This window comes from Tasmannia lanceolata, unplaced genomic scaffold (assembly GCF_043159265.1).
Source record: "Tasmannia lanceolata isolate RefF3 unplaced genomic scaffold, GAP_Taslan_0.1 ptg000015l, whole genome shotgun sequence".
Classification (NCBI taxonomy): domain Eukaryota; kingdom Viridiplantae; phylum Streptophyta; class Magnoliopsida; order Canellales; family Winteraceae; genus Tasmannia; species Tasmannia lanceolata.
This window is the reverse complement of record NW_027518692.1, coordinates 19,161,400-19,277,303: the sequence shown is the minus strand read 5'-3', so window position 1 is coordinate 19,277,303 and position 115,904 is coordinate 19,161,400. Positions and strand designations below refer to the sequence as shown.

Below are 115,904 nucleotides of genomic sequence, written 5' to 3'. Positions count from 1 at the left end.
CATTTATTCAGCATACATGCATGTGAACTTTAGACACTTGTTTCTTTTCTTCTGTGGGAGACAATCTCCGGGAGGGCATAATGTTATTTGGGCTCTTCATGATGCTATTATTTTTTTATTTCCTTTGCCTACTTAGCTGGCCTCTATTACTGTTGTTGGGCATCATATCTTCTTTTCTTCCTTCTTTGTCATTGGCTGTATCATGTCTCTATACTTCAGAAATCTGTTGCAGTTGTCACTACAGCAACCAATGTAGCAACTTTGTAGAGATATAAGAGTCCGTTTTTTACTTTGTGGGTTGTAGATGGAGTGAAAATTTCAACTTAGAGGCTATACGGGAGGGCCTTAGTGTTCTGTATAGGATAAGATGCTATAGAAGTTTTAATAAGATAAATAATTTTAAAATTAGATAAACTTTTAACGCTTAGTTCCTATTCAACTTCTCTTGAATTCTTCCAATAATTGATTTGCCTCTTAATCCATGAAAACACGCTTGTTTTTAGTCACTCCTATGCAAGAATCAAAGAATGTCCAGACTCAAGGAAATTTTTCCTACCCAATTTTAACATAAAATCTGCCTTGATGTTGCGAAAATGTGCCTCCTGAAAATCGTAAACCCCTGCATGTTGTGAAAATCTGCCTTGATAAATGTTGGCCAAATTGCCTCCTGAAAACCGGTGTGATTTGCTTCAATTCTTTTCAGCTCTACGGAGGCCTTTCTATGACAAAAAATCACATCCCCAAGCTTAATTGAGCTAGGTATCTATCAAGGTCTTCCTTAAGACTTTATAAGGCTGATCTACTTTTAGTTTTATAGTATTAAATATAATTATTTGTGTTTATAATAAGTTGGATATTTTATGTAAACTAAGGAAGACCTGATCTGCTATCTCAATGAAGAACATCCTCTCCCTTAAGATGGTCCCATCGGTATGATTTCAGGGCTAAATGGATGGTTTATATATAGTGCCCATGTGCCAAATTAAAGTGCGTCTCCTCTGCATTTGTCTGTGCTGCTGGGTATTTAGACAAGAAAACGAGATGTACCTCATACATAATTTCTTGGCGGCAAGCTTAGGCCCTGTTCGTTAGAGATTATACATAATTGATTGTCTTAAATAATCTATTATACAATCAATTACACTCTTCCCCGTTCAAGAAATTTAACTCATTCCTTTTTCCATCTCACTCCTACTATTTGGGTCTGTGACCAATGGAACACCGATGGGGTGATACCTCATCAGATGATTGTATAAGGAGGACGGTAGATTATAGAAAAGAAACGACCGAGTTTACGAGGTCTGGCTCAACCAGAGAAGAGAGGGGAAGTGAAGTGTTTGATGAATCTCGGCCATTCTTCTCGGCTTCTTAAATGACTTTTTCAGCCTGCTTTTTGGCCTTATCTTGCGGCTCCCCATAAATGCTCGGTTTGACCAGTAAGATCAGTAAATATCGGTTATTTCCCAAGATTGCCTTCACCGGTTTAACTAGACGCAGTCACATCCGATAATACGATTTTTATAAAATAATCGAAATGTGTTTGGTTTACTCATTTAATAATCACTAATAAACCACAATCTGATTATCCGATTGTTATAAAATATACATACATGAAAATTGGTGATTATAAACCGATTGGTGCATCTACGTGAGAACACATTTAGACTGTGGAGGTGTAATATGGATACACACAACATAATTGAATACCTAATCTAATTTTGTTCTCATCTCATCTATTATCCCTATTACTCTATGATGTAACTGTATCTATCTCAGCAATTTTGTATCTACCTTACCAACTTTATAAATCTAAACATTAATCCTCTCCCTACAAGCAGAGAGATTATCCCGGGGGTGTCTAGGCATAGAGGCTCTTCAGATTTTTTATCCTTTGGGGCTTTTGTTGTTATTGTTTTCTGTCTTGCGTGTTCTTGCTTTTGGTTTTTCATGTTCCAACCACCTCGGCCGTGGATTCATCTCTTTTCTCTTAATAAAGCTTTCTTTACCATTCAAAAAGGAAAAACTCTCTCCATACCCATTTAAGAGAGAACAGTTTCAACAAATAAGGGAAGAGTTTCAACTCAACTTCAGTTTGCCATTTTCTGTGATCTGGTCTGACTCATGAGATCTCTTAACCCATCCTTACCCTTAAAAATGATTGGATTCGCGAATCTCATCTAATGTCAACATGGCATTTCAGGGTGATATCTGCCGTTGATCTCATAAACCGGTGTTGTCAAATTTCCTGAAACATCGTCTTCAAGATTCTTGGAAAACCATCACTTTATAAGGGGGCGAATACGTACTACAGAGGGGTGAAAATATCATCTCCCTTTTATCAATCTAATTTCACCCTTATCCTTTTGAATGCCTAGAATTTTGGGGTGTAACTCGGGTCGGGTTGAATTCAACCCGAACCTGACCTGACCCAACTCTCAACCCAATGAAGCCTGATCCAACCCAGCGCAATCTGAAAAATTAATATATTGAACTGAACCAGACTCGATTTCCCAATTTGGGTCGGTTGGGTCAGGTTGACCTGGTTATGGTGATATCGTTCCCCTTTTGTTTTTTATGTTCTAAAAAAACAAAACAAAAAAATGTTAATTTTTTTTTTAATTGCTGGGTTTTGATGTGACTCGAGTCAGCCCGAACCCAACCCGACTCGGGTTCAACTATCCCAACCTGAACCCAACCCGACTCAAACACAACCCAACCCATGATTTTTCGGGTTGAACCCGAACCGAGTTGCACCCCTACTAGAATTGTAAACTTTTTTATATTCTCATATTGTTTGAGGCAATTTGATATGATGAATGATCAAGTAGTGGAATGCATTGGTCAACTCATCAAAGTAGGAAATGCAAGTACAAATCAGATAAAAATTAGGAAAAAAATCATAATATGGTACAAGAAAATTACGTGAGAAAAGCCTATTAAGACTATCTTAAAGATGTTTATTTCCCTATTTATGCAAGTGGGCTACATTGAAATAAAGTCGTCCCAAAGATACAATGCCCGCAACTATCTATCGAAAACTAAACCCCAAGTTTAAGAGGGAACCAATATGTCTGCACTTTGATGGAACATAAAGGAACGAGGGATAACAAAACTCTAGAGATCTTAGACAATTCTTAAGATTTATTTGAAATGAGACCCTAAAGCCATGTGTGGAGGCCATGAAAAATATTAATCTATATCCCCGCTGACGCCCTCTCAGTTCTCTCTCTCTCCCTCCCTTTCTGTCCCTTTCTCACCACTTGGCAAACAAATATTCCCTAAAAAAAATCATGGTTGCCAAACATGGCCTATGCCTCTTTTAATAGAAAATGAAAGACACGTATGAACCGAATATTTAAAATAAGTGTTGGGGTTCCACGCAAAAGCAAAATAGTCCCACATCGGTTTAGTAAGATGGATGGGGATGGGGATGGGGTATAAGGGAATGGGCACCCTCCTTCTAACAGCTAGCTTTTAGGGGCGAGTTCTACCCGGTTAGATTCCCTACAAATGGTATCAAAGCTAGGGTGTGGTAATCCCGGTTTGCCTCCGAGGGCGAGAATGTCCCTCGGGGAAGATCTCAGAAACCCCGGTGTAGTATCTCGTGGTTCCCACGTTGCCATCGCGTGGAGGGGCGAGATTGTCAACGTTGCCACCGCGTGGAGGGGGAGATTGTCCACGTTGCTTCCGCGTGGATGGGGAGATTGTTGGGGTTCCACGCAAAAGCAAAAGAGTCCCACATCGGTTAAGTAAGATGGATGGGGATGGGTTATAAGGGAATGGGCACCCTCCTTCTAATAGCTAGCTTTTAGGGGTGGGTTCTACCCGGTTAGACTCCCTACAATAAGTATCGATCTTTTCAAGAATCAAAATACCTTTTCATAAAACAATCGTCTTTTGAATCAAAATACCTTTTCACATATTTATATTTTAAAATAAAATATTTTGAATATATCCAACACAAACTACTCATCTGAAAAATCTCTCTCCCTCCCTCTCTCAACCCTAAAAGCCATTTGTCAATTGCCAATATACATGCTTGTTCATATAAAATTTTGTGTGTAAAACAATATGACCTAGGACACTCTTACAAATGCATTGATTCTTAATTAATAAGATTATAATACATACAAAAAAAGTAGAATCCGTGGATCCGACCAACCGGGTCCCAATTGAGTTAGAAATGCACTAGTCTCAATAAATTTCTTCTCACCGAAATTTCTGAAATTCGACCGAAATTTTTGAAATTCGATCGAAATTTCTGAAATTCCAACAAAATCGGAACAACAAAAAATGAAAAGGTCTTATAATTTACATTGTATAAAGCTATTTACATCATATTGACAAAGAGTTGGGTCCTTGGAGGGGAGTGATCATTGTACTTTCTGGTACTTTCTTATACTTTATTATCTTGTACTTCTTTAATAACTTTATTGTTCCAAACATGTACCGTCATGCACGCCACTAGGTGTTCGATGTGATTTAGTCATTAAGGATGGCTTTCTTACTCATGCGATGGGTTCTAAGTATATGTATTTATACTCATTCTAGCATTTCCGACAGTGTCGTCTTAAATTTCATCATTTACATATGTTTCCATGATTTTTATAAGATTTCCACCGAAACTGAAATGTTTCTGTTTCCGTATTGACCGAAACTAAAATCGAAATTTAAAATCTTGATTGTGATTACTCTTTTTACACTACGAGGGAGTGGCTCGAATAAGAAAAGGATGTAAACATGCCATTTCCAAATCTTTTATGGAATCTCTATGGGGCTAGCTAGTTGTGAGAGAAAGACGGGAGAGATGAACTTGAGAGGGTGGGGGTGAGGAGTAGGGAGAACTCTTAGAAACCATGAAAACAAAACACCAATTTTAAGTAGGTTTTTTTTTCAGTATTTTTTATGGATTTCTGATGCTCTCTCCATTCCCACCAACTCAACTTTCTCCCTTCCCCCCTCACACGTTTGAGCTCACAATTATTTCATGTAATAAGTTTTCATGGTTGCCAAACATGCCTATTTGGATCGCAATAATATTTTTAGAAATGTTTGGAAAGAAAAATTATCTCTATATGTCCTTACTCTTTTTACACACTAAAAAAAAGATTACTTGAACGAACTCTATTAAATTTTTACTTAGAGGGACCTTCAGATTAAGATAATATCCCTCTAAATTAATCTCAATCATATCATTTTCCTCTAAATCATAGAAAGGAAAAAATTTCCAAGAAAAATAAATTTCTGCTAGAAATGTTTTTCTTGCCATCCAAACATGGTCTTAATGAAATTACAATGAAAAATTAGAGTGCTTTCGTATAGAATGCTTTTCGTACTAAACAAATACCACATCTATCCGATTGAAACCATTCATCCAGTGGACCCACCATCCTTGGTTCTCAACAACAACAACAAAAATTAACCATCTTGCTTGGGAAATGATATTTCCACCCTCTTCTCTTGTCTTTTTATAAAAATAAAGAAAAAGACAAACAGAAACGGGTGGAATCCGACCATTTCTAATAAAAGACAGAAGAAGGGGGTGGAAATATCATTTACCATGCTGTTTATATGTCACCGTTGTGCCGCACGTGCCAGGAGATTAAGTAGCGCTGAGTCGATGGAAAGATGGAGCCGGCTTGAGAGGGACGTGGATTCCATTTCAGCTGATTGGTGAGTCCGTGGGTTAAAAAGTTTAAATTACCATAATGTCCTCACTCTTACCAAAATATTACATTTCGCCTGATGTTACCACTTTCAGCTCACCCGCTTTCCGAATATTCCGAATTTGTCCTGGAATCAATGAAAGGGGAAAGTTCATTAGATCTTCTCTGATGGGCTGGGCCTTAAGCCACTATTGGGCCCTGGTGGGCCTAATGTAACAAGAATTTTGTGCTTTCAAACTATTGGTTTGGTGACCTGAACCATTCATCTATTAGGATCTACACAGATGGATGGGTCGTATATTGAAAATCTACTGCATATATCGATCTTGCGGGCCATCGTAGAGCTTTTAAACAATCCTAGGCCCAAATCCAAGAGAGATCCTCTTGTCTACTCAATCAAGGATTGCCGAAACTGCTAATTAGAGCTTTTAAAGGAAACCTATTAAAATTGCATATTTGTCAAGGGGCCAAGATTATTCAATGACAATAGTTGATTTGGAGCCAGTGAGCATTGTAAAATCAGATGGTGGCCTACTTATGATACTAATTATGTTAAAAATAGTAAAAGGTATGCTGATAATCAAATAGCCCATTAGGAATTTCATTGAAGTCTAGTGCTAGAAATGGGCTTGGGTTTACAGGCTTATTCGATCGCTAAGCCCATTGTGCATTATAAGCCTAGAAAACAAAGACAATTTCATTATAAAAAAGGGATTTGGTAGACAATTTTGCCTAAAGCCATTTCCCGGGTGGCATTTGCTGGAGAGAAAAGCCACATCATATGAATTAAATGAATATGACAAAATCTGCGAAAAAGTGAATCTGTGTGGCTGTTCTCCCATGCAAAAAAGTCAGGTGAGAAATTCCCTAGCAAATCCCTAAAAAAAGGAAAGGAAAAAGATTGGTACCTCAGGACCACCTAGTGCATGGACTTCAAGATGACTCACCACAAATCTTATAGGGTCCTACCCTTTCAGTGGTGGGTCTCGAGATTCCTTCAAGTGCAAACAAGCAGTGGTCTATACTCTGTAGTAGCGGTCCTTATATATCGTATTAACAATCGAAATATGGTCGAAAGAAAAAATTTCTATTTGATGGGGCTTCTTCCTATACCTATTCTTCCTAAAACAGTGCTTCTCTATCGCCGACTAATGTTTCAGTAGGGCTTTAGCAGGGCGCAACCTCATCGGAATGCAATTAGACATGCCTACCATGGAGCAGTGGTCTAATATTTTGTCTATCAAAACATCTATTTGATAGGCCTTGAACCCTTAAGGCCCAAAATCAAGTCAATCATCCAATTGTAACATCAAATCATGTGAACAACACACGCAGAGTGTCCACAATCAACGGCTAAAATTACAGTAACGGATGTTAGAACATTTCTTCTATTTTCAATCCAAAGCAAGGCCTATAAGATGGAGGGTTCCGACCATTCCAACTTTCCAAGGTGGGACTCTTCTTAGGCATTCCTTCCACATGGCTATATATGTATATTTGTAGAATCTAATTCAAGCAACTTTCCTTCCCGTCTATGTCCGAGGCAATGGTAAATCCGTTATTAATCGAAAACCCAGTGGTTCTTTCTAATTGCAGGCTAAACCTGTGGCTTTTCCGTGGTATCACCCCTACTATAAAAGAAACTAACTACTGGTCGCCGAAGCGACTAGAGCGTAAGAAAGAGAGATGGATTCGGATTTCGGCATTTCCAGAGAACTCTCAGATCTACAAAAACATAGAGCTCTTTACAAGCCTCAACTTCCTCCTTGTCTTCAGGTTTCTCTACTTTCTGTTTTCTTATTCTTAGGGTTTCTAATTTTCTTCTTTAAATCTGTTTCAATTCTCTATCTTTTCCCCATTACTCTGTATTTTCACTCATGCATTCATAAGATCTGAAATCTTTTCCTTTGATTGTTCCTCTTATATCTCGTGTAAGCATGATTTTAATCGCTTCTAATAAAATTGGATCGACTTCTTTGTTACGGATCTACTTTTTTCTTTTTCTTTTTTCCTTTTTCACTTTCTGGATCGTGTAGTGTTATGCTTGTTCTAAGTATTTTGATAGATTTGAATAACTTTTTTCCCTTTTTAGGGTTTGGATTTGTTGTTTTAAAAGTAGGTAATCTTGCATTTGAGGTGTGATTCATTGGAATGAAGAGAAATCCGTGAAAGTGTTCGATCAATGTAATTTTGCTGTTTTTTTTTTTCGTAGCTTTGGAGATTTTGATTCGTTTCTTGAGTTCATTTGACGGATCGGAAGTTGCTTGAAGGGATCTGATGCTTGCATTTAACTTCTGAAATAATTAGAATTCGTAAGAAATCACGATGTTAACTGTATGAATTTGATCCTTGTATGTTCCATTTATAGGTGATTCTTAATTCTGTTGTTGTTCGACTTACATAAGAATGCGAAGTGCGAGTGATTTGAATTTGGAAGATTTTTTTTTTTTTTTTTTGACAGCCTTTGCTATTTATCTGTGTTTATTTCTTTTCTTCTTTTTTTTCCCTTTCTTTTGCCATTTTATCGCTAGTCAGTTCACTCTCTTTTTCTTTTTCTTTTTATTTTATTATTATTAGTATTTTTTAATTATATACTACATATGTTTTGCCGATGGAATGGGGTTGATGCTATCATTAAAGAATAGTATTTTGATTCGAATAGTGTGAATGTGAACTTTTATTTGACAGAAACCAGACAGTCGGTGAAAAGAAGATTTTTAAACCCTTTCTGTCCATTAGTTCCTTTGGGTCTCATACCATTCAAAGTTTTTCATACTATTTCAAAGTTTTTTTATTTTTTATTTATTTCCATTTCATTAACATATGACTTCTTGATGGAATGGATTTGATGCTATCATTGAAAAAAATAGTATTTTGATCCGAATAGTGAGAATGCGAACTTTTATTGGACAGAAACCGGACAGTCGGTGAAAAGAAGATGTTTAACCCCTTTCTGTCCATTAGTTCCTTCACATCTCATACCATTTCAAAGTTTTTCAACTTTTTATTTTATTTCATTTATTTAACATTTGGCTTGTGAGGCTGGAGGAATTCACTGTAATTTCAATCTGTCCATCTAACTTGATTGGAAACATTTCAATGAAACTACGAAAGTAGTACAAGCAGAGTGAATGGAGGATAAGGTTGTTGATTTCAAAGTATTGTTCCTTTGGTACATGTTGCACTTTGTTGTTCAAGCGAGCATGTTTTGATGCCCAAACTAGCAGTCAATTCTTTTTGATGTAGGATGTCATTTCTGTCTGGGGTGTAGGCCTTTTGTTCATAATGTATAAATAGTTTATGTTATTTCATGTGAAGCTCTTTCTTATGAATGCTTACATTATAATGAGGTTGATCTCACTGCTATGCTGGCATATTGCATGAAGCTCATTATATTATAATTTCATCATTAACAGGGAACTGCAGTGAGGGTAGAATTTGGCGATGCTACCACTGCTTCAGATGCATCTGATGCCCACTCAATCAGCAGGTTGTTTCCCCACACATATGGTCAGCCTTTGGCTCACTTTTTGAGGGCAACGGCTCAAGTCCCTGATGCTCAGATCATAACAGAGCATCCACCAGTCAGGTTCGTAATTGCCCATAGTTGTTGTATTTCTTTTTATTACTTCATTTATTTACTTGTTTACACAGTATGAGAATCTAACATTAAGTATATGCAGAGAATGCCATTGCCGGTTAAGATTTTTGTTTTCGAAAGATGAGATTTTCCTAAGAAAGAAAAAAGAAACATCAACGCCCCTCCCCCAAATATCTGACATCTTGATCTTATATCTATCCAAACCATACCAAAAGGGATAATGTTTTCAAGAACATGCCCTCTTTCCCGAAGGTGAAAACTATTCCATTCCTCCACAAGAAGACAATAAGAAGAGGGAACATCAAACCATCCATGAACTGAGCACCAACGATTTCTCGCAAAGGCAATGGATATTGAGATGATTGCCAAATTGCTCGTTGTCATTATATAAGATGCATATGTTCGCTGACCGAAAAGCTTTCTAGTTTAGCAAATAACATAGTTGATCCTCCAAGCCATTAAAAAAAAAACAGTTGATCCTCTCAAGGGCCACATACCACCTAAATGCTTGCACCCTGGGAGGCATCGAAGAGAGATCTCCAATTGATGCCCTCATAGGGAACGATATACCCACTTTCTATTTTAGCTAGGACGCCCCATAAAGTGGGGCAAGTCTCGAGGACCGAGATGGTCGATACAAGCCACAAAAAAGGAAGATGAAAACACAAATAAAGGATTCAAGGAGGAAGATGAAAACACAAATAAACGATTCAAGGAGGAAGATGAAAAGCTCTGATCATGTCTGTTGACACTGGAGCAAGCTAAGTGATCATCCTCACCAATAACCTGACAGAGTGCCCCACTACCTGATAAAGGACCTCTTCAGTCGCGTCTGCACATCTCCATGGATAGGTCACACTCTTGTTCATCCATCAGATCAGGTTAACAGACTCTCCTTTAACAACGACACGATCTAATTCGCTTCAACTAATCAAACTTCAGCCGAGAGAGCCTGCACTTCCACATTGGCGTGTTCTGGTTGGGCCGGAGTATGCCCTCCTAGTAATACCATCTGCCTTGTGAAGAAGGCCCCCAAAGACACTCGGCCCAGGATTCCCAAAGTTGGACTCATCAAAGTGTAGCTTAAGGAATCCAGAAAGAGGGGGTGTTTGTGTTTGGGGGGGGGGGGGAGTTTCTTTCTCAGACACACCTCGTCCCAAGATTTGAATTTGACCTTGGGAGTTCCATATCTTTATTTACTAATCCTACATGCATATACTTCATAAATTCTTTTTAAGTATTTTCCAGGGAGTGTATCATCTTCTTGATGGAAGTTCGCAGACTCATTGTGACAAATGAGTTTAGTTGCCTCATCTTCCTTTTTCCATGGATTCATCAATCTCTTCATAAATTTGTAATGCAAATCCTAGGGGAAAGGAAGGCAAGAAAAGACTGGCAGTCAAGGCTGCAACAACAGTTAAGAGACCGTTTGGCGGTTTTTAAAAGAGAAACCGTGAGGTGGGAGAGAAAATAAAAGAAGAAAGAAAAAGAGGGAGAAGGAAGGAAAGAAGAGAGAAGGGGAAAGAAAGAAAGATGAGGAAAGAGGAGAAAAGAGGCGCGGGGGGGGGGGGAGGGGGGGGGGTGTTTGATATCTTGTGCGAAGGAGGAGAGATTTTTCTCCTTTTTTGCATCAATTGGGGTGGAGAAACTCCACTTATAGCTACTCCTTGAGGGCTGCACAAAATCCACTCTTCATAATTAGGGTTTTCACTCCTCTTGGCCTCTTCAAATTGAGTTTAACTGGTTTTAGTGATGGGCCCACCAACGTCCAATTGGATATATGTCACTTATGTCACTTAAGTTATTAGATTAATGACTTAAATGCCCCTCTAATAATTTAACAAGCACTAATCACTTGAGGGTAATATGGGCAATGTAGGTGATGAGATGTGTGGGAGCTGTTGTGGGCCCTAGTTGATGTGGACAGCCCCCACATCTAGGCTCTAAAATATCAACGTAATGAAATATAAAGTCCTAATAGAAACTCTCTAAGGATGGCATGTACAAAAATGCCAGATCACATCAATTTCCTATTAAAAAAATTCTTGCAGATCATCTTGTTCATTGTAATATTGTTTGCACTCCATAAATGTGCAGATGGTGTTATTATTTTTTAGTAGGAAAGATATTGAGAACATAAGATCTGTCCTAGATGGTTCAAGGCTGTATCTGTATCTGAGCTTAAGATCAGCTCGACGAAAAAGCTCGCTAAAACATTTTAATATATCAACATAACTGCCTTGTTCATAACCATTCTGAGATAACTGGCTTTTCATCTTGTTTACATGTACTTAAAAGATTTAATTGCAATTATCGTTCTGTTTATGGTGTAATATAACACTTCCTTATGGTTCCTTGTCCTTTAATCATTTATTTAGCATACATGCATGTGAACTTTAGGCACTTACTTCTGTTATATTATTTGATGTCAAATTCTTTGTTGCAGAGCGGGAGTGGTCTTCTGTGGGAGACAATCTCCAGGAGGGCATAATGTTATTTGGGGTCTTCATGATGCTATTAAATGTCACAACCCTAACAGTACTTTGCTTGGATTTGTTGGTAAGCATTTTTATCAGTCAAAACTTTTGGTATGTCGTTTTTTGGATGTCAAACGTTTTCCATCCTTGATTCATTTAAACTATTAAACATTTCAAAACAACTTACTTTAGGTCGGTCCTAATAACTTTATTGTGCTTCTCATTCCCAACTTGACCTCCTTATGTTAACTGCCATTTGTTTTTATCTCATTTGCCTTCTTAGCTGGCCTCTATTACTGTTGGGCATCATATCTTCTTTTCTTCCTTCTTTGTCATTGGCTGTATCAAGTCTCTATACTCTTGAAATCTGTTGCAGTTGTCACTACAGCAACCAATGTAGCCACTTTTTAGAGATATAAGAGTCCGTTTTTTACTTTGTGGTTTGTAGATGGAGTGAAAATTTCAACTTAGAGGTTATACGGTTTATATTGAAAGGGAAGGCCTTAGTGTTCTGTTTAGGATAAGATGCTATAGAAGTTTTAATAAGATAAATAATTTTAAAATTAGATAAAATTTGAAAAAGTTAAGAACACTAGAAACAACTATTTCAAAGCATAAATAAATATTTTATTGAACCTTCCTTCTAGTAATGTCATATTAACATCCATCTGAGTTCTGAACTCAACATAATGTAAGTACCATCTTTATAATCCATGTAAATAGAGTGATTTGTTCTTTTCTATGATGTGTGTACATGGATTTGTGTGTCGGTTGTTGGTACGGATGTGAGGTCTCCGACACGACAACCTAAAATCTAGAAATGGAGATGCGCATAATACATATAAAATTACTACTGATTACCAATCATAAATTGTAATAAGAAAAATATTGTATCCATGGGATTGAACCTTTGGCTCAATGGTCAAGGCTTTATTTTATTTGGAAATAAAACATTATATTGACTTACCTATTTAAGTTTTTAATATATTAATTGCTATAAATAACCATATTATTATGTAAACACATAAAATTTGAAGATCAATTTAAATATTTTGGTGAATCACGAATCTTTTCTTTTTAGGTTTTCCGAATTCGACACTCAATATCCATGTCGGATTCCGACACTCGTACCTGTATTGATGCAAGATAGAATGAATATAATATTGGAAGAAGAGTTTGTTTAGGGTTTTAGGTTTTTAAGAGGGGAGATAATAACAAATATTAATTAAAGAAGAGATAATAATTAAATAAGAGATCATGATAAAAAAGAGGTAAAAAAATATATTCAATAATAAAAAAATATTTCACTTGTCACTGAACAAAAATGTGTTGACCTACATTAAGTTTGACACTTCTGGCAATAAATTTGTCAGTGTCAAAATGAGTGTCAATGCGTGTTGACACATGTATCAGTATTGACACGTGTCAACATGCGTATCAGTATATCAACGTGTTTTGACGCTCGTACTAGCAATAAATTAAAGTGTTGGGCTAAACCATATGTTATTGTTTTTCACTCACCCCTCTTTCAAATCTCTCACACCCGCCCTCTGTAATCTTTTCTCACACGAGGTTAAGAAATATTCCATGGAATTCTTTTTTTGTGGCTGTCAAACATGCTCGAATGGGTTTATTTTAACAAAATGAATTTTCTAGGAAAAATATGTAAAAATAAAATTAGAAAAACAAAATGGACTGGAACAAACCATAACGACCAGAATGATCAGAATAGTCTGGATGTATGGAATTGACCGGAACACCTGCCAGTATCTTCCATTGCAAGTTGTATTCCTGTTTTCTTATTGGTATGGAACACTTTGGAAATTCTTCTTGGAACATATGAAAATTGACAACCATGAGCCTAAAGCTAAGCTATTCTAGACTCCAATTGATTCAACATTGTTATAACATTATATTTGAAATTATATGATTTTTTAAATGGTGTTTGAAATTATATGATTATAACATTATATGACGTTTATTATACAATGCCATTGTATTGTAACATTCTGGTACATAAAAGAATGCACACTATTAGTGATATATACTCATGGGTCCGTGCAAGTGTCTTGGTCTCTAACTGGAGCATCTTGTCGCTTCATCCATACCTGTGCTCATCTCCACACCATGACTGCTTATCTAGTGGTGTTGCATGCGTTGGTTCTCCACTTTATGTTTTTTGCGGTGAGATTTTAGACTGTTCTAGTTTCCCTGGCAGGAAGATTCCGGGGCAAGATTTTATGCTCCTCTAACTATTTCTGAATTAGATGCATCTGTTTTCCATTGAGGATGATGAGATTAGTTTTTTTTTTCCTTTTCAAGCTTGTGAACTTCTCAGTGATGATGCTTTTGAAATGTCATTTACTGTTTAACTTTCACCAGATTCACGCTACATTCTACTAGTCAAATATTCAAATAGAATTTCTAAAATATAATCACCAGAACTTATGCCTTAAGTTTCTGACAACAGGTGGCAGTGAAGGTCTATTTGCCCAGAAAACTCTTGAAATCACTGATGATGTACTTTCATCCTATAAAAATCAAGGTAGTGGTTCTTTCCACCATCTTCTTCCTTTATGATAGTTTTTATTTTATGCTGACTTCGAAATTTTCATTAATTTTCATTTATGTATAATATTTTTAATTTGATGATGGCTTTGAATTTTGCATTGAATCTTACTTTGTGTAAAAGATGGTTGAGTGCTCTAGTGTCAACCTGAATTTTTTTATTTTTTATTTTTTTATTTTTTATTTTGGGGGGGGGGGGACTATGATAATAAATTATTCTCATTTAGTTTACACACAATATTAACTTTGTTCTGGATATTTATATATGCGTCGTTTATCACATGGTTCACATGCTTCCAGAAAGTACCTTTTAGTGCTACTTTGGGATTTAGTCATAGCAATTTTTCCAGTGAACATGCTTTTCAAATTCCATCCTTTAGTAACGGAGCTGAAAATGAAAATTATTATCTTTACTCATATCTTGTAAACATGTTGATGCTGGATGTTTCTAGGAAAAAGGAATGATCGGAGCGTAGGTAGGGTTGGGGATTGGATTCTAGGAGGGAACTAATTGGATTGAATTCAGGAACTTCAAGGAAAACAAATTTGAAAATTTTTAGATTTAGAAAAGGAGATAAATTTTGCAACTGGCCAAAAGATCGGTGAAGATTCAACTGTTGGATCTCTTTGAAATTTAGTTTTCGTCGGAACACTTTTAGGTGACAATTGCAAAATTTGAGATCAATGGAATAATAAAGTCTCAATTCTGGGTGTTGCAGGTTTCCATTTTTCAGATATGAAACCTATAATAGTTCACAATCCGTCTGCTTGATCAGGCTGAGATTTGACTAGACCTAGTCAACTATGGTCTAATAAAACCCCAATGCTTCACACAGATTTGGCCGTTAGATCAACAGCAATAATATCATGATATTTTTACCATATTTTTTATTTTATGTTTTTCTTAAATTATATTTTTTACGCAAGGTTGGAGCGGGTGGAGCCTCCACCCGCAAATTGTGAGTTGCCTACTTCACTTAGACTAATAATTGAAATGGAAACTGAGGGACTTCAATTAATTAAAAACTACAACAATTAAAATGAGAAACTAATACTATCATGACTAATTAAAACTAGCCGAACCCAATTAGGAATTTCTTCAACTTTTATTCCAAAACCAACTGAAGAACTCTTTTACAAAAGCAAAACTGAAACCAAGGTTTTAAATTTCGGTTTCGGTGTTGGTTTCGGCCACCACCGAAACCGAAATCATGTAAAAATATGTTAATGATTTCGTTTTTTAAAATTTCGGTGTAAATTTCGGCGATTTCAATTATTTTGGTGGAAATTTCATGAATTTCAGTGGAAATTCTAACATTTCGGTGGACATTTTTAAATTTTCGGTGAAAATTTTGTAAAAAAAGGCTAAAAATGAAATTTCAACCAAACTTTCGGTGACTTTTCATCAAAATTTCAGAATTTCGGTGAATTTACATCTCCCCTCTTGCTGCTTCGCATTGAAGCCAAGTAAGAGGTGGGAGTACCACATGGGTCTCACTTGAAGATTGGTTGACGTGGCTTCTCATAGCTTTCCTCCTATTGTCATGGATGGTCCCCATCACATGGTCCATTATAGCAATTCAGGAACTTGATATTGACTTTTTTGTGCTTGTGAAGGTGGTTACGATTTGCTAGGCCGGACAAAAGATCAAATAAGAACAACTGAGCAAGTAAATGCTGCTTTAGCATCATGCCAAGCTTTGAAGTTGGACGCCCTTGTCATCATTGGAGGTAGATCCTGTGATTTGCATTTGTATTGACACATGTCCTTGTCAGATTATAGATTGGAGTTTCTTACATATAAATCAATTCTTTTTTAAGGTGTTACATCCAACACAGATGCTGCTCAGCTTGCAGAGACATTTGCAGAAAAAAATTGTCCTACAAAGGTACTTAGCATATGCGACAATTTTCTAGCTGAATTTGATTCATCAATCTAAATTCTGAGGTTAGATCAGCCATATTCTTTGTCCATACTAAAGCTTCACAGTAGTAGTTTATATTTCGTTCATGCTTTGTGAGCTAAAGTGGCCATTTACTCTGTCAACTCTGTCAGGAATCAGTACACAATAACGTCTTTTAGACTTTCCCATCAAAGCCTCTATTGCTTTTTGTAAATAGATTTCAGTTATTTTCGGAAGCTGGAAAAAATATACGTAGTTTTCTATAATAGTTTCTAAGATAACTACTCTATTTGGGCCTTGCAGGTGGTAGGAGTTCCTGTTACTTTGAATGGAGATCTGAAGAACCAATTTGTCGAAACCAATGTTGGTTTTGATACAATATGCAAGGTATTTATCAAAATTCAGATGCCGTGTAGATGCAGTTGCAAATGGGTTAAAAGTATTGATGTTAAATATGAATGGGATCGTATCATTAAATATTTATCTGGAGTATGGCCTGTTGTTTTCTATTAACAAATTTCAGTTGGTCAAATTATATATTGTCTTGAAGCATGGTTATATGTTCTCAATTTTTTGATGTGTTTAGCATCTAGAACCATTTTGTTCTACTTCTGCCTCTTGGACTTTGTCCATCCAAATAGTGCTTCAAGTGACAACAGTTTTGTGACTTGAGACAATCCACAAATCAATTAGTTGCAGCTATTCAGAATGCTGGAAAATGGTTTTGAATATTTGTTATTTTCCTTTAATTTTTTTGATATACAATTTGACACTATGATCATGGACATTAAAGCTTGTTTTCTTGTGTTTTGTCTTCAGGTTAATTCCCAGCTTATTAGCAATGTCTGCACAGATGCTCTCTCTGCAGAGAAGGTAATTGGCTTAATTAGTGCAATTAAATTCCTTTCACATGGTTCTTACGTGTCTCAGACTGCTTATGTATTGAGGTGGAAACAAACTCTGAGGCAATTGTTAAAGACATGATGGTCAACCATGGAGAGAACTTGTGCAGTTTTTATCTCTCTTAATTAATTTCTTGGTTACGTCACAAAAGAAAAAGAAAGAAAGAAATAAAGAAAAAGAAAAAGAAAAGAAAAACACAAGAAGGAAGGAAGGAGGAACAGAGCATGTAAATGTCATAGATATTATTTCCTATGTTATGTGCACGACTTGGTCTTGAAGTAGGTTGATATGTGATTTGGACATGGTTTTAGGAAATAATTTGGGATGACCGCCACATAATAATGTTTAGAAAATAATATGGTATAGCTCCCAATCTAGCCATATAATAATGTTTAGAAAATAATATGGTTTACATCCCAATCTAGTGATCTAATAATGGTCGCCTTGCCCTGAGGAAGGTTGCAAACGATTGTTATCGAGTGATTTTCTTCACACCAGAAAGAAAGTCTCCATGGTGCATGCACACAGTGTTTGGTGTTCTTTATGTTTACGAAGCCCTTTAACATCAATTTGAACGTTGAGGTGCTCTTGGTGAAGAAATAGGTTTTTTGAAAATCTAGTTACCTTACCCATGCCATGATTCTTATTAGTAACAAGTAACAACTACATTTTTCATATTGGAGGCGTCTTCTGGCTTTTCAGAAGTCCACTTTATGCTTGAAAGTTAAAACTGTTTATTCAATACATGCATTTTCTTCGAACTTTTGGTCGTTGTGAAATCTTGTGCAGACCAATGATATCTATTTGTTCTTTCAGTATTACTATTTTATAAGGCTCATGGGCCGGAAGGCGTCTCATGTTGCTTTGGAATGCACTCTTCAATCACATCCGAATATGGTTAGTCAACTTTCCCCATCTGAAATAAACTTTATTTGATATTGGTGTTGTCCGCACACAAACACTCACATCTGCTTTCTAACTAGCCCTTGACTACTGTTTTCATTTTTAGGTCATTCTTGGTGAGGAGGTGGCTGCATCAAAGCTTACTCTTTTCGACCTGACAAAACAAATTTGTGATGCAGTTCAAGCTAGGGCAGAACAAGGTTGGGAGTCGACGGTTTCTTTATCTGCTGTCAGTTATTTTATTCTTTCCTGATGTAGTATATATATTTATGGAACAGATAAGTATCATGGTGTCATTCTTCTACCTGAGGGGCTTATAGAAAGTATTCCTGAAGTGTACGCTCTATTGCAGGTAGTTCATTTGGTTAGAGTTATTTTCACTCTTATTGCTGTGATGAGCAGAATTGGAATCTGATAGCTTCTGTTGATTTCATTTCATATAATTGGATCAATATGTTCAATTGGTGCTGTGATCTTTTAATTGTCATAGGAAATTCATGGTCTACACGGGGAAGGTGTTTCTGTTGATAACATTTCCACGCAATTATCACCTTGGGCATCTGCCTTGTTTGAATTTTTGCCTCCATTTATCAAGCGTCAGGTTTCACTTTTACTTTATGTTGATGTTTACCAAGAGATACCAGATGTATTTCTTTCTATTTTCTGCTGATTTATTTTAACTCATTTTCATTGATGATTGGCTGAAAGCAAGATCTTTTTTTTATACAGCTGCTTCTTCACCCTGAATCAGATGACTCTGCACAGTTATCCCAGGTAAGGAGACTTACGATTTTTGTTTAGACCTCCAATTCTTTGGCTTCTCTATGTAAACATATTCAAATAGAACCATGTGTCTATCTTGTGATGACCTGTAAAACTTGGATGTGAGAAGACATGTCTGTGTCAGGTGCAAACTTCAAGACCTCCAATTCTCTCGCATCTCTTTGTAACATATTCAAATAGAACCATTTGTGTAACTTGTGAAGAGCTGTGAAGCTTGGATGTGTGAAGACATGTCCGTTTCGGTTGTGAATTTCAAGACCTCCAATTCTTCGGGAAGTCTATGTAAACATATTCATATAGAAAGGAATATTATTATTTTTTGAATGGCAATAGAGGATAGGAAAGGAGTACTTTTTTCGAATGTAGGAAAGGAGTACTTTCAAGCACAAAAATCCAAAATTAACGAAAAAATACCTATAAGATTAGCTAGAGAAAAAGAAACGATACCATATGCAGTTGCATGGAGATGTGGTCTGTCATTCAATTTTGTATTGACCTATAGAAGTTATGTATGTACACATTTGTTGGTGGCAAAGGAAGACATGAGGTGTTAGAGGGAGGATCCTGGAAAGCTTAACAAGCTATTCCGTTTTTATACTATGATTTGCCTGACACTTGAATTTATGGTCGACATGCCTTTCGATACATTTAAACGTACTAGTATAAGTGTTAACATAATGTGGGCACATCGACATGTTTTGACACTATGTCAAGTCTGAAATACTATTTTATTATCAGGGAAAAAGATCTATTTTATTATTAGTTACTATTTTAACTATTTTATTATTGATTATTTTTTTAACTATTCTTTAATTATGTATATTTACATGTGATATAGATATGGTGAATCCTAAAGGTTAGTGCCTCGTTTACAACAATTACTTGTTCTCATCTAATTATCTCTTTTTTATTTTAGACTTCTACTTGCATAATCATAATATTCCTTAACTTGTTAAATGAACACCCCATTTATCTTGTTGCACACTATGATTAATTATCAATAATTTTATATGTGTGTACAGATATGTTCCCGTTTCTGTATTTCAGGAGTTGTTGTGTCGGAAGCTTGTATCCATTTTGACACTCTGACATGTGAAGTTGTGTCCGCATATTATAGTTTTACAGTTAACTGTACTACTGAATGTTATAGGGAAGTGATATCGGCACTCCATTGTTTACTAATTGCACTCCACACTCGAGCATAGTTTTAAATTTCTGCCGAAATCCGAAATTTCAGCCAAAATATTTCAGTTTCGGTTTGGACCGAAACCAAAAGTACATTGAATTGGATTTTTATAGGATTTCGCCGAAATTTCAGTTGAAATTTCGTTTTTCACCGTTATTTACAAAATTTCTACGGCATGTTAAAAATTTCCACCAAAATTTTATACGTTTCAGTGGATTTTTTAAAAAAAATACCAAAAATTCCGTTGAAACCGAAATATTTCAGTTTCAGTGGTGACCTAACCAACATTTAAAACCTTGCGCTTGAGTAACCATTTTTCTGAATGGCTACTAAAAGCAGTTGGAGAATTGTAATAGCCTTTAAGTGCTAATTACTAATTAGAAATGTGTAAAGAGTGGAGTGAAATTATTGAAACATGGGAGTAGGGTTATCAAGCTTACCCCTTGCAAGGGCAATGATAAGGTTACTTGGAGCCCATCTTTGTGTGTGTTTGGGAGACCCGCTCGGTCTCATTCTCTCGTTAGTCCTCCTCTCTGTGCGTCGTTTGGTTTTGGGAGAACACCCTACTCGGCTTGGCAGCATACCCCTACTCTTATGGGTATTGGGTTGCACATTTGTTGCACCCTAGGGCTAGGTAGCTGTCCGGCCCGGCTGGGTGTTTTACCTCTACCAAATGTGCAAATTCGTTCCAAAGCTATATTATTTTATGTTTAAGTTCATAAAAGCTGATAACAAATTTATCTAAATTTTAAAAAATTACATTGGAGTTCAACAAATGATACGGGGAGAGAGACTGCACTTTGCTGCTAGCTCTAATTGGACATGTCCAGCGCATCCTGTAAGGTTGACCGCATCACCTTAGCTGTTTTGGTTGCTTGTGGGTGGGGCCTGTTGTTTGGGGCCACTCAGAAACGGCTGCACTTTTTTTCATTTTGGTGCAGCATGTCTCCTGTATGCTTCCCCTAAAAATATTGTTGAAAGGCAAGGAAAGGATAAGCAATGGCTTTTCCCCGGTACCCTATTACCGTGTTTCCAGCATATGTGATCTGACATGCGGCATTTCATTTTTCATTTTTTATTAGAGAGTCCTTGTTATGCGTGCATTAATTCCGATGACATGGCCAAAAAAGCTTAGCTCTTATGCCCTTTTTTATTTTGGGTGATGATTTTTTCTTCATGCTTTCTTGTGTAGATTGAGACCGAAAAGCTTCTAGCGCAGTTAGTGGAGACAGAAATGAACAAACGATTGGTAAGTTTTGTGGCATTTCAGGATTGTTTTTATACTTAAAATATTCCATGATATTAACATGATTGAGCACCTCCCCAGAGAGAAGGCACATACAAAGGAAAGAATTGTTTTTATACTTAAAATACTCTGATATAGACATGCTTGAGGATTTCTCCAGAAAGAAGGCACGTACAAAGGAAAGAAATTCAATGGAATATGCCACTTCTTTGGCTATCAGGCTCGAGGTTCTTTACCATCAAAATTTGACTGTGACTATGCCTATGTATGTCTTCATCAACATCAACTTTCTATTCTTAGTTTCCCAGTTATATCAACAGTCCAAGATTAATTAAAAACCACATTCATGCAGGTTCTTGGGCACATCTGCTATCACATTCTAGCAGCTGGTTTGAATGGCTACCTGGCAACTGTGACCAACCTGAAAAACCCTGTGAACAAGTGGCGATGTGGCGCTGCACCAATTACTGTGAGATTAAAATTATGTTTTCTCAGAATCAAAGTGCTTTATATTTATGATTTCTCTTAATCCAATGTTAGAGACTGTCATCTCTCACACATATGTTGATAACCAAAATTAGCTATATCTTTGACTTTAAAAAATCCCATGGTGTTGCCTTTGTTTTCCGTAATATTCCTGGTGTTCTCTACTCGAAAAAACAGACTCCTATTCCTAGTGACATGTTTTTGTTAATTCAGTATGTCTTTTCGGTTGTTTCTCTTGATATTACCTGCAATTGACAAATGACACATTTATATGGATTGCTTTTAGGCGATGATGACTGTAAAGCGATGGTCACGTGGTCCTCGGGCTGCGTCGATTGGGAAACCTGCTGTCAATCCTGCTACTGTTGATTTGAAAGGCAAAGCATACGAGTACGTCTCTATTGCTATGAATTGCTGGATGTTCTTTGGTGGAATCTTTCTCAAAATAAGTGATATGCTCCCCTTTGTCATAACATAGTGAACAAAAATCTTTTATAGATGTCCTCAAAATAATTTAAACTTCACATACAAAGCAAATTGGATTCTTTATAAAGGTTTAAAAATTGTCTGTACAAATGGAAACAGAAGACCTGTAAAGATAATATGCCTCTCAACAACTACATGTTCTACATATTTCCTGTCTTTCGTAATTTGATTTTTTCTTATATTTCGACTTGGTCCTCTGCATCCTGCAAAAGATGAAAGATTGAACTGCCCTATTTTTAGTTTAATTTGTTTTGTTTTCAACTTTTTTTTTTTTTTAATCTTTTGGGTCACTGTAGCTGGCTGATTTTCTAATAAAAAGGGATACTTGTGTTCTTTTTTCATTACCAAATTGAAATACAATGTCAGGGAAGGAGCTGCATTTAAGTTTTTAGCTCAATTAGGGGCCTATTTTAATTTAAATTTTTTTGCAGGTTCTTTAATTTAATGTTCTCTAGGACCTCTATGTAAGACCATGGTATATGGAAAGTATTTGGTGTTTGTCCCCACAATAGGTCGTGCCTAAAAAATATTTTCCAGTGGATGTTCCTAATTATTCCTATTTTAATTTAAAATTTTTTGCAGGTTCTTTAATTTAATGTTCTCTAGGACCTCTATGTAAGACCATGATATATAGAAAGTATTTGGTGTTTGTCCCCACCATAGGTCGTGCCTAAAAAATATTTTCCAGTGGATGTTCCAAATCATTCCTAATGTCGGGTGTGGAATGGCAGGTTCAGAAAGATAGAAGACAATGGTACAATATCCAATGCAAGTTTTGGCCTATCACCCATCCAGGGATTGGGTAATTGCTTGGATGAACTACATTTTCTTATAATAGATTGAAGCTCAATGCGTGTTAATGCTTAATGTCAAGCACAGACTCCCAACCAAAAAGATTGCTTCATAACCATAAAAGCTAGGCGTAGGCTACGTAGGACATTGTTTAAAATGGAAAAATTGACGCAAAATTTGGTTTGGGCCCATTTTACATAGAAAGAAGCAGAGCCTTAATAATCATAGAGAAAAGAAATTGTCATAAAAGAGAAAGGCCAAGGCTGGCCTCTCGTAAGAAATCTCTTTGCTGAAGCATTCAGCAGCAGAGAACCGCCAACTTGTCTTAATGACATTCTGGAAAAATGATGCATCATTGGTTAACGACTGTTATTTCCTTGCAGTGACAAAAAGATGTGCTCGTTAAGTTTCTGCATGCATTATTCTGTGTAACTGATAATGGGTTTTTCGGTTACAGGCTACTGAGACAAAATGCAGCGAGATTTTTAATGGATGATGTTTATAGGAACCCTGGGTCACTTCAATTTGATGGCCCAGGCGCTGATGCTAAGACTGTGACCTTGTGTGTTGAAGATCAAGACTACATGGGTCGGATAAAGAAGCTGCAGGAATATCTGGACAAGGTCTTCTCATAACCCACTTTTGTCTTTGCTTTAGTTCTTTGGCATTTCTTATTTGCTCATAATTCCTTCCATTTTCTTAATTCTTTACCCTCCTGATATGTAGAATTTTTATCCCATTTTTTTTTTTTTGCAAACTGTTGTTTTACATCCATGTTATGGATTTCTTTTTTCTGTACTCACATATATTATGTATAGATAACACAACCACGTGATCTAATTCTTTTTTTTTTCTTTTTTTATTGTTTCGAATTCCTTCCATTTTCTTAATTCTTTACCCTCCTGATATGTAGAATTTGAGCAATGATAGATACAAGGGAGCCCTTGCATAAAGAGCCGCAAAAGGGCTCTTCAATGGATCCACATCATTTTCAGTTACATTTTAAAATCGGTTGAAAAAGTAAAATCAGTTACATTTGATGACGTGGATCCAATCAAAAGCCCTTTTTTGGGTCTTTATGCAAGGGCTCCCTTGTATCTATCATTCCTCGTAGAATATTTATCCCTTTTTTTTTTTTTTTTTTGCATACTGTTGTTTTACATGCATATTATGCAAATTCTTGTTTCTGTACTCACATATATCCCTATTATGTGTAGATAACACAACCACGTGATCTAATTCTTTTTTTTTTTCTTTTTTTATTGTTTCGAATGGTAACATGGTCTAATATTTTTCGATATTGTGGTTATTTTAACCATCATTATTTGATTATTTATTTTAATATTTTACTGATTTTTCTTTCAATGTTTTTCTAATTTTTTCACTGTTTTTTATTAGAAAAATGTTCATCTATGACTAGATATATCTATAGGAACATTTTGGGTCAATTCCACCCCAGCACTAGTTTAATTACAAAGAGACACTAAATCCCTGCTATTTTTCGGCATGGAAATCAGATATCTGTATTTTTTCCATATCTCATGCTCCATTTTACCATTTCAGGTGAGAAACATTGTGAAACCCGGCTGCTCACAAGACATCCTGAAAGCTGCTCTAAGTTCCATGGCTTCAGTGACGGACGTTCTCTCTGTCATGTCTGCAACTTCTTTCGGTGGCCAGGCACCCTTTTAACTCATAAAGCTGGTCATCCTCTTCAGGGAACACTTCTTAGACCTTCAATTCCTTTCATCGGTTTTCCAGTGTTGTCTTATTTTTATTTTTGGAGTCTTACCTAGGAAATTAGGATATTGTGATGAGCATTTAACATTATAACCTTCAAACTTGCGTGTTTTGTAGACTGCTTGAGGTTTGATTACCGGCACAATTTACTTTCACTCTCTCGCCAACTCTTTTCACTCTCAAGTGTATTTATGAGTAACCTTTTGCGCCCGGGAAAGAAAAGAGTTGAATAAATCATTTCCCTATGTATGCAAGACCATGTTTTGATAATGGGAGGAATCACCTGGTTTTATACTTCTCTAATTGGCTACTGAGAGAGCTTTTTAAGAAATTGTAATAGCTTTTGGCTAACAGAATCGACAACGATGGTGGTGTGTAGTCTTCAAGTACTCGTTTCACCTCGGCTTTTACCTTTTTAACAGAAGACTCAGTGGAGGCTTTGATATACTTGATATACAGGTAAAGCTTGCGTTCTCCCGGACCTCACATTTTCCCACCTTTCGAACTTCATCTTCAGAATCTCAATCTGACTTATCTTCCTCAAAATCATATTCTCTTGCCTGGGATTTCTTTGCGGCTTTCCAGGCTTCAGCTTCTTCTTCATTTGATCATTATAATTACAATTTTCTTGTCAACAACTTGTGCCAATCAAAAAAAAAAACTCGTGCCAAATGAAGGGATGATCGGCCAAATTTGCTTTCTCATACATTTCTCGTTTCATCAATGCCCAACACCTTGTTCCTTTTGGATTTTGAGAATTTATTTTGGGTCCAAAACTGAATATTGGTATCAAAGTTTCGTTTAATTTTGCGTCCGATAATTAGTTTTGGACTCAATAATTAATTTGGTTTTTATCCAAACAGGATAAAAACCAACAAATCCCAAGCAATGAAATGCAATCCTAGCTGATGATTTACCAGTTAGAGAACTATTTCTCTATCAAAATGCAAGGAAGATAAGTGATAGGCACAGTTTAGACTGACACGAAGTAATTATAGCTTGGATACGACGAGTTTTAAGTTGTACACTAGTAACAACACCACTCCACGGATTCATCACAACACAATGCTGTTGCACGTCACTGCGAACAACAACACAATCCAAACAGTAATTCCCTGCTTGGATTGCAGGAATTTTCTGTGAAAGTCTGGAAAAGAAAAACTTTTCCAGAATCTCTTGCTTTCCCTTTTTTTTCCTTGAATCACAATTCTTGCTTTCCATTGCTTGATTTTTTATTTTTATTTTTTTAAATATAAACCACCTGTGGAGATTGAGAGGGGTTTCCCACCTCATTCTTATATATATATATATATATATATATATATATATATATATATATATATATAGAGAGAGAGAGAGAGAGAGAGAGAGAGAGAGAGAGAGCGACCGTCAATTTGTAATAATATTCTTGTAAACAAGCCATAACCATGTCATTTCCGTCTAAATTGTTGAAACAGAAAATTTTCCTATAAACAATTTCAGGCAAGAAATATTTCTCCTGCAATCAGAACAGAGCCTTAGACGATCTTGAAATTTGAAATGCTTTCACACATTCAATTGATATTTCTCAAACACAATATATACATAGTCTGAAGTGAATGAACCCATCAATGATATGGTTGTGTTTATTTTTTTAACAATCAGTGGGAAGTCAATACTATATCTTCCCTCTCTAGAACTTCTAGAGGTCGACCAAAATATTTCTCACCTTCTTGTCGAAAAATGGCAGACAGTCTTTCTTCTCCCTTTGATTCAAAACCATTTATCAAGATCCTAAATGTAGATTCATCTGGTTCACATCCCACCTCCTTCATCAAGTGAAAACAATCCATGGCAGTTTGAAAAATGCTATACTCGAACAAAGTTCTCAAAATAGCATTGAATCCTTCAACATCATGCTCCAAGCCCAAACTCTCTATCCTCAGATGTGAAAAAAGCAGTTCAACCTTGTCAAATAACCCATTGTTTGCCAACACTGCAATCATATCTGCATAGATTAACAGTTGAGGTTTATACCAGTGCTCCTTTTGAATGTCTTGGAAGACCTGAATCAAGAGATGACATAGAACAGACACATTTCAGTCAGCTTAAGCACGAATTTGGCCGCATTGTTATTACAGCTTTTATGAAACCAGAATTTGGAGGCTAATGAGATATTGTACAGGAATAAAACAAAATTATCTCCATGATGTTTAGATTTCCTTGAATAATATCTACTATTCTTGCTCAGAAAAAGAAAAATAATAAAAACAAAATGCAATCAGAAAAAGTTTCAGAACAAGAACACATTTCCGACGTTAAAAAAAAGAAGGATAAATCATATAACAATCCTAGGCCATATTTCCAACGTAACTTATCAATAGAACTAATTTGGCTCGAAGTATGAAAACTAACAGCCATTAGCAGAAAATATGGACGAGACAAAAGTTCAAGATTATAACAGACGAGACAAATTCAATTACAAAAGAGAAAAGAGGAGGTTAAAAATAAGATATAAGCCCTGGCTCATATCGGGATCGAGCTTCTAGCTCAATAATCAAGGCTTTGTTCTTCAACCCGGCCCTGGCTCATATCCCAATTCCCCTACCTAATACATCAAACAAACCACTTATCTACACCTGAACTTTAGAGAAACTAGTACCAGAAAACTTACAAGAAAGAGAGAAAGAAAAGGGATTGATTTAATCAATATTCACCTTAGTACTAGTAACAAAGTTCAGATTTGAGAAAAAATGGCTGGGCAAACGTTACACACACATAATTATAACCAACAATTTAGCAAACATTCATATAACAAACCATTTACTGATTTTCTTTTGTATTTTAGTAAACTTCACTACAGATTGGTTGATAGAAAATTATTTCTCAGTGGTCCTCCACGGGGTGTAAGGCAAAGATTGTGCTATTCTCATGGTCCTTCGATTGTATTTCTCTCGTCATGGGGGAATTCAATGATGGTGAAAGGCAATTCTACTGCCGAGATTTCATGGATCAAGGTTACGTATTTGGTACATGACTCTCTACCAATATCATCAATGAGAGTAGAGAGATTACAGGTTGTAATTCCCAGCCATTGCCTTTCCTCCACGCCCCCCCAGAGCCCAACAAGATGGCTGATTTGCCAGTGAAAGTGGGGATTGTTTAGAGAATCTATGTATGTGGGATAATCTCTCTGCCCCCTCGTAATATCTGTATTTTTTTTTCTTTGCTTCAATAAAAAATTTCATTAATGATTCAAAAAAAAAATCACCAAGAGGTATAATGATGTTTCTTGGAGCAAAATGACCATGAAGTCAAAATGATGATGTCAAGAACATTAGGATTATTCAATCATAATTCAAGATGAATTTAAGCAATAATTTTTTTTCCTAGTGATTTAGCACCTCAACTAGTCTTAAGGCTTTGAGACTTGGACAAATGTCCATGGTCAGATAAAAGTTCGGACGAGGATAATATTTTTATTAGTTGCCTGCCGATTGACAGGTGCACTGAGTGTAGAAAGACTGAAGGTCGGTGTTGGTTTTTTTTTATTTGATTTCAGAGAAGCAAATAGTGTTATTTTTTTATTTTTTTTATTTTTGTGGAACTGGTAGAGGAAAATAGTTTCATTGAAATTTATGGTTGAAGGGTGAGTTTGAAGAAGGTAAGAAATTGTTTATGAGAATACCAAAGGAAAAAAACCATCTCTTGCAATGCTCTAATCACAGGTTTATGTACAAAATGAAGTAATGAACATTGCAAGAAGGTGATGGGGGATTCAATTATATCCTATTATCGTGGGTAATGCCAAAGCCAAACACATCAACCATTTTGAGTGTTCCACATACTTGTGGTAGGTTTGTCATCCCTTGAGAAAGTAAATACACTTCATCGAAAGATTCTTAACTCAGAATTCAGTATGAGGCCTTCATGGGAACTGCACTTACTGATGTGTTTCCAAAATCTGGCAATATCTGGAGATCTGAGAGTTGTACGGCTTGGGGATAATGGGCCTGCGAAGGAATGAGGAAAACAGCAGTGAATCCTAATGACCTTAAGTTTTATGTGTTCTTTTTGCTTGTTCTCATTGCGGGTAGGTACTACTTTGAATCAATGAAGGCGGTCAATAGTATAAAACCAAGAAGGAGATACTATAGTAGTAATATCCATTTGCCAGCTCGAACAGGGCACTGATTGAAGTCTAAGAGTTCATTAAAATGATGCCCTTACAACCTGATCCTGAAGCTAATTCAAGGGCAACTCAATTGAATGCATGTAATACAAATGGCGAGAAAACAGAAAGACTACAAGTGGCAAACCAAGCTCTTACTTTATTTGTTGGGCATGAATTCCACCCACAGTCATCCGTATGGGTTTTAGAACTGCTAATGTCTGAATTGATTGTTTGGAAGTTGTAATTCAATGGAATGAGTATTTTTGAAGTTCGGATTTCATGGGTACGAAAGAATGTGATTATAATTGATGAAACCGGAAACACAGGAATTCTCAGAGATAACTGAGTCGAGGTTTTAGTTTAATGGGTGGAAAATGAAGAACCCAACAATGAAGTTTCAAGGATGATTTGTTGAAATTCTACTTCCATGGGAGGATCATAAGACCCAAGCCGCGAAATTCTCATGGGTGTTCCGGTTGGAAATTTGTGTCCTACAGACAGAGTTCTAAGGAACCCAGTACAAGAATCGTCCGTTTTGAATCACTACTTCCATGGAAAAACATTAAAGAATAACGCATTCAAATGCTCAGAAGTAATCAAAGAGAAGTTCTACATTCATGGAACAATCTGAAGATCGTAGGTTCTAGTTTCATAGGAGGAATATGAAGAACCCGTGCACTCAAGCTCTTAGATATATCACTTTTTTCAATGTTCTAAGTTCTAACTATACTTGGTTAACCAGTTGAACTCCCAACCCAACTCATCACCGAAACCTTCTATCTGTCCTTAAATTGTTATGAACCCAAATTGGTTCGCAACGTAATTGATCTTCTTAGAGGGAAGATCAGCCTCTTGACCCACTTCAAGGGAACGGTCAGTCCTCCTTCAAAGACACAAATTCCAAGATAAACAATCTTGGATAACCCTTATGACTCCTACCATATCAAATACCAAATAACTAGAGAGAAAATTCCACAAAATATAAACTAATTTATTCTACACTAATGTGTTTGGTTGCACAAAAACCAGGATAGTCTTGGGGTTTTGCTCTGTATGTGGGTGCCATGTCAGCAAAATCTCTTGTTTGGTTGCAAACGTAGCATCCAAATCCCTGGAGACTACTAGATAAGTTTCATTGGTAATTATTGCATGTCTGGTCATGTGGCATCATGTCCCCTCCTTATACCTTCCAAGCCAAATTTCTCAAGAAAGGTGGAATTTGGCTTGGAGAATGATGTTTTTTTCTCTTTATCTGTCTTCCCTCTCTCTTCTCTTTCTATATTGGTAATGACACCCCCTCCCACTAAGCTACGAAGTTGGCAACCAAACAGTACTTATCACAATTATATGAGGTAAATTCTAGGTAGATCAAATGCTTGTCTCCTCCCTATTAACTACTTATACCACTAATCTACAACAGAACCTCATTAGGATTCGTAAGTAAGACAAAGTTGGAGAAAGTAGTGCTAAAAAATATTGAAACAGATATGAGAACCAAATCAATCTAAAAAGCCGCAACATCAATAACAAGGCACCACAAAACGATTCATAATCAAAACCAATATCAAATTTCAAAGACAAAAATAACATAGAGAATGGAAAGAGAGAAGAGAACCTGGAGAGCGAGGAGGCCTTCGCCCTGCCTCTGGAGTTCCCGAAGAACGGCAATTAGGTCCTGCTTTAACAAGCGACTAACCTTGGATTGAAAGACGAGATCCAATGAATTGGGGTCATTCTTCTTGGCTCTCTTTAGTGATTGTACGGTTTGAATAGCTTCAATGCTGATTCTCCCTCTCTGTAAGGGTTTTCTGTTCTTGCTCCTGTCTCTCATTGTCAAAACGCCCTTCTTCCTAAAGCTCTGAAATGGCAGTGGTAGTGATTTCTGAGAGAACCCAACTGGAGGGATTTCGAGAAATGGAACACTGCCATGGAAAGGTGGAGTTTTGGACTGGGGGTGGAAGATGGAAGGAAGGCTAAGCAGAGAGGAATGCATATGAACTGGACCAATCTGTATATCCTTCTTCTTATCTTCTACAGTTCTACCAAAGTGTGGGTCTCATGACTTGCCTTGCCTCGGGAGAGAACCTTGAAAAGCAATTCACGCGAAAAAATATTAGTAAGGGCATGTTTGGCAACCATGCAAATATATTTCATGGAATATTAGTGAGGCCCACTGTAAGATATGGGCGGAAAGGAGGTGATTTGATAGTGTGGAAGTGAGGGGAGCATGAAAAGCCTCTCAAAACACGAAAAAAAGACCCAATTTCAAGTAGCATATCCCATCCTTTCTTAGGGTTTCAATTCTGGTAGGGTGGGTTGGGTTTTCCAAAACCCTACCTACCAAGAAATGATCGTGGGTTTGGTTGGGTGGTATAATATTTTTTTTATGGAAAACCCGAGATTCATAAACCCGAACCTACCCGAGATAATTTCTTGGGTCGGGTCGGGTCGGGTCGGGTCGGGCTTAAATTTTTCGCGTAGGATATTGACTAATTTCAATCGTAGTAGAAAAAAAAACAAATTTCCACACCAAAAATCTCTAATGCACGTTTGGCTGCCATGAACTTTTTTTCATGAAAAAAGTAGTGTCTCCAAGTGATGAGAGAGGCAGGCTGGGTTAAGTGGCAAGAAGGGCTAACAATCAAGAAACAAAAAACTCTACTCAAAATAAGATCGACTATTTCCTGATTTTTAGACCATTCAAAAAAAAAAAAATTCCTGATTTTTAGACAATTCGACTCAATTTGTTCTGCTTATCCCACCTCTCCTGCCCCTCTCTCACCAACTTGGAGACAATAATTTATTAACTCAACTCAACAAAGCCTTTGTCCCAAACTAGTTGAGGTCAGCTAAACGAATTCTTTAAAAAAATTTCATGAAGAAGGTGAAAGGAATCTACCCGGCTCTAATCTTGGATCTAGATGGATTCTTCTACGTGGATCATTTTCTTTCGTGGAAAAAAAAATTATCATGGAAAAAATTAAGAAGGAAGCTGTTAAACATGGCCTAAATTTACACCTGCCAAACATGGCCAAAATTTATTTCATTAAGTGTATAAAATTAAGAAGGACGCTATTTTTCACCTCACAAACATAATCACCTCAATGAAACAAATTGTATCCACATATTGGAATATAATTTGTCAGCATATTTAAGAGAGTCATCGTATACTTGTACGAGTCAGGTCAGGTTTTGGGTTTTTTTCTTTAAATCCAACACTACCCAATATTGGGTCCGGATTTTCAACCTAAAACTCGACCCAACCCAAGGCTCATGTTTTCTAAACCCAACCCAGGTCAACCTTACTTTCTATCCCTCTCTCACCACTTGATAAGCTAATAATCCTTGGGAAAAAAAAGTATTTAATGGTTGCCAAACATGGCCTAAAATGAAGGATCTAGATGGAGTTGAGATTACTTATAGAACAGTCTTAAGCCATTCAACCAATTGCCTATATCTAGGACATGAAGACAGTGGGCCCTTCCGTCTTAATAGGGAAGTGATATGGAAAATCCGCCAAGTGTATTTCTTATTTTGCCAAGTGTACCAAATTGGTCTGTATTTCTTATTTTACTAAAATTTAGGGGTACTTTTGTCATAAAAGGGGATCCTAAAATATATGGCTAAACATGTACAACTGCCAGGGGGTCCATGACGCTAGCGTGTCTTCATAGCGGCTCTCGTTTTACTTCCGTCTTTATTTAGAAATTCTAACCCGTTCTCGGGTACAGTACACACGTTTTTTCCCCTGTACACGACCGAGTGGGGATTAGGGTTTTTCTCAGACGCTCTACGCGAAACCCTAGAACGCCATTAGAGCTCCCTCGCTTCCCAAAGTCTGAGAAAGCTTCCATGGGTTCCTGTCTAGTGGTCTAAAGATCTCAACAAGAGGTCTTTGTCCCATCTTCATAGGAGAACTACTTGATGAACTCATTTATTATGTAGTCCCATCCCATTGTCGACAACTCGGGCAAACTTAGAAGCCATTTATGTGCCAAACCTTTCAAAGACATTTGAAAAACCAAGGCCAATTGATCCGAAGATAGACCTTGTGATCGCAGGCTCGCAGCATACTTTCAAAGATTGCAAGGTGCATGCGAGGACAACCAATTCCATCGTACTTACCAATGTCTAGCCATTTAAAGCTAATTGGAAGTTGTACATATGGGAATTTAAACCTAGAGATGAAGGATTTTGATCTCAGCCTAGGGATGGATTGGTTAGCAGCAAATCACGCTAATCTTGACTGTCATAAAAAGATAGTAAAGTTTTGCACTCCAAACCAACCAGAGTTTATTTTTAGAGGAAGTATGAGAGTGGCACCTCCTCGAGTTATTTCTGCCTTACAGGCAAGAAGGCTGTTGAGGAATGGATGTCAAGGATTCGATCTTCTGAAGCTCTTCTATCACCACTGAGGAATACCTCCATACCAGGCAAGTCCTATCCCAATTTCTCGCTCTGTTCCAACTCAATATATGATTCTCGAACCGATTTACAAACATATGAAACCCTAGATTTTAACACCTGAAATCAAGGTCTCAGCTCTTTGCATTGATTGCTTGTTTTTAGTAACGAAATAGCGTTGTTCTATAAACTGTAGACCGTTACATGATTTCATTTATCTGTTCACCATTGAGAAAATTTGGGTGTTTTTTTCCTGATTGGAGGGAAATTGAGTTACCGACGCGTATACGAAAGAAAAAGGATAAAAATTTGGTTTTGCGACGAACTGCATTTAATTATTTTTGAAGGATGAATAACAAAACAAGTTAATGGATAGGATAGAATGGAAGAAAATGATCCACGTAGAAGAACCAAACTAGAACTAGGATTAGAGCCGGGTAGATTCCTTTTACCTTCTTCATGAATTTTTTCTAAAGGATTCTTTTAGCCGACCCCAACTAGTTTGGGACAAAGGCTTTGTTGAGTTGAGTTTAGTTGTCTTCCCTCTCTCTTCTCTTTCTATATTGGTAATGACACCTCCTTCCACTACGCTACCCTAGAGAATGGAAAGAGAGAAGAGAACCTGGAGAGCGAGGAGGCCTTCGCCCTGTCTCTGGAGTTCCCGAAGAACGGCGATTATGTCCTGCTTTAACAAGCGCCTAACCTTGGATTGAAAGACGAGATCCAATGAATTGGGGTCATTCTTCTTGGCTCGCTTCAGTGACTATACCGTTTGAATAGCTTCGATGCCGATTCTCCCTCTCTGCAAGGGTTTTCTGTTCTTGCTTCTGTGTCTTATTGTCAAAACCCCCTTCTTCCTAAACCTCGGAAATGGCAGTGATAGTGATTTCTGAGATAACCCAACTTGAGGGATTTCGAGAAATGGAACACTGCCATGGAAAGGTGGAGTTTTGGATTGGGGGTGGAAGATGGTGGGAAGGCTAAGCTGAGAGGAATGCATATGAATTGGAGCAATCTGTATATCCTTCTTCTTATCTTCTTCAGTTCTACTCAAGTGTGGGTCTCATGACTTGCCTTGCCTTGGAAGAGAACCTTGAAAAACAATTCACGCGAATTTTTTTTAGTAAGGGCTTGTTTGGCAACCATGCAAATATATTTCATGGAATATTAGTGGGGCCCACTGTAATATATGGGCGGAAAGGAGGTGATTTGAGAGTGTGGAAGTGAGGGGAGCATGAAAATCCCCTCAAAACACGAAAAAAATACCCAATTTCAAGTAGCATATCTCATCCTTTCTTAGGGTTGCAATTCTGGTAGGGTGGGTTGGGTTTTCCAAAACCCTAATGTGGACCCCGATCCCGAGGAAGGCGACGAGGATACGAGATTCCCGTCGATCCTCTGAGATCTCCACACGTGAAGGAGAGCTCCACCTAGGAACTCTTGAAAGAGTGCCCCTCACTATATGAGTGGCGATGTATATGTGCAATACCTCTTGATTCGGGGACTAGCCCGGAACCGAGACGCACCTGAAGCAAAGAAAGAGTCGTCATCCGGGGAAGTCGGCCCTGGAACCCATACAATACTCTGTCGCAACTAATAACTAGAGATATAGAAGGTCCGTGCCTGGTAACGAATGAGGAAGGTCCGAAGAGCACCAAATCCGCCCGAGTGCAAGCACTTGGTCTCTTATGCCATTTATTATTAACCTTGAAGAATTTTGGGCAAAAATCAGATGAAATGGGAACAAATATCCCCGAGAAGACGTCTACTTAAGCATGCATGTCTTGGGAGGAAATAATAAGCACACACAAAATAAATGAAAGAAGTGTCACTTAAGCATAGTTAGGTTATGACTTATGAGTGTCATGCCTAATTGGTGTTTAAGTTCTGATGGGCAAACACAAGCATACTTTAGCTAAAGGTATAAAGTTTGTACAGGAAAGTAAGAAAACACACAACACGACTCGACACCACACACAACACAACACGACAAACCCTAGACTCTAAAGGATTTTTCGGGCCCGAATCTTTGGATGGTCTGATGTTCATCCGAAGCCGCCTACGTATCCCCGCCTCTCACAGGAATCAAGGCCTCGTAGTTCTCGTGCCTATTCTAAACTACAATACCTGACACCTCTAGGACTGCTATCCTAGACTCGACTAGTTTTTAAAGCTTCTTGTATGCGATTAGTTAAGTTGAAGTGAATTGTGGATTTTAGGACTCCCTATATGTCCTAACTAGATGCAAGTTAACCCTAAGCTAATACAGGTGGTCCTTACATCCTATGTGCACTAGGCTGTGTGTCCTAGAGAAAATAATGGTCTATCTAGCGTATCCTATTCTAGTCATCAATAGGCGAAAAGTATCGTCAACTGACCGAACAAAGGCGAGGACAGACTCCTAGCTAAGACATACTCCTAACTCTAAAACACTCAAGACATTTAGGACAGACTCCTAGCTCTAGAGGAAGATCTTTTCGCAAACATGCGGAAGAGATTTGTTTGAAGAGTTGTGTAAGTTGTAAAAGTTTGTGAAAGTTTGGAAGGTTTTCGAAAGTTGCTCGAGGTTGCGAAATTGGTGTGACTGGAAGGTTTTTGAAAACTGTTTGTGACTGGACTCAGAATGCCCGCTGCATACCTGAGCTGCCTACGTACCCCCAGCTAGGGATCAAGCCTCCGTAGTTCGGAACTGCTTTACGAAAAAACGCTTTTGTTATTTTTGCTTAAAAAAGAGTTTTTAACTCAAGAGGACAGACTCCTAGACAGCTTCCTAGACTAATGGACAGAATCCTAAACTTTATGAAGGTAAGACAGAATCCTATGACTCTATGAAGATATGACAGAATCTCAGTATTCTATGAAAGTAGGACAGAATCCTATAACACTATGAAGGTAAGACGGAATCCTATGACTCTATGAAGATAGGACGGAATCCTATAACTCTATGAAATTTGGACAAACTCCTAAACTCTATGGAGATAGAACAGACTCCTAACTCTATGAAGGGTATGACATACTCCTAACTCTATAATGGTAGGACAGAATCCTACGACTCTATGACGGTAGGACAAAATCCTATGGCTCTATGAAGATGGGACGGACTCCTAAACTCTATGATGGTAGGACAAAATCCTAAACTCTATGATGGTAGGACATAATCCTAAATCTATGAAGGTAGGACAGACTCTTAAACTCCATAAAGGTAGGACATACTCCTAAACTCTATAAAGGACCCCAAGAAATGAAGAAATCCCTTAACCTGTGAAAAATCCAAGGCAGGAAAGGAAGGGGCTGGCTCAAGAAACATTCCGTCATAGCCAAACCCGAAGGAAGTTTTGGAAATCGAAAGGCAACCCTCTCTGAAAAATGATGCACATCCCTATGAGTAAAAGTAAATTTCGAATAGAGATGAGAACTCCAAATACAGAATGATCCAGAGAACCAAAGAGAACCAAACATCGAAGTAAAATCCAAGGAGAGGGAGAAGAAGGAAAAGAAGAGGGTGAGCTCCGAGTACTCCAACAAAGGGCAAGTGAGCTTGGTGCACTTATCAAAGCAAGGTGCACTCACGACATCTTAGAAACATTAGACTCCTATACCATAGGGAAATGGCATTAACACAATCATGTATTAATATACATGCGGATGTATCTTGTCCTTGCTGATATATCTCATCCTTCACTATCCAAAAGGACTATCAAAATATTATTACAACTTCCATGAAGGACACCTATAAGCAGGATGAAGTAGTAGTACTGTCATGCTTTGATACTCCAACTAAAGTATTTTTCATTTTACTATTCAATGGATCGTAGAAATGTTACTATAGTTCCCAAAAGACCCACAAGCCAATTAAAACGAAAAGACAAATTTGGGCAATAACTATCTAAACATGATGGAGCTGAACAGACAATGACACTAATTCTCCAATGCTTTGATACTTACACTAAAACATCTTATCTGTTAACATTCAAAGAATTATCAAGAGATTATTACAATCCCTAAAAGACTCTTGTAAGCTCACCAAAAAGGAAAGATAAAATGGGTTGTACACATCAAAACATAGTAAAAAAAATATCATTTTCTATGCTCTAGATGACAAAAAAGGACAACTTAGAATCGAGCGCATAGCAAAGCATATTGGTGTCAATACCAATTCCCAAACAAATAGAAAAGGGGACTTTCTTGCCATAAAAATAGGATGGGAGTCTATTGTTCATAAGATGATCAACCGAGCAAAATTCTCAAACATTCATAGAAGATAAACCAAAAGATGGAGTTCCAAAAGGGAAGCCAATCTTATTTTCTTAATACTCATAGCCAAAGCCCTCTCCCAAAATTCAATATGATGCATTCAATAGCCTGAGAAAATGAAATCACACCACAACTCAATGCTACCTGGGCATGCATAAAAGTTATAAATGGAATGGGAAATCCCATCTCTATCTTATTCTCCAAGACCAGATGAAAAATTAATATAAAGAAGGCAACTTCATCTTTGTCTTGTTCATTTTGCCCAAACAAAATAACTGGTCTCATATGCTAAATAGTCAACATTATGACCTGAGATCACAATGTTGACTCATTACAACTGAGATTTTCATTCCTGAAATTGGACAGAGATGATAACCTAGCAGAAAGAAGCGATGTACAGAGAAAGCAAAATTTAAACGAAGACAAACCTAAAATCATATACCTGACGATGTGGTCAGAACAATATCAATCACAAACATCATTTCGCACAACACTGAATCGACAATCTACGGCTCAAGAAATATGCAGACATCAAGACTTTAAGACTAAAATGATAAAAATCTGAAATAGAAAATGACATCGAAAAAGAATCATGAAAAGAGAATGGAAATAAGTGATGATCAATGCTAAGACCACTGAATATATGAAGAAAAATGCTAAACTATTTTTTGAATCCTAAATAGGGACAAAACATGATCTCGGACCAGATTCGACAAAATTAGGCATTTATAGACATACAAATCCAGACACAGTCACAGACATCATTCGTGGGTGCAAGAAATGAAATCGAAATTGCAGAAATTACCTTCAGTGATCGATCTCTATCTTCTTCATGGAGAAATAGTGGCGATGACAGCAATGTTGATTGGTGAATAGATGATCCGAGACGACGATGTGGTCGGTGATGGTGGAGATTAATGGTGAGATGGGGCTGTGATGTAGATGAGGATGGTTTTTGTATGGAAGAGGGTTTGAATGGAAACGTGGGTTTGTAGAGATAAAAAAAATGAAGGTGGGTTTAAGAAGTTGGGGATGGTGGCTGAGATGGGTTTGGGTGGAATAGGGTTTAGATCTAGATGGTTTTGATATGGATTTTGAAGTGGGTTTGGGTAGAAATGGTGATGGTGTTGGAGGAAGGAGATAGTGACGGTGGAAATGGAGGTTGACTGGAGGAAGAAGATGGAGGTTGTGGTGGTGGGGTCGAGATTTGGGTGAAAATAATGGTGGAGAAAAGGTTGAAATGGAAGAGGGTTTGTAGATGGTTGAAATCAAAGGGCTGATGATGGGGAATTTGAAATGGGTTTCAAAGGGATTTCAAGTGTTGGCTGCTGTGGAAGAGAAGGTGGCTGATGAAGAAGGAGTTGATGCAGGTGGCTGTGATGAAGAAAAAAAAGATGATGGTCGGTGGTCGGTGGTCGGTGGAAGTGGCGACAGAGGCCGGGAAGATGCCGGAGAAGATGGAGATGGGGGTCGAATTTCTCTCTTCTCTCTTCTCTCTCCCTCTCCCTCTCCCTCTCCCTCTCGTTGCAGCTAATGAGGTTCTCGGGGGAATGATATTGGCACACCAGTATCCTATAAGCGCACCAAAACTCACTCTTCATGAAGGCACGAATGAGGTTCGGGCAAAGCCGGGCTAAATCGCCCCCCTTTTTCGTGAAAAAATGATTTATTTGGCTTCCTCCCTCTCTCGTTTTATTTCTCTGCCAGGGCACCCCTCTACTTGACTAATTCGACGCTCTTCTGCACTAGTTTTCGAAATAAACCCTATTAACCGGGTAAATTTCATCGGATTTCGATGAAACTTCATGGGGCCCACCTACGGTCTCGAACTATCCAAGACTTAACATGGAGCCTTAAGTTGCTAATTTATAAGGTTTTTTGCACTCAAGGACTTATCCGGGCCCAGTTGCTTGAGGATTTTTTTTTTTTTTTTTGTGTTTTTAGGGCTTGGTAAAAATGGGGTGTCTACACCTACCTACCAAGAAATGATCGTGGGTCTGGTTGGGTGGTCTAGTATTTTTTTTATGGAAACCCGACTAAACCCGATCCTACCCAAGATAGTTTCTTGGGTCGGGTCGGGCTTAAATTTTTCGCGTAGGATATTGACTAATTTCAATCGTAGTATAAAGAAAACAAATTTCCACACCAAAAATCTCTAATGCACGTTTGGCTGCCATGAACTTTTTTTCACGAAAAAAGTAGTGTCTCCAAGTGATGAGAGAGGCAGGTTGGGTCAAGTGGCAAGAAGGACTAACAATCAAGAAACAAAAAACTCTACTCAAAATAAGATCGACTATTTCCTGATATTTAGCTACTTCGATTCAATTTGTTCTAAGAAGCTCTCCTTGTCCCACCTCTCCTGCCCCTCGCTCACCACTTGGAGACAATAATTTATTAACTCATCTCAACTCAACTCAGCCCTGCCCAACAAAGCCTTTGTCCCAAACTAGTTGAGGTCAGCTAAATGAATTCTTTAAAAAAAATTCATGAAGAAGGTGAAAGGAATTTATTCGACTCTAATCTTGGATCTAGATGGGTTCTTCTACGTGGATCATTTTCTTTCGTGGAAAAAAAAAATTATCATGGAAAAAAAATTAAGAAGGAAGCTGCTAAACATGGCCTAAATTTACACCTGCCAAACATGGCCAAAATTTATTTCATTAAGTGCATAAAATTAAGAAGGAAGCTATTTTTTCACTTCACAAACATAATCACCTCAATGAAACAAATTGTATCCACATATTGGAATATAATTTGTCAGTATATTTAAGAGAGTCATCGTATACTTGTACGAGTCAGGTTAGGTTTTAGGTTTTTTTCTTTAAACCCAACACTACCCAAGATTAGGTCCGGATTTTCAACCTAAAACTCGACCCAACCCAAGGCTCATGATTTCTAAACCCAACCCAGGTCAACCTTACTTTCTATCCCTCTCTCACCACTTGATAAGCTAAAAATCCTTGGAAAAAAAAGTATTTAATGGTTGCCAAACATGGCCTAAAGCGAAGGATCTAGATGGAATTGAAATTACTTATAGAACAGTCTTAGGCCATTCAATCAATTGTCTATATCTAGGACATGGAGACAGTGGGCCCTTCCGTCTTAATAGGAAAGTGATATGGAAAATCCGCCAAGTGTATTTCTTATTTTGCCAAGTGTACCAAATTGGTCTATATTTCTTATTTTACTAAAATCTAGGGGTACTTTTGTCATAAAAGTGGACCTAAAATATATGGCAGAACATGTACAACTGTCAGGGAGTCCATGACGCTAGCGTGTCTTCATAGCGGCTCTCGTTTTACTTCCGTCTTTATTTAGAAATTCTAACCCGTTCTTGGGTACAGTACGCACGTTTTTTCCCCTGTACACGACCGAGTGAGGATTAGGGTTTTTCTCAGACGCTCTACGCGAAGCCCTAGAACGCCATTAGAGCTCCCTCGCTTCGATCTTCTAAAGCTCTTCTATAACCACTGAGGAATACCTCCATACCAGGCAAGTCCTATCCCGATTTCTCGCTCTGTTCCAACTCAATATATGATCCTCGAACCAATTTACAAACATACGAAACCCTGGATTTTAGCATCTGAAATCAAGGTCTCAGCTCTTTGCATTGATTGCTTGTTTTTTGGTAACGAAACAGCGTTGTTCTAGAAACTGTAGACCGTTATCTGTTCACCATCGAGAAAATCTGGGTGTTTTTTTCCTGATTGAAGGGAAATTGAGTTACCGACGCGAATACGAAAGAAAAAGGGATAAAAATTAGGTTCTGCTTCGAACTGCATCTGCTTATTTTTTTAAGATGAAGAACAAAACAGGTTCATGTGCTTTTCATAAATTATATATTTCTTAAAGACACTAAGAAAAACTTTTTAGGGGTTCTCTGTTGGATTTTTGGAGAGTAGAGAGGGCTTTAGGAATCAAAATGAGCGAACCAAAGGATAATGAGGAATTGGAGGCAGACTCATTAGAAGGCTCCGATCCCGTTGATGATGAGGTAGAAGGTGTTCAAAGACCTAGTGAAAACCCTATAGAATGCGGACAATCGGATGAGAATGGCTCTCAATTGCTTGTAGAGGCTCATTTTAGCGACGACCCTGGTTTTGTTGAACCAATTCCAGAACCCAATTCAACAGTGCAGACTGGTGATGGTGATGGGTTGTTGGAAATTACGGATTATGAAGAGTCACATATGGATCCTGCAAATGAGATGGAACATGATGCTACTTGCAACGGAATTTCAGAATTAAAGTCCGAAAACGAGAATGGGTTTGAAGAAACTACGGAGACGAAAGATGGGATGGATGGGGTGGTGGTAGTTCAATCTGAAGATGATTGCTTTAAGGAGGCGTCATTGAAACAGGAGACGCTGGGCGACGAGTGCCCAGTTAACACAGAGGGTTCGAATCAGTCATTTCCTCTGGAACAACAATGGATTGAAGGTGATGAATCTGGGACTGAGGTGGAGCAAGCTGCATTCATGAAGGAAGTCGAGAATTTCTTCAGGGAGAGGAGCATGGAGTTCAAGCCACCGAAGTTTTACGGCGAGGGATTGAATTGCCTCAAGTAGGTTTGTTTGCATTTGCTTGTTTTTCAAATTTAAGTTAAAGGAAATTGAGCCTGGGCTGAACTTTTCTTTATTTTATGGGCAAAGATTATGGAGAGCTGTGATTAGATTGGGTGGTTATGACCAGGTATGTATGTTATACTTTATTTAATCTTAATGATAATCTTCCATGTGACATCAATTGCTATCTATGATGTACTGGTTATGAGTAGATATCAAGGCTTCAAAAACTCGAAGACAACTTGGACTTGATGATGAGCACCAAGTTTAAGTTGATGCTCACTCAACTATACATTTTTTTGTTTTTTTTTTTCCGATTTTAAAATTCTTGGCCTGAATTTTCAATGTTTAGGGTAACAATTTTAAGGCTTTCATTGGTAAAAAAAATGCAAGGCTTTTGCCGATTTTATTGCCCTTTGGCATGTCTAAATTTCCGCAGGTGACCTCATGTAAATTGTGGCGACAAGTGGGGGAGTCTTTCAAGCCCCCAAAGTAAGATATTTCATTGGGATCTTTTCTTTTGTTTCAAATATCTTTACTGCTTTCCACGCACATGTGCTACCTTCATGGCTTCTATATCTAATGTGATTGCAATATTGGATTGATGTGCCCCTTTTTTCTGTGTTGGTAGAATGGGATCAAATTAGTTCGCTATTTACTTGAATATGTTACCCATGTTGAATGACTCATGATATCGAAAGATCATTCGATGTAGTTGAAATAACTGACTTTTGGGTTCTTCTTAGAGAGGTCCTTTAGTTGATATCCAATATGATGAATTCAGAAAGAACCATGATGAACATTTTTTTGGATCATGTTGTTATAGTCTGTTTTTGGAAATGGTCTGTGAAATAAGATTCCTGAAGCACTATAGTCTATGCATCAAACTTATGGAGTTGTATTTGTGATCACCTTATATTTTTCCATGATCAAGCGTACAAAATTAATATTATGTCAAAACTTATGAAAACTAGTAAAAGATTTAAAATACACTAAGTCATTTTAATTCTCTCTTTTAATAAATAGTCTTCGAGGTCTTTAAAGGGTTGTACATCTGAGTTCTCGTAGCTATCTAATGCTCTCTAGCTTCGGAAGCTAAGTGACTTTTTTTCTTTTCTTTTAAGGAGTGTTTGACCCTTTCGGTAATGCCAAAGCTTTGATAATTTTTTTTAACTATTATCCCTTTTAAATACCATCTCAAAGAGTGTATCTAATGATATGGGACATCTTAGGACCCATATTTTAATTTTTAAGTGTCTTTTAAGTCTCTTAAGTTATAGGAGGGGTACCATGGTCTTTTCTCACCATTATCACTTGTTTTCTTTGAGTTATGTGGGTTTCAATAGGCCCCACACTTGTATTACGGGAATTTTAAGTGGGCAGCAAGTTTTTAAGTCATTACAAGGTATTTTAATCCAAAAGTGTTAGGTTTTTGTGTAGGGTTTTAGAAGTTCATGTTTCTTTTTCTTTTCTTATATGTTTGTAGCCTATGGGCACTTTTCTTTCAGCCACATTGAAAACAATGATGAGTGAAGAAGATTTGAAGTTTTTCCTCTTATGTGGATGTGATGTCTGCTCTTTGCAAATGTGCGATTCCTTGATCTTCCCTAAGGTGCGATGCCTAGGAACCCCTTGTGGTCATGCCCTGGGTTTTGGTTGATAAGGTTCCAACATTCTCATCTATCTCTTTCGTGTTTCTTTTTTTTTTTTGAGAGGAGGGGGGAGGGGGTTCCCAACTCCCCCTTTCATTATTTTACACCTATCATTTATCTAGAACTCCTAAAATGCCCATTGAAAAAATTCTCAACCTTAAAAACATCATTCAAACCCTCACCATGCCCCTTTCGTTTTGTCCTATTCTCTACCCCTACATTCTACACCACAATCGATTTATTAGCTCTTCCTATCGTCCTTTCTTCGATAGTCTTGCATCAAATTTGGTATGAGAGGAAAGTATCAGTCCGTCCTCCGATCGTCCGAGATCAGTTTTGGTATTAGAGCGAAGTGTCAATCCTTCCTTCGATTGTCCTGCATCATCTAAACAGTTAAAAAATCATTTTAAATTTTGAATAAACATGTGAATCTTTACCATTCAAAAAATACAAAAAAAGAAGAAGCATGTGAATCTTTCTCCAAAACTTAGTCTGATGGTAATTTTGAAACCTAATTTAACACTAAATCTAGGGCTGTGCTAAATCCACCCTCCTTTTACCCCTTTTGCCCCCTCTTACTGACTTTTACAGCAAGCAGCCATGGCGAAAAGGCTATCCCTTCTCTATCTCGCCCATCGTCTCACTAGCTCCTCGGCTAGTCTGCTTTCTCCCAACTCACCTCTAATTGAAACGTGTTTGGGGTAAGGAACGGTCAGATCTACTCGGTGACAGGCTTGTCGGAAATGGGATGCGGCATATCTAATTGTGTGGTCCCTTGGTGTGAATAATCCAACGATGAGGGTGTGGTCACAGCAGACTGGATGTGTGTGGCGGTGTTTTGGGGTTCCATTGAGCACTGATGATGAGAGGGAGTTGTGCTAGGCATCAAGAATGCCAAAAATCAGAACGATGGCAAGAGGATCATATGTGTGACACTGATTAGGTGAGCGATAATGAGTGTCCATGTAACCCACGGTTGAAGTGATGATGTGGGCAGTCAAACGGTCCGGTGACATGTTCCATTGAGCACTGGTGATGAGAGGGAGTTGTGCTAGGAATCAAGAATGCCAAAAATCAGAACGATGGCGAGAGGATCATATGTGTGACACTGAATAGGTGAGTGATAATGAGTGTCCATGTAACCCACGGTTGAAGTGATGATGTGGGCAGTCAAACGGTCCGGTGACATGTCGAATACGGATGAGGCTTTGTCGAGCTGTTGGAACCGATAGTCTGTCTGTCAGTACCTTAGAAGCATGGAGCGGGGGCGGGGGTGGGGAAATGTGGGGGTCAAGAAGAGTCTAAGGTTGGGAGCGTCGTGGGAGCATTTATGTAATATTTTCTTTATATGTTTTTCAAAATCAAGTACATAAAAAATAGTAATTTCTAACTATCTTCACATATATCTTTCAAATTTTAAGTAGATAAAAAGTAGTGATTTCTAACAATCTTCGTTTTTGTGCCATCTTTCCTTGTGCCTACTGAAGATGCTTTTGTGCTTGCTCTAATGAAGTACTTCGAAGGGTTGGAGGAGTTTGATACAAGGAAGTTGGTGATAGTTGGACTGATGATGTAAAATAGGAGCAGGTTGGGAGCGCCATGGGAGCGGTTCCCGTCTCTTCGGGAGCGCCATGGGAGAGGTTCCCGTCTCTTCGGGAGAGCCATGGGAGAGGTTCCCTTCCTAAGGAGCGCTGAGTTGCAGTTTTGACATGGGAGCGGCACCCATGAGGAAGGTTCCTGCTTCTGTGGTCAGTCCTGACGCAATAGAGAGCTGAAACATGCCATTCTTTGATTTACCAACTTGCTTAAGGGAGGAAATGCTTGAGGGTGAAAAAGTTTCTAAGCTTCTTGTCAGAAGTGGTCATGGTGAACTTCTTGCAAGCTTCTTGCAGCTCCTCCAATTAAGGAGTCAGTAGTGGGGCTATATATGAGCATGCAAATCTCCAACCATCACACAAGTTAACTGGATGACAAATTCTAAGAACAAAAGAGCATCAAATGCTATATCCGTCTAGAAGAACCAAGAGAAAAAACTCTAATAGGAAGTATAATGTCAATAGAGATGATCGACACGTATATTGTCCATTTTGTATACTTTCCTTGGCAACCCCTTATTGATCATGACAATTAGGAGTGTTCATTAGGTTATAACCAAACCGAATTACCCGAAAATTACTATCCATATTAAATTCGGTTAGCTTAATCTGATAACCGAAACTGTAACCGAAATTGTTTATAGCCGAACCGAACTGAAACCGAATTTTTAGTTCAGTTAATCGGTTATAACCGAATGAGTGCACACCAACTCATCAAAACCAAAACACTAAGGGGCCATTTGGATACGCGGATTTTAGAATCCAGGTTTTTAGTTTGAAAACAGTGCAAAAGATGGTTCATGATCAAGCTGCTGTATGCTGTCTTGACAGCGTTTCTTGGATTTTAAGTAAGAAAACTAGGTTTTAGAAACCTCTCCCCCATCCTGAGATTCCTAAAACCTGGTTTTCTTACTTAAAATCCAAGGAACACTGCCAGGACAGCGTACAACAGCTTGATTGTTAACCCTCTTTTACACTGTTTTCAAACTAAAAACCTGGATTCTAAAATCCGCGTATCCAAACGGCCCCTAAATATCAATCCACATCCAAAACCCTAAAATGCATACAAACCCTAAAACTAAAAGGCTAAAATCACAAACCATAAATCACTCTGAGTCTTGGCCGGAGTTGGAGACTTGGAGCCGGAGTTGGAACTTGCAAAACCCCCACAAAAAATTTGACTCGAGAGAGAATAAGACTCATGCCGTGTGTCTGTGTGAGAGAGTGAGTCAGCGAGAGACTCGAGAGAGTAGTAGACTCGTCGCTGCGTCGGTGACTTTCTGGATGGCATCGTTCGTCGATGGCGTCGCCGTTGAGTGAGAATCAAGAAATGAAGAAAGAAACCCTAGGTTTGCAGTTTGTTGAGAGTGGGAGTTGAGAAATGAGAAGTTCAGAAATTAGAATCGACTTTGTGTGACTTGTCTCTTTGTCAGGGTTGTCTTTTAGTATTTTATTATAAATTTCTAATCGTGGGTTGTCTTTTAGTATTTTATTATAAATTTCTAATTGTGGGGTGCTGTCCAAAGCAACAAAACGAGGGGTTATACAACCGAATATGAAAACCGAAAAGCGATTTTTGAAGAACAAAAAAATTACAATTCGGTTAATCGGTTAGACCGAAAATACTGTGGTCTGAACCGAAACCGAAACCGATAACCGAAGAACATATCATTTCGAAACCGAAACCGAACTGAAATAATAAATAACCGAAATCGAAACCGAAAAATAATTCGGTTCGGTCGGTTACCACGGAATAATGAACACCCCTAATGACAGTATTTGCTTTCTTATGCATAAGAAGTAGCTGGCTAGCCATTCGAAAAAAGAGTAGCTCGCTAAGAGTGGAGAGAACAGTCCAACCAGAATCGAGTTCAGTAAAGGATGAGTCAATAGGGAAATTTTTGTCTTCATCAATGTTGAGAGGCAAAGGAATGAGAGAAGAGAATGAGTTGAGGCTCTACCCCCCACTCAAGTATTTTTGTAAAGAGAGAAAAACATACAATGACCACTATGCCCTTTTGGCAATTCACACATACAAAACATACTTCTAACACTCCCCCTCAAGCTGGAATGTAAATATTGTTCATTCCTAGCTTGTTACAAATGTCATTGAACTTTGCTTTACTCAAGGGTTTGGTAAAGGTATCAGCTAGCTGATTTGTGGATTGAGTGAAGATAGTGCATAGGTTACCCTGCTGGATCCCGTGATGGATGAAATGACAATCTACCTCGATGTGCTTGGTACGCTCATGAAACACTGGATTGTTTGCAATGTTGATAGCAAATTTGTTGTCACAATACAACTGGGCCGGAGAAGATGAAGAGAATCCAATCTCAGAGAGGAGAGAGCACAGCCAGATAAGCTCACTACAGGTATGTGACATAACTCTATATTCTGCTTCAGCACTAGACTTGGAAACTACATTTTGTTTCTTGCTGCGCCAGGATACTAAGTTACCCCCAACAAAGGTGCAATAGCCAGTAGTAGATCTCCTGTCAGCTGGTGACCTAGTCCAGTCAGCATCACAAAAGGCTTCCAACTTGATATGGCTATGTTTCTTGAAAAGTAGCCCTTTCCCTGAAGCACTTTTCAAGTATCGAAGAATCTGAATCATTGCTGCCCAGTGTGGTGTACGAGGATGACACATGAACTGACTAACAACCCCCACAACATATGAAATATCAGGGCGAGTAACATTGAGATATATGAGCTTCCCAACAAGTCTTCTATATCTACCAGGGTCCTCTAATAAATCATCATCTTCAGGAAGAAGTTTTGTATTTGAATCCATGGGCGTCGAAGTTGGTCTTATTCCCAAGGACCTAGTCTCATCTAGGAGGTCCAACACACATTTCCTCTGAGAGAGAGAGAGAGAGAGAGAGAGATGTACCCGAGTAGGATTTCTCAATCCCTGAGAAGTATCGAAGGCGACCAAGATCCTTTGTGGAGAATTCTTTTTGGAGAAAGGTTTTCAATCTTTGTATGCCACATGAGTCACTCCCTATAATGATAATGTCTTCCACATAAACTATGAGAAGAATATGACCAGCGTCTGACTTATGGCTACACAGAGTGATCAGCCGCACATTGCTTCATATCATATCTCATGAGGGGACTGTTTTAGGCCATACAATGACTGCTTCATATCATATTCCCAAACCAAGCTAGTGGGGACTGTTTTAGGGCATACAATGACTTGCCAAGGCGGCGAACTGAGGTGTTCAACTCCCCTTGAGCAACATACCCAGGAGGTTGCTCCATACAAACCTCCTGCACCAGATCACCATGGAGGAAAGCATTTTTGACGTCGAGCTGGTATAATGACCACCCATAGTTAACTGCCAAAGATATAAGAAACACGCACATATGGGATTCTGGCAACATGAGAAAAGGTCACGGTATAATTGATTCCATATGTTTGAGTGTAGCCTTTTGCAACCAACCTTCCATCAGGAAGGTATTTGATGGTATAAATCCACCTGCAACCAACAGAATGGGCACCTGGTGGAGGAGACACTATATCCCAAGCGTGATTCTCGCGGTCATCTCATCATCCATAGCAGCACGCCACCAAGGGTGATCAAGAGCCTCCTGCAAGGACTTAGCAAGGAAATAGAAGACAATGACGACACAAAGCTGCGAAAAGTAAGTGCAAGATGATCATAAGAGACATGAGATGATATTGGATGAGCTGTAGTACGGGACCGTGTACGTGATGCACTAGAGGAGTGCAAGTGGGGGGAGTAGAGGAGGGATTCGGTCAGGGAGAACAGGAAGAGGAAGAGGAATCAGGGACTCAGAGGCGGGAGGAGCAGGGCTAGTAAAATACGAGACAGATTCAAAGAAGGTGACATCGACGAAGACAAAGATCTGACTAAGTCTAGGATTGTAACACTTGTAGCCTTTTTTAGTACGAGAGTACCTCAGGAAAACACACTTTTCTGCACGTGGGTTTAATTTGTCCAAACCTGGACCCAGGTTATGGACAAAGCAAACACACCCAAACACCCATGGGTAACAGGAAAGGGTTCTCCCTAGGGTTGTAGAACCAAGAAGGGAGATTTGTTTTCTAGGACAGAAGAGGGAAGACGGCTAGCAAGGAAGCATGAGGTGAGGATGGCATCGCTCCAATACACTTTAGGAACATGCATTTGAAAGAGTAATGTGCGAGCCATGTCAAGAAGATAGCGTAACTTCCTCTTGGCCACACCATTTTGTTGAGGAGGTGTATGCACAAGAGGATTGATGAACGATGCCATAAGTGGCTAAGAATTCCTGAAACCCATTCGTCGTGGAAAAATATCTTCTTGCATTATCCATTCTCGAACACTTAGAGGGAATTCATATTGATTAGTAATTTCAGTATAAAATGTGCGAAAAGCAGTAAAGACTTGATATCGATTTTTAAGTAAATACACCTATGTCATTCGAGAAAAATCATCCAGAAAGACAATGAAATCTGTATATCCAAAAAACGACTTGGTCCTTGAGGGACCCCACACATCAGTAATGTGCGAGCCATGTCAAGAAGATAGCGCAACTTCCTCTTGGCCACTCCATTTTGTTGAGGAGGTGTATGCACAAGAGGATTGATGAACGATGCCATGAGTGGCTAAGAATTCCTGAAACCCATTCGTCGTGGAAAAATATCTTCTTGCATTATCCGTTCTCGAACAGTTAGAGGGAATTCATATTGATTAGTAATTTCAGTATAAAATGTGCGAAAAGCAGTAAAGACTTGATATCGATTTTTAAGTAAATACACCTATGTCATTCGAGAAAAATCATCCAGAATACAATGAAATCTGAATATCCAAAAAACGACTTGGTCCTCGAGGGACCCCACACATCAGAAATGACCAAATCAAAGGGTCTCAAAGCTCTACTAACAAGCCTAGAAGGGAATGACATACTATGGTGTTTCCCAAGTTCACAGGACTCGCACTGAAATGGTTGTAGGATAGAGGAGACAATGGAGGTTTGCTAGAGTCTCTGGAGAGAAGGATAACCAAGACGACAATGCCACTAATAGGCATCGACAGAGCTACGCAAATTGGTGGGAGATGAATGACACTGAAGGTGATAGAGGCTGTCCAGCTCACGACCTGATCCAATTGTCGCCTTGATCGTGAGATCTTGAAATAAAAAGTAAGATGGAAAAAATGCGACCTAACAATTAAGTGTTTTAGTAAGCTGACTAACAAATAACAAGTTAAGGGGAGATGTAGGAACACACAAGATCGAAGATAAGGTAAGATCCTCATGGGGTGAAAGAATACCAAAACCAGAGATGGGGGCTTTAGTCCCATTGGCAAGAGTAATAGAGCGAGATTGTGAAGGGAATGACTTAAAAGAGGTAAGGAATGAAGAGTTACCAGTCACATGGTTGGATGCTCCAGAATCAATGATCCAGGAGCTGAAGCTAGTGAGGAGGGTGGCAGGCGAACTCCCTGACTGGGTAACACCGGCAGTGAGTTGGCGGCTGCTAAGGCGAAGGTGCTGGACCTCCTCATACTCGGCTCTGGTGATGTGAAAAGGATCATCTGGGAGGCCATGAGACGAGACAGCGGGGGTGCCCTCTAGAAGGTCAGAAACAGAGAGATGAGCGGCTCTGGATGGACATAACTCAGGGTGAAGAGCAAAGCAGGTCTCTACCCGGTGGTCCTCCCTCTGACAGGGAATGCAAAATGGGTGGCCACTGCCATCTGTACCATGACCACCACCTAAACTGCGGCCATGACCACGATGGCCGTGACCACGACCAAAGGAACCAGAGCCTTTGCCGGAGGGATCCTCGTCGTCATATGTAGCAAGAGTCGAGCCGTCACTATGCAGAGTGGTAGATTACCCAGCAGGAAGGCACTGCTGTGCACGGGAGTAAATCTCGGTGAGAGAGGGGAGGGAACCCGAGCCGACCAGCTGCTGCCGAAAAGGTAAAAACTCCGGGCCCAAGGACTCAAGATAGTGGAACGCTTGAAGCTGGTCTCTCTGACGAGCAAGAACGGTCAGATTAAAAGTGAGCGGCATAAATGCGTCCAACTGCTGGCAGAGGGGGACGAACCGACTGTAGTGGGCAGAGAGAGATAAATCGCCACGCTCAAATAGAATCCACTCTGAATATGTGGCACAGATACGAGTGAGGTTATCAGTCCCAGAGAAAAGTAGAGTAGCGTGATCCCAAATATTCTTGGTCGTCGCCAAGTCCATCATCGGTCGAGCTATATGGGGAGCCATACTCTGCCATAATAAGGTGCGGTCCATCGCATCATTCTGGCGCCACCTGTGACAAGTCGAGTTAGTAGAGAGACGAGGACCGCGCTCAATCAAGGAAACTCGACCCTGAGCAAGGAGATAGGTCTCAACAGCCCGACACTAGCTAAGATTATTGGAGCCGTCATGGCGCTCCGAAGTCATCTGAGGAAATGACTGCTTGACAGAGGGAGAGTAGACAGTCGGAGTATAGCTCGAAGAGGGAGCCGATGGGAGAGCAGTCAACCGTGCTCACTTCCTACTTCCACTTTCTGCATTGCTTCTCACACCCTTCCCGCTCAGTCAACCATGGTCCTTGCTAGAGGAATGCCTTAGAAAGAAAGGATCTTATCTAACTTCACATGGTTATATAAATGATGATGGGGAGGTCGTTAAATTATTTCAGTAAAATTATCATTTTATTTACTTTATTGCTTTGGCATTGGTTTCACTTATCTATGATCCGTGACACCCGTTGCACCAAGTTGTGGGCACATGTCGATCCTGTCTACACTGACATTGTTGTAGACATGTGTCGACATGGGTTTAGACATGGCTTGTAGTAATAGCACATTAATGACTGCATTCTCTCTTTAACTGCAGTGATGACAAGTTTGAAACTTTGTTGTTTCTTTATATTTGATTTCACATTGAAGTCGTCCACCATATCGTTGTATAATATAATATTTAATATGTATTTGACTTCTCTAACCCTTTTGATTATTTAATTTTATTTTGCTTTTAGCCTTCAGGGCTTTGTCTTGCATGCGAATTGGTTTTGTTTTTTCTACTGTGTTGTTGCTGCTGCTTCTTTGCGGGGATGTACCTTGTTGCTTATTGGAGGGGACGAACCATGCTACTGCTTGACCTGTACGAGACTGTGATGCAGATCGTTGGCCAATAAGTGGCATATTTGCACATTAGGATTTCTAAGTATTTATTTTCCATGTTATTTAGTGTTTAGGTTTTTATTTTCCATGTTATTTAGAATTAGGAAGTTTAGTCTTTTAGGGATTCTTATTTTAGTAGGTTTCTATCTTTTAAGTTGTTAATTGCCTATTTATAGGCCTCTTTACAGCTTTATTGTGAACTTTTGATGAATAAAGATTGAATTGGCTTCTCCCCTCTACATGTTTCTTTTCCTTCCTCTATTCCTCCTCTTCTCCCCTAATTTCGTCTCTTCTTCTCTTTATTCTTCTTCTCTTCTTATTCTTCCCTCATTCTTCCCTTATTCTTCTTCTATCCTTCTCTTCTTTTCTCATCTCATCTCTTCTTCGTCACTTCTTCTCCCCTTTCTTCTATTTCTCTTCCCTTTCTTCTATTTCCCTTCCCGGTTCTACATCAGACTGCTACTTGAAGCTCTTCGTTAATGGGCACTTGCTATTGCTTCTGCTTGAAGCTATTCGGGAATGTGTTTTTTTTCTGTATTTTTTCATCTTTCTTTCTTCTTCTTTTTCATCCTCTAATGGACTGCTTTTATATTTTTGACCCCTTTTTTTTCATGTATTTTTCCCTTGCTCTATTTCTGATTCTTCTTCTTTCCTATGTCTTCTCCAACAGAGTTCTATTTCCCCCATTTGTTCCCCCTTTAATTTTCTTCTCTTGCTATTGCTTCTGCTTGAAGCTATTCAGGAATTTTTTTTTTCTGTATTTCTTCTTCTTCTTTCTCTTCCTTCTTCCTTCTTCTTTTTCATCCTCTAAGGGGCTGCGTTTATATATTTTGAGCCCTTTTTTTTCCAGTATTTTTCCCTTGCTCTCTTTCTGATTCTTCTTCTTTCCTATGTCTTCTCCAATAGAGTTCTATTTCTCCCGTTTGTTTCCCCTTTAATTTTCTTCTCTTTCTTCTTCTTCACTGGACTGTTTTTATTTTCCCCCTACATTTTTTTCTAATATCATTATCCATATTTCCCTTCCTTCTTCTTCTCTAATAGATTGCCCCTTCATTTTTCCTAATCTGTTGTTTTTCCTCTTTCTTCTTCTAAAGGACAGCATCATGTATTTTTCCTTTGTAATTGAATTATCGAATTACAATAATTCATTAATTCATCTCTACTACGGATGGCACGTCTAGTGAGTTTCCAATTACAATAGGACTGCACCAAGGATCAACTCTAATTACACGTCGAGTGAGTTTTTCCCCTTCCTTTTACGCCTGTTATGGATGAACTTACGGAAGGTATCCAGGATGAGGTGTCGTGGTGTATGTTGTTTGCATATGACATAGTATTAATTGACAAAATCAAAGCAGGAGTTAATGCTAAGTTAGAGTTATAGAGAACTACTTTGGAATCTAAAGGTTTTAGACTGAGTAGGACTAAGACAAAGTATATGTAGTGCAACTTTAGTAATGTAAGGAGGCGGAGCAAGGATGTAGTAAATATGAGTGGATAGGACGTACCTAAGAGGGATATCTTTCCCTATCTTGGTTCAATCCTACATAAGGAGAGATTGAAGAGGATGTTAACTGTAGAATAAGAGTAGGTTGGTTGAAGTGGAAGCATGCTTCAGGAGTTCTGTGCGACCGTGAAATACCTACCAAGTTGGAGGGAAAGTTTTATAAGACAGCTGTGAGGCCAGTCGCCAGCCATGTTGTATATCTTTGAATGTTGGGCCACCAAGAAGCAGCATGTGCATAAGATGAGTGTAGCGGAGATGCGAATGCTTAGATGGATTTGCGGCCACACAAGGTTAGATAGAATTAAAAATGAAGACATTTGCAAAAAGGTGGGGGTGGCACCAATTGAGGAGAAGATGAGAGAGCACCACTTAAGATGGTTTGGGCATATCCAACGTAGGCCATTGGGTGCTCAAGTGAGAAGAAGTGACTCGTGCCAAGTTGATGGAGTTAAAAGAGGAAGGGGCAGACTGAAAACAACTTGAGTAGAAACAGTGAGGAAAGACTTGATAGCTAGGAACATAATAGAGAACATGACCTTGGATAGGAGAGAATGAAAGAAAATGATCCATGTAGACCCAACTACTGTTAGGATTAGACTTAGTCAATTTGAGCCGGGTAGATTCTTTCACCTTGTTGATGAAATTTTTTCTAAAGGATTCATTAGCCGACCCCAACTAGTTTGGTACAAAGGCTTAGTTGAGTTGAGTTGAGTATTTTTTATTTTTTCCCTTTCATATCATTGCAATATATTTCATATTTATGTGTTTTCTTTGACTGCATGTTTGATTGTTTTCTCCTTCTTTGTCTCTATAGGACTGGATTGTGTATTTTTTAAAATTTTTTTTCTCTCTCTAATTATTGCAATATAAATATTTAAATTTCTTTTTTTTCCCCTTTCGTGCTTGCTTGCGTAAACGCTTAGAGTGGTTTTCGCTAGGTCCAAAAGCTTCCGTCAAAGCGAAATATCTGATCCAACAGAAATCCCGCATAGAACAATTGAAGGACTGCAAGGGAATGGCCTTGTTTCTGCTCGTGTCACTGTTTCTAGATTTTGGGGGGTTGGCGTGTCTGACGCTTAGTGTCCATGTCAACATGTGACACTCATGTCCCATGCCCACAGATCATAGCTTATCAGCTATCATCCTATTTTAAAAGTACGGGAATGCTTGGTGTTCACTGTCTTATAGTACGTCAAATCTTGATGTCCTGTGCAAGATGTACTATACCTGCTGCTTTGAGTATTTTGTGCCATATTTGTTACCTTTTAAACAGTTATGATTTTTTCTAGTTGCAGGCCTTCTCTCGTTCCATTTGATTTCGGTAACTAATTTCTCATCGAACATCTTTTTTTTATGCAGGACCTGCACTACAGTCTCTTGGTCATTCCGATGTTTCTATGAGAAGGTGAGGCTTAGATTGCTACTTTCTGCATGGTCTTCTACAACAATTCGTTTAAATCAGTATAATTTTTTGAGGCATTTTTGTTATGGAATCTTTGGTTTACTTTTTTGTGTTGCTAGAGCAGAATACATGTGCTTTGAGTACTGATTGTTTCAGGTTTTCAAGGTTCTAACCCTCTGTTGTACTCCTGCCCAGTATGCTCACATATTTTTGTAATAATGCATACTAAAAATTTGACTATATGTTAACTATGTCAAGAGAAACTGGGGATGCACATTCACCTATATATATATATATATATATATATATATATATATATATATATATAGAGAGAGAGAGAGAGAGAGAGAGAGAGAGAGAGAGAGAGAGAGAGAAGTGTAGCTACACATGCAGCTAACTTAGCTACACCGACGGCTTAAAATACAGTGGGCCCCAGATTGTTTGGGTGATGCAAACCATTCATTTGATGGGCCCTCGCATAGATAGGGTGTGCCCAAAAAATCAGCTCCATAGGATCATCCCAACCCTACGATTTGTGGAGGCAAAAATGGACGTGTAAAAACCTTCACAAATCTGTCCATTTTTGCCTCCACAGTTTGAAGGGTTGGGATGATCCTATGGAGCTGATTTTTTGATCACACCCTATCAATGTGAGGGCCTATCAAATGAATGGTTTGGATCACCCAAACAATGTAGGCCCACTGTATTTTAAGCCGTCGGTGTAGCTAAGTTAGCTACACTTATGTGTAGCTTCACTTAACTCATATATATATATATCATCTATGTTGCATCGGTACAGGTACGAGTGTCGGAATCTGACAAAGGTATTGAGTGTTGGATTCGGCAAACCTCAAAAATTAAGGTTGAGTAAGTATAGTGTTTCGATTCGCCAAAATGTTTCAATTAATTAAGAAATTTTATTTATAATAAATAATATATTAAAATTTTTAGTAGGTTGAGTAAGTATAGTGTTTTATTTTCATATAATTTTTTAAAAAAACTTACTATTAGCCTGGATAGAAGTTAAAGCATGCAGTAATTGGAAGGTTGTGGTAGCAACATTCAGGGAAAAAAACAATTAGAAGAGACCTAGAAGTGTCTCCGTGAATCCTAAAATATTGGAATCCGAGACATGTCCGACATGGATTCTTCATCCATTCAGGAGAATCCATGTGACATAGTGTTTCATGTAAGGGTCAATATCATGACCTTTAAATGATGGATTCATTTCTTTTTCTTTTTTTTTTGAATGGATGATGGATCCATTTCTAAAGGATTCATTTACCCGACCCCAACTAGCTTGGGACAAAGGCTTTGTTGAGTTGAGTTGAGAATGATGGATCCATTTCTTAATTCAATTCTCATTGAGCTGAGTTAACTCGGCATCTTGGATGAATCTAACTGGGGCAAATTGGATACTGTGTCAGTACTATGTTAGTCCTTTTGAGTGTAGTGCCAACCGTTGAGCCAAATATTTGATTGCAGCACTAGAAATTCTCTAATTGTGGCCATAGACATTCTTTCTGGAGCTAGGATGAGTGTCGAGACCATATATGATGTGGTGATCAGTCATAAACAATGACCTTTCTCCCAATTCAACTTTTTATTACTTTGTAGTACCCCAGTAAGAAGTACCTATGTAACTTGCCAAACAATATCTTTTGGGTAATTGTGCTATACTTATGTTTTCCCCATTGAGATACATATCCATGCTTAGGAACTCTTTCTCTACATAGCACTCTAGTTTTCTGTTATGTAGCTGTTATTTATCTTTTAATTGCATATGTTTGTTTTTGCGTCACTTGCTCCTTGATTTTTTTATGTTTCTGCAGGCACTCCTTGATTATGAACGACATAAAATTCGCTGCGGTGAGCTCTGTGTGCCTGCAACTTCCCTCACAGAACCTATGAGTGTTGATAATCAGGTGAGGTTTCTTTTTTCTTCATCACTTCAGGATTGGTTTTATTTTCGTGTATGTACTTGATGCCCCTTGAGGTTTCCAAATAATCCATTGGTTTTAAATTATTTGAAAATGTAGAATTGTATGTTTTCACCTACTCTATATGGAGTTTCCTTACATTTTCTCGATTCGTGACATTTACATTATGTTTATGTGCATTTTCAACCGTTCAATATTAGAGTGTGGATATATGCTCAGCTTAGTTTGGCAATACATTGTCATGTCTGAAAATTTTTTGGCGAACATGTTGGTCTACGTAGTGAAGTGCCGGGACTTTTGTCATTGCTAGGCTCAATCTGGTGTCGAGGCTTTTCACTGGGAGTTATTACAATTTTGGTTTTCCCTCAATCACATCCAGAACTAATCTGTCATATTTATTATATGCTCTGTAAGCAAACTACAACAGATGCCATAAGAGCCATCCACTGGTGAGCCCTATCAAAAGGTACACAAGTCACTTAAACAACATCAGATACAATGTGTAAGTGAGTGGGCCTTGTCTCTTCAACAATATCCCCACCATAAAGGTTTTTACTGCATCTCTTCAATAATACCCCCACCATAAAGGTTTTTACTACTGCAATAGTAGGGGTGGACATAGTTCGGGTCCAACCCGAAGAACCGAACCACACCGAACCGGCCTCTTTGGTTCGGTTTTGAAAATAGATGGTTTGGTTATGGGTCCAAAATTTGGAAACATCTGTTTTCAGTTCGGTTCTGGGTTTGGGGTCCTGGTACCCAGAACTGAACCGAACATTTGCGGGCAATTTAGAGATTTCATAAGCACTTTTAGTAATGAGGTGATCCTGGTCATAGAAAAGAAAGGAATGAAGTGAAGGGTAGAAATTGAATGGGGGTTTAGGAGGTTTTTTAGTCTATTCTAAGGTTTCTAGTTGGGAAGGTTCATCCGAACCCTTCGAGAAGAGATAATGTGTGGCTTAGATTGAGATGAGGGTTAGACCTAATGTATAAACCAAGTTAGAAGGGGGGTCTCTTTTTCTTCTTCTTGTTTTATGGTTCTGTGGGAGAACAGAGCAAGGATAGAGGAGAAGAGCAAGACCGACAACCCTCTTCCGGCCGTTCATCCCCCACGACCACTACCACCCCGATTTCTCCGCCTCTTAGACCTGCGAAAAGGAGAGAAGAGAGGAAATGGATTAGGGTTTGCAGAGAGGAAAGATCTGCTAGGGTTAGACAATTCGAAAAAAGAAAAGAAAAAAAGGGGTTTGAGAGCTTTAACATTTCCACCTTCTAGGGTTTCTATGGGTTGCAAAATCTGAGAGAAAGCAAGAAGAGAGGTCTCATCTTCTAGGGATGGTGAGAGAAAGCAAGAAGAGAGGTGTGGGAGTTTTTTAATTCTTTATTTTATTTTTATTTATTGAAGGTTTCAAGGTTGGGGAAGAGAGGAAGAAGAAGAGCATTTTCGAAGTATGGAGCAATAAGAAAGCAAGTGGGAAAGCGAAGAGGAAGTGTGATTGAAAGTGAACAAGAAGTGCTTAGGAAGTGTATTGGAAGAAACAAGAAGCGAATAGGAAGAGACAAGGTTACAATAGATTAAAGAGGGGTGGTGAATGTGGGTTAAGCTTACAAGGAGCAGCACACTGTTGATCAAGGTTACAAGTTACAGGGATTTGTAGATTTTCAATTTCGACTTTTTGGACATTTAGATTAAGGACAGTGATAAATCCACCCCTAGTTTTTTATTAATTGTACTTTTCCACCCCTCTGACAGAATTTTCCCAACAAGTCTCACTCATGTCCGAATTTTCTCACCACCAACTCTCAAACATATTCCCAACCCTGCGGTACTTGGCACTCAACCATTCCTCCTCTACTCCCTTCCTCCCTCTCTATGATCATCTTTTCGCCCCCACCAACACCAACAACCATTCTCAGACCTATACTTGTTGATCATCTCTGTTGACATTCTACTCCCTAAATTTTCTCACCACAAACTCTCAAACATATACCCAACTCTGCAGTACATGGCACTCAACCCTCGCTCCTGTACTCCCTTCCTCCCTCTCTATGACCAGCTTCTCACCCCACCACCACCAACAACAATTCTCAGACCTGTACTTATTGATCATCTCTGTTTTTTTCCCGATTAGAGTTTTGTTTCTTGGTTTTTCGAGAAATGTTTAGAATTTGAAGATCTTGTGTTCTTAGAATTCCTCATGCAATTACCATGTGTGATGGTTGGGGATTTGCATGCTTGTATATCACCCCACTACAGATTCCTCAATTAGAGGAGCCGCAAGAAGCTTGCAAGTCTGGAAAGAAGCTTGCAAAATTTTTCACCAAAAAGCATTTCCTCCCTTAACCAAGCTGGTAAAGCGTAGGGTTGCCCTATGAACAAAGTTTCCGAGGTGCAAGATAATTGTGATGGTTGGGGATTTGCCTGCTTGTATGTCGCCCCACTACAGATTCCACAATTAGAGGAGCCACAAGAAGCTTGCAGAAATTTCATTGACCGAATCTGGAAAGAAGCTTGCGAAATTTTTCACAAAAAACATTTCTTCCCTTTAGCATGCTAGTAAAGCGAAGGGTTGCCATATGGATAAAGTTGATGAAGTACAAGTACGAATGCTTTCTATTATTGATTGTTGGAACTTGGAAGTATGTGTATTGCCATAAGGGCATAGTGGTCATTGTATGTTTTTCTCTCTTTATATAAATACTTGAGTGAGGGGAAGAGAGCCACAACTCATTCTCTTCTCTCATTCCTTTTCCTCTCAACATGGTATCAGAGCTCTAGGGTTTGTGCGCCCTAGGGACCTTCATAGGAGATCCATCTTCTTCTTCCTCCACACCTTCTCTCTCCTCTCCCCTAGCCTCCCTCCCCCCCCCACACACACACACACACACACACACAACAACGCCTCTGTCTTGCCCCTCCCTTCTCCAACGCCTCTCTCTCTCTCTCTCTCTCTCTCTCACAACTCCCACCACCGCTTCCCTTTTGAAGCCCTTAAATCTTCTTTTTTTGTCTCTCTTTTCTATGGCATAAATCTCTTTTGCCTTTTTCTCCTCTCATTCCCGTGGCTCCGTGTCATTCTTCTTGATGCCCGAGCATCCCTTTTTCCCTTTTTGGGCACCCTCTTTGTTCTCGTGCTATGACTCTTCATAGTCTTCATCTTTATCGGAGCCGTGGCATCATATCGGCATCTATTCTTTGATTCTCTCAGTATATTTTCATTTGTTTTTGGTGTAGTTGCGAGCTTCTTGTCTTCCTATGGATCCTCCTGTTACTTCGGAGTTCGGATCCTCCTGCAAGCCCCTCGCATGTTGACAATGTTACTACTCTCCCATCGGCTCCCTCTTCGGGCTATACTCCGACTGTCTACTCTCCCTCTGTCAAGCAGTCATTTCCTCAGATGACTTCGGAGCGCCATGACGGCTCCAATTATCTTAGCTAGCGTCGGGTTGTTGAGACCTATCCATTCTTTGATTTTCTCAGTATATTTTCATTTGTTTCTGGTGTAGTTGTGAGCTTCTCGTCTTCGTATGGCAGGGAGTAAGAAAAGAGAACTGATATTTCTTTTCAATTCGAAAAAAAGGTCAAGAGATCAAGATAGATGAAAATATGGAAACCTGAAAAATCAAAACCCTATGGAAGCTAGCACAAATCATACCATCTTCGGTTATCGCCACCACCTCACGCTGTCCGCAACTACCATTCTCGGGCCTCAACCATTTTTCAGGTTTGCATACGTTTAACTTCTCTGATGTTGTGTATGCCTTTAAAATCTGTGGTTGTGCTTGATCGTGGTTGTGTATGTTCTATGGTTGTGTATGAATGGATTGAATACGTTTCGACCAGCTATGTGTATGAAGTTTTTGTGCTGAATTTTTCAACTCTAAAACTAAGGCTTGCTAAACATGCCACTGTGTTTTTAGTCATTAGCCGTGCTCGGTTCAACCAAGGTCACTCATTAATCCTATTCCTAAATATGAATTGCACTAGATTTTGTCTTGATTGTGCTTGGGAATACATGAATTAGTGGATCAGATAGATCACTTACTTATTTGGGGATGTCGTTTCATTAATTTTACTGGGTCACCAAATTTCCTCAAATGCCAACCAAACTTTTTGTCCAATTATCTAATGTCGCAGTGAGCTTTAATGTAAACATAATAGGAATGGAAATTTGTAAATTTGTCTCTCAATTTATCATCTTCATCTTTATTAATTGCATATTTATCTGGTTAGATGTCAAGTATGGGAGACACCAACAATATTAATGCCGAACCTCCTGGAGGTTTAAGTTCTATTCAAGAAGAAGTCAAATCTCAATCTAAAGCAAAGGTATGCCCAACTAAAAAAATTTCTTTTGCATCTTGGGTGTGGGAGCATTTTACTAAAGCTCACATCCGAGAGGGGGGAAAGTTGAAAAGGCAACATGCTATTATTGCAAAACTGCTTATGCTTGTAATATTACGTATGGGACTACTACATTATGGAAGCATTTAAAAAAATGTCCAATCTATCCTAATTTTCAAGACCAGTGGGAAAAGCTCTTTTCCTCATATCAATCAATGAAACAAGGAGGAGATAGTAGCCTTGTGACATGAAAATTTAACCAAGAGTTGTGTAAGGATGCATTTACTAGGATTATTATAATTGATGAATTGCCTTTCTAGTTTGTGGAGCGAGAGTGTTTTCGCTATTTTTGTAGTGTCATTAAACTTAGATTTAAGTTGGTTGGTAGTCATACAGTGGCTAGATATTGTTTGACATTGTATGCAAGTGAGGAAAAAAATTGAAGGACTTGTTGGATAAAACAGACCAAAGAATTTCCATCACAATAGATGCATGAACTTCTTTACAAAACCTTTTCTACATGTGCCTTACAACCTATTTTATTGATTATGATTGGAAATGTCATAAAAGAATAATAAACTTTTGTGTGATTTCTAGTTATAAGGTTGAGGCAATTAGACTAGCTGTCGAGTCATGCATGATTCAATGGGGTATAGAAAAGGTGTGCACAGTTACAATAGATAAAGCAAAGTTCAAATAATATAGTTGTTGCATACGTAAGAAAAAAAATTCTAAGAGGAATGATTTCATTTTAGATGGTGAGTTTTTTCACATGAGGTGGTGTGCGCATATATTAAATTTAATTGTTAAAGATGGGATAAGTGAGGTCATTAATTTAATTTCTCGAATTCGTAGGGCTGTGAGGTACGTTAAGAGTTCTCCAACAAGAGCACCAAGATTTAAGTCTTGTGTGGAGGAACAGAGAATCACTTATAAGAGTTTCTCTTTGCTCAGATCTCCTAACTAGATGGAACTTTACTTATCATACGTTCGAAATTGTATTGAAGTTTCAAAAAGCTTTTGAACAGTTTGAAGAGAAAGATGCACTTTTTGTGACAGAGTTGAAGGATGGGTGTCCTAATGATGTTGATTAGGATAATGCTCTAGTGTTGACTTAATTTTTGAAAACTTTCTATGAGGCTACTCTACGCTTATTTGGATCTTTGTATTTTACCTCTAACTCATACTTTTATGTAGTTTTTAAAATTGAATGTCTGTTGTATTAGTGGTCAAAAAGTGAAGATGCTTATTTGAGCATTATGGCTTTGAAAATGAAGGAAAAATTTGACAAGTATTGGAGGAACATAGATAAAGCTAATATGATGTTATTGCTTGTTGTGGTGTTTGATTCTCGTTTTAAATTAAAGTGCGTTAGATTTTGTAACTCTAAACTTTATACTTCGGAAAATGTTAGTACACTCCTTACTAGAGTAAATGGAGCATTGCATCATCTCTTTGTGCATTACCAATCACTTTCCTCACCTCCCCTAGTACAATTCAAAATTTAAATGAGAGGGAGGTTGATAAGCAAGATGAAGAAGCTTGTAAGAAAAATATAGAGCTTGTTGACTCGGAGTTTGCTGCATTCTTAGAAGAAGATGAGAGTGGGGATGGTAAGTTTGAGGTGGATATGTACTTAGAGGAAGACTGTGAAAAGGAAGACGTAAAATTTGAATTATTGGGTTGGTGGAAATTTTTGATGGCTTGGGATGTTATATCCTTTTGTGGTATCCATACTTTTGGACATCTTCTGTTGCTATTAGAAATAATATTCAGGAAAAAATAAAAAATAAATAAATAAGTTAGGTAAACCCCAAACCAACCCGAGATCAGGTTGGTTCGGTTCCATGATTCTGGTTCTGGTTCCCAATATTGGGAACAGATAAGGATTGGTTCGGTTGTGGGGATACACCAGAACCGAACCAACCCGAACCATGTCCAACCCTAACAATTCACTTTCTAGCAACCCAATACTTCAAATTTCGGGTCTTGCTTTTTACAACCTTCCTCTAGTTCCTATCCACCCTAGACTTACCATCTACACAATCCTCTTCTTCTAAGAATGCAACAAACTCCGAGTCAACAAGCTCTATATTTTGCTTACAAGCTTATTGTTCTTGCTTATCAACCTCCATCTCATTTAAATTATGAACTGTACTAAGGGCGGTGAGGAAAGTGATTTGATAATGCACAAAGAGACGATGTAATGTTCAATTTACTCTAGTAGTGAGTGTATTAACCTTCTGCGAAGTATAAAGTTTAGAGTAACAAAATCTAACGCACTTCAATTTAAAACAAGGATCCAACACCACAACAAGCAATAACATCATGTTAACTTTATCTATGTTCCTCCAATACTTGTCAAAATTTTCCCTCCATTTTCAAAGCTATAATGCTCAAATAAGCCTTTCTATTTTTTGACGACTCACATAAAAGACGTTCAATTTTGAAAACTTCATGAAAGTATGAGTTAGAGGTAACATACAAAGATACAAATAAATATAGAGTAGCCTAATAGGAAGTTTTCAAAAATTGAGCCAACACTCGAGCATTATCCCAATTAACATCATTAGGAGATCTCTGTCACAAAAAATGTATCTTTCTCTTCAAACCGTTCAAAAGCTTTTTGAAAGTTCAATACAATTTTTAACATATGATAAGTAGAGTTCCATCTAGTTGGGACATCTAGGCAAAGATAACTCTTATATGTGATTTTCTCTTTCTCCACATAAGACAAATCTTTGTGCTCTTGTTGGAGAACTCCTAATGTACCTTACAGACGCACAAATTCAATAAATCAAATTGATGACTTAACTTATCCCATCTTTAACAATTAAATTTAATATTAGCGCACATCACCTCATGTGAAAAAACTCACAATTTAAAATAAAACCATTTCTCTTGGAATTTTTTTCTTTAAGTATGCAACAACTGTATCATTTGAACTTGTATTATCTACTGTAATTATTCACACCTTTTTTACACCCTATTGAATCATGCATGACTCGACAACTTGTCCAATTGCCTCACCCTTATGACTAGAAATCACATAAAAGTTTATTAATCTGTTACACAATTTCCAATCATGATTAATAAAATTAGCTGTAAGGCATATGTAAGAAATGTTTTGTAAAGAAGTCCACGCATCTGTTGTGATGGAAATTCTTTGGTCTGTTTTATTCAACAAGTCCTTTAATTTTTTTCTCACTTGCATACAATGCTAAAAAATCTCTAGCCACTGTATGACGGCCAACCGACTTAAATCTAGGTTGCACGACACTACAAAAATACCGAAAACGCTCTCGCTCCACGTACTTGAAGCAATTCATCATTTATAATCATCTTAGTAATTGCATTCCTACACAACTTTTGGTCAAATTTCCATGCCATAAGATTACCATCTCCTCCTTATGTCACCGATTGATATGAGGAAATGAGTTTTTGCCTCTTGTCTTGAAAATTGAGATAGTTATGGCATTTTTTAAAATGCTTCCATAATGTACTAGTCCCATACATATTATTACAAGCATAAGCAGTATTGTAATAATTGCATGTTGCCTTTTCAGCTTTCTCTCCTTTCGGATTTGGGACTTTAGTAAAATGTTCCCACACCCCATATGTAAAAGACTTATTTTTAGTTGGCAATACCTTTACTTTAGGTTGAGAGGTGACTTCTTGAATAGGACTTCAACCTCCAGCAAGTTCTCCCATACTTGACATCTAACCATATAAATATGTAATTAATAAAGATGACGATGATAAATTGAGAAGAGTAGGAGATAACTTTATGAATTTCCATTCCTATTATGTTTACATTAAAGCTCACTACGGCATTAGATAATTGGAGAAGAAGTTTAGTTTGTATTTGAGGAAATTTGGTAACCCAGTAAAAGTCAGACATGAATGAAACGACATCCCAAATAAGGAACTGATCCATCTGATCCACTAATTCATGTATTCCCAAGCACAATTAAGACGAAATCTAGTGTAATTCTTGTTTGGGAATAGGATTAATGGGTGACCTTGGTTGAACTGAGCATGGCCAATGACTAAAAACACAGTGACATGCTTAGCAAGCTTTAGTTTTAGAGTTAAAAGTTCAACACAAAAACCTCATCCACAGAGCTGGTCCAAACGTATTCTATCCATTAAGGTATTTGCAAAATGTATGGCAAGGAGTAAGAAAAGGCAGCTGATATTTCTTTGCAATTCAAAAAAAAGATCAAGAGATCAAGATAGATGAAGATATGGAAACTCGAAAAATCAAAACCCTATTGCAGCTAGCGCTGATCATACCACAGAAAAGGAAATAAACCTTAATGAAGAACAAATTTTATAGGCATATATAGCCATAGATCATATACAACCACTGATTTTAGAGGCATACACAACCACAGAGAAGTTAACTGTTTTCAAACCTGAAAAATGGTTTAGGCCCGAGAATGGTTGTTGCCGGCGGCGTGAGGTGGTGGCGATAACTTGTGATGGTAGCCGGCTATGGAGGTATATGGCCGAAAATGCTGTTCTTCCTCTCTTCTCCAACCTTGAAACCCTAAAAAAAAAAACAAAAAAAACCCACACCCTCACTGGTGCATCTTCTCCACAAACCATAGAAAAGTAAAGAATTAAAATCTTCCAGACCTCTCTTCTTCTTCTTTTCACTTTTACCAACCCTAGAAGATGAAGCCCCTCTCTTTCTCTCAGATTTTGCAGCCCATAGAAACCGTAGAAGGTTGAAATGCTAAAGCTCTCAAACCTTTTTTTTTTTTCGAACTCCCTAACCCTAGCAGATCTTCCTCTCTGCAAACCCTAAACCCATTTCGTCCCTTCTCTCCTTTTCGCAGGTCTAAGAGGCGGAGAAATCGGGGTGTTGGTGTCCGTGGCGGGTGAACGCCAGAGGAAGGTTGTCGGTCCTGCTCTTCTCCTCTTCTTCCTCTATCCATGCTCTCTTCTCCCACCGAACCCTAAAACAAGGAGAAAAGAGACCCCCCTTCATCCGTTCCTTGTAACTTGGTTTATACATTAGGTCTAACTCTCCTCTCAATCTAAGCCACACATTATCTCCTCTTGGACGCTTCGGATGAACCCTCCCAACTATAAACCTTAGAATAGACCAAAAAACCCCCTACATCCCCATTCTATTTCTACCCTTCACCTCATTCCTTTCTTTTTTATGACCATGATCGCCTCCTTACTAAAAGTGCTTATGAAATCTCTTAATTGCCCGCAAATGTTCGGTTCTGTTCGGGGTACCAAGACCTAGAACCGAACCGAAAACCGATGGTTCCAAAATTTTGGACCCAGAACCGAACCAAACCGAACCAAAGAGGCCGGATTGGTTCTTTAGGTTGGACCCGAACCATGTCCACCCCTAGCGGCAGTGGCCTAACAAGGCCTTTGGATACTATTTCAATTTTTATGAGCTTCTGGCACTTCCTCTGCTTAATGTTTAACTGGAGTTGGGACTTGGGGGTGATGTTCGGTCAAGTACTCACGCTTCCATGAGGATTGTCTTCTTCAGGTTGGACCCGAACCATGTCCACCCCTAGCATCAGTGGCCTAACAGGGCCTTTGGATACTATTTGGATTTGTATGAGCATCTGACACTTCCTCTGCTTAATGTTTAACTGGAGTTGGTACTTGGGGGTGATGTACGGTTGAGTACTCACGCATCCTGGAGGATTGTGTGTTGATGAAGATCGTGGGTCCCCCTTCATAATACAGAATATCACAAATATGGAAGGGGACCAATATTGATAAAGGGGGATCCATTGGGAGTGTAGATGATGTCATTATAACTGGGTCCTATCCATACCTCTTTGCCTTTATTTTTGTAATGGCCATGGTTATTTTACAAGGTTAATAGTGAATTTTTAATGGAATTAGGATTGAGTTGAGGTTGATTTTAAGTGGGTTCTAGAGATATGCGAACAATATTTTTGTTTTCAATTTTTTCCATTTTTGAAATTTTTTGTGTTATAATTGTATTTAGGAGTCTTCTAGTCTAGGAAATTGATTTTTTTTTTTGTGTTTTCTATGATTGAGATTACAAGATGATAATTGTCTTGGATTTTATAGATGGTATTAGGTTTATTAAGAGTCTTACTTTGGGGATGAGTTTATTGAGTATAGTCTGTTTATATAATGCTGTGTGGACGATTTTTTAGAGCTATGGGAATATTGGGAATAATTCAAAGCTTTTTTGAAGTTATATTTTCTACTCACTTCTTCTAGTTGCTACATTTCTTCTAGAGGGCGAGCCTTGGCGCAACGGTAAGGTTGCTCCATTGTGACCTGGTGGTCACGAGTTCGAGTCACGGAAACAGCCTCTCTGCAAAGCAGGGGTAGGGGTGTAAATGGATACTCGAAAATTCGATTACCGTCGGCATCCGAATCCGTTTAAAGCGAATATTATCCGAATCCGCTTCAAGCGGATATTATCCGAGTCCGTTTAGGAGATATCCTGTTCTTAACGATCCGAATCTGGTAAATGGTGCATCCGATCCGTTTAACATCCGAATCCGACAAGTACATCCGTTTATCCCGAATATCCGTATCCGCATCCGTATCCATATATCCGAATTCGTATATCCGGATTCGCATGCAAACTCGGATATCCGGTTAGGGATGCGGATATTCACATTCGAATTCAACTTCAATTAGATAATTTTGGATATTTAACCAGTTAATTTAAAGTTACAGACATGAATCGAATTCGGATACGAATTCGGACATTCGGATATGATTTATTCGAATTTGGATATTCAGATATGATTTGAATCCGGATAAACGGATACGGATAATATCCGAATTCGAATAATATCCGTCGGATGTGAATTCGGTGACGAATAATAATTATCCGTCGGATTCGGATACGGATACGAATATTGAATATTGTAATCGAACTCGAATTCGGATATAGCACTATCCGATTCGAATTCGATCCATTTACACCCCTAAGTAGGGGTAATGCTGCGTACATCTAACCCTCCCCAGACCCCGCAATGGCGGGAGCCTCATGCACTGGGCCGCCCCTTCTTCTAGTTGCTACATGAACTTGTTTGCTTCTGCTCTAGTTATTTTCACCTATATTTTCATGCATTATGTCTACTATTATTATTTCTTTTAATGATGCAATCGTCTTGTTGTATTTTTTTTATTCTTTCTCTTTTCCAAATGTTTTGCTAGGAATTTTCGTTCTCTACGGAGCTACGCTCAATTTTTAAATTTATCTTCCCTACAAGGTACATCAAATTTGTATCAGAACCTTGAAGTCTGCTTTTTGTGGGGTTGTGTGGATGGTCTCGGAAGAAGTTTTGGATCTCACCAAGGTGAGTCCTCACAGGCAATTGAAGATGCAAATTAGCAGAACCATCCAAGAGAGAAGAATTTCTACAATTTTGTCAGGAAACTGATCGAAACCTCCACGCCACGAATCACAATTTCCAACATAGTGGAAATTTTTGCCATCACAGTTAGTAGACTTGGGCAATGTAACACTGTTGTGTCTGTTAGCTTCACGTCCTCTTATCCAATCTCCACTCCAGCCACCAATACTCAATGCGTTAATCCGGATAAAATCCAAAAGGAATCAATGTAATATCTGTTATAGTATAAAAGATAAATAACTCCTTTCTCCAACAACTTAAGCTTTTGGAGAAGTTGGTAAGGTAACATCGTATCAGAGCCAAAGGTCTCGAGTTCAAACCTCCTGGAAAGCAAAAATCCACATGTGATGATCGGCCCAAAGTGGGACCACGTGTGCCACGTGTTTGCCAAGTGGGCCACATGTGTGGGGGAGTGTTAAAGCATAAAAAATAAATAACGCCTTTCTCCAACAGGTTAAGCTTTGGTAAGTTAACAATATCAAATAGTCAATTGCATGCTGAATAGCATGAATACTCAACCACCAACTGATGAACCTGGTTCCACCCTGACATAAGTTGTTCATTGGGAGGAACTATTGTGGATAACACCATTGTATTCAATTGGATTGACCAATGAATTAGGAAAGAGAGATTAAAGTAGGGGAAGACTATCTTATTTTGATGACCCACTATTTTTTTGGAGAATGGTAATGACCCACTATTTGCAAAAATCTATGGAGAAATGGGGTTATAGGGACCATTTCAAAAATAAAAAAGAAAAAAAAGAAAAAAGAAAAGAAAAGAAGAGAAGGTGTGGGGGGTGTTATAAGGAACTTCTCAAGACTTTTGGGAGATCTAATTTATTATGTTTATGGCGCGGATGGAGAATATTTTATTTCGTTCTCATACAGGATGCTACATTGGAAAAGACCTCAATCAAGATAGAGTTCTTGCTCATCGAGATCATAATCAGGATGTAAAGCGAAGTGTGTCCTAGATGGATATCAAGATCAATATTGAGATTGGGGACATCAATCTGATTTCAAGGATTGATCAATGATGGATTTTTCATTGGATTCGGATAGTTTGAATTCTAGGGCAGTCTCCCTTGCTATTGGAGATTGATGAAAATTGTGCGTTCCATCAGATACGAACCTCAAAAACATGAAAGTAACCAAGATCCTCACAACAAGAAAATTAAAAAGGGGGCCATACGGATGATGACATTAGAAGTGGCTTTGATGTAAAGCGAAGTGTGTCCTAGATGGATATCAAGATTAATTTTGAGATCGAGGACATTAATATGACTGCAAGGATGGATCAAGAGGGATTTGTCGTTTCTTTTTTTTTCAATGGTAAGAGGGATTTGTCGTTGGATTCAGACAGTTTGAAATCAAGAGCAGACTCTCTCTGGCTAGAGGAGCTTGATGAAAAACGTGCACTCCATCAGATACGAAACCTCACAAACATGAAAGTGGCCTAGATAAATTGAAAAAGGGACCTTACTGATGATTTCATTAGAAGTGGGCCCAATCCTTGTCATTTTGGACTGAAACTTTGTAGTCATGGTCATAGTTGTTTTAGAAGATTTTTAGCAAATGTTTAATTGACTCGTGCCAAGTTGATGATGTAAAAAGAGGTAGGGGTGGACCGAAAACAACTTAGGTAGAAACAGTGAGGAAAGACTTGACGGCTAGGAACATAACAGAGAACATGACCCTGGATAGGATAGAATGGCAGAAAATGATCCATGTAGACGAACCCAACTAGTGTTAGGATTAGACCTAGTCAATTTGAGCTGGGTAGATCCTTTCACCTTCTTCATGAAAATTTTCTAAAGTATTCATTGGCCCACCCCAATTAGTTTGGGACAAGGGCTTAGTTGAGTTGAATTGAGTTGAGTTTAATTGAATATGGTAGTGAGTCAAGTTGGTTTAAGTGGGGTGTGTAGAAAAAGGCTTGAATAGGGTTTATTTTCTACTTTGAAGTTTATTTTCTACTTTTTATTTCCAAGGAAAATGATTTGATGATGCCCAAGGAAGATGGCAGGGCCGGGACTGCTGCTTACTGCGCACTTGCTGTCCTCCTCGGGTGTCTTGCTCGTGATATTCTATTACTAGTTGCTATATGGACAGGGTTGGTACTGCTTCTTGTTATCTTCTCCTTTATATTCCAGCAATATTTCTGTTTTTATTATGTTTTTCAGTAGTATGGACCTAATTCACTAGGGAAGTGATATATCTTGGGCCACCCAGCAACAGTGTGTCAATGACTGCAGAGGGGCTGATGTACTTCATGTCAGAAGTATTCATTGGGACTGATTGCCACGTTACACTGCTGCTGGGTGTCCCAAGTAATCAGAAGGGTTCAGGGGCGAATATATCACTACCCAATTCACAAATATCGTTATTGGGAACGATAATTTCTGCTAGGTTTTTGCAGTGCGATATCTTAAAATTTCTGATATATTAAGAAACATTTCTGCTATATTTTTGCTCTGTGATTTCTGAAAATTTGCTGCAAATCCAGGTTTTGGTGGGTCAAAAGTCTGATGTTTATTCTGCTTATGCGGAATCTGGGGTTTCCGTTCTTCATTTGCTTGTAGTTCCTGGACACTTGCAAAAAGCCGGAGGTCAGAAGTTAAGATCTAAGCCTTCGTCTGCAAGCATCTGAAAAAAGGGTCTAGAGCAAAGAAAAAAAAGGGATGAATCGAACTAATTCAATAATAATAATAATAAAATATACCTCCTCTACTTTTCTCCTCCTTCTCCTACTTCCTCCTCTTCTTCTTCAGGGGACCAGTAAAAGTTGCAGTGCGACAACCTCAGACTTTTGAGCAATAAAACTTTTATGGACGACTCGTAAAAGTCGAAATAAGTTTTGACCCACCAAAAGTGGCGATAAAATAAGACATAAAACTTTGATGGATCGAGTTTGGGAAATCCTGGGCCTTCCGGGTATTGCAGGCTTATTGAGGAATGAAGAAGGGGTAGTTATTTGGGGTTCCAATGGTCCAATTGGTGTAGCAGATGCTAATGAGGCAGAAGTTCATGCCATTCATCAAGGATTTAAGATGCTCCAGATTTAAGATCTAAATAAGGTGGTTGTGGAGCCATTCAAAAAAATTAATAATAATAAGGTGGTTGTGGAAGGGAACTCTCTAAACGTCATTAGGTGGCTTAAAGATTCACTTATTGCTGCTTGGAGATTTGCCGCCTTTTTAGTTCTCAAAAAAAGGAAAAAAAAGATTTGCTGCCTTTTTTGACGAGATTCAAGATAGAATTGGAGCTTCATCGATATCCTTCAACCACATTAAGCAGTCAACGAATGGAGAGGCTGACAGGCTTGCTAGAGAGCCTGTCTTCAAGGAGAGAATTGAGATATTTGATTTCCTTCCTCCTTAGTCGTCTTTGTTTTCTATTTTTTCTCCAAAATTTGTTCCCTCTTTAATCTTGTTTTATTTGGGACCTGCTTGGTCTCTTTTCTTTTAATGAATTCTCATTTACCATTCAAAAAAAAAAAAAAAAAACATAAGACTCGAAATAAGTTTTATAAGGGATCTGTAAAAGTCGTGATTTTATCGTTGTAAATTCGCGCTAAAACCATTATTTTTTATTTAGGCATTTTGTCTATGGTATCGCATTTTAAACAGGGTTTTATCTTTTATTCAAAATATCTCGATTTTTCATGAGATTTTTTAAAATGCTCGGGGATATTTGTGAGATAGTTATGGACGGTGTTGATACTGTTCTAGTTATTGTATTTTTTTTTTTCTTTTCTGCGTACTTTTTGCAAAAACTTACCATTCTCTACAAGGCGGCATCACCTATTTATTTTTTAGCCTATGTTCTGTATGAATTTCTTTTCTGCAGGTGGCTGAAAATCAAACTCCAGGCTCAGGCAGGGCCAGAAGGGATGCTGCAGCTCGTGCAATGCAGGGCTGGCACTCTCAGCGACTTCTTGGTAATGGTGAGGTTGGTGACCCAGTTATTAAGGTTTGTGGAGGTTATTATCAATGTTAAAATAGACATTCATTTTGTCCTATGCACTGTGTGACCATGTGGTCTCTCTTTTATTATATTCATCTCACAGCCCTCTCCCTCTTTGTAGGATAAGAGCCCTGTTTCCTTACCAAAGCGTGAGAAACAACTTAAAAGCTTGGGTATGGATGCATGTATCTTCAATATAATTAGCTTCCTTGATTCAATTAGTGTATTGGTTACCCTTTTTTATTTTTATTTTGAAATGTAGTGTATTGCTTACTTATTATTAAATTTATCATTGACTTAGGTGTGCCTAAACGGAAAAAGCCTTCCAGCCTGGAGCGTGCTGTCAAGGCTGCACGCACAAAAGTAGGAAAGCCACAGTTAAGATCCTGACACGTTTTTGGCTTCTCTTTGTATTTTGTTCCGGTACTTCGGTAACAAAATACTTTATGATCTCTTGTTATGAAGATCTGTCCTGTCTTCTTCTGTGTAATCATTCTTTTTCTTGAGCACACTGAATTGGTTAATTTCAATTTGATCTAGTTGACTACATGTATGACATGCATCTTTGAGAAACCTCTTTCCTGGGCCTTTTTCTGCATGCATCTTTTCTTTGTGAAAGATTGGATTTCCCTGAAGGCTTATGGATAAAAAGGACATCGTGCGCTGGTATTTTAATGAATATTTTTTCATTTCCGAACACTTCATCTGAAAGGAAACCCATCCATCATCCTGTGCACTTGATTCACTGTCCCAAAGTAATTCGTTGCTTAATGTTTTGGTTGCATCTTTGTAGTGATGGCCAAATCGGTTTCTCCACTGTCAGAACGGATACAATGGTTGTAGACATTGGACCCTCTGCAGACTGGGTGAAGATTAATGTGCGGAGAACTGTAAGTTTTCTGATACAAATGCATGGATGATGATAATATGCCTACTTAATTTCTTCTTATCAAATTTTAACTTAAGTACTATCAACTCGTGTCTACAGAAAGACTGCTTTGAAGTCTATGCTCTAGTTCCTGGGCTTTTGCGGGAGGAGGTAAAGTGCACGTGTTTTATCACTCTCTTCTTACTCTTCCTGTTATACATTGTATAACTGCTCGTCTTATTCTTGGTTTTGCTTATGAAATTTTAGCCGTATGTAATGATATTTTATTAATGAACATCGCGAAATGTTTGATAAGAGTAAGGCTCAGTGAAATAATAGTTAAGGCATTATTCATCATCAACCTGTACCACTGTTAAGCAACCATGACTGGAGATATTTCCTGTTTACTTTCTTAAGATAAAATGCTATAAATTTTCATCATATTGTGTAAACTTGAAATTGACTGTGAGATAGTTCTGCTAATTTCAAAAATTGACTTCATTGATCTTTCTTTGATGAGTCAATGAAAGAATGGGCAGGAACCACTGGGAGAATGGCCATTCAAAAAAAAAAAAAAAACCACCACTGGGAGAATGAATGTTTATTAGAGATAGGGGAACGGGAAGTTGCCTGTGATTGGGACTTATATTGATTGAATATATGTTTTAAGAGGTGGGTTTAGTCCATATGTGGGTTGGTTTAAGAAGAACTAACAATGATGAGGAAGAACTTAACCATCCTTTCAGTATCCTGGACGGATATGTTAGTTATTTAATTGGAAGAGGAATGGATTTCAAAGAAGCAATTGGTGTTACAATGTCAAATTGGAGAAAAATATTCAAAATGGATCAAGTGGAAAGTACTGCATGGCTTCCCATTTTTAGATTTCATTTTCTCGACCAAGTTTGCAAAAGAAAAAAAAATCAAGTCAATTATTGATCCAAATCACTGATTTATAAAATGCAATACTATATTTGGGCGGTGATAAATTCACCCCGTTCTAGGATAAAGTCACCACCTTTTCACCTTTTAACCATTGTTTAGCCCACAATCAGTTCTCTCCCCTCTCTATGATAAAGTAAAGATAGAGAGACAAAGGTCAGGTCCCATTAGCAGAGAGAGAGAGAGAGAGAGAGAGAGAGAGAGAGAGAGAGAGAGAGAGAGAGAGAGAGAGAGAGAGAGAGAGAGGCATTGAAATTCTGTCCCCCATTAATGGTAGCTCTCAGGGCATCGCATGCAGTTCTCGACTTCTAGGGCAGGATTTCAGGATTTTCTGAAATTCTTTTCTCGTTTCTCTAACCTCGAAAGAATGATCAAGGCTAGGGTTGACGTTTTCAAAAGCGGATTCTCTCATCGGATTTGGAAGTTTTTGATGGAGCTGCAGGGGTAGGATCTTCTTTCCTTTTTGTTTCTGTGGAAGTTCCGTGAATTTCCGTTGGAAATTCTTCGAGTCGGTGTCTTTAGACGTTTTGGAATTATATTTCTGGTTGGTTTTACAGTTTCCTTTGATTTCTAGGGCGAATGTCTGGAATTTCTTTGTTGGAGTTCCATTGTAGGACTGGCGGTTTAAGATTAGGGCCATTCTTATGAGGATGGAAACATATGGTTGTAATTCTGACCCATACAGGAATTCATGAGCCGGTAGTTGCTCGAGAAGATACGAGATACATTTTTCCGCCTGAAATTTCATCCACACACCATGTTCAGCGCTGTTGGAGTATTCGGGGATTCTCCTTAATCGGTCGGTTCATCAAGAAAACGAGTATGATCAATGGAACAAATGGTGCTGGATTTTGGGACCAATTCCAGAGCCGGTTGGATGATTCCGGTCCTGGGGGTGGCAGGGAGGTTTTCATAGGTGCTGGCGAGCAAGAGCATGACGAGAAAGCCCATTGTTGCCAGTGGGTCAGGAAAGGGATGCGGAATCTGCCGGGAATGGCGTCTCTATTGAGCAGATTTCTGGGACAATGAAGGCTGGAGAGGGGGCTTCGTCATCGCCGTTGATGTCGCCTTCAAGGAATTGTGTTGAAAACTTTAGTTAGGTCCCACTTGTGAGAGTATGCATGGTTTGTGAGAGATAGTCCTTGTTGCAAAGCAGCAAAACAACTATTAGTCTAATTAAGACTTATTATACTTAAACTACTGACTCATTGAAATGAAACTATTACATATTACATGGACTCGCCATATTACACGTAAAACTATGATTCTAACTCATCACGAAAACTAACTCACTTCAAGTCCCATAAATACGACGACTTTCTTATGTTGCAATGGGGACTCTTTGGTCACTTAACAATTTATGTGATTAATAATTATAGATTACTTAAATACCATATCACTTAAGATTTTTGTAAGAAACATATGGGCCCAATTTTAAATGCCTACATCCTAAAGAAACCAAATGATATTGGTGGGAGCCGACTGTAAGGGACTTGAGGCACCTAAATGACACTTAAAAATTAAAATATGGGCCCTTGGATGGTCCCCATCATACTAACCCACTTGAAAAGATTTGTCCCTATCGAATATAATGGTTGGCATGACGGTGGGAGTTCTAAAGCTGAAATTTTTTCACCTGTCACATGTCCTTCCCAACAAATTAAGTACTTCCAATCATGGTTTTAAATTTCGGTTTTGGCATCCATTTCGAACTTGGCCGAAACTGAAATTTCGGCTGAAATCACGAAATTTCGGCCGAAATCCGCTAATAATAGAAAAGTATTATTTACCAAGTGAACAGCCAGAAAACAGGTTTCTCGTGACAGTTTCTTTTCCTTTCTTTTCCATTTTGCCACGTCAGATTCCTTTCCTTTCTATTATTTTCCTGCAGCGAGAAAACAGGTGAGCAGAGCCTAAGTGATGTTGGTGGGAAAAGACGCTAGTATGTCTCCTATAACTTAAGAGACTTAAATACACCTTCTTAGAAATGAGTTAGGGTTAGAAGAGAGAGGAAGAAGAAGATGAATGGAGGATGTAAAGTCTCTACTAGGCAGCTCCTTATGAATACGTTGTAGATATAGGCCCCAAATAGGGCAATAAATGTACAATGACTACAATACCCCTAAACTACATGTAATGACTGAACTACAAACTATCCTAATACATATTATTCAACACTCCCCCTCAAGCTGGAGTGTATAGACTATGGAATTCCAGCTTGCTTCAAAGAAGCTACAACTATCAATTACAAAATAAAAAAAAGTACATAATCTCATAGACACATCTAGCTTGGTATAACACTCATCCTCAAACTGATGTGGTGAATACATAATGATAGCATAATAAAAGATAACGGCCACCATGAGAGTACAATCGTCGAGATCTAGGGGTGCAAGTCGGGTCGGGTTGGTTCGGGTTGAGGCCAACCCTAACCCAACCCGAGATAGCATTCCCTCAGCCCTATCCCAACCCAACCCAACCCAACCCAACCTGAGCCTCGGGTTGAGGATGGTCAACCCTAACCCAACCCGCCTCTAAATTTCTCAACCCTAACCCAACCTATCTAACCAAAATCGGGTCGGGTTGGTTCAAGTTCACCTTGGGCCAAATAGAAAAATACAATAACCCATAGAAAATCAAAATAAAATTAGAGGACAGCAGTTGGGTTCGGGTCGGATCGGGTTGCCAAGGCCTCAACCCTAACCCAACCCGAAATTAACTTGGGTTGGCCCTATCCCACCAACCCTAACCTGAGGAAATGCCAGCCCAACCTAGGCCAAAATCGGGTTGAGCCCAACCCAATTTGCACCCCTATCGAGATCAGCATCCACAAAAAAGAACAGCTCCCCCTGAAGCAGCACTACGGCGAGAGCGATCAGAACATGGCCTCCCCCTGAATGAGAGCCTGACAAATCTGCAAACCACAAAGGATCAAACGATGCATCTCGGCAGGGAAATAATTCGATCCATCGAGCAAAATAGGCACATTAAAGGTGCACACATGAGCAATGGCGAAGCATCATGAGTAGGAAGATCAACTAAGTAGCATTACGCTAATAGAAGATAACCACCGATGGGGAAACCATCGGAGATAAGGTCGACGGAGAAATCGTCGCCTAAAGAGAAGAAGAAAGGGAAAAGATGATAACCAACCAAAAATGGGAAAACCATCGTCTGGGGACAAGGTCGTCGACATGAATATCGTCGCCCAAAAATAGGAAGAAAAGGAAGGAGAAGATAACTAACCAACGATAGGGGCACCATCGTCTAGAGACAAGGTCGACGGCATGAACATCGTCGTCTGAAAAGAGCCGACCAACGATGGGGATACCATCGATTTCATGTCATCAACGTTAAACTGAAAGTCTGCGTATGGAAAACCAGAAACGACTAACTCGTCTGCACCGTAAACTAAACAATAATGTTTAATTCTCCTAAGATACTTGAGAATATGTTTAATTGTTGTCCAATGCTCTAGTCCTAGGTCCGACTGATATTTGCTAACCACACTGATAGAGTGACAGATATCTGGTCTTGTACACAACATAACATACATAAGACTTCCCAAAGCCTAAGCATAGGGAATGTTGTTCATAATCTGCTTATCCTCAGGTGTCTTGGGGAAAGAGAGGTTGGCGGGAAAAACAAAGCCGTCGCCTGTAAGAAAGCCAACTAACAACAGGGCAACCATCGCCCGGAAAAGAGAGGTCGATGGGAAAACGAAGCCATCGCCTATAAGAGAGTCGACGATGGGAAACCATCGCCCGGAAAAGAGAGAGGCCGACGGGAAAACGAAGTCGCCGCCAATAAGAGAGCCGACCAACGATGGGGAAACCATCGCCTGGAAAAGAGGCATAAAGCCAAGAACACAGAGACGAATAATATAATCACCAACAATACTCCCTCTCTGGTGAGACTGCATGAGTCCAGAGACAACAAGACAAGGCGGACAATATGAAGACAATACGATGCATAAAACCGGACAACACGAAGAGACATGAAAAACAAGACAACACTCCCTCAAGGAAACAATACTAACACAACGCTTTCCCTAAGGAGGACAACAAAGATGACAATACTCCCTAAAGAAAAGACGACAAAGAACAACATGATAGCACTCCCCCTCAAGTTGAAGGTCAGACACCTTCAACTTGCAACGAAGACAAGACTAGCAAGGCAGAACACCTCTTTGTGACATTCCATCAAACACTTGTGTGCGCTTTGAAGTAGAAGAAAGATTCCTTACCATATATGTTCATTTGTACGTAGATCATATCTATCACAAGACTTGTGATAAGAGAGAAAGGTTTCTTGTCAAAGGACTGAGGACAAACAAGGCACTACACCTCTCTTAGATATTTTATCAAACACTTGGTGTGTGCCTTTTACATCAACACAAAAGACAAAAACAATGGAAAGAAATAGATGACAACACTAGACAACACTCCCTCTCAAGTTGAAGGCCTAACACCTTCAACTTGCAAAGAAAAGAAGACATTCAAGGCACCAAATCCCCTCTGAGACATTTCATCAAACACGTGGGGTGCCATAGAAGACAATATATATATATATATATATATATATATATATATATATATATATATATATATATATATATATATATATATATATATATATAAGAAAAGTGAAAATAAGTGACTTTTGATTTGAGATTGGGGGTTTTGAGTGGAGAGCCAAACGAGCTAAAAAATATATAGAAAAGAGAAAATAAAGGGTTGGAGTGGAGGTTTAGGAAGCCAAAAAGGGTTTTGGGTGGAGATTAGGATAATGAGGAAGAAGGAATAAACCAAAAACAAAAACTGGGTTTACGGCAAACCCAAACCCATAAGAAATGGTTGAGACTTATGGCAAAGCCGTGATTGAGGTTTTTTTTTTTTTTTTTGGGATTTACGGCAGCTCAAAAAATGGGTTTGCCGAGGGCTTCGCAACAAAGAAGAGGAGAATTCTGTGGGGTTTACACACAAAAAAAAAGGAGAGATTATGAGCAAAGAGAGAAATTTGGGTTTACGGCTAACCAAGGAGAAATAAGAGAGGGATTTTAAGAGATTTGTGTAGAGATTTCCGAACAAAAAAGGCAAAAAGGAAAAATCAGCTTGAAGATTTGAGAGATTTTCGAGGGGAGAGGCTTTAGAAGTCACGGGAAACCCAAAAAATTGCGTTTGCGTAAGAGAGAGAGAGAGAGAGAGAGAGAGAGAGAGAGAGAGAGAGAGAATGCGAGGGTAGCGTGCGGGAGAGGGAGAGAATGGCTTGAGGGTGGATAATCTCTTCTTCTTTCTTTCCCACGGATCTTTGCTTTGATACCATCTTAGAAATGAGCTAGGGTTAGAAGAGAGGGGAAGAAGAAGAGGAAAGGAGGATGGAAAGTCTCCACAGGAATGGAGCATGGAAAGTCTCCACTAGGGAGCTCCTCATGAATACGCTGCATATATAGGCCCCAAATAGGGCAATAGATGTACAATGACTACAATACGCCTAAACTTCATGTAATGACTAAACTACCCTAATACATGTTATTCGACACACTTGAAGGACACTTAAAAATTGGAATATGAGCGCTATGATGGTCCCCTTCAATTGCAGAGGAGGTAGAGCGGACTCCGGATGGTCGCCGGTTTCCCATTATGCAAGGAGCGTGCGGAGGAGATAAGGATTTTAATACCAACTTTCTTCCATGCATGACCGTAAACCCACTGCCACCCTAGAACACAAGTGAAAGCTCGCCAATTTTCGCAGTTTCATGACTCCTCCCCTCATTGCACAAATATCCTTCCTTTCGGGCCATTAGCAGAAGGGGAATACCAGTTGCGAGGATGGCTATCCAGGGATATAGTCATAGCCATGCCTGTGTGCACTGATATAGGGATGCAATTGGTGTTCTTTTAAAGAAAAATAGCCATTATTGTACTCAAATATCTAACGTAACTTTATTTGATGGATTCAGGTGCGTGTTCAGTCAGACCCTGCAGGCCGTTTGGTTATATCTGGTGAGCCGGAGCAGCCTGATAATCCTTGGGGTGTTACCCCCTTCAGAAAGGTCCATTTTTGTATTTTGTTTTTCTAAAATTTAATCAGTTCTTAAGTTTTGCATTCATTAATTGTAATACCTTTTTTTTTTTGCAGGTTATCAACTTGCCTTCAAGAATTGATCCACACCAGACATCTGCAGTGGTTACCCTGCATGGCCAGTTGTTTGTACGTGCACCTTTCGAGCAGCCAAATCTGTAGGACCCATGCCTAGAACTGACTTTACCCATCTCTTTTGAGAAAGGGGAAAAAATCTGCAGAAGAAATCAAGACACAATCCTCAGCCAAACATCGTAGTTATTTGAATCGGTGTCAAAACATTTCAGGGCTTTTAACTGACATGCAACCCATTTCTGACTGGTACACCCTACAAACTTATTGGTTTAGTCTAACTATTCTTCCATGTCTATCTATGTAGATATCTTGAATTTATGTTTTTTTTTTTTTTTGAAAATGATATCTTGAATTTAAGTTAAAGACCTTTTTTTTTTTTTCATTATTTCAGTTTCATGATTCATTATTTCAGTTTCACAATGCCACCAGATTTCCTTGGATAAGTTTTATAGCTTATGTAAGAAGTTTGGCTCTTTGGGTTGCTCAATCTACCAGCGGCCCTGTAGTTCTATCTGTTTAAAGATAGTGTGAGACCAGAAAATGCCTGTAAATAGTGGACAGGAAAAAAATTCTATCTTGAACTTAGCACTTAACTGCTTTACAATACTTGTGTAGATTTCACTTCTATAGTCGTATGTGGTGAATATACAATGCAGATACAAGGTGACACTCATCAATCATGTCTTTCTTTTCTTATTGGCTGAAACCTCAGATGCATGTGTTAAGCATATAACTAGCGAGCGAACCTGACTGAGCCTGCCTGCCTTTCAAGAAATTCCTACCTCTATATCTATCTCTGAGATGTTTGGATTTTTTAAAACTCCATGGACATGCAGAAGAGAAATGCTATCCCCACTGACTCTTTTAATGAAAGGCTTTTCAGCGAAATAGGGTTCCCTCTTATTCGAGCCTGAATCCAGTCGAAATCCCCTTTTTAAAAATAGAGAGCTTTCATCGCCCTATTCGGAAGGGATTTAACCATGAATCCATTGATCCTTTCGAACTTATTCCCACTTTATTTTATTTTTATTCGGACATGGAGTCGAGGGGAAATTTTTATTAACTTAACAAATGGGCATGCTGCATCATGCATATATCATATATCTCGATAGACAGATAGATACATCGAAATATATCTGTGGGAAAAGCAATAGAAAAGGCGGTGTGAAAATCTCGTCCCTAATCCTGCGGTGATCCATTTCCAATGCACTGGAATATGAAACCTAGCTCCCCAGACTCTCATATTTGGCTATAACTTAGAGGTCCACTGGGAGCAGAAATCTTGGCTGATTTAGCTAAAGAGAGGGGTAAAAAAACACCAATATTTTCATTCAACACTATCAGCAAACATATAAAAAACAGAATCTCCATCCTTTCAGGCCCCTCAGCAACCCAGGGGATGGAAGCTCTGATCTACTTTTAGTTTGGGTAAGGGAAGTGATAAATTTGTCCCTTTTCTTTACATTTATGAGAATGGATCAATTCTCTGTGATTTATATATTTTTGAAGGGAAAATTATATATATATATATATATATATATATATATATATATATATAGAGAGAGAGAGAGAGAGAGAGAGAGAGAGAGAGAGAGAGAGAGAGAGAGAGAGGATTGTACGCTCGAGCGTACCAAGCTTATGGTATGCTCGAGTGCCCAATCACATAGGTCCCAAAGCATTCATTTGCAAGGCCCTATCATAGATAGGGTGTGTACCAAAAATCAGCTCCATTGAATCATCCTAACCCCTCCAAAAGTGGAGGGCAAAAATGGGCAGATTTGTGGACTGTACATTTTGCCCTCCACAAATGGATGGGTTAGGATGATCCTATGGAGCTGATTTTTGGTACACACCCCATCTATGTAAGATCTATGTAAGGGCCTTTCAAATGAATGCTTTGGACCATCCTAACAAAGTGGGCCCCCATGTGATTTGGCATTCAAGCGTACCATAAGCTTGGTACGCTCGAGCGTACAATCCTTTTCCTTTTTTTTTTTTTTTGATTGGTAATTTGGGGTTAGGCAGACCCCCACCAGAATTTATTCAAAAGAAAAATGATTACATACTCCAGAGGAGTCTTTCAGAAGGATTACATTCAATTCATGAGGAATAACAGAAGGGGGGATTGGAAGACCCTTACAAGGGCAAGAGATCTTAGATAAGAAATCAGCAGCCCTGTTTCCTTCTCGCCAAATATGAGTAATAGACCAGTTGTCAAAACCAGAAAGGCGCTCCGCAAGATGTTCAAGATCAGGCATTTTCTTCCAAGGACATGGAGAGGAGTTTTGGACCACTTTGACAGCTGTCAAGGAATCTGATTCTATCCAAAGATTTTTTATGTTCATAGATTCAGCAAGGAGAACGTCGTTGATTATAGCATCAATCTCGAGAAGATGAATGGGAGCTGGAGCACAATTCAGTGAGAACATAGCAGAACACAGGCCCAGGTCGTTCCTGAGGATGCCCCCAATTCCTCCATCGTCACCAGTTAAAGATGCATCTGTGTTTAGCTTGCTGAACAGAGAAGAAGGGGGGATCCAGGAGCAAGTCTTTGGAGATGCTGAATTATGGAAAAGAGGGATGTTCCATAGGCGAGTAATTCTAACATTTTCATCGATAAAGAATCATCAAGTTTGAGAAACAGAATTCTGTCTCTCGTTGCGGAGAGGATTGATTTCAGAATGTAATGCTTGTGCTTCTTCTGATTTTCATGCACTCTTCGGTTCCTTTCGAGCCAGATGAAGTGGATTGTAGCTGTGAATAGGATTCGGGCGAGGGTTGCAGTTTGGCCTTTCATTTTGAATTTGCCTCTGATCCAATCTTCTTCCTCACCGATGGATTTTCTTTGCTTCTTCCGATTGGAGATGCGCCAAAGAATTTGCTGCCAGATCCAGGCGGAGTAGCTGCACGAAAAGAAAAGGTGATTGTGGGACTCAGAATCCACATTACAAAGAGAGCAGAGAGTATCTCTCAAAGGACCTTGGAAGGAAAGCCTATCTCTAGTGCTAAGCTTCCCTTGGATGGCTAACCAAGAGGTAGTACTGAACTTGGGAATATGCCCAGGGAACCAAATAGACGAGGACCAATTTTGATGATGGTTTTTGGTTCTTATGGTGTTCCAAGCACTGGAGAGGGAAAAGAGCCCATTTGAGTCAGGTTTCCAAATAACTTTGGAAGGCAGCTTTGAAGTGAGGAGGGCGGAATCAGTGAGAGCTTTAAGCTCAGAGAAGTGAGGTAAGAGTTGGATCATATTCCACCACCCCTTCTCAAAGGTCTCCTGGATGGTGGCATTTGGAGGAATGAAATTTATTATGGAGCCAAAGGAGGGTTGGGAAGTAATAGGGCCATTTGGGAGCCAAGGATCGGACCAGAATTTCAGATTAGAGGTTGGACTAACAAGGTAGCAGGTGTGAGGCATTGCAAGGGATCGAGCTTTGATAATACTCCGGGCGGCCCAGGAGGGGCTGCAAGGCATCGGCAAGCTCCAGATGCTCCTGTTCCTGATGTATTTGAGATTGAACCATTTCACCCAAGGAGTACTTTTCCTAATCAAAATGTTCCACAATTGTTTCATTTGAGCGGCTTTGTTGAGGTCGAATAGGCACCTGATTCCCAAACCCCCCTCTTTCTTAGGCTTACAAATTGCATCCCAAGAGATATTGTGGTAATTTTTCTTCCCACTTCCTCCCGACCAAAAGAAATCCCTGAGAATTTTCTCAATTTTCTCCAGAGTATTTGAGGGAATGTGAAACGCAGCCGACCAGAAAACCTGGTAGGAGGTGAGAATCGATCTATCAGCTCAGCTCTCCCAGCTCTAGATAGGGTGTTATTGGACCAAGAGGATATTCTGCATCTGACTTTGTCAATGATTGGCTGACAGTCAAGAGAGGTAAGTCTAGAGGTTATGAGGGGGAGCCCAAGGAATTTGATGGGGAAGGATCCCTCACCAATCTTTAGGATATTGCAAATGGCTCTCTTGGAATTTCTTTCAACACCTGAGAAGAATATTTCACTCTTAGCAGGATTAAAATCGAGCCCAGAGCATTCCTTGAAGAGATTTAGGCAGTTTATGATTCCAGAAGCAACAGAGGGGGAGGGATTTGCAAAGATCATAACATCATCTGCGAAGAAAGTGTGGGAGATAGAGAGATCTTTGCGACAAAAGGGGGTAGAAATTTGGCCTGAGGAAAGGGAAGAATGGAGGAGACAAGATAGCATTTCCATTACAAAACAGAAGAGAAGGGGGGAGAGAGGATCACCTTGACGAAGCCCATTTGACGATTTGAAAAAACCATGGGGGACTCCATTTATGAGGATAGAAAAGGAGGGGGTAGTGCTGCATTGGGAAAGCCAATTACACCAAGTGCCTGGAAGCCCAATTTTTCTAAGAAATATTATCAGGGAGGAGTGTTTTACACTATCAAAAGCTTTCAATAGGTCCATTTTGATACACATAGCCTTGAGGGAGCTGGGTTTATGGAAATTGTGACAAAGATCATGGGTCAAAAGAATATTGTCTTGAATTGTTCTTCCTCTGATGAAAGTTGATTGGAATGGGCTGATCAAAGAGTCCATGAGGGGTTTAAGCCTGTTTGCCATTAGCTTTGTGATTGTTTTGTAGATATAATTGCAAAGGGAAATGGGCCTGTATTTTTCAGGGCTCGATTTCAGGGCTCGATTTCCTCATATATATATATATATACACTAGTAAAAAAACCCATGCGATGCACGGGCCGGCAAAGAACGTACGGACGACATCATCGGTTGATCCAAACCGTCCATGTGATGGAACACAACATCAATAGGTCGTGCCCGTAAAATTGTTTCCATAGGCTGTTCCTAGCCATCCAATCTGTAGAGGTTTCCATCATAGGTTGATCCAAGCCATCCATGTGATAGAACACAACATCAATAGGTGGTGCCCGTAAAATCATTTCCATAGGCTGATCCTAGCCGTCCATAATGTGGTGTTCCTTTTCAGGTGCCCGGAGTTCGTAAAGAGAATTTTTCCATATATTTGGAAACTCTGTCAATTTTACACATCAATGTGGATGATTGTTACCTGTTTTTGCCCTCGCCACATATATGTACATAAGAGCTAGGTGAGTGTAAAAAAATCATTTCATTATTTTCCCCCAAATATCTCCTCCTTTCTGACGATTCCTGTTGACCTTGAGACCCTGTTTTTCCCGTAATTGTGTGTGAGGAAATGGTTCCCGCAAACGTGTGCAGATAAGGGCCACTTTTTTTGGGGGATCAAAACCATTCATTTGGAAGGCCCTTCTATGGATAAGGTGTGGCCCAAAAAATCAGCCCCATTTGATTGTCCTAAACCAATTGTGCGCGGGGGGGATGGACAGACACTGTGTGTCCATGTTTCTACTCATTTCCCCCCCTCAACAAATGGCAGGGTTAGGATGACCCAATGGGGCTGATTTTTGGGCCACACCCTATCCATGGAAGGGCCTTCCAAATGAATGCTTTGGACCCCCAAAAAATGTGGGCCCCACCCTGATTTTGCAAACGTGTGCAGGTATGCTTACCTGCAGACATTTGCAGGAACCATTATATATATATATATATATATATATATATATATATATATATATATATATATATATATAGAGAGAGAGAGAGAGAGAGAGAGAGAGAGAGAGAGAGAGAGAGAGAGAGAGAGAGAGAGTTGGTGCCCTTGAGGCGTTATAACGCCTCCCATTGGTTTAAATGTTTGGGTCCCACATAGCAGAACCAATGGGAGGCGTTATAACGATCTTGATCTCACATACATGTCCCGCCTAAGCCCCTTATAGGTCATAAAAATTGCCTTTTATAATTGGTCATAAAAGTGACTTTCGGATGAGTCATTATCATATTAAGATATGGAAAATGCTAAAATGAAAGTCACTTACTGGTCTGATTGGAAATCATAAGTCCTGCTATATGCCATCGAGAACAGTTTGATCGGATTATCTTAGGCGCCAATCAGACATGCCTCTGTTTGGTTGCCGGAATTTTTTTGATTCTTGGGACTTTTGTGGATTTTCCTCACGAAACCCCAAGAAGGGGGAAAAAAAAATACTCCTAAGAACCAAAAATAAGCTTGCAGAAGATTTTTTTTTCTTCCCAACAGTTCAAACAACCAAACAAAGCAAATTTGTTTTCCCACCATAGTCCGGTCAACCAAACATGGGATTTTTATTTTACCGGGATGCTTCCAGGGAAGTTTTTTGTTCCACAAAAATCTGAAGAACCAAAAAAATTCCGGCAACCAAACGGAGCGAGCAATCCGTTTGGTTGACATAAATTTTTTGGTTCTTGGAACTTTTGTGGAATTTTCGCAGGAAACCCACGTTTGGTTGCTGGGCCCAAAATAATCCCGCACGAAATCCCAGGAAGGAAAAATAAATACTCCCAGGAACCAAAATAATCCCAGGAACCAAAAATAAGCTTGCAGAAGAATTTTTTTTCTTCCCAACAGTTAAAGCAACCAAACAACATAGTCCGGTCAACCAAACATAGGATTTATATTTTACCGGGATACTTCCGGGGAGTTTTTTTCCCACCAACTCCCAGCAAGTTTTTTGTTCCACAAAAATCCCAAGAACCAAAAAAATTCCAGCAACCAAACGGATTAGGGTTCGAGGAAAAAAGGTTAAATTGTTGAAAATTTTTAAGTCACAGGTTTCAACAATTAAATTGGGAAAATTCTTTCGATTTTCACTAATAAAATGTTGTTCTTTCATTTCAAACTAAAATTATGGTTGACTCTAATACAAGTTCCAAATGAGGTGTATGAATCCATGAAATAGCTGAAACTACATAGAATACAAGGTGGGAGAGATCAAAAGAAGGGGTGGTATAATACCAATTCCCAACAAGAAATAAAATAGAAAATCCAAGTGTAGTGAAATTCCTTCTCCTAGTGTGCAAAGCTGTCGATGCAACGAGAGAAAACACATGTAACCGTGAAGAAAGGAGGAACCCCCTCCTGGGTTACGGTCCAAAACTTCTCCAACTTTGAGCTATTGAGATGATAAGAAAATATAAAACCTTGCGCCTCAAGAAAAACAACCTCAAGATCCGGGTGAAAAGCTAGGAAATTGAATCTGAACCAGTGGCTGTGAGGAAATTGCTTTCTTAAAGCCTGCATTATGATACAATGCTTCAACACCCATTCACTTCTTTGCCAATCTACGAGCATCCATATTTTAATCGTGGAAGTGTCGCGCTCGGCATAATGAAGATACCCACAAGACTCCCCTAAGCAATCAATAGGGGATAATTTCATGACTTCAGGCGGCAATTCTATCAATCGACAGCTCTCTTTCTTAATATCATATTTCAACACGTGATGTGGATAAAACAAAACATGCAAAGATCCATTAGAGAAAACAACTTGTCTTCCATACCAAAAATAACATGGGGATCCAAAGAAGACCGTAGTTTCAACCCACTTTCCCGTCTTAGAAGAGAAAATCTGTAGCTCTATAGATGAGGTTTCTGGGCTGCAACACAAGAAGCGAACAACTTTGAATTGATCAGAGATGAGAGGATCGTAGACCAATCCGTTAATGCAACTACTTTTATGGACCTTGGGGAGAGAAACCCATTTTTTAGTGGTTGGATTACACACAATATAGTGAAGAAATTCTTGGTTCTGATTCCAATCACTTCCCCCCATCCGACAAAGAAGCAACCCATTACAACAATTGACAATGCTTAATCTCTGATGGCTTGGCAGAAAACTGAGACTCAAATCCATATCACCTCCATTGGCAACCTTAGAATTAGACACAAAAGTATATCCTTCGGGGTCCAAGGTTTGGTAAAGTAGACCCGACATGAGTGGAGGTAGAATTTTTCGTGATAAAGCGCCCCTAGAGATCACATTGTACCATTCCTTTGATACACCCTTAAATCTAATAAGAAGAGACTTGGTCCAATGGGAGGCGTGGCCCATTGGACCAAGTCATTTGGAAGGCACTTTTTTTCGGGGATCAAAACCATTCATTTGGAAGGCCCTTCTATAGATAAGGTGTGGTCCAAAAATCAGCCCCAATTGATTGTCTTAAACCAATCGTGCGCGGGGGGATGGACAGACACTGTGTGTCCATGTTTCTACTCATTTCCCCCCTCAACAAATGGCAGCGTTAGGATGATCCATTGGGGCTGATTTTTGGGCCACACCCTATCCATGGAAGGGCCTTCCAAATGAATGCTTTGGACCCCCAAAAAATGTGGGCCCCACCCTGATTTTGCAAACGTGTGCATGTATGCTTACCTGCAGACATTTGCAGGAACCATTATATATATATATATATATATATATATATATATATATATATATATATATATATATATAGAGGAAACTGTTGGTGAGCTTAAGCTCACCAAACTTATGGTGAGCTAGCTTGCCCAATCTCATGGGTCCCACATTTTGGGGAGTGATCCAAACCATTCATTTGCAAGGCCTTATCATAGATAGGGGGTGTACCAAAAATCAATTCCATAGGATCATCCTAACCCCTCCATTTGTGGAGGACAAAAATGGGGCAAATTTGTGTCTGTCCATATTTGTCCTCCAGAAATGGAGGGGTTAGGATGATCCTATGGAGCTGATTTTTGATACACCCCTCATCTATGTAAGGGACTTTCAAATGAATGGTATATATATATGAGGAAAATGATTGTACGCTCGAGTGTACCAACCTTATGGTACGCTCGAGTGCCCAATCACATGTGGGCCCACATTTTTAGGATGATCCAAAGCAGTCATTTGAAAGGCCCTTATATAGATGGGGTGTGTACCAAAAATCAGCTCCATAGGATCATCCTAACCCATCCATTTGTGGAGGTCAAATTGGACAGACACTGTTTGTCCACAAATCTGCCCATTTTTGCCCTCCACTATGGAGATGTTAGGATGATTCAATGGAGCTGATTTTTGTTACACACCCTATCTATTAGGGGTGGGCATGGTTCGGTTCGGTTCGGTTCTGGGCTAAACCCAGAACCGAACCATATATAATCGGTTCCCTGAAATTGGAACCAGAACCGAACCATATATGTATGGAACCGAACCGAACCAGAACCATATATAATCGGTTCGGTTCGGTTCGGTTTTGGGTTTACCCAACCTTCACCAATGGCCCTGTAACCCCTGTTTACTGTTTATATATGAATAACGAATTACACTTGGTTATTCTGTTCAACATGGGACCGAACCCAACACTTGGTTATTCTGTTCAACATGAATTACACTCGGTTCGGCTCCAATTACACTTGGAATTGGAAGATCCTAACTGTCAATCAATGGAATCTCACTTGAAGATGATTTCCGGGGCGCAACCAATTTTTGTTGTGTCCCAACAAATGAACGGTTTGGATATTCCTATGAAGTGGGCCGTACATTACTATTTTGAAAATACTAGATTTTAGGGCCACACCCCATACCCTATAAAATCTCGTGGAAATGATATTTCCATCCCCTGCATGAATTAAAACTTATAAGGGGGTGAATTAAAATGGGCGTGGGGTGATTTTATCAAATGAGGAGGTATGGAACTTAAGGACTTAAGGTGAGGGTCGGTTCTCGGTTCGGTTTTCAGTTCCAGAATCCCAAACCCAGAACCGAACCGAATTTGCACCGGTTCCCGGATTTCGGAACCGGAACCGAACCATATAGAAATGGAACCGAACCGAACCGAACCATATGTGCCGGTTCGGTTCGGTTCCTCGGTTCGAACCGGAACCATGTCCACCCCTACTATCTATGATAGGGCCTTGCAAATGAATGCTTTGGATCACCACAAACAAATGTGGGACTCATGTGATTGGGCACTCGAGCGTACCATAAGGTTGGTACGCTCGAGCTTACAATCTTTTTCCTATATATATATATATATATATATATATATATATATATATATATATATATATATATATATATATATATATATATATATATATGTGCAGGTTCTGTTCGGTTCCTCGGTTCGAACCGGAACCATGTCCACCCCTACTATTTATGATAGGGCCTTGCAAATGAATGCTTTGGATCACCACAAACAAATGTGGGACCCATGTGATTGGGCACTCGAGCGTACCATAAGGTTGGTACGCTCGAGCTTACAATCTTTTTCCTTTATATATATATATATATATACGCTCGAGCTTACAATCTTTTTCCTCTATATATATATATATATATATATATATATATATATATATATATATAGAGAGAGAGAGAGAGAGAGAGAGAGAGAGAGAGAAGTGTTGGTGCGCTCAGGTGCGCTTGCGTTATAACGCCTCCCATTGGTTTAAATGTTTGGGTCCCACATAGCAGAACCAATGGGAGGCGTTATAACGATCTTGATCTCACATACATGTCCCGCCTAAGCCCCTTATAGGTCATAAAAATTGCCTTTTACAATTGGTCATAAAAGTCACTTTCGGATGAGTCCCACCATAGTCCGGTCAACTAAACATGGGATTTTTATTTTACCGGGATGCTTTCAGGGAAGTTTTTTGTTCCACAAAAATCTCAAGAACCAAAAAAATTCCGTTGCCAGAATTTTTTTGGTTCTTGGGACTTTTGTGGAATTTTCGCAGGCACGTTTGGTTGCTGGGCCCAAAATAATCCCAGAAACCAAAATAAACCCACACGAAACCCCAGGAAGGAAAAATAAATACTCCTAGGAACCAAAATAATCCCAGGAACCAAAAGTAACATAGTCCGGTCAACCAAACATGGGATTTTTATTTTATCGGGAAACTTCCAGGGAGTTTTTTTCCCACCAACTCCCAGCAAGTTTTTTGTTCCACAAAAATCCCAAGAACCAAAAAAATTCCAGCAACCAAACGGATTAGGGTTCGAGGAAAAAAGGTTAAATTGTTGAAAATTTTTAAGTCACAGGTTTCAACAATTAAATTGGGAAAATTCTTTCGATTTTCACTAATAAAATGTTGTACTTTCATTTCAAACTAAAATTATGGTTGACTCTAATACAAGTTCCAAATGAGCTGTATGAATCCATGAAATAGCTGAAACTACATAGAATACAAGGTGGGAGAGATCAAAAGAAGGGGTGGTATAATACCAATTCCCAACAAGAAATAAAATAGAAAATCCAAGTGTAGTGAAATTCCTTCTCCTAGTGTGCAAAGCTGTGGATGCAACGAGAGAAAACACATGTAACCGTGAAGAAAGGAGGAACCCCCTCCTGGGTTATGGTCCAAAACTTCTCCAACTTTGAGCTATTGAGATGATAAGAAAATATAAAACCTTGCGCCTCAAGAAAAACAACCTCAAGATCCGGGTGAAAAGCTAGGAAATTGAATCTGAACCAGTGGCTGTGAGGAAATTGCTTTCTTAAAGCTTGCATTATGATACAATGCTTCAACACCCATTCACTTCTTTGCCAATCTACGAGCATCCATATTTTAATCGTGGAAGTGTCGCTCTCGGCATAATGAAGATACCCACAAGACTCCCCTAAGCAATCAATAGGGGATAATTTCATGACTTCAGGCGGCAATTCGATCAATCGACAGCTCTCTTTCTTAATATCATATTTCAACACGTGATGTGGATAAAACAAAACATGCAAAGATCCATTAGAGAAAACAACTTGTCTTCCATACCAAAAATAACATGGGGATCCAAAGAAGACCGTAGTTTCAACCCACTTTCCCGTCTTAGAAGAGAAAATCTGTAGCTCTATAGATGAGGTTTCTGGGCTGCAACACAAGAAGCGAACAACTTTGAATTGATCAGAGATGAGAGGATCGTAGACCAATCCGTTAATGCAACTACTTTTATGGACCTTGGGGAGAGAAACCCATTTTTTAGTGGTTGGATTACACACAATATAGTGAAGAAATTCTTGGTTCTGATTCCAATCACTTCCCCCCATCCGACAAAGAAGCAACCCATTACAACAATTGACAATGCTTAATCTCTGATGGCTTGGCAGAAAACTGAGACTCAAATCCATATCACCTCCATTGGCAACCTTAGAATTAGACACAAAAGTATATCCTTTGGGGTCCAAGGTTTGGTAAAATAGACCCGACATGAGTGGAGGTAGAATTTTTCGTGATAAAGCGCCCCTAGAGATCACATTGTACCATTCCTTTGATACACCCTTAAATCTAATAAGAAGAGACTTGGCACCTAATCGAGCAAGAATCTCCATCAACATATCTTCACCGAAATTCATCTTCGTGCTGCGACGAGTAAAATTAACTATGTCAGTATCTAGAACATATATAATCTCGTTACAACACCAATTTGCACTAATGTTATTACTTATAATTTTGACTTCTATGTGAAACTGAGAACTTCTTAATACTTGATTCAATTATGTAAGAGTCTCTATTAACTGTTTTGGTTGTGAGTGAGGCTAAAGTTTCTATTAGCTACTAATAATATAAAGGGTTATGTAGGGTTTCGGTTAAGCAAGAAACTACAAGAAACTGATGTAGTTTCGTTTAAGAAGAAACATACCACAGTTTGTGTGTAGTTTGGTTAAACTGAAACTTTCAGAACTAGTAAATCAGAAAATATGCGGCTGAAGCGTTGGAAAAACTGAGTACCTACCAGATAACAATTAGATTTTGGCCACAAAGAAGAGGAAAAAGTAGAAACCCAGTCGGTTTATGCTTCTGATACCACAAAAGGATACCAAGACACAAGCACTGTTGTGCATAAACAGAATTTTATTCATCAAACGTCATTCTCTATTTGCTAACTTGAGTTTTTATATCCAAAGTCTTAGACTAAAATTTCTTAAAAAAAAAATACAAGTTCTAAACTTTAGGCCTTGGGCTAAAATTTCTCATGAAAACTTTCCTAAACTTTAGGCCTTCCTAAAATTTCTCTAACCACACATATACTATGTTTCTAAAACTAGTTCGCACTCTAAAACATATAATTTCCTTACCAGTACAATGGAAGAAATCACTAATAAGAGAGCTTATTTAGAAATAGGAACTTTGAGTAACAAGTTACTCGAATTCTTTCTAACTACCCAAAAACCATATTTAACATGCGCTCGTTTTCCAAAACTTTCCTATCTTTGGAAAAGACAGAGAGACAGTAAGTACTGTTGGGATCAATCCTACTGACCAAGTGGATGATGGATGGTAAAGAGCCTGATCGGTCGTTTTATCTTTGTCTATAATTTCTAAAAAATTTCATTCGCTGTTGATCAAATGGCTAGAAATGTTAGAACCTAAGTAGCTGCCCTCAAATCAAGGATCCAGATCATTTGAGTGGGCCCAATTAGGCTATCAATCGGTTGGTCTGAATCATCCGATGCATGTATATTTAGAGTAGCACATCAAGTTTAGGGCCCACTATAATTGTGGTCCATCCTGTCTAAAGTGTGCTGCCTATAAATCTGTCTTCCATGTTTACAGGTGATTGTATGCATCTATAGGGTATACTATACTATACCCGGTATAGTCTTGCCCTAAATGGGGTAGGGATACCCTATGTCATTAAAAAATTATTCTTACTAAAAAAGGGAAGTGATATTTACGCCCCTTTTGATCACCAGGGACACCCAGCGCAAGTGTACGTGGCAATCAAATCCACTGGATTATTCTGACCTAAAGTACATTAGCCCCCCCTTTAGTCATTGATACACTGGCGCTGGGTGTCCCTAGTAATCAAAAGGGCGTAAATATCACTTCCCCTAAACAACCCTGTTTTTAAATATCTCCACGTGTTGAATCATGTCAGATCATAAAATCTTAAGGGAAATGCTATCAGCACTACTGCATTTTGATGATCGCACTCTCACATTATTAAAAGTACAGTATGGCTCGCACCATAGGATGATCCAAACCGTCCATTAGATGGGTCATCGCCTAAATAGGTTGTGGCCCAAAAATGATTTCCATAGATTGATCCTAACTCTCCGATCTATAGAGGGTTAGGATCCAACGTTCAGTCCATCTACTAATCGGAGGGTTAAGGATGAGTTCTACCCGGGTCCCAACATGGGTTGGGTCGGGTTGCCCAAGGACTCAACTCTAACAAAACCTGAAATTAATTGGGTTGGCTTTTCCCAACCCAACCCAGCCCACTCAGTTACAGATTAAGTTTTGATGGGGTGCGGTCACCATCTCCACCCAAACCATGCCCCGTAGGCCAGGGCCCAACATTTTACACCTCATGTTAAGCGGATGGGGCCTACCATTTTGCACCTCATGTTTTGATGGCGTGGGGCCAACAAATTGACATCCACGCATAGCATGCGTGGGAACCACCATTTTACACCTCAAGTTGGGATGGGAAGGGCCAATATCTCTACACCGAAATTATGCATAGGGTAGAGCCCACCATTATACGCCTAATTTTTATCGGGTGGGGTCACCATTTCACACTTCATGTCCTAATGTGTGGGTCCCACCATCTCAAGCCAAGACCATGCATAGGGTGGGGCCTAGCATTTTCCAACCATCCATAGCATGGGCCACGATTTCTAGAACACTATAAGAGACCGGACTCGGTCTTACATGTCTGATGTTTAGCCGAGTAAGCACATGTGGCTGAAAGACTTAAAGTACCGATTTCGATCCATCAGTTTGAAAAGGTTCAAAATATTAGTTGGAAAATTAATTATACCTTTCTTAGTAATAACCTTTTGCTAAGTTTACATTAAGCCATGGAAAATGATAAAAAGGAAAAAAGTTACTTTTATGCTCTTATCTCACATGCATGTCCCTCCGAAGCCCCCTTGTAGGACCAAAAAAATTGCCTTCTACAAGTGATCATAGAAGTGACTTTCTGCTTATAGTCATTATCATATTAAGATATGGAAAATGCTAAATTGATAGTCACTTTTATGCTTTTGGAACTTACTGGGTCTGTTTGACAATCAAAAGTCCGGCCAAATGCCATTGAGAATCACACATCCCTCATTTAGGGTTCCAGTAAAAAAAGCTAAATAGTTGAAAATTTTAAGTCCTTTACATAGGGTTCAACAATTAAATTGGGAAATTCATTCCATTTTCACTAATACAAGTTCCAAATGAGCTGTATGAATCCATGAAATAGCTGAAACTACATAGAATACAAGGTGGGAGATATCAAAAGAAGGCGTGGTATAATACCAATTCCCAACAAGAAATAAAATAGAAAATCCAAGTGATCACTTGGTGAAATTCCTTCTTCTAGTGAGCAAAGCTGTCGATGCAAGGAGAGAAAGGACATGTAACCGTGAAGAAAGGAGGAACCCCCTCCTGGGTTATGGTCCAAAACCCCTCCAACTTTGAGCTATTGAGATGATAAGAAAATATAGAACCTTGCGCCGGAAGAAAAACAACCTCAAGATCCGGGTGAAAAGCTAGGAAATTGAATCTGAACCGGTGGCGGTGAGGGAATTGCGTTCTTAAAGCTTGCGTTATGATACAATGCTTCAACACCCATTCACTTCTCTGGCAATCTACGAGCGTCCATATTTTAATCGTGGAAGTGTCGGGCTCGGCATAATGAAGATACCCACAAGACTCCCCTAAGCAATCAATAGGGGATAATTTCACCTTAGGCGGCAATTCCATCAATCGACAACTCTCTTCCTTGATATCAAATTTTAACACATGATGTGGATAAAACAACACATGCAGAGATCCTTTAGAAAAAACAACTTGTCTTCCACAACAAAAATAACATGGAAATGGCAAGAGCACCCTAGATTCAACCCACTTCCCTGTCTCAGAAGAGTAAATCTCTATCTCTATATATGAGTTTCCCGAGCTGCAACCCAAGAAGCGAACAGCTTTGAATTGATCAGAGACGAGAGGATCATAGACCAATCCGTCAATGCAACTACTTTTATGGACCTTGGGGAGAGAAACCCATTTTCTAGTGGTTGGATTACACACAATATAGTGAAGAGATTTTTGGTTCTGATGGCAATCACTTCTCTCCATCGGATAAAGAAGCAACCCATTACAACAATTGGCAATGCTTAATCTCTGATGGCTTGGCAAAAAACTGAGACTCGTACCCATATCACCTCCATTGGCAACCCTAGAATTCGACACAAAAGAATATTCTTTGGGGTCCAAGGTTTGGTAAAATAGACCCGACAGGAGTGGAGGTAGAATTTTTCGTGATAAAGCGCCCCTAGAGATCAAATTGTACCATTCCTTTGATACACACTTAAATCTAAGAAGACACTTGATAGGCAATCGAGCAAGAATCTCCATCAACATATCTTCACCTAAACTCATCCTCAGGCTGCAAGGAGTAAAACTATGTCAGTATCTAGAACGTGTATAATCTCGTAACAAGTCCAATTTGATCAAATATAACTTATAATTTGAACTACACATAAAACTCTTTCCTAGAATTTCTCTAACTGAACGCATTAATTTTGTTTCTAAATCGGGACTTGGTATGTAAAATGCCAAAAAGAAAGTGAATTTTAGGCGTCTTTCCTAAGTGACTCTTTTCCACATTCCAGTACTTTCTGTATTTTTTGACAATAGATTTCTCCTCGAATTTGTATATATATATATATATATATATATATATATATATATATATATATATACTACAAGAGAAAATATTAGGGAAATTACAGATAGACCCCTTGTGGTTTGGCCATTTTCCGCTTTATACCCTGTGGTTTGGAAGTTACCAAAGACACCCCCTCAGCTTCCTGACATTTTTAAGTAGACCCCTCCGTTGACGGTCTGTTAGTGTAACCTGACGGAGTGACTAAAACTAACCATGGTTAGTATTTTGAGGTAAAAAATACCCTTTCCAGCCATCGCCACCATCTCCGGCCACTGCCACCATCCCCATCTCCGGCCACCGCTGGCACCTCCATCACAGACAATGAAACCCCACCCCCATGGCTACATCAAACCCACATTTCAAGAAAAAAACATTGATAAAAAGAAAACAATTCCTAAAATATTAGGGTTTATGTGCAAATTATGGTAATGATGTGAATGAAACAAATAAAACTCCTAAATCGAGAGTTTATGTTGATAAATAAATGCCCTAATTTTTAGTTTTCAAGTATGGAAACCCTAATTTTAGTCGGGGAAGACGAGGGCATAACAGTCATCCCCCCCTCTCCGTCCACTCCGTCACATGTAAAAAAAAACCCCAGAAAGTTGAGGGCGTGTCGTTGGTAACTTCCAAACCCAGGGTTGAAAGCGGAAAATGGCCAAACCACAGGGGGTGTATATGTAATTTTCCCAAAATATTACAAAAGAAAATCAAACTTAGGATTTGATCGTTTTGGGTTATTTTTTAACGGGTCTGTTTCTTTTTAGATTGCATTAACCTATTCTGTATGGTTTACAAAGACAAAAAATAACACACTTACATTTCAAAATAAATAAATAACACAATTAAAAAAGGGTGATGATAAATTCGCACCCCCTTAGGATGATTCACACCCCTGTAATGTGAATTGACGTGAAAAAACGTTAAAGTCACGTTTTTTAATGTTTTTTGACGCTTTTTGACCTCAATTCACGTTAGAGGGGTTGGAATCATCCATACATGGGTGCGAATTTACCATCACCCTTTAAAAAAAAAGGGTTATGTATGATACATTACATGAAATTCCCAAACCACCCTAAACAGAGCCTAAGGTTATTCATGCATGGATCAATCTCAACTCTAATTTTTGGGTCCCACATTGTAATGAGCATGTGCAATCGAGACCATTAATCTTATGCTGAAAGAAATGAACATGGGACCCAAATTTGGCTGTTAAAAATTAGCCTAATCAATGTAGCCTTTTTTTTTTTTTGGAAAATAACTAAAATCCATCTACCTTTTTTTTTTGGAAGACAATTATTACGTACCTTTTGTGGATTCTATTTCTCCCACTTTAATCCTGACGTTTTCAAACCAAATTAATACTTTGTAACAAAATAATTAGAGGAATGCTAAGGCTAGTCGCACACTCACACTTTAATCCTGACGTTTTTTTTGTGTGAATTAGTTATGATTAATCCCAACTAGCTCATCACAATCATTAATGTGGTTCTATGGTTGGATGATCTGGATTGTCCACATGTTGGATCATGTCAAATCATAAAATCTTAAATGTTATACGGATGGGTTGGGCTATTAGGGTTTTTTCAATGAGGACCCTTGGTCATTTTTATTTTTAATCACCCAGTTAAAACCATTGATGGTGATTAGGGCTTTTCAATAGGGACTCCTGTTCGCTTTTCATTTCTAATCACCTATTTAACACCAGGGCAGACAACAAGGTTGGTGGGGCTTACAAAATTCAATATGAAGAAGCACTTTTAATGAGGAGCCGCCGGTGTTTGGTGGTGGTTCGAGCAGAGGCCGCCGGGGATCGGATGATGTGGTTGGGTGGTTTGCTATCGTTCACAGTTAGGGGCGCACAATAGCTCTGGGCTTTCGAGCGGGATCTTTGAAAGTCAAATTTGCCAGCTGGAATGTGGCGGAGAAGTCTGTGTGACGTGGCAGGTCACGATCTTGACTTGGTGGGCCCCACAAATATGGCATTTTTTGTTGCATTTAATTCAATTGAGGCTATTGGGTAATGTAAGGGGTAATGGGTTTTTCTTTTAGGCCAAGGAGAATGCTCTTGGGAAATTCATACTTTGTAAATCTAGTGGGACTAATGGTCCCCATTGTAAATTTTGCTGGTATGAATATGTTTGTCAATTTTCAAAAAGAAAATATGAAGAAGCACTTTTGAGAAAATGCTAAAAACACTCGGTTTGGATTTCGTAATCTTAGAATCATTTGGGTTGTCAAATGGGCCGGGTTGGCCTGATGGATCCATTTGGATCCGGCCTGCTTTTAGGTTGACATGAGCATTTCATTGATCATACATTGATGCAAATCCAAGATCCGGGTTACAGGTCAGATTTGGATGCAAGTCATATTGTTGGGTGGGCTCGTATAGTTATTAATTGTTAAAGAAATTGTGCACTTTTATGAAAATGGATCGATTAATTGTGTAATTTATATATTTTGAATGGAAGATTATGTAATTTTGAGAGGAAGAGAGAAATGTCATTTTTAAAAAAACAAAGGGAACTTTTTTCTTAGCCAAAAAGGAAACATTTTTTCTACAAAATTGAAGGTCCGTTTAGATTAATGAAGACATATATAGGAGAGGTGGGTCATATGCCAGAAAGATGCATGCAAGGATTTTGACAAGACTAGAGAATTAGAATTGAAAATAGAGAGGATTAAAACTAGGGGTAACAACGGATCCACTTCGGATCGGATTCGGAGTGGTCTTCGGATCCTACTTCTTGTGTCCCGGTCAATAGGGCTGCACAAAAAACCGCTCAAACCGATAAACCGAACCGGGCCTTTCGGTTCGGTTTGGTTTGGTTTTTATGCCTATCAGTTCGGTTATGGTTACCAGATTCGCAAAACTGATCCCATATGTTCGGTTTACGGTTCGGAGAATTTTAATCCGAAAAAAACCGAACCGAACCAGCAATTGTTACCAAAGGTCCAAAACCACGCTCGAGGCATAAGCTTGTTTCTTACTGGTCCATGAAAGTGGGCCCAAGGAAGAAGAAAAATAAGAAAAAGTTACCGAGATTGTGTCTTGGTTGAAAGTTGAAACGTCAGAAACCCTAGCTCTCTTTCAACGTACTCTCCTTCTCTCCGCCGACCTTCAAGAGTTCAAGCCTTCATTTTCCGACCATCCGCACGGCAAGCCAACGATCCGCCGACGGATATATCCCACCAGGTTCGTACCTTCCTTCTTCAACTCTCTTTTTCTTCTTCTTTTTTTCAACTAGGGTTTCACTGCTTCTTTTATTTTCACTGATTAGGGTCGGAAAAAGAGTCGACTTCGACTTCTCCTCTCTCCTTCGACTCATATTCTTCTAGTTTTATGGTGTAGGAAAAGTGTTAACCCTCTTTTTTGCCATTCGTCCATTCTTACCAAAACCAAATGGTCCGAAGTTTGGACTCCAAACCCACAGCAGTTTCCGCTCCTTTGTATTGAATATTGATGCCTTTATTTGGGTGTTTATATTTTTTTTAACCTAGATTGCTTCTTCATACCCTAGATTTCTTACATCAATTTCTAGGGTTCGGAGATTATCTAATGTAGATTATTCCATCTTACATACAATATGCCTATCAAGTATCAACAATTTAGACCTATTTGGATATCACCAATTCACCTAGGTCATTTCTTATTTACAAATAAGATTATTTTCACTTAATCTTATTTGCACATGGATGAGTAGTGACTTCTTTCAGTTCTTTGTATGGATAGTAGTTAACTAGTTACAGGTCAAATACGGATAAACTGTGAACCGAACCAAACCGAACTGGTCAAAATTGGTTTGGTTCGGTTCGGTTAGACTACCTATCGGTCCGGTTACGGTTTGGAAAAAATCCAAATCGATGGGATCGGTTCGGTTCAAGAGTGTGCAGCCCTACCGGTCACGATCTATTTCAAATGAGACCGTCCATCAGAGTGTCCTAGTAGGTCCTACTTACAAAACAACAAAAAAAATCTCAGCTTTCTTGATTTGAAATAAACTCCAAAACTTCCTCAATTCAGAAAAGAATTAGATCCTATATGTAATAACAACCCATGATTTTGATGAAGAATAAGATGTTATTGTTGAAAAGAACTCCAATGTTCGAGGGTGCGAGACGATAAACTTTCTAGTAACTAATCCTTGTTGAGGTTGAGTGGCAAATTTACAGGAAGAAAACCGATTGAGGAAAGGAATAGAAAATGATGTCTGGAAAAGGGGGGAAGTGAAAAGTCATAAGGACTTCGGGTCTTGACTATCCATTCCGATTTTTTTGCCATGTCTTGATCACAATATGAAAATTTTCGGATCTTATGAAGAGGATCCAAATATGTACATGGATCCTTCTATTGTGCCTAGATCATGTCTGTTAAGGTTCGGATTTGGACTATCCATCAGACCGTCTTGATCCATTGACACCTCTGATTAAAACATGAAATTAAAGAAAAAGCTTGGAGAAAAAAAATAAAGAGGGAGAAAGAGATTACCCTTAGTGTCCGTTTGGTTTAGTTTGGTTTGTTAACAAGGTCTTTCCCACCCTGGAAAGGCTTTCTAGAGAAGCCTCTTCTATTCACTTCCAGGGAAACCCTTTTTGACGTTTGGTACAACAAAGCTGAAATAGAAAGCTTTTTCCTAAGAAACTATTCATCTTGTTGGGTCATAATGCCCTTCATGGCCGCAACCTCCACCTCATCATCTTCTCGTAACCTCCACCCCATCATCTTCTCTTATCCCAACGGCCTTAGTGGAGCAGAGTAACAGTGCTTGAGATCATAGATGCTAGATACATACCTTAAGCATGGGTTCCATTTATAGAGTAGAGTCCGCAATTTGGAACACTTGCCTATTTTGGAGTCTTTCCTTATTAGTCGACAACCCTAAGGAGTCGGCTCGATTATTTGAACCTCTGAGCTTTTAGGAAAGTTGACGTGCTAGGTGCGGTCTTTCATATATGGCACTTTCCGTTTTGTTCGTGTTGTCATTTACGGAGAATAAGTGAAATGACTTCCTTGCCCTTGTTCCCTAATTGGCAAGTTCAGTGTTCGGTGACACATTTCGGACACTTATTGGATGGACGGATTCTACCCCTCACACTACTCTAACCCATTGATTTCTAGAGCTTTTTCTAGTGAATGTGGACCACTGTGTCAATTTTCTAACCTAGAGTAGGTGTACTTTGCAACACTATGGTACCGTTTTTTTTTTTTTTGTTTTTGGAATGATCACCAATTTTATTAAAATGAAGACCGAGATGGTCAATTTACATAATAAGTGCCAATATAGCTACATAATAATTAGGGCGGAAGGGCATCATAAAGGGCTAGAGCCTCCTTAAAAACTCTCAGCCTAGCCATCTTATCTGCTTCCTCGTTAGCCGTTTGACAAACATGAAAAGAAATGGCCAAAGATCACTGATCTCATCAAAGTATGAGTCAAACTTCCAAGGATTTTTCAGAGACCCTCGAAGCCACTTGATTATATTAAGCGAGTCCGCTTCAATCACCACATCGTTTAGTCCATGTGACACCACCAATTTGACGCTCTGATGAGCGGTTCAAGGAATTGCTAGCGTCCATGTCAGACCAGCCACCTCGTGAATGAAGATAAGTTTGTCTTCATTCACGAGGTGGCTGGTCTGACATGCGACATACCAGCTGCGAAATGGCTTTTGCGATGGACCCTAGCAAATCCCTCATCTCCAATTATCACAAATAAATTACTTCCAACATATCAAGTAAATTACATCAAATAAACAGGTCTCTATGCCACCATCACATACTAGGGATGCAAGATTGCCTCACCCATATTTAATGTGATTGTGGAGACTTCCATAGATGCTTTTCAGATGTATATATGCAATGAATTCTAAGAGACTGAACCAAATACAATGTAAAGATACCTCCATCATAAAGGATTGATGGTAGTTTAGACTAACATAACCAAAATATACCCTGTTCACCAGAAATTCTAATTGCTCAAGTCAAGTCAAGATTAAAAGCCTGAATTGCAATCTCATATAAGTACATTTATCTATTTCTTACATAGCATGATTTCTCATTTCCTATCAAATTGCTTGACTAACATGGATGGCCACCAATGAAGCAAAGATTGAAACAAGTATGCATCCACAGCTGAAGTTGTTTACATCAACGGCATCTACAGAGACCAGTGTAAGGAAAAGCATGGTCACAAACAAAAGACAATGGATACACAATAATTAAAACATAAACATGAACTAAGGAGCAATATTGAAGAACAATTGTAAAAGGCAACTTGTGTGTAGCTTCTAATAGAGAAAGGCGTGGTGCTGGAAACTAACTAATGTTAAACGATGTCAGGTTTGTAAGAAGCAAATAACACCTAGAATCCACCCCATTTTATTGTCTAGTTTCCAGAAACATGTTTGTCATCCCAATTTCCCTTAAAAAACAAGTAATTTTGAAGAGCAAATAATTCGTTAAAGGACATAGTATCCCCACTTCCAAATTTCACATCATCTTCCCTACAATCTTTTTTTTTTTTTTTAAATTGACATTTATTATTCCAAAAGGTGCCAAGTAGGGGACAAGTTGTCCCCTAATAGGCTACAACAGTACGACCCCCTACATCCATTAGAGTTAGCTTGCATATGTACTATATGCTACTCATCCCCATTGGCCATTACATTACCCAAAAGCCCAGCTTATACTGGATCCAAACCAAATAAAGGATCGCAGCTACAATGTGACTCGCCCATAACTGACACTCCGGATAGAAAGAGGATCTCCCTTCCACATTCGCCTAAACGATTAGGGGAAATAGCAAATTAAACAGAGTAATACCCTTGTCCCTCCCTTCACAGGGACAACTTCCTACGCTGCTTTGCGACAAATGGCCTCACCTGCATCGAAAGGTCCCAAGGGTCTACCCAAGGGCCCAAGAGACAGGCCCATTCCCATTGCGTCAAACCCATTACTTTTTCGAGAAACTTTGTCCATGTCTGCTCGGAAAAATCTCAAATCCCCAACCCACATCCGAGGTTCAATTCAAACACACAGATCTCCCACGGGTTTCTCGAGCCCCCCTCAGTTATCAACCTCTTTCCCGTCGTTTTTGAGACTTCCCTACGCTCAATAGCTTGTAGTATGCTCCATGTGGCAGGTTCATTCTCTTCAAAACTGGCCCCCAATTCTGTACACATTTCCGCCATCCTTCCTTTCTATTGCGTGAACGATAATTCCGACACGGCTTCATCTTGGTACGGTGAGACCGGAAACTCTTATCGGCTGGCCCCGCAATTGACATAGCCTCCGTGATTTTGGATTCCAGATCAATCTCAGGGAATCTTGTTGTGAGTCTGGGATCCTATCCTCACTCATTGATGGATCCAAAGGTTTATCCCCTGATTTATCTGACTCCTTCGTGTTCTCCAAAGGGTTTCTACAAACAGTTAAGTTCTTCGTGGTGGAAACTGTTTCTTCGTCCACATGGATCAAGGGGTTGTTGTCCTTCAAAGATTCGCAAACCGCCTTCATATCTGGTTCAACACCAACATAGCACTCATCCATCATCTTCCCGTCATTCCGATAATTAGAACCATCAACCGATTCCACCACCATCATATTATTTGTCGCGTTATGCTTGTTTGTGACTAATGGATCCCCTTTTGACCTTTTCCACATCATATATTCATGGAAGATTTCCTCCCAGAAGGTTCAGGGAGCGAAAATTCTTATCTCGGCCTTCACGTTTACTTGGATTTTTATTAAAATGCCTCTTGAGAGATGAGGATTTTTTACCTCGATTAAGTCGAAAGCCGCCCCTATATTCCATATTCCTTTTGCCACGAGTAGTGCTGTATTCAGGCAACGTGTCCCCTTTCCTTCCCAGAGATGGCCATCTGTTGGAGTGCTATCTCCCAAAAAAAGTAAGTTGGTATTGCCTTGCGTGTCATACGCACGTTCCCCAGCATGCCAGCTATTAGCCATCAAACCCTACAATCTTTTAAAAATGGAAATAAACACAGAAGACACACACAGAGAGAGAGAGAGAGAGAGAGAGAGAGAGAGAGAGAGACCCTAGTGTTACGATGGGGATTTGTCCTCGTTCTGGTTTTTGTTTGGGATTTGAGGTCCGGCTCCAAAACACAGTTTTGTCTAGGGGTGCAACTCGGGCGGGTCAGGTTTGGGTTGAGGCCAACCCGAACCCAACCCGAGCAACCATTTACTCAACCCGAACCCGACCCGAGTTCCAACCCGACGAGGTTCAACCCGAACCCGACCCAACCCGAGATTTTAAGCTTATAAACTAAAAAAATTATTAAAAATTTCGGGTCGAACTCAGGTCGGGTGCCCAAGCCCTCAACCGACCCCGACCCGAACCCAACCCGGGTTGAGAAAACCCAACCCGAACCCAAACCCGACTTGAACTCAACCCAACCCGAGTTTTTTCCGGGTTGAGCCCGCCCGAGTTGCACCCCTAGTTTTGTCCAATGAAAAGCGGACATGACTGACCTGGAATCGTACTCCCTTTTGCCCAAAGCCTCAGCAAGAAGGTAACTTTCGGTAGCAGACATTGATTTCTCCCTAGGAGAGCAAACAAAGCTGCTTCGCAGTCGCAGGCCGAGAGGTTACCTTCTCTATAACAGACACGATATGCCACTGGATAATGAGGAAGACGAAGAGTCTCACTTGAGCATAGAGTCCAATATTTCTTCTCACCAGGGAGAGGAATAGTGCATTCGACCTTTTTAGGAGGATTTGATTGGGAGGAAATAGATGTGATTTCCTTTCCATGTGGATAGATCTTTCCATCCCAAAAAAATCGTAACTTCACACACCAAAAAAATACTTCTGCTCACCTCTTCCCAACTGAGGGGATGAATTTTCTTTTTATTGTCGGAACCGCCCCACAAGAAGTTTTTTTAGATATGTTCAATGGCTTTATCACGCTTATAGGACATCTAAGAAGCGATAAATGGTAGATAGGGATGTTGGAAAGGACTGCTTTAATTATGGTGATTCTAACCCCGAGAGACACAAGGAATTTGCAAGTAGATAGTCTTTTGTCCATTCTTTCAACAATAGAGTCCCACATCCTCTCTTCAGTCTCCCCACATCTAGTGGGAGGCCGAATTAGGTGGTAGGGAAATGGTCTACAGAACAACCAAGCAAACAAGCCATCCTGCTACAGGTGAATTTTGAAGGGAATTGGTGATCAAAGATGGATGTGAAGGGCACGATCAATTAGGCGACTTGAGGATGTGACAGAAGTGGAAAGTGGTCCTTAAATTTTGAATTTTATATCAGCTCAAGGAATCTCTTAGCTGAGCCTTTTCTTTGCCACTCAATGAGGGCAGATTCGAACTCTTTTAGACCAGCAAAATTATAAGGAATCAATCAAGCCAATTGATCAGCAGGTAGCAAACTGATTTGAAGTAGAGAGGGACAAATGTGTGAGAATCACAAAAATTCGGCTTCGACAATAGAGGAGAGACCCACATAATTTCTGGCCGAATTCCACATTTGATCTAAGGGGAATCAAGTGGATCTTGAACTATTTTCTATAGCTTCGAATCAACAAGGCAGTAGTTGTCATTTAAGAACATTCAAGTTCCAAAGATCTCCCTTCACAATTTAAAAGCAACTCACAAGAAACTTTAATGCATGGCAAATTAGGGCTGACACTCATACGATCTCTAGAGTTGAACACGAGATTCACAATGGTAGCTGCCATAGAATGAAGATGAATCTAAGACCCTTCCAGGACGTTTGAAAAAAGAACCGAACTTAGCATTTACTTATGATGCCATTTCTTTCTGTGCATAGGATTTGGTCTTCTTCATTTGGAGGTCAGAACTCCACTACAAGCAATGTTTGCCTTATAAAATCAATAGCTTGGATTCATTGAGCACTAGCTACTGAATTCCCCTCCACTAACATAGAAGCAAATAGTCTTTTTCCTTCCACAAGATAGATCCACAACCATTGATCTCTAGGATCTATTATAAAATTTGAAAAAAACTAACAGCTGTTACAATCCTTTCAACAAGAACCTTGCATGCATCTCATGGAGCGGAAAAAAAAACTCCGTTATGGAAGAAGGATTTGTATAACTGTTCGTACAAACTCCAAATCCCCTTATCTGTGAGGTTTGGGAATAAAGGACAATACATCCAGTTCCAATAGCAAGAAGCCGAAAAAGAATTTCTCAGATCTAATGTTTGAATGACTTAGTCAAATTCGAGGAAGTAGATTTCCTAACTACAGTCAATTAACAAGTTCCGATTCACAAAATAGATCCAGAAATTATTATCTTTATTCCATTAAAGCTTACTGTTCCCTTCCTGAAGCTCAATTGAAGCACAAAATGGTTGATTCACAATTAATTCAGAAAACAATTGAAGAAAACTTGGAAATGATTTTCAAACCAAAACTTCACAGATCTGAACCGTTGGAAGTTCTTTCTGCTGAAATTATATGTGAAGAATCCACGTCTCACGAACTCGACCTAGCCTTCTAAGATTCTTTGCAGAGTTTTTTTTTTCTTACAGCATTCAATAGGATGAACTAAGGTTTAGATACTTACAGGAATAAAGAAATTTCAGCACAGCACAAATGCAATTTCTCACCGTGGAAGCACCTTGAATTGTAGCTCCATTTCAGGACAGATCCATCTTCTTTTTTTTTGTTTCTTGATGACATAGGGTATCCCCACCCCATTTTTTAGGGCGGGACTATTCCTTATGGATGCACACAATCACCCATAAAACATGCGCATCGGGTACGCTCGTGGGATTTGAACTCGCTTAAATGGGGAGCATACCCATGACTTTAAGCCAAAAAGCCAAACTCATACGGGTTACAGATCTACCTATTCTTACTACTTAATAAGTGTTTTCTTCAATGACAATGAAATTAGATCAGGCATCTGAGGTGCCAAATCATTGATGATGGAAAAGTGCCTTGCAAATCAAAGGGAAATCACAAAGAAGAAGAAGGGAGCTTGAAGATCCAAGTCGTCCTCTAGCCTTGGAAAACTAGAAACCCTCTTTGCAAGAGGTTTCGCTCCAAAAGCACTAATTCCCAATTTCTCCAAAATTCAAATTACAAATCAAAAATCAAGAAGCTAATATTACCTATGTGCCTCTACCTATGGTAAAAAGGGCAGCCCAATGCACGATGCTCCCGCCATTGGCTAGATGTACGCAGCCTTACCCCTGCTTTGCAGAGAGGCTGTTTCTGTGACAAGGTTTTAAATTTCGGTTTCGGAGGTAATTTCGTGGGTAACCGAAACCGAAATTCTAGCTGAAATCCGGAAATTTTGGCCGAAATTACCGAAATTTCGGTCAATTTCGACCAAAATTTGGCAAATTTCGGTTTCGGAACGTTTCGGTCCTCACCGAAATCTGAAATTTCAGATTTTGGCCGAAATTTAAAACCTTGTTCCGTGACTCGAACCCGTGACCACCAGGTCAAAACGTCTCTACCTATGGTAAATAACTAAAAACAAAGAATAAGTGGTAAAAATAACCAAACCACCCATAACAACCCACAAAGACATAAATGGACATGACAAATATCCAAAAAATGACTACGCTATCCTACTAACACAAGAAGACTAGGAAAGAAAAAAGGCCCTACATTAATGGAGCATGTCAAATGCTGATGGGATATGGGATGCTCCCTGCATCACTCATCCCCCTCAAGGTGAATACAAAGTAACTTGGACTTACGAAAGTTAGACCTTTGCTCAGTGACAATCTCATAGCATCGGATCACAACTTTAAGTTTCCTCACTTTATTATTTAAAAAAAAGAAGAAGTTTCCTCACTTTATCCTCATCGGCTTCGCTAAAGATTAAGGTATCATCTGCAAACATCCTCCTTAACTCGTTCCTCTTGTTATTTTAAGTTACCATGGTCGATGGTACTACAACACTACCAAACTTTTCAAATCTTTGCATAGATCAATGCTGGTAGATTTCATCCGAGATATAAGATTTCAACATCAAGATAATCATTACACCAAAAGGATCTGTAACTTGTCGAGGAAAAAAAGGGCAACACAGAAAAGAAGGATCATAGGCTTACAGTAGAAAAGGAAAAAAAAAAAGCAACAAGAAACTAAAATATGGCCAAAAACTGGATTAGCAACCGATTTATAATAAAATCAGGAAAATGCAAATTATTCCAGGACATGGAGTCGGTTTTAAATGAATTAGGGGACTACAAATCATTCCTTCAACATGCCACTCATGACAAGCGATCCATACGTATTAGTTTTCCTTTTTGCTATCCTTCTTAACATTGTACTACTGATTGGAAGGGAATGTGTATACAAATTACAGGAAAACCTCCAGACATCATCCAGAAATAAACATAGAACTAGCAAGTAGAACTATCGACCCAAGATTAATTCATAGCCAAAAGGTTGATAATATTTCCATTACATCAAGTAGATTGCCATTTTAAGATTTATTTATAACATTGAAGGGGTGATCTCTCTAGAAAATAATATAAAGAAAAGAAAAAAGAGCCCAACATATTTAGAAATATAAACAGTGAATCCATTTCATTAAATTAAGGAAAGGTGATCTAGAAAAAAAACATAATCTATGCTCTATAGGCCAATCGAATAGCATTAAGCATAGTTACCGGTAGCTCCTATTTAGATCAGAAGCTCCCTTCAGAAGCTAAATTCTCCTCGCTACCCAAATTTAGTAGAAGCGCACTTCCAACACGCTTCCTCTTAATCAAGGTTTCAAATTTCGGTTTCGGAATTCATTTCAGTCCTCACCGAAACCGAAATTTCAGCCGGACGAAATCCAACGAAATCAAACAACTGGTACTTTCTCTCCTATAAAATTTCGACTGAAATTACCGAAATTTCTGTAATTTCGGCCTAAATTTCAGGATAATATTAAATAATTATCATAAATCAAGATTTTTGGGTGAAATCCCTTAAATTTCAGATGAAATTTTGAGATGAAACCGAAATTTCAAAATTTCGGCTGAAATAAACTACTATTTCGGGTTTTACCGATTTGGATTTCGTTATCCACCGAAACCTGAAATTTCAGATTTCGGGACAGATTTTTACCTTGCTCTTAATTACGAGTACGTTTCCTATTTAGGTGATTCTTTTTTCCTAAAACAGTGTTTCCCAACGAGTGTATTTAAAACTTATGTGAATTTTTCTCCAAAACTTAATATTAAATCTAAGCGAATAAAAACATGAACTATTTTTTTTTTTTTGAATGGTTAAAAAAAAAAAAAAAAAAAAAAAAAACATGAACTATGTAATACTATAAATCCCTCAAACTAGTAATTCTGATCTTGGGTCACGTCCTCCTTACAACTTGTAACCTAACCTACATTAACTCTGCCTCCCAAATCAACCATAACCCTATCTCTTCCAATACACTCCTCGTTTGCTTCCAATGAGACAGGAAAGGACCTATTATTTAGTTAGGGCCCGGAAGCTCCCTTTGCGTGGAATGCCCATACGAGGAATAATGATGATGGGGGGTGCCACCTCCAATAATAGGGTCTTTGATCCATTCATATAGTAGGGGGGCTTGAAACTTGGCTAATGAACCCAATGAAGCTGCCTTACTGAAAAGAGGTCCCATAATTACGAAGCATGATCAGAGCCTGCTTTTCTTAAAGAATCTAGTCAGTCGTATTATGCTGGCTTGAAAGGGCTCTTTAGTTGCTTTCATGGCATGGATCATTATTATACGCATTCTCTTTGTTTCCCCCATCCGAGAGGAAAGAATAAGGGGCCTTCTATTTTGGTAGAATCTGATTTTTTGAGGGAAGGCGTATTACTTGTTTCATGTTAAAACTTCGAAGGACACTTCTCACATACATCCTCTTTACTCCTCTTGGTGCTTTTTGCTTCCCACGGTCTCTTTTTTTTAGACCCCTTGCTTTCCACACCACTTCTCTTACTCGTTTCCAAATGAAACCTTAGAAAGAATGCCTCAAATAGCAAATAGGATACGGGTGGGAGGCGATCTTCAGACCATGTAACCTAAGAAATAATGGCATTTTGTTTCTAATTTGTTTGCATGGAATAGTTTTCTTTGCCTTTTGAGGTTTCATTGTGAAACATTTATAGCAAAAAACAAATAATTAAATAGTCTTAGAGAAAATGTTGTGGGATGAGGACCTTGGGGTGAGTTTCATTTCAGTAATGTGATTATGCTTTCCCTCTGAGTGTTGGGCTAAACTGAGCAACCCTGCTTTAGTCAAGCAACTCCTATGGGCCAAGAGACAGTCTCATGTAGACAGTTTCTATGGGGCATAGGCCTCCCAAATCCTACTGAGGACCTCTGTAGAGAGTAGGACAGGGACTGACTGGTGATACCAACCCATCACGGTAATAGCTTAGAACACTAAGATACGCCATGAAAAACCATAAGTTTAACATCAGAGGATCTCTTGCCCACACGCTAAACTGGCAGAAAACAAGCAACTAAATTTAAATTCTTTTTTTTTTTTTGAATGGTAAATTTAACTTCTATTGATAGAAAGTTTCACGTGTAAAAACTGGAACCATGAATAAGCACATAAAATGGCTGCACCGGTGGACAAAGTCACAAAGATGATAGAAACAGTTGATCCTCAACCTCAAGAAGCAGTGTTTATTACTATCCATTGTTCAAGATATTAAAGCCAAAAAATCAAACAGGGATCAGGTTTTCTTATTAGGCAATCACAGTAATAGCTTAGTGTTGGTATGTGGCCAAGATGGCCATTGGCATGCACCTCTCCCATGAATTCAAAAGAAAAGAGTTTTGTCCGCTGTCGACACAACCGTTTTCCCGGTCTCGCATATGGTGCATCCGTGGGTGAGCAGACACGTATAATCTATTTAATGACGGGATTAATAGCAACAAGATGCATTGCCGCAACGGCCTACCTAAAATAGAATACTAGTGAATTAGGTTCAAGAAAATCCCCCAATTCCCACCTTTCAGACCATAGCACTGCTCTAATTAAGGAGTTTACTATTGCCATCAAAATTCATCTTAAGCCACACCTCGGTTAGGGGGTTATACCTCAAGAGGCCTTACAATTGAAGATAATTTTGTGCTAATCTAAACCCAACTACAAATAATGTCTTGAACAGCAACACTAGCAAATAATGTCTAGAACTGCAACAATAACAAATCATTTGGTCCTTGAGACTTCAATAATCATCCTGTTAATAATTTTACCAATTGAAATAGATTCATTTCTAAAATTTGGTCATTTCTATCCTTCTACATGATCCATATCACTGAAGAATAAAGGAATTTCTATAAGCAATCAAGTCTCTTGCTGCCCACTGATTTACACCGCCACACCCAAATAGAATTTTCATATACATATGGCCACATGCCAATCATATGTTAGAATACTAGAACATATGCCGTTTTAACATTAAACACCAATATTGAAATTCATTACATGTGATTCCTATCAAACTGGGTCGAAGACATCTCTCACCATTATATAAGAATGTGGGGCCCAATTGATTCCTCCCTCTGTTTGATACAAATGTAGGCCAGGACCACACTTCCCCACCCTCACCCCCTCTCCTCCTCCTACTCTCCTACCTTCTTGGGTGGCCTTGTTTTTTGGGCTTAAGGAGAGGAACTTTCCCTTCTAAGAGGTAAAGAGCCCAAGCCTCTTGAAAATTAGTTTATTTAAAAAAATAATTATTCAAGACAGGAGAGGATAGATTGGGCAGTTTTGCTTTTGTTGCTGTGTCTTGAGTTCTTGACATGGTCACATAATTAGTAGGTTAAAGCAAGGTTGCTAGAGCAGGAATTGAAAGCGGGAATCGAGGGATCCCGGGATGGTCGGAAGCGGGAATCGTGAAGTCGCCGGAGAGTCGCCGGGGAGTCCGGGGAATAGTCGAGGAATCATTGCGGAGTTGGGCATCAGTAGGGAATCTCCGAGGAATCGCCGGGAAATCGCGTTTCACATAACATTAAACCGCGGTTCCCAAAAGTAGGAATCGGGTTTCCGGAAAATCATAAACCGCAATTCCCAAAAGTGGGAATCGGGTTCCCGGCGAATCCGAACCGGGATTCCCAGTTTTTGGGGCTTCGATAATATTCTCGTTTCGGATTCGAGAACCCAGGAATCGAGGTTCCCCACTCCCAGGGAAGAATCCTGCTTCCTTGGGTTAAAGTAATTACGCTTAGTACGCCAACTAACCATTTCTAAATCTAGTTGTGGCCTTTTTTGTCAGGTTTTGTAATCTTTTCCAAATTCCTACTTGAAATTCCACAAAAGGGAAGTGATTTCGTATAAAGATTGACTGAGATTTGATATGTAATAAATACTAAAATAATTAGTAAGGATATTATTACTAAAAGTGAAGTCCATGAGAAATTGATGATATATGGCGACCAGGTGATACAGTAAATAGGGCAATAAAATACACATTTTTATTGGATACGCATTGTATTGCGATATATTGAGAACCACGATACTATGAGTCCAGCAGTGAAGCAATGAAAGATGCCTCGGCACCCATGAGTCAACTAACTTCTGCCAAGCATCATATATCCCGGAGGTTCATAAGGGAAAAAGTTAAAGACAAAAAAGAATAAAGATGAAATAAGCCCAAGAGGAATTATCACTGGTCTGTTTCTTGAGAGCTGTAACCATCAGGATGCATTTTGCACCGCAGGGTGCACCATGTTGCTTACTCCTCAATCGCATTGGAAACACTGATTTATCGTGACTTAAAAAGCTACTTGTTCAAGCAGAATGAATAAACTAACATACAGGAATTAGTAATTTTGCATGCATCAACTACGCTATCATTGCCAGCCATGTTTAATTTGTCCTTGCGAGCTTTTGTTCAATGCAATTCACCAAATAACAGCCACAAAAAATCTAAACAACAAACAACACTATTGTACAAAAATAGAAGGTGCCATGGCTAAAGATATCAATAAACATTCAATGAAATTTCGAAATCAGTCTGAATATAAAGCCTGATAAAACCAACTAACCAATCAACTCAGGTGCATCAATCATCTGATTTCTTAAATTGCCGCCTATTCCCGTATATCAAACCAGTTTCCTGAAGCATGCATCCAAAAACACTTAATTTCGAACTAATAAATGAATAAGTAAATGCATAAGAACAGACCCAAAAAAACACCAAATTGATCATAAAAATCAGAACTTAATGTGAAATTTACAATTACTCCCATGGTTTTAAATTTCCTCGAAATGACCAAAATGTTTCCATTTCCATTCCCACCGAAACGAAATCTACATGATTTCAGTTTATGTCATTATTTCCCCAAAATTTTAACCTAAAATATTGAAATTCGACCGAAATTTCTGAAATTTGACCGATATTTTCGAAACTCGACTGACATTTCCGAAATTCGACCGAAATGGTCGAAAAATAAAATAAAAATGGAAAGATGTTATTATTTACATTTCAATGAAATTCATTAATGTAAAGAATGATATTTAGTAGGAAACATCATTGACTGCACAATAAAGTAATTGTATCTTATGCATGAGATGTTAGATTGGCATGGGACCAATAATACTATTGTAACTTTATGAAGTATTGCACATGGTTTTAAATTTCGACCGAAATCCGAAATTTCGGTGGGACCGAAACCGGTATTTGACGAAATTAAATATTTCGCCATTTACCAAATTTTGGCCGAAATTTCGGTAATTTCGGTCCGAAATTTCGAGAAAATGCAATTTTTATTTTTTTTAAAAAAAAGTTAAAAAATTTCGGAATTTCTGTCCGGAATTTCGAACGGGAGTACCAAATTTCGACCGAAATTTCGGAATTTCGGTCGAAATCTCGGTTTTCCGAATGTCCGAAACGGTTACCGAAACCGAAATTTTAAACCATGGTATTGCATAGAGTTGGGATACTTAGAGGGGAGAATGGTCATGTACTTTCTTATAGTTCATTACATTGTACTTCATTACTAACTTTATTGTATCCAGACATGTGAGACAACGCATGTCACTAGGTGTTTGATGTGATTACGCCATTATGGACGGCTTACTTGCTTATGCGATGGTTTCTAAGTATTTTTTTTTTTTTTTTTGGAATGGTTGGTTTCTAAGTATGTATTTGTGCTTATTCTAGCATTTTCCAAAGTTTCATCTTAAAATTTCATCATCTGCATATGCTTTTTTTTTTTAAGATTTAAAAAGTTCATCATTTGTGTATGTGTCCATTCGTTTCCGCAATTTTACAAGATTTACACCGAAACTGAAATGTTTCCATTTCCGCACCGGCAAAATGGAAACTGAAACCGAAATTTAAAACCTTGATTACTCCAAAAGCTTAAGCTGTTAGAGTTGCTGTTATTTAAT

The 115,904-nt window shown here is 38.9% G+C and overlaps 7 protein-coding genes across 8 annotated transcripts in view; 2 read left to right on the top strand and 5 right to left on the bottom strand.

Annotated features, from left to right (window-relative positions):
- Positions 1–7,286: 7,286 nt before the first annotated feature.
- Positions 7,287–24,995, top strand: LOC143845447 (pyrophosphate--fructose 6-phosphate 1-phosphotransferase subunit alpha). Its single transcript, XM_077353793.1, has 19 exons — positions 7,287–7,442; positions 9,083–9,255; positions 11,714–11,826; positions 14,215–14,289; positions 15,930–16,043; positions 16,134–16,201; positions 16,520–16,603; positions 17,036–17,089; positions 17,936–18,016; positions 18,129–18,222; positions 18,301–18,374; positions 18,513–18,623; positions 18,752–18,796; positions 21,184–21,240; positions 21,398–21,502; positions 21,590–21,706; positions 22,010–22,113; positions 23,459–23,624; positions 24,565–24,995. Exons 1-19 carry the CDS (start codon positions 7,353–7,355, stop codon positions 24,691–24,693), a joined length of 1,854 nt encoding a protein of 617 aa, XP_077209908.1. The 5' UTR covers positions 7,287–7,352; the 3' UTR covers positions 24,694–24,995.
- Positions 24,996–26,146: 1,151 nt separating this feature from the next.
- LOC143893126 (pentatricopeptide repeat-containing protein At1g62350-like) lies at positions 26,147–39,195 on the bottom strand. Its single transcript, XM_077398107.1, has 3 exons — positions 38,358–39,195; positions 30,510–30,979; positions 26,147–26,786 (listed from the first exon to the last, which is right to left on the bottom strand). Exons 2-3 carry the CDS (start codon positions 30,885–30,887, stop codon positions 26,382–26,384), a joined length of 783 nt encoding a protein of 260 aa, XP_077254222.1. The 5' UTR covers positions 30,888–30,979; positions 38,358–39,195; the 3' UTR covers positions 26,147–26,381.
- A 1,685-nt stretch (positions 39,196–40,880) lies between these two features.
- On the top strand, positions 40,881–81,404 carry LOC143893094 (AT-rich interactive domain-containing protein 6-like). Of its 2 annotated transcripts, none has more exons than XM_077398049.1 (12): positions 40,881–42,115; positions 42,204–42,243; positions 42,556–42,608; positions 55,370–55,415; positions 57,245–57,337; positions 72,937–73,038; positions 73,175–73,226; positions 73,355–73,430; positions 73,847–73,943; positions 74,042–74,092; positions 80,826–80,918; positions 81,005–81,404. In XM_077398049.1, exons 1-12 carry the CDS (start codon positions 41,475–41,477, stop codon positions 81,107–81,109), a joined length of 1,449 nt encoding a protein of 482 aa, XP_077254164.1. In that variant the 5' UTR covers positions 40,881–41,474; the 3' UTR covers positions 81,110–81,404. The 2 variants fall into 2 exon arrangements, with proteins under 2 accessions (XP_077254164.1, XP_077254163.1); XM_077398048.1 differs by having other exon boundaries at positions 40,882–42,115; positions 72,937–73,059.
- Positions 81,405–83,061: 1,657 nt separating this feature from the next.
- LOC143891825 (uncharacterized) lies at positions 83,062–84,596 on the bottom strand. Its single transcript, XM_077396337.1, has 2 exons — positions 83,629–84,596; positions 83,062–83,536 (listed from the first exon to the last, which is right to left on the bottom strand). Exons 1-2 carry the CDS (start codon positions 84,594–84,596, stop codon positions 83,062–83,064), a joined length of 1,443 nt encoding a protein of 480 aa, XP_077252452.1.
- Positions 84,597–87,727: 3,131 nt separating this feature from the next.
- LOC143891824 (F-box protein At5g07610-like) lies at positions 87,728–88,982 on the bottom strand. The gene has a single exon (XM_077396336.1). The coding sequence runs from the start codon at positions 88,980–88,982 to the stop codon at positions 87,942–87,944; it is 1,041 nt and encodes a 346-aa protein (XP_077252451.1). The 3' UTR covers positions 87,728–87,941.
- A 3,193-nt stretch (positions 88,983–92,175) lies between these two features.
- On the bottom strand, positions 92,176–93,243 carry LOC143891823 (F-box protein At5g07610-like). Its single transcript, XM_077396335.1, has one exon. It carries the CDS (start codon positions 93,241–93,243, stop codon positions 92,176–92,178), a length of 1,068 nt encoding a protein of 355 aa, XP_077252450.1.
- Positions 93,244–103,448: 10,205 nt separating this feature from the next.
- LOC143845462 (subtilisin-like protease) overlaps positions 103,449–115,904 on the bottom strand; it is a 14,104-nt gene continuing 1,648 nt past the window's right edge. The window contains exons 3-4 of the mRNA XM_077353821.1: positions 114,557–114,627; positions 103,449–103,714 (exon numbers count right to left, since the gene is read on the bottom strand). Coding sequence (XP_077209936.1) covers positions 114,574–114,627 — 54 coding nt within the window. The 3' untranslated portion in view covers positions 103,449–103,714; positions 114,557–114,573. The remainder of the gene's footprint in view (positions 103,715–114,556; positions 114,628–115,904) is intronic.

Coding starts and splice junctions, on each gene's coding strand:
- LOC143845447 (XM_077353793.1), top strand. CDS start 7,353: ATGGATTCGGATTTCGGCATTTCCAGAGAACTCTCAGATCTACAAAAA. Junction 21,503..21,589: donor TTGACTGTGACTATGCCTAT/GTATGTCTTCAT, acceptor ACATTCATGCAG/GTTCTTGGGCACATCTGCTA. Junction 23,625..24,564: donor TGCAGGAATATCTGGACAAG/GTCTTCTCATAA, acceptor TTACCATTTCAG/GTGAGAAACATTGTGAAACC.
- LOC143893126 (XM_077398107.1), bottom strand. CDS start 30,887: ATGCATTCCTCTCTGCTTAGCCTTCCTTCCATCTTCCACCCCCAGTCC. Junction 26,787..30,509: donor AAGGCCTCCTCGCTCTCCAG/GTTCTCTTCTCT, acceptor CTCTTGATTCAG/GTCTTCCAAGACATTCAAAA.
- LOC143893094 (XM_077398048.1), top strand. CDS start 41,475: ATGAGCGAACCAAAGGATAATGAGGAATTGGAGGCAGACTCATTAGAA. Junction 42,244..42,555: donor GATTGGGTGGTTATGACCAG/GTATGTATGTTA, acceptor AAATTTCCGCAG/GTGACCTCATGTAAATTGTG. Junction 73,944..74,041: donor AGATTAATGTGCGGAGAACT/GTAAGTTTTCTG, acceptor TCGTGTCTACAG/AAAGACTGCTTTGAAGTCTA.
- LOC143891825 (XM_077396337.1), bottom strand. CDS start 84,596: ATGAAACAATTGTGGAACATTTTGATTAGGAAAAGTACTCCTTGGGTG. Junction 83,537..83,628: donor GATTCTTTATCGATGAAAAT/GTTAGAATTACT, acceptor TTCTCTGTTCAG/CAAGCTAAACACAGATGCAT.
- LOC143891824 (XM_077396336.1), bottom strand. CDS start 88,982: ATGGGCCACGCCTCCCATTGGACCAAGTCTCTTCTTATTAGATTTAAG.
- LOC143891823 (XM_077396335.1), bottom strand. CDS start 93,243: ATGAATTTCGGTGAAGATATGTTGATGGAGATTCTTGCTCGATTAGGT.